Below are 119429 nucleotides of genomic sequence, written 5' to 3' on the forward strand. Positions count from 1 at the left end.
AATAATTGAAAACTGTAGCAAGTTTTGGGGAGAAATAATTTTTTCCTCCTTTAAATGCCTTTTCTAAGTGATTTCTCTCCTAGCTGTCTTTTAAAACCTAGAAGTTTTAAGTTTGAACACTGCATGACAATTTCACAATGACTCCTATCAAGTATTATGTTATCTTGTACACTCTCTATGTGGTATAGCTGTAGTAGATTGGGGAAATCGACAAGGACCAAATTGATCAAAGAGGCTTCGTGGAGGGAGATTTTGAATGACGTGTGGAATTCTCATGGGAGTAGACATTCCAGGTAAAGTAAAAACCTGAACAAGGGTACTCTTTCTGGAACCATAATTTGTGTTTTCTTCAAAGATTTCATGTTGGAGAAATTAGAGAATGATGTTGGTAATGCAGAGTTATTGTCTAACTTTAGGGAAGTGGCATTGAATTGAAAGGGACTAAAGAGATGATGTTATCAAATTATTAAGTACTCTTTGTTGGTTATGTCTAGCATGCAGATTGTGGAGTACTTGCTGATAGATTTTTTTAAAACACTTTTCCTAATTGTTATATTGTGTATAGATACATTTATATAAATATATTTCTATTGTGTGTAAATATATTTATATACAGTGTAATCAGTCAAGCAACATTTTTTTTTTTTTTACAATTGGGACATTATTATATCCAGTTAATAGCAAATTTTCATGGGGAATTTATCTTATACTTCTTTGGTGTCCATTCTTCTCATTGTTTGAAGCCAACCTTAAAGTATCAAATTCTTTGACTGAATCCTATAATCTTGTCTCATCCCCGTATATTTATCAAGTAAAGAAGAGTTTGTAAATTAATATGACAAAACTTGTGATGAGTTTTAGAGGTTGAGGAAATTGAATCTAAAATCCTAATATTTACCTCACTCACCATCAAACAAGGAAGTGAGTGTTACATGAGGAATAACAGCCAAATGGAAAATAAATGACTACTTTATTAGCAGTTTGGCAAGCTCCTTACAAATCCCCAAAGAAGATCTTTCCTGGAAAAACTGAGGTAAAGCCATATTCTGAGCTCACGTCTACACTGGTAGCCTAATCCTTCTGCCTGCTGTACCTCACCAATTTGAGATTGCTGGGCCGTATCTTCCCCTGAACACTCTAACAGAGACAAGCATCGAAGGCTTTACCTGAGAAAGCCAGTTCGCTGAATGGGCTTCCAGTGTGGAATACCTAAAGCAAAAGGCCAGACTATTCAGAGGGTCCAGACTCTCTTATATCAGTCATATGATCACAAGGCAGCAGAGGGCAGTAACACTGATTCATGAAGCAAAAAGGAGAAAAGGTTCCTGTCCTCAATGGAGAACAAAAGTAGGCACAATGAATGTCCTGAGTTTGGCCTAAACAATTGCAATACAATGTAATGAATATTAAAATAGGATAAGTACTAGAGAAAGTGCTGACACAAAAGTGGAAGTGATTAATTCCTCGCATGAATCCAGGAAGGCTTCATAGACAAGATACGTTCAAGATACATGTAAAGATACATTAGGGATAAATAATGTTTGTCAGAGTAATGATGTTCACAAGGAGGAGATTCTAGGAATTGGGAATTTGGTAACACATGGTAAGTTTTGGGAAAAAGAAACAGTTTGGTGTGACTAAAGAAATTTTCAGAGGGAAAAAAGTAAAAACGGAAAGGTCTGAAATCTTATTGTTGGAGGAGGTCATCAAGAGACTTGACATTTGGTTGACCTGCAAGCTGGACATGGGCACTTGGAGGCTCCTCACCCCTTCACTGTCCTTGGAATGTACATCCTGCTTGTCTTCAGTGCTCTAAGAAGATACCCCAACAATGCAGTCTTGAGATTGGAATGTGGCATTGAAACCATCTGGATGGTATATGTGACGGTCTCTATATAAACTTTTTTTTAACTTTTTTTTTAATGTTTATTTTTGAGACAGAGAGAGACAGAGCATGAATAGAGAGAGAGAGACACAGAATCTGAAACAGGCTCCAGGCTCTGAGCTGTCAGCACAGAGCCAGACGCGAGGCTCGAAGAGCCAGCACAGAGCCAGACGCGAGATCATGACCTGAGCCGAAGTCGGCTGCTTAACCGACTGAGCCACCCAGGCGCCACTCTATATAAACTTTTAAGATTTGATGGGTGGGTGTAAAGATCTACTTATTTGTGGCAACCTAAGACAAATCCCATAAGACAAGTTTTCTTGCTTATTGAACTTGCCTTCTATCAATCTGGAGTGGCCTGCCTCTTTCTTCAGTCTCACCCTGTCCTCTACATATGGGGGCTGTTTCAGAAGCCACCCAGGAGGCTCCTAAGGAGGTTTGAACAATATGCTAAAGAATACAAGCTTTATCCAATGATATCTAAGGGAGGGTTGATAAAAACAAGACACTAGAGTCAAGGTTTGTCCTAATGATATGAATAGTTGGTTATCTCTAAAGATGTTATATGTATTTCCATAATATTCCCTATGGTAGCTATAACAAATTATAAAAATTATCAATAAACTTGTGACAAATTTTCAACAAACTTGGTGGCTTAAAACAATATACATTTATTATCTTACAGTTCTGGAGGTTAGAAGTCCAAAATAGGTCAGCCTGGGCTAAAATAAAGGTATCAGCACATCTACTTCCTTTTAGAGGCTCTAGGGAAGAATCTGTTTCCTTGTCTTTTTCAGCTTCTAGAGGCTGTGAAGTTTCCTTCATTTATAGACTTCAGAAGTCTTCAAAGCCAGCAACGGCTGGTCAAACCATCTCGGGCTGTGTCACTCTCTCGTGCTCTCCTTTCTCCCTTTCTCATTCACAAGGACACTTGTGGTGACATTGGGCCCACCTAGATAATCCAGGATGATGTCCCCATGTCAAGGTCAGCTGATGAGCGATCTTAATTCTTCTCCCCATGTAACCTAACATAGTGGCCACAGATTCTGAAGATTAGGGTGTGAGAGTATTGGGAGAGCTATTATTCTGCCTGCCATACATCATTCGTATGTATTGATTGAACAGATTAGTTTTTCAATATCACATGCTTATAACCCTGTTCTATAATGACAATGGTAATAATAGGTCACAGGCTTAGCATATAAGAGATCAGAAGATATAATGAAAATTTATCATGGATTCTCTAAAAATGTGTAGGGACATATTGGCAGGTAGCTCATCTTTCTTAAGAAAATGACTCAGCAAACAGTAGCTGTATTCATTTAGATAACATTTTATTTGTTAGAGCAAGTTTTGACAGACTTCATTTTAAAAGCTGGAGAAATTAAAATCACAACATTTAGTGTGTTGGCATACTTCTACAGGCAGGTGCAGACAATTACATATTTTTGAAATAAAATCCCTGCTTCCACATTTTAATGAGAAGATTTGAGGATAGATAGAAACCATACATTTAAGCAGATATGCTTTAATAGATAGTAGAAAACTGTCAGAAAATATATCCACTGTGAACATTTCTACAGTTCTCAGTGATTCCTTTGTTATAAATAACATTTTTAAATGTGTACTTTTCTGAACAGAAAAAAATGGCAATTCACTTTCTGAATACTTTCATATTTACAATGCCCTTTTAAAAATAGTAAGTTAAAAGGGAATATTGTCATGTGAACTATAATATTTCCAAAATTAAAAGAAATAAAGAACTCAAATATACTAGCCTAATGGGATCCAATATTATTCACTACACTGAAAGGTTATAGAAGAGAATACTTCAATTTTTAAATACACTATTTTTACATTTACAGCCATGAAAAATATTATAGTTTGACACATTTATGTATTTCTGATTAAAGATTTGAAGTTATAATCTATGAAATTAGTATGGAAACAGCACATGCCTCCTTATGATGTTAACCCAAAAACCAGAACATAATTGCCTGCCTTTTCATTTGTAAAGTTTTGTGGGGTTTTTTCGAATATTAGGAAAGAAAATAAATATAGAAAAGGTCTAAGTTGTTTTAGTATAAATTTAAGTTCAGAAAAATTCATGCAATGGTAAGAAGTGTTTATTCAATTATTTCAGCTATAATTTCTCATTTAGTTTACAAAAAAACAAGTTTACTCAAAATGCATCTCATTGTTATAATAGCCATTTCCTTTTTACTGCTTTACATTCTGCCCCTTCATTCTCTCATATTCCACTTTCTGTAACAGAGCTCATTACTAAGGTGATAGGGGACTAGTTTCAAAGGCAACATGAGTCACAAAAATATCAATCCAGTGGTTTCCTTCAGGACATTCATATATTTCTCGTGTTAGAAAGAAAGTCTTTCCTTGGGCGCAGTGATATCACTCCTGAGAAACCAATTACTTTTCAAATATTTGCAATACCATTTTGACATAACTAACTATGTCATGTGGGAAAGCAAACTATAGCTATATGGTACATAATTATGGTATCTTATCTACAGTTTCTACACTGTAAACAGAAAAATGGATTTAAAATACTTATCTAGTAATTAATAATTAGATCATTGATTCAAGTCATTTTTGTACATTGGCCATCCACAGCTTGGTTTTCTTATGTAGAGCAAAAATTATCCACAGTTCTCTATTTTTACCTTAAACATCCAAAACAACAAGGGACGTTTTTGAACAATCTATAATATTCTTCTTGGATCTAAAAAGAAGAAAAAAAAGAAATGTTAAACATAATTGCAATGGTCACATCAAATTATTTTCAAATCACATTAAATTGTTATATTTCGTTTTCTAAGGTATGATTTTCTCATTATCTGTCAGAATATGCTTAAATTAATATAAGCTATGTTTGCATTCCTAAGAGCAAGTTTTTTTTAAAGCATATTTCCATACGAACAGATAGATGTTCCAATTATTTTGATACTAAAATGTACTGCATTAGGCAATAAAGACAGCACAAATCCATGAGAATAAGAATTTTTATCAATTTGGTAGCCGATGCTACATGAATATGCTATAGGGTTGACCGCAATTATAATAAAAGAAACTGCTTACTTTTCTAGATAAGACACACAGGAATAAGAAGATGAACATCCCCTGGAAAGCATTGCTGACGGTGAAGAGGTAAGCTGTTACCACTGATGCGTGCACGACATGGAGAACCCCGAAGATCCAGGTGGTGCCGAGAAGGAACAGGAGAGCAAGGGCTCCTCTGGCACAAGACCTGTAACACATTTGAAATGTTTCAGTTAAGAAAATGACATAAACTCAACACATCCCTAAACTCCTCAAATTATGTGGGAAATGGCTTTTTGGTACAATTAAGAAATCTTCTGCAAAGACCAATAAGGATTTTGAAACTGATACATCATGCTAGTTACGTGGGACAGCCTTTAGGGTATGTTACTGCACCATGACAGGGATGCACTTCCAAAATGAAGGCAACGCTATTAAAATATGGTATTTTCCAAGGAATTTCCTTAACCTTTAAAAAAAAAATTTAAAGTTTACTTATTTTAGAGAGAGAGAGAGAAAGGGAAGGGGAGGGGCAGAGAGAGAAGAAGACACAGAATGTGTAGCAGGCTCCAGGCTCTGAGCTGTCAGCACAGAGCCCGAGGCAGGGCTCGAACTCAAGAACTGTGAGATCATGACCTGAGCTGAAGTTGGCCACTTAACCGACAGAGCCACCCAAGCGTCCTGGAATTCCCTTAATCTTAAAATATTTTTATCTAGTATACTGCAGTGTATGTGCTTTGATTTCAAATCAAATGTTGTAATAATTCCTGAAGTTAAGACATCTATCTGTTAGGGAGCATTTTCCCTAAGAAACCTTGCAAAGTATACCAGGTGGACTTGGGTGAGTACATGTGCATGACATCAAAGGAAGGTTCTGCTTTCCTTTCAGGTTTAGTAAAGAAGAAAGCATAAAATATAAAACTAGATTCTTTTTTCTGCTGTTACAATACAGTTGCCTCAAAATAAATTCAAGTCAGAATACCGCTTTCTTAAAAATTAAAAAAAAATACATGCACATACTCTTACATATTTTCAACTTACTGCCTATGACTTCTGGTAAAACAACATTCAATCCTGCTCACTGAGGACATTGCTTTGAAAATGAGGCAACTAATGATTATTTTCTTATTCATTCTTTGTCCAATCATTCTCTCCTGCAGAAGATGTTTTAGCAGTATACCTCAGAAAATGAGTCATTTTCAACTTTATTAAAACCAGCACACTACATGAAGCTATGAATGGTGAGGAGTAAAAGAAAGTAATCGATCAAACGTTTGCTAAATCCTAACTATAAATCTTGTGTAAGGTATTGAAACTACAGGAGTGTTTCCAAGCAACACAAACGTTAGTCGTTTCTAATGTTCCCTATAGTACACTTCAGTTTTTCCTGAACAAACCATTTTCGAGGTCTCAATAAATCAGTTTTAAAGAGAGGGTTGAAGGAAAAATCATGGCAGCATGCAAACTAGGAGTCACAAGAAAGAAACACAGTTACTAAGCTCTGAGGAATGTTTTCCAAAGAAAATCGCTAAGGCCAATTTTTGCCTTAAAACACAGCCATCATCTTTTCTTTCAAAGGGGATTATGTTAGAAAAGATGGCTTTACTTACCATTTAATCTGTGGTGATTATAGCCTTATTAAACATATTTAAAATGCTATTTGACAATAAGTTTTTTTAATATGGCAGAAGAAAGTTATAAAAAAAATAAAAAAAAAAGCCTTTCCAAGAGTTATTTGTGCCTTAAGGTACTCAATCTTTTAACTACTAAAGAAATAGAGTGAAAGAGACATTTACCTTATGTTCTCATAGCAACTAACTTCTGGTTTCAACCCTGCAGTGTGACGAAAAACTTTGTATATGATAAATCCAAAAGCCAAGAGATTAACCTGAGAAAATAAATGAATTTCAAAGAAAAGACCGTTTTCATAGTAAATTAGATACATATAAAGGGAATAAATAAATAGTAAAGATTTCAAATAAGATGGAAACTAGAAAATCTTAGAACTTTTATGTATATTACAAAGTACAAGCCCTCTGGTAGAAACAGATCTGGGGTTGATCTTTATAATATCACTGAAAATTGTTGGTACAAATGGTAATACAATTTGCCAGACTGTATTAAAAACAACCTGTTCAAGAAACTTCTTCAGATGTATGATCACATCTACAGATTGATGATTATCAGCTGCTGCCAATAATAAGATTAATATGCACATTAAGTAAAATTTTGGTTTGAAAAACTTTGTGAACATTTGAGAAATCAAATTTTTCTTCATTCAATTGTGTGCTGTTTCTTCGATGAGAAGTGTTAGTGATAATTCTGTCAGCTTTTAAAAATTTAAACTGGAAAAAGAGATCAGAGGGATTAGAAAACCCAACAAAACACCTTCAAACACCTAGAAAATGTTTGAATGTACTTTCTTTTGTATGGTTCATCTAGCAGTGTCGCCTAATATTTATGCTGAAATTTCCTTCCCTTAGATTTAACCTCAGAATCTTTCAAAATATCAATCAATGAAAGAAATGTTTCTGAAGGCATATACATTTTATTAAAAAGCATTTATCATTCTATTATTTATATTTCCTATTATGGGCTAAGTAGAATACACACAATTTTTACTCCTTTTAAAGTGACTGCTTATGAAAAGTTTCCTCTTTCCCGTATTTTTGGAAACCTTTAGGTCATATTTGTGGTCCCAGAAGACTAAATTAAGGGTACCTTTTAGTGTATGTCCACTTTAATATGAGAATACTAACAATTAAAAATATTAAATATTATAAAAATAATTTATAGCTTAATCATTTATTGAATACATTTTATTAATCCAAACATTTTTTCAAAAGCCATTTTGTAAAAATAGCAAAATGCAGTATTTTAATCTAATTCTTATACTAGTATTTCAAGAGGTTATAGCTATGGAAAAAATTGGCTTTTTTCCCCTATATTCTAAGAAGTTTTGTATAACTTCTCAAAATTTACTAATTACTATTATAAATAGCAGTATGAAATAATGGGTCAGATAATTTCATATAGTCACTTCTCCATGGAGAAGTCCTTGAGAGAAAATCTTAGAGGAATGAGGGTCTATTCTGTTCTTTCTGCTTCCAAATGTCTATTACTTCTAATTATATGATTAATTAATTCTAATTACAATAATTCTTTGATACAAAGAAAAGAATTCAGCAACTGTAGAGGGGGAGAGAAAGCATATTAAAATTGATTGAATTGATAGTTTCACCCTATCTTAGCTCAAATAACTAACTGAAATGATAATTTAATAATATTTAAGTTTGTAAGGAGACTATACTTATGAAGGAGGGATGCATCTTATTTTCTAGGGTTTTATAGCTATAGCTTCTTTAAGTAAATTTGGAAACAACTGTATTTAATTCTATAATTATATGCATATATTTTTAAATAATAAAAAGTATTATAATTCGGCTAGTATAAATAATATATGTCAAACCACTGTTGGTTTGAGTATTTTCGAAGAATTTTTATGAAGTATTTATATTGAATATGTCATCTCAGCAAAGAGTTGTGAGATAGCTTTAACAAAAAAATTGTTTTCTAGTTGCATGCATTTTCCATGTGACTAATTTATAATATTAACTAAAGTTTCTTAAACTGTTTTCAATAAAACAGGCTTGAAAAATAGTTGCTCATACTGCTATGTCTTCTCAGAAGTACGTATATATTTGAAATGTTGTTCCACATCATTTTATAAGTATGTAAACTTATTCCCTATGGGTGATCCAGTTCTGGAAAGTACATTTTTGTGTCCAATAGGGAGAATGTTTACATACTTATAAAAACCAGGTGTTGCTGGACAAGCAGGAGACTAATTCTTATTCCATAATTTTATACTTTCCCAATTGTAAGAGAACACAGATTAAAATATATTTATCAAATGGTGTTACAGTTTTACGTAATGAATAAAATCACAAACATGTTGATTATATTATCCACATTCATTGGTACTAATTCAAATATATGAAGCTTTTTACATGTATTCTAAACATTTTATAAAGGGCTCAAGTCTCTGGGATAGTGGTGAGAGGTGGGTATATTAATGAACAAAACAGACATTGTCCTTTGTTCTCATAAATGTATTAAGACAATTCTATAGTATATTATCACATAAATACTTATAAATCTACAAACTGGGATAAATGCTATCAAGTGACGAATTTGGGTTATTAGGAGAGACAAAACGAGGGTGGATTAAGATAAAGGTTCAGGAAGTACTTCTTTTAGGATTTAGTATTTAAACCAAGACTTAATAAGTTATAATGCATTAGCAGATCAAAGAACCCATGAGGCTTGAGAGAGTTGAGGATATGGTATACGCTGAAGGAATTAGCAAAGGGGACTGGGGTGTAGTAAATAAAGGGAAGGGTAGTATGAAAAGAGGTGAGTGAAGTAGACAAGGCTGAATATTACTTAGATTTTATGTTAAATGCGAAGGATTTTAATTTATTATTCCACTTCCCTTAAAAGAACACTTTTAAGCCTTTTCCTTAAGAAACTTACAGTATAATGGAAGAGATGACCAGTCAATCGATAGGTACAACACTATTCAGTAAGTGCCCAGTGACTGTTTGCATAGTAGTGTGAAAGAACACAGGTAATGGCACACTAACAAATGATTTCTAAGCCAATCTTGAATGACCAGTGAAGCCAAAGGAGGCAACGCAGAGAAAATAAGAGATTACTCAGTGTCTCAGTCATCAGATCTATCTATGCACACTCATTTCCTGGGTTATCAGACCCAGTGGCTCAAAATATTATCCTTTTTTTGTTAATGTTTATTTATTTTGAAGGAGACAGAGTGTGAGTGGGGCAGGAGGCAGAGAGAGAGAGAGAGGGAGGGAGAGAACCCCAAGCAGGCTCTGTGCTGTCAGAGCCTGACGTGGGGCTCTGTCTCATGGTTAGTGAGATCATGACCTGAGCCGAGATCAAAAGTTGGATGCTTGACTCACTGAGCCACCCAGGTGCCCCTCAAAATATTATCCTTAACGTCCTACCCAACTGCTTCAGTAGGTCTAGTAGGCATCAGGAGTTGAACATGTCAAAAACCAAGCTGCCTTTCTTCCCCCAAAGAACCTAGTTTTGCTTCAATCTCCTCACCTCAAAAAAAAAAAAAAAAGTTACCTCATCCTTCTAGAAGATCAGGCTTCTTCATCAGCAAACCCTTCTCCTCTACCTTTACAACATATTCGGAATATGACTACCACTTACTGTCTTTGCAGTGCCTCTCCTGGGAGAGGCCACACTGTGCCTCATCTGGACTATTGCAAAAGCCCCTAATTGGTCTCCCAGCTTCTGTCTTCGCCTTCTATTCTCACGTTACAGCAGTCAGACTGATCCCTTTAAAATGTTAAGTCAGACCATGTCTCTATTTAGAATCTTCTGATGGCTTCTCATCTCACTCAGAGTTAGATCTAAGGAGTTCACAATGGCCTCTAGATTTGTCTCACTATACCTCTTCTCTCACGTCCTACATCTCTATCCTTTGATCTCGTCACTACATTCACATTGGATTCTCTGTGCTTCCTCCAGCCCACCAGCGTACCCTAGGGTGGTTGTATTTGCCGGGCTTTCAGGAATTGCCAGAGGCAAATTCCTTCACCACTCCTGTTTAAATGCCACCTTGTTACATACTGCCTCCCAGTGTATGTTTATTGAAAACTGAAACCCAAATGATAAAATCAGGCTTGAGTTCAATTCGATGGCAGTGTAAACCGTGACAGTATTCTCTACTGTTCTGGACAATGAAAATTCTGTATGCAAACACGTTCTTCCCTTGCCTTAGTCATTAGAGCACTGACAAAATTCTTGACCAAACTTCAGTGAGCCTCCTCTGAGCTCTCTTCTCAACTAGGCCTCAGCATTTGGCTTCAGTGTCCACCTTTGCAGAGTTCAGTTTTATCAAGAATCCTGCTAAGTCAGCTTAGAGAGAATCCTACCACCCCTGATATCTGGTCACTCTCAATATCTAATTAAATTCCTCACCACCCCCAACCTTGGTATCTGATCACACTGGCCTGCCTTTTAGCAAGAGTCCTGTTAAGTAAATTTAGCAAGAATTCTCCCTACCTTTGCTATCTGCTCTTAGTAATTTCCCACGCATCTCCTTTCCCCAACACACAACCTGATCCTTGGCTATAAATCTCCAGCTATATTTATTGTATTCAGAATTGAGCTGACTCTTTCTCCCCTATTGCAATAGTTTTGACACCTATCACAGTAGTCCTGAAAAAGTCTTCCTTACCAAATATAAGAATAGTTTTTTTCCTTAACAAAACTCAGAGACAAATCCACCATCATATTATAATATTCAGCAAATTTGGGGTAACGAAAAACTTACATTTGCTGCTTTTACACTGCCTGCATTCTCTCTTAATCCATAAATATATAAGCTATTTTAGATCCATGTTTAAATAGAGTGAAAAAACCATAACTAAAGAATCAGTATCACCCAAAGGCACATGACTTTATTTACTTAGAGGTGGAAATTAAGTTGAAACTCTGCATTCTACATGGCAAGGAAAAATATTTTCAGGAGGGAATGTTTTATGAAATAAGTACAAATAGTCTGAGAAGATAAAAACAAAAGCCCAAACCAAGATTATATAGAATTAAAAGTTATTTCTGATCATGAGGAATAGTTTGCAATTATTCGAGAAGTAACAACTTTGAGGCTAGATAAATAACTGCATTTTAGGTTAAATAATTGGAAAGGTACTACTAGCACTGTGTTTATGGGCAATTCTGGCTCCATGATAACAGACTCGAATACTCGAGCGATTCTCTAAAATACAAGAAACATCATTAATATGAACCTTAATTAAGAAAATGGTGCCTTTCAGGGGCGCCTGGGTGGCGCAGTCGGTTAAGCGTCCGACTTCAGCCAGGTCACGATCTCGCGGTCCGTGAGTTCGAGCCCCGCATCAGGCTCTGGGCTGATGGCTCAGAGTCTGGAGCTTGTTTCCAATTCTGTGTCTCCCTCTCTCTCTGCCCCTCCCCCGTTCATGCTCTGTCTCTCTCTGTCCCAAAAATAAATAAACGTTGAAAAAAAAATTAAAAAAAAAAAGAAAGAAAATGGTGCCTTTCAAATGATTCACACTCTTGATCATTAATGTTTACCAATGTGTGCTGATTTTATCAGCTGTGGTTCCCTTTTTATTTATCACTAAATATGAGTTCCACGAAAGCACAGGGGCTAATTAATGACCTACAATTGAACAGAGTCATTCATTATCCTTTTTGTTTCAATTAAAAAAAAAAACAGTTTTAGCTTGTCAATTAGGAGTCCTTAATACTTTTCTGGGAATAATAAGCAAGACAAGCACGTTAGGTGGCAAACAAGAACTCTGGAATTCATTGCCGCACTTGAGAATATAGAGAGAATGAAAATAGCTGCGAAAAAAAAAATCACTCAAAATCATGAAAACTTAACCCTTGAGAGAAAGCAGTATTTTAAATTTAAAGTCATTCCCCTAGCTTCATCTTAATATTTATCTATACGGAGATCTATTTCTTACCTTCGTTGATATATGCAGTGGCTTCAAAGCCCGGCACACATGCTCTGATGTTTGATGGAGTGCATTAAAAATGTTTAAGTACCTTATTTTTTTTTAAACAAAAAATTTACATAGATAAGCTGGGGAGAGAGCATGAGCTAATTCTGAAAGATTTAGACCTACAGGTACATTCAACCCAAGGGCTTCAAATTCAAACTTCAAAATGAAGCATCCCAATCAGTCATTTTTCTTTTCTTAGTCTTTTTCTCAATAATTGATGAAGCCATCTATATGCTGATGTCAGATCTCACCAAAAAGAATGAGAAAATTTCTCTTACAGCACTTTTAGACCTATGCTTTAATTTTTCATATACATCAAATGGAATCTGGTTCATTTAAGAATGTGTCATGATTACAACTGCTATGTCCTTTCAAATAGTTTTATTACCTTTAAATTAACTGGCCTAGTTAATCTGCTTCTGCCATGGACAAAGGGTGGGTTTCTACTAGCCTACCGAGAGGGCACTAAAAGCAAAAACAAAACTCACAAAAAACAATGACTCATTTTCAGTCCCTAGATCACTGGGGCTCAGTAGTTTGCAGTTGAAGCTTTAAAATGAGAAGATATCATCTCTTAACTAAAACCAAATTTACTAGCTACACTGGAATCAAGTAGTCGGAGTTTTGTCTTCATTCTGATTTTATTTCTTAATTGGAATCACCCCTTACTTACTTACTATGCTAATTACAGAGTATCAGAAAAAATTAGAATATGTGATAAGCAAAAAATGTACCCCTCTTCCGAGAAAATGGGCACAGTTAATGTCTGGAACCTGTGAATACAGCAGAAAGGATTGTGCAGATAGAATAAAGTTATGGGCTTTAAGTTATCCTGAATTATCCTGTTGGTTCCAATGTAAGCACGTGAGCCCTTAGAAATGAAAGAGGAAGGCAGAAGGGATTTAGCAGCGAGGTGCTACGGAAGAGAGGAAGAGAGGCAGGAGAGAGGAGGCAGAAGTGGAGGTCAGAGAAAACTGAAGACAAAGGAGGTCGTCAGTCAGGAAATGTGGGAGGCCCCTACCAATTGAGACTGACCTCTGTCCCACAGCCAGCAAAGAAATCAATTGCATGAAACTGAATCTGGCCAACAACCCGAAGAAGCATGGAAACAAATTCTTCCCCCAGAGCCTCTAGAATGGCTGAGGCCTTAATTTTAGCCCGAGTGGGACTCTCAGCAGAAGAAACAGCTGAGCCATGCTGTACCCAGACTTTTGACCTCCAGAACTGTGAAACAGTAGATTTGTTGTTTTGCCACTAAATTTGTGGTAATTTGTTTTGACAGCAACAGAAATCTATGCAAGGTAAAAGACATGTAAATATAAAATATAAATTACATATATATATATATGAAATACCCTGGAAATACTGTGTTTCCTATATTTTAAATAAAAATTTAAAATCCAGTTTAAAAAATACGAACTTATCAATAACTCGTATTTATTATTGATGTTCTAGATATGTGATGAATAATCAATTAGACAAAAACTTATTTGTGGATTCTGTTTCTACGTTTCTTAGAAGATCAACACAAATTATAACTAGTACACAATTTCCTTTTCAGTAAGTCAGAAATACAGTTTATACCTTCAAGTCCCTGTCACATTTTCTTCTGTATAACACACACTTTGATAAGCCCTTCTCATAGGGTTGTCTCATTAGTAAATAAAAGGACAAGATGCCTGTTAAATTTGAATTGCAGTTAGATGACAAAAACTTTTTTAGTATAAGTATCTCCCATACAATATTTGGGGCATGCTTAAAAAATAACTTGTTGTTTATCTGAAATTCCAATTAATTGGGCACCCTGTGTTTTGTACGGCCACCACAACTCCATAGCTTTAAAATTATTTTCACATCTGATCTTTTTTGTAACCTGACGACACTAGCTTCTTAGTAGAAACCCCCAAGGACATCACCCTCTCCACATATGACAGCTTGAAAAGAGATCTCAAAGGAAGAGGGGGTAAATTTTCAGATGCTGCAACTGTTGTGGAACCAGAACATGTGTGTATGTGCGGAGACTGATAAAATATATAGTATACAGTGGACGAAAGCACATACAAAAGGTTTGAGCCCAGTAAAGAACACACCCTGGCCAGGCAGAACTTCCCATTAGAAATCCCTTGATGTACACGGTGACAGTTATGCTGAGAAGTGATGGATTAGGCTGACACCTGTTAACAAACTTGTGTTAAGGAAATAATGGCTAGAAATAAATTTTCTAAAGCTTAGATGTAAAATTGCATTAGTACGAATTTAGTGAAAACTTGGGGCGCCTGGGTGGCTCAGTTGGTTATGCATCTGACTTCGGCCTAGGTCATGATCTTGTGGTTCATGAGTTTGAGCCCTGTGTTAGGCTCTGTGCTGACAGCTCAGAGCCTGGATCCTGCTTCAGATTCTATGTCTTCCTCTCTCTCCCTCTGCCCCTCCCCTGCTTGTTCTCTCTCTCTCTCTCTCTCAAAAATAAATAAACATTAAAAAAATTCAAATTTGGTGAAAACTCACAGAAATTATGATGGTACAGTATTTGAAACAGTTGAAGCAATCTGAAAACATACTAAACACTTTTAAACAGGTTCTAAGTATTATAAGAGGAGAGTATCCTTCACAGAACATCTGAGATATTAACAGTATTCATGGTATAAACACCCTGAGGTTTATTCTTTAGAAGATAGCAATGCTCTCCCACCAAGCATGGGCTGCTGGGATTTACAATTGGGTGAACAGTTGTTCTGGGATAAAAAGCATTTTGCAGGTAGTTATAAATTGCTGTAACATTGAAACTTGGGTCCATAATAAAAACAATATTTATGAGCATTTTCTGTGTGCTAGACATTATTGCTAGTGCTATTTTTAATTCATTTCACCCTCACACCAACTTTTATGGGGGTAATTCTTAATATTCTTAATATTATCACTATCATTACATTTATTTCACAATTAGGGCAACAGAGGCACAGAGAGGTTAAATAATGTGCCCAAGGTGACACAAGTAGGAAGTACCAGGGCAAAGATTCGTACCTAGTAGACAGGGTAGGGAAGATAATGCCCTTAAGCTCTTTACAAAACTACCAAACCACAGATGAAGGGCCAGTAAAGAAAAATTAAATTGGCACTGAAAATTTCACAAACTTAAATGTTTAGACATTTATTGTATTAGCTGCTAATAGTTACTTAATTTTAAAAATGGTCAAAAGTAGAAGAGTGAAACAGCAATGAGTAGTGACATGGTCAGCTGTCTGGCATTAGTATTCATTGAACTTAGTCAAGACATCAGTGGTGAAGGTCTTGTAAACATGAGTAGGATTTAGTGCGTTATGCCAGTGATCCCCTAGTGGAGACGCCTGTCTTCACTCTTCTCTGTGATCAAAGAATCTAGGAATGTGATAGTCTTCAAATGTGGTCCATGTTGGTGGTCAAGTAGAATGCCTTAAAATAATCTACTGGGACATAGGAGAAACACATTAGAATTGCCGTTGATACTTTTCCAAGGAAAATAAAGGTTTATTATTATTATTTTTTAATGTTTATTATTTTTGAAAGAGAGAGTAGGGGAGGGACAGAGAGAGAGAGACAGAGAATCTGAAGCAGGCTCCAGGCTCTGAGCTGTCAGCACAGAGCCCGATCCCACGAACCCTGAGATCATGACTTGAGCCGAAGTCAGATGCTTAACCAACTGAGCCACTTAGGCTCCCCAGGATTTACTATTTAAAATATATATGACACTCATGCTCTCAAACCATTCAGCAAGATGAGTGTTTGTTCCTAAATGTAGAGAGATTTGCCCCTGTTGTTATGTAGTTATGTAGTTTTAACAAAGTAACATGAATATGTTTTTAAACATTATGTAGTTTTAACAAAGTAACACGAACAAAGTAAAAAATTAGGACCTAAAGTGTCTCCAAGTATACTGTGGGTTAAAATTAATCCTGATAAAAAATATACACATGGGACAATGACAGAACTGACTATTTTTCTACTTATATGGTAAGTTGCTATCCAAGCTCTAAGTCCATGTAAGTCAACCAAATTAAAATACATAAATGTATTTATGTATTTGATTTGATAAAATGTCATTTAAAAATTCAAATTATTAAGAGGGCTATTTGAAATATGCATTTAGATCCACAATTTTCAATCATATTTAAAGTAATAATCAATTCAACACATAATTTCTCTAAAGTCAATAATACATGTTTAGCAGTTTCTTAATGTTTTCTACTTCAAGTTTTAAAAAGTCATGCACCATTGGAAAACAGCTTTGCTCTCCATGATGAGGTACGTTAATTGAAATAATATCTGGAAAATAATATGGCACAAACTTAAATGCATTCATTTATACATTTAAATACACATTCCTTTTAGTAATATTATTTCAAAGTGCAATTAGAAAGCATTACTGAAGATGTGAAGAAATGAATGTTAGAACAGAGCACTCAGTGTGATCTATTGGCTGTACATTCACACAAAAGTACAGATTTAATGTCTCTTGGTGAAGTATCAGTTCTGATAACCATTAAAACCAAGTGTTAAACTGAACTTAGATCTACACTTTTGGATTGCTGTATTAAAAGTGTAATCAATATTCCATTTAAAAATCTAAAAATATTTTAGTGAGAATTATTAAATTGAAGCATTGTTATCTTCAAAATTTTGAATTTATATTTTCAGAATGTGTAATAATATATATTGTATATATCATATAATGTGACAGATCATATTAGGCAACTACTAAGTATATACAATTTTTTAAGATGTTAACTATTTATTAAGATACATATATTTTACTGATGGGCTCTTGAGTTGAAAAATTTGGAGATCATTACCTTACATATAATTTGACAGTATGAAAAGAACAACAGATGTGGAGCACCTGGGTGGCTCAATTGGTTAAGCGTTGGACCCTTGATTTCAGCTCACATCATGATCTCAAGGTTTGTGGGATCAAGCCCCACGCTGGGCTCTGCGCTGACAGTGTTGAACCTGCTTGGGATTCTCTCTTTCCCTCTCTCTGCCCCACACTCACTTGCATGCTCTCTGACTCAAAATAAATAAATAAACACTTAAAAAAAGTAACAGAAGCAACTTCAAAATAAATAGGATAAATGGACTCAGAGCCACATTTCATGGGTTTGAGTTTTAGTGCTGATACTTATTTACTGGTCAATTTATTTAACTCTTTGCATTTCATTTTGTCCTATGTAAAATATGGATAATATTACTATTTATCATAAATGGTTATGTATAGTAAGTTAAATAATATAAAGTACTTAGAATAGTGCTCAATATATAAATTCTCAAGGAACATCAATTATTCTCACTAATGGCAATTATGTTTATATAGAAATGTGTTCTTCCAAATTATCTCAGCATTTGATGTGCCCAATGATAAATATAACATATTTACTCCACACTTGGATAAGAATTGTTTTGTGATATAGTCTCACTGGACCTATAAAAATCACCTTATATCAGACTTATACCTTTCAGTCTTTATTTTGGGCAATATGACCTCAATAGAAAACAGATGATCTTTTTCCACTTTCAGGACTTTCCCCTAAAATAATGTTAGCAAAATAAATACTTCAACAATATGTAGTATAATTCAACAATAAGTCAAACATTTATTGTTCATATAAGCAATTTCTTATTTTTTGTTGAAACTCCTCCAGGGTAGAACTGAAGTTTCCAGGTCAAAAATCTGGGTATCTTCAAAGGTTTATAGAAAAGGTAGGAGTAATTCAAAAGGCAATCTATAGATAAAATTACCAGATAACTTAAATATAAGAAACATATTCTTCATGAACCCAATATTATATTCTGGGATATTTTATGGGAGAGGATAGCTATCTTTTCTTAAATCACTCAAGTGTAGAATAGAGGTCAGGAATTTTTTTCTGCAAAGGGACAGGTTATAAATAGCTTAAGTTTTGAGGACCATATGGTTTCTCTTACAAACACTGAACTTTGCCATGCCATTAAAGCAGACTTAGACAACACACAAACAAGTGAATGTGTCTCAGTAAAAAATAAATTAAATAAATAAATAAATAAATAAATAAATTTATAACTTTATAACAACAGACTGTGGACTGTGGCCATTGCTGACTCCTGGTCTAGAATTCGGGATCCATAAGGGTAAGGACTTTTCTCTATTTTATTCACTGACATATTCCCTAGGCCTAGAACTATGTCTGGTATATAAAAGATGCTCAATAAACATTTGCTGAATGAATAAAAGGATGAAGGATGGAATACCTAAATCTCACTTACCCTTTATGATCCATGTGAAGAAGCATTCAACCATTAATTTGATTAAACATTTAAAAAATTTGTTTTGTTTCACATCATGCAGATTTTGACAAAACAATATCTTATTAGAAATCTATTGTCCATAAATAGATATAGCAATAGAAACTGAGGGATATATTATACATTATTAAAATGTAATGACCCTCAAGGAATAATTTTGCATAGAGAAATGATGAAGTTGCACCTCCTTTATTTTATGTGTGGATACCTTGGAGTATATGCAATATTTTGCCTCTAACAGAAAGGGCAGACCCTTGGATTTTATGATGTATATTCATTATTCACAGTCTTGGGCACGTAAGTCACAACAACAGTCTTAATCACAAGTAGGAAGCATATGGCCTCATTCGGAAGATATCTTCCCACATCCCCTCAAGTAATTGCTGAATAATTGCTCCATTTTATTATGGCTAAAAATCCTTTTTTTTAGTGTTTATTTTTCATAGAGAAAGCATGATCGGGGGAGGAGCAGAGACAGATCTGAAGCAGTCTCCACGCTCCAAGCTGACAGCACAGAGCCCGACGTGGGGCTCAAACTCACAAACCACAAGATCATGACCTGAGCCGAAGTTGGACCCTTAACCAACTGAGCCACCCAAGGCACTCCTAAAAATCCCATCTTGATATACAATCATCTTAGACATTAAAAAATTCACACTCTGTATTTTTAACATGTTTCCATTAGGAATATTTCAATAGCCGAACTTGTTTTCAGCGTTTGAAAGAGTAATTTACTGTCTTCAAAATGGAATCAAAAGGTGGAGAGAAATGTATAATGTACTAGAAATGTATAAACATGAAGAATAAAGTGATTCCGTGGGTGTAAGTGAATTCCATGGGCTTATTTTTGTAGCTGGTTTCAACTGTAGATGGTTATGAGCCGTAGCAAGATATTAGAAAAGTAACAAAAGCAAATGAGAAAAACTATATGTGAAGAACATTTATAACAGTTCCATTTAATGTGACAATGAAAACCCGGTGATGAAATCTCCCTTGTTAAGATATAAGCAAGGAAATAATTTCCTTATGTATACTTACTGTGGAAAAAGAAGATCGAGGTTAGTAAAAAAAAAAAAAGTGTGTGTTTACACACACATACACACACAATACACACACACACAAACTTAATATTTATATACACACACCACACACACACACATAAACTTATATATAGATCATTTGACTGTAACTTATATTTAAAATATCTTACCCAATTAAATTCAAAGATGTATCTGATGTTATTGCCAATTTTAAAGGTAAAAATAGAAGAGTCATAAGAATGTCTCCTAAATTATTAAAAATTTTCCTTTTTTAACTTTTGAAGGGTGCTTTTATTCTTTTAATTTCATTTCTTTTCTTATAGTAACTCTGTATATAGAATTGGCACCAAAATCTTCATGTCAATGTTAGAAATCCAGGGCACAGAAAGAACCCACGTTGTATACTTTTTACCAGTTGGCTTCTGAAAATCTGTCACATTATTTGGCCAGGACCTCACTTTATTCAGCTAAACATAAAATGCCAATGTTAGAATTCTGAGTGAAAGCATACCCTAAATAGAGAGATCAATGCAGACAGATACATATAACAGTCATTTCTAAGGAGAAAAGAAATGAAGGAAAAGTGATGTGCTCTAAGGAATGCTTCAGGTATTATCTCTTTGGAGAAGTCCTCTCAAAATAATCCCATTTCTGCGGTGGTGATGATTTCTTTAAATTTCCTTTTAGGGGAAAGGAGTGAACATTTTTGACTAAATACTGTGCTTGCTGCATCATTTATTTATTTACCCAGCATTATTGCCTGAGTGATAACTATCTGGTAAACCTCAAGGATAATACAGTGAGAGAAAATCCATAAAGCTGCTTTACCCTCAAAGAGTGTATGGTCTCCTGGAGGAAACATATGAATCAATTACTAATCAGTTATTCACACTAATACATAGGTAATTATAAATTAAGGAAAACAATTTTTTAAAAAGTGAGTTTCTGTGAAGTCATATAACACAAAAAAGTACACTACGGATCAATGAGTCAGGAAGTACTTTCCTCAGAAAGTGTTTTTCGAGTTGATATCTGAAAGACAAACAGGAATTACCTAGATGAAGGGATGGCGGGAGGGAAGCAACAGGGAGCCATTTTAGTCTAGAGGTGCTGAGATGGGAAGGTACGAAGCACTGCTCAGAAAATGTAAAGGAGGCAGTGTGATTAAAAGACAAAATCCCATGGGAGGGTCATGTGGCTGACAGGGGCCAGAACATGCAGTGCCCCCAAAGTAAAGTGTCCACTTTATGCCTGTTAGCTGGGCACGGTATTTTTAACCCGTTGCCCAGTGTTCTGTTCAGATTAGCATTTGTCCGAGTTTTTTTGTTTACATCTTATTAAAATAAGCCCAGTATGTTTGGTAATCTCCACTTCTACCCTGTCATGTCTCTTGGGGCACTGGGTGAGAGTCACATCTGCAGTGACCATTCTGACTTTCACATGTGCTCAAACATGGAAGATAACCAGTAATATCCCACCTCCCTCTCCAGACTCTGTCCAGATATAGCATAAACAGCCCCTTCTGCTCAAATAGGCTCAGACATGAGTGGTTCGGACAGCTTTCTCTTTGTCATCAGGGTGTAGTGGAAGGTTTCAAAATGGCCATCATTGTCAGTCACACAGTGCTCTATTCAAAACCACTGTTGTTGTGTCAAAAAATTACTTTTGAAAATAGATTTTTGATTGGAGCTGTTTTATGGGTCCATCAATAAAATGAACCCAATCTGAATGATTTTTCGTTATCTACTTTCACTAAAAGTGAACCTAAAAAGGTACAGATTTTGGTGATAAGTAAGTGAATATGGTTACCCTTACTGTAGGCTTTGTTAAAGATTTTAGATTTGACTCCAAGAGCAATAAAGCCAAGAAAGAGGTAAACAAGGGGTGGAAAGATGTTCAGCTTTGCCTTTCCAAAATATTACCTCAAGTACACTAATGTGTGTTGTCTTAGAATTGTTTATACATGTCAACCTGATACACTTTTTTTATTTAAAAAAATTTTAATGTTCATTTATTTTTGAGAGAGAGAGAGAGAGAGTGCGAGCAGGGGAGGGGAAGAGAGAGAGGGAGACACAGAATCTGAAGCAAGCTCCAGGCTCTGAGCTGTCAGCACAGAGCCCAACATGGAGCTCGACCCACAAACCGCGAGTTCACCACCTGAGCCAAAGTTGGATGCCTAACTGCTTAACTGATTGAGCCACCCAGGCACCCCAACCTGATGCACTTTTTGAAAGCAACTGTCTCCATTTACATCCCCTTAGTTTTTCTAGCACAACCTCACCTGGGGATTTAATACTTGATAAAGTTTTGACCTATTCTGAAATATTCAAAGTGTCGTACCTATTTTTTCCCAGGTTTTTTCTTTTCATACTACCTGTACTTTTATTTTGATTTGATACTACCTATATTGGTAGAGTGATATTAGTTAAATAAAATCATAATAATTTTTTAAAGAACCCCAAAGGCTTTTTTTTATAAAAAAAATAAATCTTCTAACTAAAAATATGAAATTAAGGACAATTAAAAATGGGTGAAGCATTAAACTCACCTTTTAGCTTCTTCTCGATGACAGAAAATGGAAAAAGGAATTTGAGCAATTAGATGTCAAACAGGGCATTGGAAATTACTTATTGATGAATATGAATTAATGAAACAGTAAATCTCTATACTATCTGTATTCCACATACTGATCTGCAGTCTGATATAGTCAGGATGTTAGGTAGGGTATTTTGGTTAGTTGTTGGATATTCTTGGCAAGATTTAGATAAAACAAAACAAAATGAGGGAAGAGATATTTATAAGGGCCAAGATTTCCCTCATTTTCAACAATATGGAAAATAATTTATTTTGACACCTTCACCAGCAAAATAAAGAATTGAAATTTTGTGAATAACTTTCTGAAACTCTGTAGCTGCTAGATCTTTCACAACTCAACCCTAAGACAGTTTGCCAGAATCTGGAAGAGAGAACAAGATCTTCTTGGACCTAACAAAAATCTGCAACCTTCGGAAGGGAAGGACATGCGGTAGTGAAAAGGTGCAGAACATGAATCTGGAAAACATGAGCTTGTCTCTACCACTCAGTAGCTGGGTAATCCTGAGTAAATTGCCTAAGCTTGCTAAACCTTAGTTCTCACTTATTTAAAGTACAGACAAAATGGTGCCTGTTACCCAAATAAGTGTGAATTAAGCTCTAATGACTAAAGGCTGTGCCCTAACAGTGAACAACTTGGGGTCTCTTTTTGATCAGATGTCATTGGGAGGCATGCTTTCTTCATCAGAAGGAATTTTAAATGTTCCTTTCTTGGAAAAATCTGAAACTAGACATGACAGCATTTACATATGAGAAACAGAAATCAAGACACAGCCACACAGATAGTCCATGGTCTCAGAATGAGTCATTTGTATTTTGCAGAGAATAATGAAGGAGATGGAGCGTTATAATAAATACTTACAGGAAAGATTAAATATTTTCTCATGTGTGGAATAAGATTTCTGCAAATGCTCATAAAGATTGATTGAAAGAAGGGCTCATTTTTGTTGCAGACCAACCAACAATGTTGGCAAGGACATTGTATTATGCTCAGAGTTAGATCAGAGGTACAACAATGATCAGAACAAGTACTGAACTTTTGGCCAAGTTTAAGTGAGTAGAAGCTTTTATCTGTTGTAGAAGGTTTTATCTGTTGCCCACATAAGAATGTATGTAATTTGCTTTAGTATAACCAGTTCTCAAGGAATTGGTATACTTGAAAAAGTTATAAATAGCAGAACCCCCATAGGGATTTATAAATAAGTCAAGGTTATAGTTAATAGATTTAGTGAAAATCTAGTAACACGTTATCTCTTACTAAATGCTATTACTATTTACATTTTGTTGTACTACCAAAGCTTTTTGTGAGGATTAACTGAGGTGTTAAAAGGGTTTTGTAAAGATTAAAAGACTATACAAATGTGAAGTGAATAATAATTCTAATGATACCTTGCTTTACCAACTCACTTTCACTAGATCATGATGTAACATCCCTCACTGTAAAGCTATATTTATAAAACAAAATACCAGTGATGAGCTTCACCTTGGCCAGTGTTTTCTAATTGGGCTTGAGAGACCCAAGGGATATTTTTTCCAGTATTCTTTTTGGATCTCTAATTTCTATAAAGTTATTCAATTTTTATGAAACTTTGTTAGTACAAATCCCAAGGAGATTATCTGAGAAGGTACGAATATAACTTCCACGTATGAGAATGCATTGAAAACTACAAATGTATTATTTATGTTAAGTATTTTTTTAAAACTCCACTTTTTCTTTTTTAAACTCTAGCTATTATTGTTCCAAGAAGGTTGGAATAATACAAAAGAAAGTAACAAAATGTTACAGGCACTGAAATGCTTATTAATATGTAATATGAAGAAAAGGTTAGAATTGTAAAATGCCTTGAACCACAGAGGTCACTAAAAGATGCATCTAACAAACACGATGGTATTAAATTAAAAGATGTAATGAAAATGTCTGTGTTGTTATCCATAACATGTAAAATATACAATGGCTAGTGTTTCCAGTATAGCTTCAGCGGGGTTATCTAGAGGACATTGCCCAAGTTACGATTTTAATTCTTTTTTTTTTTTTTAATATTTTTGTTGTTTAAAGAAAGCTGCCAAACGCACTCCTATAGAAGACGCTTAATGTCCAAGTCTAGACTAGTGGTTCCTAATGGAGAGGATCAGGGATATCATTCCCCCTGGGATGTTTGGCTGTACTGGAGCCATTTTTGGTTGTCATGTCCAGGCAGCTGTGGTAGCAGTGCTATTGGCATCTGGTGAGTAGAAGCCAGAGATGCTGCTACGCTTCCTATAATGCAGAGGATAGGTCTTCCCACAAGATCTGGTCCAAAGTGTCAGCAGTGCCATTGTTGCAGAACCCCGGTCTATCATAATCCTTCCCTTGGGTTTATATATTCCAGGGTAGCTGTATAGACACTATAGTAAATAGTAATATCTAGTGTTGGCAAAAATGTCAGAAAAGGGACATCCTCAAATATTGTTGGTATAAGTATCTACTGAAGTAAATATTTTGGAGACCATTCGTAAATTTAAAACATTGTGTTTTGTTGCATTTCTACTCCTAAGAAGCATTTCTTAACAATTTTATGCAATGGATGTATGCAACTATATTGGAACAAGAATTCCCTGTGCATGCAGTATTATTTATAATAAGAAAATATTAGGTACAAATTAGATGTTCATCAATAAGTGGTAAAATTAATTAGAGCATAATATACACAATATGTAATGATAAAATGGGAGAATTGCATATCATAACAAAGAAAGATGAATATGACGTATTGTGGGTTATAAACGATTCAGGGTTTTTTATTTGTAATCAATTTTTTTGCTTAAGTTTGTATAAATGTGTATGTGAAATGTGTGTGCACATATACACGCACATACCAAAGGTCTGGAAGGAAGCAGAGCAAATATTAAGAAAAAGAGTGGTTACGAAAAATATTGAGTGTGGGATAAAATATCCACTTTTTACTTTATATTGTTTTATAATATTTGCATTTCTTTGAAGATTGGGCAGTCTGTGAAATTAAAAAATGTAATATGAATAGCTCACACAATAATAAACATACATGGACATTGTCTCTTGTGTAAGGGTTATGTGAGGAATTCACTTTTGAGGAGGTTTTAATAGGCATTTCCTGGTGAAAGGGAATTAAGAGATTGCAGACATAGAACAATTAGAGGAGGCCACCACAAAGAACTGAGTGGAAATCTGGGCAAACCTAAAAGGAAGGGGCTAGGAGTAGTAATATAGAAACACTCAATTATAAGGGTTGTGATTTAAATTCAAATGGAAGCTCCCATTTTTAAAAGAAAATGCCTTATTTGGACATAGCTTAATTAGTATTTGCCTCAATCAAGCAAATTCTATTCTTCAATGCCGAACATGTCTATGGGAAACTTCAATTTCTACTTAAAAGTTAAATTATTTTCACCAACTCTTTTTTTATATTTGTGTATTTGAATCTAATCGCTTGTGCAGTTTTAGTTGAAAGGATTCAGCATTAAAGATTAAAAATATTGAAGAAAGAAATGAATTATGGAAATTATCTTCAGTTTGCAGCTTGCTTTACAAAGATTTAGAAGCCTCTTTCTTGTACAGCTCCATCTTTCAAAAGCATGGCTAGGGCTTTTTATGTATAGTTACAATCTTAACATTTTAAATGTAGCGATTCCTAGATAGAATCCGAGGGGTCACTGGTTTATACTTCCAATTTCTAAGAGATCCTTAATATTAATGAGTCAACACCTGAGGAAATACTTTCATTTGATCAATGCAGAAAATGTTGCTCCTCAAATACCTAAATCGTTAACACTTATCAGAGGAGATTAAAAGCTTGAGTATTCTTTTGAAGCAACATACCTGGGGGTAGAAAAAGCCACCAATGCTGATTCGAATTCAGTTCTTACTCATTTACATATTGTTTTAAAGGCATTTTACATTATAATCCCAAACCTGACTTGCTTCAGGTTTCATTCATAAAAACAAGCAAACATCATTTGCAGGACCTAGTCCCTCCTCTAAAGAAGAAATGCAAGAATTCCATGTATGAATGAAAAGTACTGCCATTGTTCTACAGAGATGTCTACTCCGGAGTGCAAGTCCTCCCAGATTTGTTTAGAGTAAGTCACGAAATTAATCATATAACTCGTTTAAAAGGCGAAGCATAACAGAATCAACACTAATTTATCTATTTACATTTGAAGTTTCGCTTACATTTTGTCTTTATCCTGTCTTTTTATTCTATGAAATTTTTATTGCTTTTAAGATATTTTACACTTTGTTTCAATTTCAGTTAAACTTTGTCTGGCAGAGTGTTCTAGAGACTTTTAGCACATTCCAAAAAGTAACAGGCACGTATGTTAAATCTTATCTTGCCATAATTAAATGCTGCCACATCTTCACCAATATTTTAAAAATTAGGATTTATGCTTAAATACACACACACACACACACACACATATGTATATATACGTATACACACAAATACACAGTATTGGCCAAACATACCTTTCCTTGCATACATTTTTTTTTTTTACTGTGCAAACCATGGCTTTAAAATTAGTTTTTATTTTCTAATACAAAATGTATAAATAAGAGAGCCAAAAATTATCCTCCAAATTATTGTGCATTTTCGCATTTTAAGTTTAAAGAATGGATGCCTTTCCTAAAACATTTCTTTTTGCTTTACCATAGCCTTATTGTATAGGGTGGGCACTGATACCTTCATTTTAGGCGTTGGGCATCCAGGACACAGAGCAGTCACGCAGCTTTAGAAGGATCTCAGGTTTCTTCCTGCCCCATTTATTACTGTGGTCTTTATTAATGGATTAATTGAAATATACAGATAATTATTAAGGACTTACTAAATACTTCTATATTCTGGGTGGCCAAAAGAGCCTGTTTGATAGTCTAGGGTTTATATAGAAAATGCAATGTGAGTGTTGCTCTGTAAAGAGTGATTGTAATTTACTGACCGGAGGCGGCCCCTAAGGTTGTGCAACAAAATGACACTGATTATTGAGCAACATATGGTCAGCAAATCAAGAAACTCATAGCTCTGTTTGGGAATTTGGATGTAGGGGATGGGTAGCATAATGCATAAGGAAAATTACTGTGTGCAACAAAACAGAGCATTAAAAGTACCATAGAGAGTTTGAATAAAAATTCTATGGTATATATGTTGGAGAGAGAGATTGGTTGCAAATCTGGAAAGGTTTCCATCACGTCCTGTGTTAATTAATGATAAGATTTCATGCAGAACTGCAAGGTGGTAGGATTATTGGAGTGCAAAGGAACAAGAAAATATCCAAGAATATCTAACAAGGATGAAGTTTTTGAGGGAGTTGTTTTGTGGGAATATGCAGTGTGAAAACAGGCTGGAAATAGGCAGGATTCAGCTAAATTACTGAGAACTTCACATTCCAGCTTCTAGAATTTGGGCGATAGACAAAGGGAAATATCAGCCCTGGAATCAAGAAAGCAGGCCATGGGTTCAACTTCATGAATGTGAGTTTCAGCTCAGGTGCTTACTAGCTGTTAAGCAAGTTGTGTAATCACTTTATGTCTCAATTTCTCCAACTTCAAAATAAAATACATACATACAGTCATATTTGAGTTGTTTGAAGGATTAGATTAAATGTGGTAAAGCATGGAGAATGATTAGGTTAATATCAGGAATAAAATGAGGTTTATCATCAATGTTATTTTTTTTTAATAGTTGCTATTGTTTTAGCTGAGTTGGGGGCAGTTTATTATGGAAAGGCTAAAATGAAATTGATAATGGCAGCAGAAATGTAGGTTGATAAGGCAACTGCAAGAGAGGCAAGATAAAATGGAAAGGTAGTTTCTAGTTTCAAGTTTTCGTATCAATATTTATTTGTAGACTTAGAGCCTTGAGCCAATCACTTAACATTTCGAATCAAATCCTATTTTTTGTTAGTTATAACATGGGATAGATGATAACAATGTGAGTGATTTAAGGAGATTGAGTATTAGCTATGAATGATAGTGTTTAATAAACTGTAAATTAAAAAAATTCCCATTATTAATACTAGAATCTTAGGAAGGGATAGCAATAGTTTGATTCTGAAAGTAGAGGAGAAATGGATAAGTTTATGGAGGAAAATCTGATACATAATTAATGGCATCCAGACTAGGAAGTGATGAAGCCGTGAAATGACAATAATCGAATATTCTTAGTAACAGCCAGATGATAATAATTTTGTTATTTCTGGCATTGTCTTATACACAGTGATGGCCATTTGTCTGTGTTCTTTGTTTACCTTCAAAGGAAATCTGGCAGATTTATGGGGCCTCTTGTTAGAAACTTAAATTCACATTAAAAATCTGGTGTATGTAAAGCAGAATTTGCTTCTTTCCCCTTCTACAAACAATTTCATTCATTCAATGAAGATTTGTTGAATGATTACCTTGGCCCGTATTAATCTCGCCCACATCTTATCTGTCATTTCTATTTTATTATATATTGTTCTTTGTCATTTGTTTTGTCTTGCTTTATCCTCATTGATACTGTAGTGAGCAGGGGATAATTCTTATATTTCCTCTTCTCCCCTCATGCCCATACCACCTAATTAACATGGAGAACTTAACTGTATGGCTTGCATCCTTACCTACCAGAATATACCCAAACATAGGATAATGACTTTCCATTCAGTACATCAATGTAGATGAGTGGGCAGCATAGTTGCTTCTCTCATGCTGTCCCTTCATTGATAAAGCTCAATTCCTCTGCTTCATGACATCACTTTGGTTTAGTTTAGTTTTTATTATTGCTGGTAATCTTGGCTTATGTGATGGCCACCACTTAGAGGTATATGTGATTTTCTTAGTGTTTATAGTATTTCCTTTCCATTTTGGCCCCTTCTATTCTTCAGAGAAGGGCAGTCATGCCACCATTTAACCTCACCTTTCTTCACCCCATTCTCTGAGTTGTGCATAACTTCACTTTGACCTGGCAACCTTCTAGGCAACCCTACAACTTTTGTCCACTTCTCTAAGTTTCCTGTGTTTATAGAAGAGCTGATGTTGTGTATGTTCTTTCATCATTTTATTCCTAGGCATGCTATATAATGATCCCTTCCATCCCTGATGTCAAAGGATACTCTGGTAAACATGCAGCTTGCAAGAAACTCTGAAAAAAGCAGGTCTAGTCTCTATGTTCAGATTTGGCCCAAAGTCAGGGGACATATGTCAAGCTCTCATAGATACTGGATCATTTTTTTAAAATATTTACTTATTTTTGGTAGACAAAGAGACAGAATGCAAGCAGGGGCGGGGCAGAGAGAGAGGGAGACACAGAATCTGAAGCAGGCTCCAGGCTCTGAGCTGTCAGCACAGAGCCTAACGGGGGGGCTTGAACCCACGAAGCGCGTGGTTTCAACGACCTGGGCCAAAGTTGGACGCTTAACCGACTGAGCCACCCAGGCTTGCCAATACTGGATCATTATACTCTGCTCTTATATATCAAGGAGACATGAAAATCCAGTCATGCTGGCATTCAATCTGGAATCAGAATGATAATTTTATTCTTACTATATTTCTTTTTCTTTTAATTATTTTTTTAATGATTATTTTTGAGAAGAGAGAGACAGAGCATGAGCTGGGGAGGAGAGAGAAAGAGGGAGACACAGAATCCAAAACAGGCTCCAGGCTCTGGGCTGTCAGCACAGAGGCAGACGCGGGGCTTGAACTCACAGACAGTGAGATCATGACCTGAGCCAAAGTTGGATGCCTAACTGACAGCCACCCAGGCGCCCCTATTCTTACTATATTTCTGATTCTATTCTGCAAACCTTTTGCAGTACTCATCCACAACTTGTCTTCAAAATATAGGGGAGCACTTAACGTTTTTTTATTGGCAGCGAAAAGAAAAGCTTTTCAAAAAGAACATTGCACTCCTGCAAAGGCCAAGGACTCCCAGTTCTAAGACACTACCCCTGAGGCCCCCATCTCCAGTCCTCTTACTAGGCTACAGCTGGTCCTACTGTCTCTTTAACAGACCCATGGGAAGTGTCAGGCCCAAACTGTTAGGGCCTCTTTTTTCAGATGTTTGGTTCCCAATATTTCTTTTCCTTCATCTCTGAACTAGAGATGCATACTATTCTGGGATGACAGGATGTGTTTCACTTAACAGTGTGTCATAGAGCAGAATAATAACAATTACAACAACATATAGCTGAATATAAAATTATAACAAACAATAACAACAAAGATAATAATAAGCCAGTGTTAGCCAGAAAAACCGGGAATAACAACAATAAATGAGTTCACTTCAATCTGATAATTATTTAAGGAATTTCTGCTGCTTTTAAAGATACTGAAGAAGATAAACATTATTCAGTTTTAGAATAAAACTGAGGTGCCTCATCTATTTCTTAAGTAGCCTGACCGTCTGGTTAAATGGAATGATTATCATACTGAAACTATGGAAGATAAATTGGTTCATTAATTCCAGCCTAGGACAGTGTGACGTTATTCATTTAGGCATCTAGGAAAGTTTGTAGGACTCATTTTTAGATAAGCCCATCTAAAGTCTGTGGACTTTACTATAAGATAATCCAAAGTTATCTTTTCCCTTACATGAGCAAAAGTAAAAAAAAAAACAACACAATTTCAGGGAACACCTTCCATTTCTTCCTTAAGAGCAGAATCCTCCTATTTTTCTTGTTTTCACTATAATTTCTAGCTCACTACTTCTTATCTTAATTATAAGAATTACTGATCCAAAAAACTTTCACTTGTACAAAACAGTACCAGAGATGGCCCATTCTGTAGAGAGGGAATCAGTAAAATCAGAATATACAGGGAGTGTGTTTATACAAAATACTCCTATCAGGGCAATGCACAAAAATACAGGAAAGGAACAACATGCAGTCTATCTTCTCATGTGGGTTGAAAATTTTGGAATTACAATAAACTACGAAATTATTTTAGCTGAAATCTAGCTAATGATTTCTTGTTATATTACTAGATTCACTGTGAAAATTAGAAATAATTTTCTGTGATGATTAGGAAATACCGCCTCTGAATGCACTCTGTTTCCCCAACACCATTAAAAAATAAACCCTGATGAAACTCTCTGCTTTACATTTCAACTCTTTCACCCTGTAGCAGCTTCCTTACAACCATAAAAACACAAGGGGAAAGAGTGAGAGAAAAAAACAATTCAAAAAGGATGGCTAGCTTATGGTCAAAACACAGGTGACAGAGTTGTCCAAAATACTGTTACAGCTTCTCCATTGACAATTCACTCCATTCTAGAGCCTTGTCAGCCCTCCCAGATTCATTGACCGACTATTATATTCAGAATGGCTCAGAAAACTTAACAGCACTTAGAAATGCTCTTGAGATATCTAAAAATGTCTTTATTTAGAAAGGAAAACATAACACCCGCCAAATTTGTAGGTTTGAAAAACCACTTCCAATAAGAATTAAAAGGCCCTCTTCCTCACTGAAATGGGACTATCAATATATGACTTGTCTGTTCATGAAAAATAGTGGGTTCTTGTCTCTGATGTCGCAATTTAGTTTAAAATCACTTTCTTGATGACAGGGTACATACAGATGATGAAACTATAAAGATGACAGTCTAATCTTCAGAGATCACTGATCATTGATAAAAGATTAAATAACGTAAACATCTGAAACGCCAGATTACCAGCTGGTCGGCAAACTCTCAATATTGAAGTGTGCTGAGACATTACTGATAAGTGAAAAATGCTTTTCCTGTATGTTATGCAGAAATATATCCTCCTCCAGGAGAGGCAGATGAGTTTTAGTACCTCTGAATTTAATGTGTATACATGTATTTTTTCTCAATAAAGATGCAATATGTGTAAAATGTTAAAAAATGATATACTGTAAAGTGCTCAAAATTATTGTTTTCCCTCAGAGTAATGCCTGATTGCTGAGAATTTTGATCATCACTGTTTGGAATTTGAACCAATTTTAAATATACGTACAAGAATGATTAGACATGCTGGTCCTATAAAACTCCAAATAAAGTTGTTTTCTGTGCTAAGCCAACATCTGAAAAGTAAATAATAAATCTATAAATATGTTTGTATGTACTTCACAAAGCAACATTTTCAATGATACACAAGCATATTCAGAATTGCATTTCAAATACTTACGAGATCATCTTAACTTACACTTTAGTGGTGCCATAATATCTATATCCTAGTGATGCTGAAAATCCAACTACCACAGCTGGGCTGAGATAGCCAAAGATATAAAAATTCTTGTGCAAAAATCCCTTGTTGTAGATGACACCCACAACAATGAGATAGAGGTGTATGCCTTCAATGCACATCCATGCAAAGGCAGCTAAAAAGAAATAATGCAGCAGCCCAGCAATGATTGAACAGAAGAGCTAGAAACCAAAGAAAGAAAGGAACCATAAGCAGGGTTTGCTTTAACATTAGCATAACATAACATCCTGACTTTCTCCGTAAATTATGCCACTTGATACAATGCTTGCTCATATTAAAATACCCTCATCAAGTGCCAGTTTTTTAAGATGTACCACTTCCAGGTGGGCTTCTTCAATGTGAAGCACCAGTTGTGAAGCAATCCCATGACAGAACTAAGTGACTGGTCTCGTCCAGAGAGAGTTACAGTTTTATACATTTACATTATGGGATCGGTTGTGGATTCGTCACAGGTAAAACGTGATCTCTGTGTTATGATTTAAGTTGATTTCTGTTTTGGAGATGCCTTTACCCTCCTCAATTTTATTCATGCTCAAAGAATGAAAATTATTGCTAATACCATGCTAAATGAAATATAATAAATATCTTGATTATCGTGACATTAACTTTACAAAATGGACAATGGATAATATATTTTACAAAAAGAATTCATTATGGAAGCACTGTAAGCTGTAAGATTATCAGGTAAGTTCAAGATGGATTTCAGTTAAATATTACTTATTAGTATTTACTTCACAAATAGAATTGGAGTTAGGCTTAGAAGAAATAATATAAAAAGAAGTAGTTACACACTTCTGTATTAATAGAACTAACAGTATCTATTGCTGGAAAAGGAATATAATTCAAATTGGAGGATAGTGGGTGGTATATAAAATTGGCAGGTGTTGGGAGCACCACTGCAAAACAACAACAACAAAAACAGTTATGAAGTTTATAGTCTAGTGTATACTATTTAAGATAGATGTTTGGTGGTATCTACTTCCGAAGAAAACCTTGATATCTAGGGGTTAGTGTCAATACTTGAAAGATTTCTACAAGGATGGCAATGTAGAGACAATTGAATGTTTTGTGGCCATGAGAATGCACTTCTCCAATCTCCTGCAGGGAGGGCAATTGACCTAGAGCTCCAGCAGCTGCACTAGGAAAGACATTGCCCTGTTCATGTTTCCCATAGGCTGCTTCTACTAAGACCTTCCTCTTCTTGAGACACAGATTTGACTCAAGGTCTTCTCAAAGGACTCCTTGACAACCGTGCTGAACTTTCCTGAAAAGTGCACTGCTGTGTCAAACACTTCCACCTACTTGTCCTTCCTTCCTTCTTTCCTTTACACATGTTCCCATGCAGATACTCACTTGCGTCTTGGTCTGATGACTCTCCAGTCTCTCTCTTCCCATTATCTCTCAGCCATTCTGCCTAATTAATTTACTGCATGTTTAATCCCACTTTAATGCCTGCTCCTAGGAGGACTCAGACTAATACAATATAGAAACTGGTAAGGCCCTAGATCAATAATGTTGGGGAAGAGGTTGTTAGGAAAGTGTAATGACTAGGTGGAGCCTATTTGTCATAACTCAACCTATGAACCCAGCTCCTTTTATGTTAAGATAAACTTTTAATTTCCAATTCTCGCTCTGTCCCTTCTGCCTTTGTTTAATGCCCAGGTAAAAACAGAGCAAAACAAACAAACCAAAAAACAAACCAAAAGGTTATTTCTTCAGTTTGTAGCAAAGTTTTCACTTGTCCCAATGGTTCATTCTAACTAGGGACACTGTGCATAATGAAATCCACAGGCAGGTTTTAGTTATGTTAACATTAGCAAACTTAGAAAACACTTAGGAACAAAATATATACTATGTTTGCTCATTAAGCTCTTAATTACAATTCATGATTTTATGACATGTATATTTAGGGAAAAAATTAGAAAATAAAAATAGATTGAGAGAGATCTACATACCTTATTAGTATTTGTATTGATCCCAACCAGAAAAACAAGTTCAGCAAGGAATAGGTTACAGCAGAGATTTTTGTGAATTGTCGTTCTGGTGCTTTGAATTTCACTGAAGAACCAGAAGGTAAAAATGCATATGGCAAGGCAAATCAGTGAAATAATTATTCCTAGTTGAGTGATCCTTGTAAGAATATTATAATCTTTAATACCCTAAGGGAAAATAATAATAAAGCTGTTAAGAGAATAACTCAGTAACTTGTCAAAGGAACTACAACATATAATGAACTTTCTTTTTGGTGTAACATTAATCAAAATGTTCATAAAATGTAAAAATACAAATGTGCATTTAGATGAGAAAAATTTTGTACCTTTGAAAATGCTCAATATTCAGAGAAATATGATATAAATCATGTAGCACTTTAAAAGTTCTGTAATTAGTGATTTTTTTCTGGGCACAGTGTATATTAGTACATGGTTTAACAATGTTATCGTCATCAGTTTCATGATATTAGAAAGGCAATTCATTATTGTAATGTGAAAATGGTTAATTAAAACAGATTTATCAATGGTAATAACAAGTCTTATTTCTATGCAGCAATTCATCTAAAACACATTAAACAAAGGTATCGGAAATACTGAATATATAGAACATCAAAATAGTAAAGCTGAAAGACTTTGAAATGAGAAAAGTTGGTTTTATTCTAGCCAGATGAATATTTATATTTTATATACAGAGTAGAGGCTTCTTTTCTCATTTAACATTCAGGAAAAAAAAGTCTTTATAACTGACATGGTGAGGTAGGTCTATTTGGCCACTTTATATATTTGATGGATTCTCGATAGACATAGAAACTAACCTGATATTTAATGATAATTATGATACAGAGATATAAAATAAGAAATTATATAATGTAAAAGAAAGATATTAATGATATGAAATACATAGCATGAAGCTATTCACTGTAGAGAGATTTTCATGTTTAAAAATCTTGTAGGCTTCTACATTATTAAAACGTTGCATTAGTTATAAATATCCTAATACTTATTGACCAGATGTCAAATATTTTTACCTAATTTGTACTCGGTAAAAATAAACTTTCGAGACAAAAGCAAAGGCCTTTTAAACACCGTGATACATTTAAATATGTAAATAGTTTTTTTTATGTCTTTCTTATTTATTTATTTATTTATTTATTTATTTATTTATTTATTTATATAATTTATTGTCAAATTGGCTAACATGCAGTGTGTAAAGTGTGCTCTTGGTTTTTGGGGGTAGATTCCGTGGTTCATTGCTTACATACAACACCTAGTGCTCATCCCAACAAGTGCCCTCCTCAAAGCCCATCACCCATTTTCCCCTCTCCCTGACACCCCATCAAAAGCAACATAAGAGTCAATGGAGAGATATTTAACATACAGTCTACTAGCTATTATAGACTGGATAAGTCCTAGACTTTTTTAGGTTATGGTAGGTAAGAAAGCAAAGATTAAAAAAAGATAATGTTGGGGCTTTATCAATTAACTAAATATGATATTTACACTCAAAGAAACACAAAAAATCAATTCTCTTTCCTGAAATAACCAAGAAAAAAGAAGGAAATAGGCAGGTTTATAAATATGAATTGGAAAGTATCTTACAATGGAAGGACCAGAAGACATCAAAATTGCAAAATGTGTCAGGTGGTTACAGCGGCATGAGGTATGGGTCTCATTTGAGTATGTCAGCTCACAACCCACTGAAGACCAGCTGCCATTCATGGTGTCAGGTGAGTAGTTCCAAAATGCACACTGACTCCTATACTTATCTGTGGTCTGAAAAAGAGACATTTTACTGATGGAAAAAAGAGAAAAAATTATACATCTAGTATCACATTTGTCATATTTAATATACCATTTTGTATGTCGATATAATTAACACCTTGCCTAAAAGTAAAGTATAAAATCAATGCTAATAAATGAATGCCATTGTTATGTGGAAGGATTGAAGTTACTTCAACAGTGCTACATTTTATCAATTCCTGTGTCACAAAAGTTGTTGTGAGAATTACTTATTATCCAAAGGGATCATTTAGAATAGTGCATGACACATAATTATCATGCAATCTTTATTTAATAAAAGTGTATTGGGTATATACTAGATATTAGTCACTGACCCAAGTACTAAAAATAAAGTATTGAACAAAACAGTAAAAGTATTTGTGTTGTTGATTTTATATTCTCATGAGATGAGAAATGATTAAATAAGAAAAATAAACCAAACAAAGGAAAAAAAAAAGTAGTTGAGGTTGGTCTGAGGAGGTCTTAGGAGATGATGTTAAAGCAAATACCTCAATGAAGTTAGAGAGAGTAAACCCCGAAGACTTGGGAACACAGGGTTCCAGCTGGAATGGAAAATGAAAAAACTCTGAGTTAAGACTGAATAGGAATCTTCCAGAAGCATCTAGATGACAGGGTAGTTAGGGTATAGTGAATGAGATAAGGATCAGTTGAAGACAAGATCAGAGATAGGGTCTGATCACATAGACTACAGGATGGTTGTTTAGTAAATAGAGTTTTCTTTACCATGTACTTATATTAAGTAAGCATAACATAATACTATTATGACAACTACTTTTAATATTCCTTTGAGGTAATGGAGAAGTGTATACTAATTGGTGAAATTGCAAATAAATTCTCAGGGAATCAGGAAACTGAAGCTGTTATATAGGAGATAGCTTCTATTTTTTTTTTTTAGGGAAAAGATAGGATCCAAATTTTATTCTAAGAAAGAGGGAAACCACGAATTAGTGAATGGGTTGTGCAAAGAAAGTGATAAAATTTCATAGTGGTCATTAATTTGAATGGATAAAAAATTTGAACACAGAGGAAGATTAAGGACAATCAATTTTCCCATTGGTTTTGGTGAAGAATTTTTATTTAAATGTGTGTTGTATTTTATTTTGTCATTGTATCAGAGATTGGTGAACTGAGTTGTCCTTGGCATCTCTTCAGCTGCCAAAACATTCTACTAGTAAAAACTGCAGAAAAACCATCAGACTATGTGAAAGAACAATGTTTTGTTTCTAGTGTCTAAAGGTCATTTAGCATCTGAAAATATCTAAGTTTCGTTTCCATTCTTAAAACATTTCACATCTTCTTTTGCACTAAACATAATGCCTACCAATGTTTAGGTTTGAGCTACTATTTTCTTGTATTTTCTATACATTTAGTTTCTTTCTACATTAGATGTCTTTACTTATAGTGACACATTTGTATTGTATGTAAGCATATATGTTCTTTTATTATATGCAAATACAACTGTCTAGCTTCAAGACTCTTCAAATGGAGCATTAAAGGTACCTTATTCAGGTACTAGGACTGAAATTCTATTGAAAGTCCAAGAAACCATCAGCTGTAAAAAAGCAGTGAGTAATCTATAATCTTTAGTTTTCCTCATTCATTTTTAGGTATATAAAAAAAACTATTTAGTTCTTTCTAATGTTTATTATAGTAGAATTTTAATTTTTTGGAGCTTCAAAAAGATTTAGAATAACAATTAAAGAGCAAAGTGGTCTCAGCTAATTTCTTTATGAAATATTGTAAACTTCTCTGTGATTTTATTGTAATCAGCATCTAAATCCCTGCAGCAATTATTATTTCAAATGGCAATTATTAATCAAACATCTCTGTCATTGCACAAATGACATTTATCTCTTTGATACGTTTTTTATAACTCATTCATAAAAGGTACAGACACTTCCAAAGTGAATGATGTAATTAAAAATAAAAATAAAATATAGCTTAATTTCAGAGAATCGAATGTGTAAAATTCCTTGATATTTATTACAAAGTTTAGAGAGCACTGAAAGTAAAAACCTATTTTATAGAAAAATGAGTTGAAATTACTTTACTCTTTTATTTCAATTTTTAAACTGAAGAATTCACATATAATTAAAGTGACACAACAAAAACGCTCACTTCGAATGTTTCACAATCATAACCAGAAGTCACCAGAAAAACAGCTTACCTTTATGTGACTTAAGGTAAATGTTATTTTTTCAAGTTCATACAGTGTGGGTGGGTTCGAGCTAATAGAGACTGAAATCACTGAAGAAACAACTCTTTCTTCCTCTTCAGAATTATCATAACTTTGAGGTTCCAATAAGAAGTTGTCAGATGATGAAAACAAGGGACCAATACTCTTATAATATAAAAATGTAACTGCAACATTGCCTATCAATCAAATAAGTGGATTTAGTGAAATTCTTATAAATATATACATATATATATATTTAAGCTCTCAAACATAAAAATTTAACAGTCAAAATGTTTACTCTAAGGCAGTCGTACAAATACCTAGACACCAATACATTGGTCATAATAAGTCCATGTCTATATAATCAAATCATATTAAGACATACTCTCTGACCTCTATGATTCTGAAACTGATCATGGACTATAACATCCCCTTTGCACAAGCTATATTTAGGAGAAAAACAGTCCTAAATAAATGTATATCCAACTCCTAAGAACAAAGATGTGAGATGCATTCACTTAAAAGGTAAATTTTTTTTTTTATCTTTGCTATGCAAATATAGGAATTAGACAGTGGAAAAAAGTTATCACTGATTTAAGAGTATTCAGGAACTTTAGAATTAAACAAGTTGTCACATGCCACTGAGTTCCACCTCATGCCCTCTGAAATGTTTCCTATTTAATATTGATGACATACAGTTATGCAGTCTCAAGGCAGGAAATTTATTGCCTTGCCAGGCAGCCATTTATCTGTGCCCCTTGACACTCTCCAAATGCATAGGAGACCCGCATATAACCCAGTACTAAAAATGTAACCTTATCAGTACAGATTATCATGTGACTATCTTCCCTTTAGCTTAGACAGTGCACCTATATTAATGGATCTCACATTGTCTTGGTTTTTGAAGCAGCTCATTATTACTGATATTAAGTGTGTGAACAACTCAAAATCTAGATCTATTATCTTTTCAAAATTCCTCTTGCCACTTAGATCATACACCTCCTCTATTTGTTGCACAGAATTATGGATACTAAATTTAGAACTTTGCATTCTGAATTTACTCTTGGAATCAAAAGTTCTGGTTTCAGTCATGGCTCCTACTTGTGTGGCTGTGGATGAACTGTTTTGAACTTCAGCTTCCTCACTTATAAAATGATGATAGTAATACTCACCCTAGCTACTTGCTAGGCTAAGGTGGAGACAAATCAAATGACACATGAGGCTTCTGTAAAATTTAACACACTATAGTAATATGATTATTGTTATATTTATTAACTAGGAACATTATGTTTTGGCTTTAGATTACTGGACAACTTACAAAGAACTCTGTATTTGTTCCCTCAAATTTGTGACACCAGCAAATAATGTGACAGGCATCAATCAATCAAAACCATAAATACAAATGTTGATTACATCGCCCAAAAACCCAAAGAACTGTGCACTCTAGCTGCCATCTTGGATCCCCATGTATGTGCACCTAATCTCAGTCGGTCTTCCCGAGATGCCCGAGTGTCAACCCTAGACCCCCATGCTGTGCCATTTCCACTCCAACAAGATGAAAGAAAGTATCATGAACCAGGAGACACTCGCCAAACTGTCCAGCTGTGCACTGGGAGAGGAACTGCTTGCTTAAAGAAGGTGGTTCACAGAAGGGCAACAGCAGATGATAAAACACTTCAGTTCTGCTTAAAGAAGTTAGGGGTAAACAATGCCTCTGGTACTGAAGAAGTGAAAATGTTCACAAACCAAGGAACAGTGATCCACTTTAACAAGCCTAAAGTTCAGGCATCGCTGGCAGCAAACACTTTCACCATATCACAGGCCACAATGAGATGAAGCAGCTGACAGAAATCTAACCCAGTGTGTTAAACCAACTTGGTGCAGACAGTCTGACTAGTTTAAGAAGACTGGCTGAAGCTCTGCCCACACAGTCTGTGGCTGGAGAAGTACCATTTGCTACTGGAGAGGATGAGGAGGAGAATGAATTTCCAGATCTTGTGGAGAACTTTCATGAAGCTTCCAAGAATGAAGCAAACTGAACTGAGCCAACTTCTGAAGAAGATAAAACTTGAAGAAGTTATTAGGAGCTGACTTCTCAATCTTTTTTCTTTAAGTTTATTTTTATTTATTTTGGGAGAGAGCAAGTTGGGAAGGGGCAGAGAGAGAGGGAGACAGAATCCCAAGCAGGCTCTGTGCTGACACAGCCTAATGTGGGGCTCAGACTCACAAACCTCGAGATTATGACCTGAGCCAAAATCAAGTCAGAGGCTTAACCGACTGAGCCACCCGGGTGCCCTGGGAGCTATTTTATATTATGACTGCTTTTTAAAATTTTGTTCACGGATCTGATAAAATCTAGATCTCTAATATATTTAAGCCTGAGCCCCTTGGATACCACAACTATTTTCAGTGTTTGTTTATACACAATTCACTCTTTGCAGCTAATGAAGCTGAAGAAGCCTGGGAATAGAGTTTGAAACAAGGTTAATTAAAAAAAAAACAAAACCAAAAAACAAAGAACCGTGATACAAACCTGAGTCCTTCCACATCACAAAATCACATTAATGAATAATATTTTTGGATATTGCTATGGGTATGTGAGCTAGACATTGCCAAAGTATATCATGATTCATGTTTTCTATCTTATCTAAAAAGGTATCACAAGAGAAGAAACATTGCTAAGAGGTTGCTGAAATCTACGTGTATTAGGTAAGAGTATTTTCTTGAACTGTCAGCTTAACGAAACTTAGATGAAAGAAAGAAATGAAGTAGTCTCACATGGTTGGGCTAGTGACATCATGAGGACTCCGAGTGATGGCAACTAGTCCAGCCTTTGCTGTAGACCGACCAGGGCCTGAAGCAGGATCTGAAAACCTCTGAGGTCAACTCGACCCTGTCTGGTGGATGACCCTTTCATGTTGCAGTGACTTCTCAGAAGTTGCAGTAGGAGGTGGTCCAAACCCAAATGAAGCCCCGAAAAGGTAAGATGGGTTTTTAAAGTCTGTTAATCACTCCTTTCCTTTCTCAAGGAAAATATTTAACATTAATTTTTGACTTTGGGTAAAATGTGATTCTTGCTGCATAGAATGCTTCCAAATCCCTTGTTACCTCTGTTCTGAGTACTGTTTCAGTATCTGTCCATTCTTCTCATCTGGACCTCTTCTAATTCTTAGAGATTTCACACTAAATCTCGGCCTGTTCTAGCTTTTAAGTCCTTTATCAGGTATGTACCTTCATTCAGTAAATGAGGAGTTTATTTACTAATGACAGGAACTAAAATTCAGCCTATAAAAAAGATTAAAAATCTACCTGTTTCTCCATAAACCTTCCTTATTTTCCTATGAATGACACTATGCAGATTTTAACTTGAAGCCTGTGTTTTACTAATGGGTTTTTATCGGTAAATGAATCATCACATGTAGACATCATAAAGCAGGTTTTATCAGTTTGTTAGACTTGCCCTTATTTTTAAGACACAGCCCTTAAGGAGATCAAATTTTCTCCTCATGTTTTGTTGAGAGCTGATATTATGGTCTCTTTCAAGTGTCAGAGTTTGCATGTGTGATCTTCAAATATAACAAAGCTATCATACATTCAGACAGGATCTCTTCGAGATATTAATTCCATGACAATTTCATCATGTGTCGCTATAATAAGTATTGTCAATGGCTTTATTCTCAACTTTTAAACATTACTCAAATTGTTTTTGAAATTTCAACAGTTAACACAGTCTTTGGATTTGCTCCTAAAAATTATATGTGTGCTTGGTGAATTAGAATATGATGTAATAGGGTAAGAGCCTTGCGTTCAATGGTAGCATGGCCCAGTTATTTTTTCTTTGTTTTGTGACCTTCCGTGTCTTACTATTGTATAAAAATGACAAGAAAAAAAAAGAGGATAATATCAACAGATTAGGAAAAAATCCCATATTAGTGTCATACAAATTTTTTTAAAAGATATTCTTCTGAGAATGAATGTGCAGAATGTTAAAAAAATAAAGACACATCCATTTATGAAATGATGTCTATAAAAAAACCATGTGTGTTATTAAATATGCTTTTCATTTATATTTGTGACCACCCACATATTCTTTGAGAAGCTATTATAATTCATGTCTTTTCTAGGTACTATATTTTGACCTATATGAAAACAAAAACAAATCTTCTATTGGCAGAGATTTTTTTTTTTTTCCTAAGTGCCTTGCATTAAGAGAGCAGATAAATGGTTAAAATAGCTGCTTGCTTGCCTTTGGTTAGGTGACAAAGATAAGCTGGTCAGGGTTGATTTCTTTGTTAACTTCCTCCCTACTAGTACTGGTTCTGTATTGTTTGTTGATGTGCATGGAGACAAATCCATTAACTTCATTGTGCCTTTGCTCTAGTAACCATAAAATGAGGAAATTAAGTTAGATAATCATCAAGTCACCTGCTGGTACTGGCATTTTCTGATTCCATTTCCTAAGAAAGCCTGCCAGTTGAAAAGTTTACTGTACAAAGACCAAGAAATGACAAGTGGGAAAGAAATCCAAGCCTAAACAATAACTTTCTGTCTTTCTGAACATTATTTGTCTTCCTCACACACTCACAAATTCAGTCTCCCAATGAGGAATATGAAGGATTGCTGAAGAAGAAATATTAAAAGAATTCTATGCAAATTATAGCACCTATGACTGATGAGAAACAAGGAATGAAATGACAGTTCCTTTATATATTTCATTAGAATTTCAACAATATCAGACAGTTTCAGAGATTGGGCATAACACAAGATGGATATAGATACTGGCAGCTAAAATTCTCACCACGTATTTATATCAGAATGAAAATCTCAAGTACAAATACAGAAGTTCTGTATAGAAACATCAAATATTTTCTATAAGAAATCACATGGGTATATATGATATAATCAAAGGCATGGTAAGTATTTATTGCAAATCACTGACATTGAATACAAGACTATCAAAGTCTTACCATATGAATCATATGCAGCTTTTCTCTTTGGAAATATCTTTATATAATCTCCATCCACATTCATATGGGGATGAATATATTTCATGTGATTTGAATCAAAACAGAAAGCTTTGAGAGCTGAAACAACATCATGAAAATCATAAATTCTCTGAAATTAGTTTAATCAGTGTATTCATTTAGTTAGGAACATTGTTATCCATCATTATTGTATTTCAACTTTTTTATGGTAGGTAGAATGAACACATTCTGAACATGCCTGGACCTTGTAGTTTATATCTAAAAATCTAACTCAAGTTTTAACTTTCTAATTTCACCATAGCACTCATGGTTTAATTTAATCTTTATTGAATTAAATGAAAGACAAAATATGTATGTACACCAGGGAGCTATAAACTATAATTACTAAATCAAAGATAAGCAACCACAATGGTATAGAGGACGGTATCTATAATTTACTATATGGAGAGTGATTGAGTTAAATTCTCGAGTGATAATTTCTTTACCTGGGGTAGTTCACCTTTTTTATGCAAGAACATCACAGAAATGCAAGGCTCCTATATATTAGTCATAAAGCTTGCTACTTTAATTTTGAGTAAGTGGTAAGTCATGATATAAAAGAGTGATTTTTGCTTACCTGCTGTTGCACAGCAAGATGTCTCCCAGACAATACAATATAGATGAATGCAATGATTATCAGAAAATATACTTTGTTTCCTCAGAACAACTTTATAGGCATCTTCAATTTGATTCAAGATTCTGAATGTTCTAAGTACGAGATTTCATGAAGGAGGAAATGTTCTAGTTTGCTATGCTGATTGTTTCATATCAGAAAATCTGTCTAGAACTGTCTTTGGTCAAGGTAGACCCTAAGAAGTCCTGAGATGACTAACTCAAAATGACAAAGGAGTATTGTACTCTGAGCATTTAAATGCTAAATAGCTCAGGAATAGGATAAGGTGCAGAAGGTACGAAGGAGGCAATGGTTAGGTACCCATCCTTTTGATTCATACTTCATTCATAATACTCTTGCAATGTGCATTGCCATTAGCTTCTGCATTGATCAAACAGCTGCCAATTCAATTAGCAGTATTTTATTTTTTTATAATTTCTTTTAAGGTTTATTTATTTTTGAGACAGAGTGAGACAGAGCATGAATGGGGGAGGGTCAGAGAGAGAGGGAGACACAGAATCTGAAACAGGCTCCAGGCTCTGAGCTGTCAGCCCAGAGCCCAACGCGGGCCTCGAACTCACGGACCGCGAGATCATGACCTGAGCCAAAGTCGGCCGCTTAACCGACTGAGCCACCCAGGCGCCCCCAATCAGCAGTATTTTAAATACATTCCCTTTTTTAGAATGGCTTGTTTGGGAAACACTATTGTTTTGAAATTGACCTTGGCTTCTTACCTATATCACTTGAATTAGTATCGAACTGAGTGGTCTTTTGGAAGTTCTGAGCTATCCTTAAGGTAGCCTGTTCAGTAGCATGCATCAATTTTGTAAGATGAGTTCTTCTACGATTCGTAGGTAACTTGTCCCAAACGATAAATGTGTCCTTTTGAACAAAATTATTCACAGTTTTTACAAATTCCTGTTAGAAAAAAAATAGTGTGTCTTTTAAAAAAATGTTGGAATCTTACATGAATCACAGATGTAAGGGAAAGTTTAAAGCTCAGTTATATTGAGTTAAAGCTCAATATACTTACAGTAAGAGTTGAATTAGAAGGAGTGTCCTTGGTTGAATTAGTGCTATTCATGTCACCCAGTAATGGGGATGATTCAGCTAATATTTCTATATATGTAATTATATCCATCGGTGAAAGATCTTTCACAGAATTTCTATAGACTTCTTGTAGTAGAGCCACAGGTTCTTTTATGTGTCTAATCTGTACAAAAATGAGTCCAGAGAAAAGAAACCAAATTAGAGTAGTACTGGAGCTTTTCAAGAATGGCAAATTTATTCTAAGTTTATTTTTCTTGTGCTATGTATTAGTAAGTTATCAGACTACACCTAAACCATAACATGCAGCACTAAAATTTGAAACTATTTACAAAGGGTGACCAAATAAAAAGCACAGAAATTACTTTAGAAAAGAAACTGCATGCTTGAATTAATAACCTTTAAACATTAGCTTTTAAAAGTTCTGATAAATTATAACTTAATTTGAATTAGATTTTAATCAACCCAAGAAAATTCTTTACAATGTGATATATTGGAAATTTGCTTTTAGTTGATTGTTAATCATGTTGAGAGTCACACTTTCAATCACATGACAATAATTTTGTGAATGTCCTACTTTATTTACTCTTTGAAATATTTCCTTTGAAGTACAAAACCTAGTTGCATTCATTATGTCTTCTTAGAATGTGGGAATGGGCCTGGGGTCAAAGTGTGTTTTTACTATTTTATTCATCAACTTTTTTTGTATGTTAAAAATTTTTTTCCAGTATACTAATAGTGAAAAAGTAATATATGTTAAATATCTAAAAGTCTTCAATGCTTTGGGGATTTTCGAATTGCTCCTATGACTCAAACAAATTATTTAAATCTCTATACGTAAATACAAGAAGATCAACTGGTTGTTACTTTTTTTTAAATGTTTATTTATTTGATAGAGAGTGCTAGTGCAGGGAAGGGAAAGAGAGAGGGACAGAGAGAGCCCCAAGCAGGCTCCACACTGTCCACATGGATCCTGATACGGGATTTGATCTCACGAACCGTGAGATCATGACCTGAGCTGAAATCAAGAGTTGGATGCTTAACTGACTGAGCCACCCAGGTGCCCCTGATTGTTAATCTTTTTTACATGTGATGCAGGAAGGATTTTAACTGGAACCAAAATGTCAAAATATGATAAGTTCTTAATACAACTAGTTTACTTACTTTTGTTAACATCTTATCAATATTTGCAGCAATACAGGCATTATCTAGATGGCAGTCTGCACTCACATTTTCTGTAGAAGAAAAAAGAGTATATAGTAAATGTTTAAAAATACTTTTTTCCTAAGATGACTATATTGATTCTAATAACTTTGCTCCCTTATTTAAATATTAAAAACACATTCTTAACACTTGAGTTTTGTTTTCATTTTTTGTTTTTTCATTAACATTTATTTACTTTTCATTATTTAAAGAATCTTACTCATAATAAAATACAGTGTTTATTTTCATTGCATTCATTTATTTTTCCTTATTTATTTCTATCTATTCTTTATTTTTACTCAATAAAATACACAATATTTTATGGCAAAATGGAAGACTGTAGTCACCCTACAGAACAAAGTATGTTAACTACGTGAAACATATGGTGTACCTCTTCCATTAAAAAAAGCAATAGCTTTTCTTATTTCATTTTATAGACAATAAAGGAATACTGGAATATTTCTTAGAAGATGCAGTTCTTTGTATACTTCACTACTGTACAGTATTATATTTTATACAGTTCTTCGATAATACATAAAATTTCATCGTATAATTTACCTTGGCAGTAAGTGCCATCATTAGGCGTGAACTGAGATTTTCCTGTGGATGTCTGATAACCTTCCTTGCAGGAGCAATTATACCCACCGTCCACGTTTTCACATACTGCATGATCACCACAGGCAGCTGGTGCACTGCACTCATCTATATCTGGAAATATTTAAAAAATTAAATTTTTATTTAGTACTTACACAGTTGCTACCTTGCTGATACAATATTAGGTATGGTTAATGGTTTCATATCAAATTTTACAGGAAAGCAATGAAAATCCCATCATTTGCAGAATGACAGAGCAAAGAGCCGCATATCATTTTTTTAAACCCTGATTTGGCCAATCCATTTTGAAAGTGTATTAAAAACCTCCTTTCGTGGAACAACCAAACTCTTGAATTATTTTCTGAAAAGAATGAGTCATCCCCAAAGCCATTAAATGAATTTCTATCATTGACAATTTTAACATTGTCCTAATTTAATAAAGAACCAATTTTTAAAATACATCAAAACTTCTTTGTTTTCTAGTATTATGCTAAACTCAGTTTAGGGTAATCTGGAGGATAAAAAAGAATAGCCCACTTTTTCCCCAAAGCTTCTTGTTTGCAAGTAAGTTATCCTAAAAATTAGCAGAATGTGTGATGTGACTCCTTTAAAATTTTACCACAACTTATTTATTAATTTTGTCCAAGTTATATTTTACTATGATTCTTAATACACAGTCATCATAGATAAAGTAACAAATTGTGCAGAATTAAGTCTTAGATTTTCAGTAGCCATATATCAAAGTCACAATAAAAATGTTAGGTTTTAAGCTCACATAATTTATATTCTTAATTTAAAATTTTACATACTGCAGTGAAATATGTCTTGAAGTTATAAATGCAGTATAAATACTCTGCCAGTAGGCAGAGTTCCAATAGGGAATGCTTCCAAGGAACTGAAGAGTCCAAATCATTACCTTAAACTAATGCAAAGATTTTTGAGTTCTCAGCCTGGCTCTGACATCTTAGAGATACTCTGTGTTAGATTAATGAATAAGCCTGTAATCTTAAGTATAAAATTTGATTAAAAAAAAACTAATAGAGTGCCACAATACTGTTTGTCATAAAAAAAAGGGGGGGTAGTAATCACAGTCCAATTTAAAAAGCCATCTAGCTAGTTATCTTAAAAGTAGCTGATCCTAACTTCTCACTTCCAAAATGTAATGAAGGGACAGGATACCATTAAAAATTGAACCACCCAAAACTGGAACTGACAGTAAGCCTCCCAGCAGCTCTTGAAGAAACTTCCATTAGCCAGAAAGGCAATGGTCTTAGAATTAAGACAATTCACAGGCCTGAAAGAAAAAAAAGATGAGAAACTCCTAATTCTTCTGTCAAGTCTGTATATTCATAATCTGTATGACCCAGGAATTCAAGTATACTACCTTTAAAGAAACAGGAATATCGTCCTGGTACCCTCAAGCTCTTCCTCTCATTTCTGCATATGTGTGTTTAAAGACTGCCGCTCTACACACACACACACATACACACACACACACACACACACACACACACACACACACACAAAGACAGAAAATAAAGTAGGAGATGAGCAAAAGCAGGTTGACTCTTAAGATTTAGTGAACCATCCACTAAAGGATTCCAGGTTAGGGTAAGGAAAAGAAGCCAGGTGGAAGTGCAGACTAGCATTATTTTTAATGACATCAATGAAGTGAAAAAAATATGTATAAGAAAACTAAAGAGTAGTTCTTTCTGGATCATGGCTGAAGAAGTAGCATGTACTGTATCCAAATAGGATAACACCCCAATGAAGATGTGACAGACCCATGTGATATCATAGATAGAATCATTTATTTCATGAATAAGAAACTTAGGTTCTCTGAATGCCCATGTTATATATTTTTATTTTATTTTATGTTTTTAATTTTTTTAATGTTTACTTACTTTCAAGAGAGACAGAGAGACAGAGAGAGAGACAGAGAGATAGTGTGAGCAGGGGAGGGGCAGAGAGAGAGAAGGAGACGAATCCGAAGCAAGCTCCAGGCTCTGAACTGTCAGCACAGAGCCAGAAGTGGGACTCTGACTCACAAGCCATGAGATCATGACCTGAGCTGAAGTCAAACACTTAACCGACTGAGCCACCCAGGCACCCCATGCCCATGTTTCATATTTTTAGATGACTTATATGGCTAACAGGAAATGAGGTATTGATTTCTCTTAATTTTAAAATTATTTAAAGGTGCAACTCTTCTTGGCAACTTTGTCCCAAACCCAATGTCTAAGCAACATGGAAATCTTTGCAAACTCAATTTCCACCCTCTCCTGTGCATTTTGGACACAGGTATATATAACGTTGGTGTTTGTAACTGACGGTGTTTCAGTTTTTCCTTGTGCATCCTCCATGCCTGTGGTGCTTCTTGGGGTCTCCACTCTAGTTCAAGCCTTTCTACCACCACTCACTTTGCTAGTTATCATCCCAGAATGTCAGCCTTGGATCATGTAGGGTATTTCAAGCTCTAAGTTCACCAAGTGACAAAATAGTAATCAAAAATAATAAGGAGGTAGTAGCTTAGGAGACCAGCATTCAAGATTAACATTATGAAAATTTTCATATTCTGACTCCAAATGTTATACAAGAATATTAATTAACCTACCAAAGTAATCCTTTAAAAATCTTAATCATCCCATTAAAGGACTGTTTTCCAAATTATTTATACTTTTCTTGCTTATACTTTTTGTTTTTATAACTTATTTACTCAAATGTGTAAGTGCAGTTGGCTGAATTTGATATCCTTCTCACTCTGTGCCTTGGTAGTAGAGTTTATTGGATCTAACCTAATAATGGAGTGTGTGACAACTGGCTATGTACCAGACTAGTCAAAAAGCTTCTACTAGTGTCAGGATATCCCTCTACGCCCCTTGCTACCTAGTAATGTAGAGAGAATCATCAGATATTGAGAGTATGCCATGCCCAAATAAGATGCAACTGGTTTACCAAAATGAACGTGATATTTTGCAGTAAGACCTACACTAACTTCTCTAGCATTCTCTTGCAGGGCCTCATTAGCTGAGATCTAATCAAATCACTATGCGTCCTTCTTACAGGTAAAGGCCCTGCAGAGGATCTTAACTCAAATTCTAGCTGTAATACTCATTAGTTTTGTGACTTTGGGTAATACCCTAAAAAATACCCTTTACTTCAAAAGAGTTCTTTTTTAAAACAAATGAGGAAATGGACACGAAGGTGTTTTGAACTAGTGCCCAAGATATAATAGGCCCAGGGATTCTATTCAGACTGCATGTTTTCTTAATAGCAGGAGCCCTGTGAATATGTAAGTTTGGAGAAAACAGATTGATAATGAGTGTCTCATTAGACTGCCATGTCTTGGTACTCCCCAGAGATGTAAAAGAGGAAAAGAACCCCCACCTCAGCTTAATAAAAGTTAAATTGCTACTCTGGAATTATTTCAGTCAGGCTAGAATTGGCATACCATATTTAATAACTGATCCACTTTTTCTACCACCAACCTCACACTGGGCTTAATACTAATAAGGTGATTTTGCCAAACGTAAGCACATCATAACAATCGTTTGCTTGGTTTGCACATCAAAAAATTCACTTGGTGCTTTTTCATTAGTGAGGTTATGCTTGTTTTTCATGTCTACAATGAGCCAACCCAACAGTGTTTTATCATAATCTTCTTTCAAAACATGATCATATGATTGTTTTGATTCTTACAATTTTCATCAATAACTGATTTGTCTAACGTTTAACTCACACACGGCGAAGAAAAGATAAAATGTTCAATTACTGAAAGTAATTTGTGAAGACAAAACTGGATGTTAATATTATCCAAAGCCATAAAAAAATCTGAAATTATCAGCATACCCAAGGCAATGCGACATAAAAATTACAAGCTTGGTCTTAAGCACTTAGTAAATGTGAAGCTTTTAGGTTCTACTCATTTGGCCTTGGGAGAACCACTTTCCTATTGGATGCCTCTTTTTTCCCATTTGTGAAATGCAAGTCTGGAACCAGGTCTCTTGGGAGGAAGCTAGGTATCTGAAATTCTGCTTTACTGTAATTACAGGGGAAGGCAAATACATAGGACGCTAAATCTGCCTCAAATCCTTTTGCAACAAAATGACCTTACCTGTGGCCAATAGTATTTGAATATAGACTAAAGGCAAAGAATTTTGCTTGGGTCTTTTCTTGCCCTGAATTGGAGTTTTTCATTATTTATTTTTAGAGATTCCTAATGACTATAATTACCAGGCATGTCAAATTTAAGGATCAGGTAAACTTTCAAATCAGAGGCAACATAGTACAAGGTGATACACTAATGTAAAAGGAAACAGAATTATAGTTCTCTGTTCAAATTCTCCTGAAGATTATCATAGTGCACAATGAAAATTACTATGGGACTAGAGAAAAAAAAAGATACAACTGTTCTACTTCTCAAAAAAGCTTAATCCTTAAGGACAACAAAATTGGTGAGAAATAACAATGTTCCAGAGAACGAGTTTTTCAGTGAATAATCCATCAAATGAAACAGGTAGAAACTGAAGGACTCAATATTGGGTACTGGGTTTTAATATAGTTCTTGTGTTTACTGATTGCTTAAAATAGCTAAAAAGGGAATTAGCCAAAACTTAGGGGCATTCTATAGTATCTCAGTAATAAATGAGCGTTGGGAGAAAGAGTCATAAATTACAAATATGTTATACCTCCATGAAACGTTGGCATTCAATCATCTTTGTGTGTATATGTTTTCTCTGTGTCTGTGATTCAATTTTTTTCTAATATAGGAATTCTCTACTTGTAAGAAACACAAACAGACAGAGAAATACAGTGTTTTGTGAATTGAAGCATATTAAAAGTAAAAATGATCAGATGAAAAGACAGATGTCTTCCAGAGACAAGAGGGAATGGAGAACATAGTTAAAATTAAGTGATTAAGATGTTGTGAGTTATATTTCTTCACTAACTGGAAGGTTTCTAGTAAAGCTTACAGAGCTACGTAATTAGAACTTAACTACCAAAGCTAAAACACACATGTGCATAACATTCTAAGAAGACAAGCAACAAGAGCAGAGGTTTGAGAATATCAAATGATGAGGTATTACAAGTTTTCTGGGGAGCTTCATAGACTATATCCTGAATATACTGTATAGCTATATTCCAATAAAATTTTTTGCTGCAAACACTAAAAGTGACGTTATCGTTCAATTGTCTCATATTTTAAGTCTTTTATGCCCTTGCAAAACTTGATCCTCTGCACTTGCAAGATTCACATCAATGCATAAGATGTGGATGGCCACCTGCTTTAGCCTCCTGTAGCTTTCCGGATACAAGACTGTGATTCTAATCCTCCTTTTACCTAAACATGTGAATCAGAAGTAGCCCTCATTTACCTTAGAGATCAAATGAGGAGAACAAACTCTTTTCTGTTTATATAGCGGAGTAAATGTTATGAACCACAGGTACATGAGACAGGATAATTTCTTTGATGGAGACATTTCACTAATGAAGTTTCTTTGAACACTGTCTCCTAACTTCTCATGTGTTAATAAGAACATAGCTAGACTTCTCCTTAGCTCACTAAGGAGAATCTCAGTAGGGAACTAAGCAAACTTTAGTGTGATGTGGATTAGCTTGGGTATCTCTCTTTTAGCTAACTGTGTAAAGTGAAAGCAGCACATTACCTTGGCCACGTTGCATATAGAGTCATGAGTTCTAATAAAATACCTTCTCTTGGCCATGTGATTTCACTCTCAGGGTCTCAGTTCATGTATTCATTTTGCAGATTAGTATCAACCATAATTAATTATACTAGTTGTTGGTAAATTGGACAGTGTTGTATAAACCGTGATTAAGATGATTTACAACTTACTTTCAAAGTTAAAAGTCTTTGGCCCCAGAGAATTTGCCCTTGAAAATTGTTCAACTTTTTGAATTTCCGAAGCAATCTTTTTTTTCTCAGACTTTAATCCAAATTCTATAGGATTTGATATATCAAATGCATGACCAAATTACAACAGAAGGACATTAAAAAAAAACTTCTAGATACTCTCTTCAGACTCAGAATAATATTTCACTTAGGGATTTAATTGAAATTATTATCATCATTCCAGAAAACATTTTAGTAAACCTGAAATGATTTTCTAAATAGGACTCAAGTGTTCAGAAAAACTTAATGCAGATCTTAAGTGTAACTACCTTTCAGCTGACTGAAAAGCTACTAAAAGCAGTAGAACAATTCTTTTATTTATTTATTTTTAAAAAATGTTTATTTATTTATTTTGAGAGAGACAGAAAGCGAGAGCAGAGGAGGGGCAGAGAAAGGGAGAGAATCCCAAGCCGGCTGCATACTGTCAGCATAGAGCCCGATCCGACAACCATGAGACCTGAGCTGAAATCAAGACTCGGATGCTTAACTGACTGAGCCACCCAGCGCCCCTAGAACAAGTCTTTTAGAACTAATGCCTTTCTGAACATTTTCTGAGAAAATGTAGAGCCCATCTCAGAGTGCATATTTATAAAAGCATCAATATCTTGCCATGCAAATCATAGTTTTCTTGAATTAACATATTATTCTCAAGTGTAAATATTTATCCTGTGGTTTGCCACCACACTAGATTTCATACTTTCATGATTTTTTTTTCTTATGAACTGCTTGATTTTCTCCCCTGATTTTTTTTCTTACATCCTTAGGTAAATATTCCATAGTAACTGATTAAACAGTGTTAGAAGACTAAAAGAATTAATGAAATTTCTAAAAGTACTGCACATCTAGGGTACGCTCAAAGACTGGCAGAATTTGGTTCAAATATTATTTAATCTCTGGAGGTAATAAGCAATAAGTGAGAGGTCCCAATTTTAAGTTAGGTAGTCAAACTTACCTATGCAGAGGGTTCCATCATTTGTGATAAACCTGTCCTGGTTACTGCTGGATCTGAAACCAGGTGCACACATACAGTAGTAACTTCCCTCTGTGTTAGTGCAGTTGGCATTTTCACCACAGGACTGGGTCAAATTTCCACACTCATTATCATCTGTGGACATATCAATTTAAAACATTATTTTTATATAATTGAAACTGATTTCTAATATTTCCTACCAGGATTTGGGAATTGTGACTGTTAAACAGTATAAGGTAATGCGATGTCAATTTCTAGGAAAAATTAATGGTCCGATCGACATTCCACCCTGTGTTATTCTTATTTACAGTGGGAAGCCTTCTTTGTTGTTGCAAAGCAAAATAGAATCTCTTATTTCTGAAATACAGAACATAGTTATCGGATGTATACGGGGACATTTTCCAGATTTTATATGAAATTTAATTATAATAATGTCAATACATATATACTCATTTGTAAATTTATAATTCTCTTTATAATTAGTCAAAAGCATATCGTAAGTTAAAAAATCAGAGATTACAAATTGGCATGTTGTAATCATGTACCATTTATCTTTATTACTTATTCCCTAGAAAAATTTCACATTACTAGGTTTCTTCACTTATTCATTAATATTTTTTATTCATTACTATGTGCATTTTATTGTCCTATAGAAGAGTACACAAATACAAAAAAATTATATCATGGTCCAAGGTTTTGCCTAAAATATTGTAATACAATTTATCAGAAAATATATAGGTTCATAAGCCCTTTGTAAAAATTAGAAAGCAAATTGATATAATCTGTCAAGTAAATAAAACCAAAAGTACGTGCTTTTCCATAGTGATCATGAGGGGCTGGAGGAGACAGAAAATATTTTCAGGTGGCACTAAATCTTGCTGTAGGTTGAATTATGTCTCGCAAAAAGATATGTTCAAGTCTTAACCCTGTGTCTTGTTGACTATGACTTTATAAACAGGGCATTTGCAGATGTAATCAAGTTGAGGTTATACTGAGTTAGGTGGACCCTAATCCAGTGACTGGTATCCTTAAAATAAATTAATGGGAAATGTGGACATGAAGACACAGAAGAGAAAGCTATGTGAAAACAGAGGAAGAGCTTGAAGTGAATGTAGGTTAGACAAGTATTGGGTAGAGAGCAGGAAGGTCACTAACAGGAAGGCAGAATGTTGGGCAAAGATGCAAGCAGAAGGTCATTGAAACATTTCTGAAGGTACAGGGAAGCCTAATTGGGGAACACAGAGAAAAATCATGAGGGAATTGTAAAAACTAAGTTGGAAAAATGCCTTTGATTTTTACCCCCCGTTTCTATCAAACCAAATTTAATTTCTCTTTAAAGAATGAATTGTTTAACATTTAATTCACACACAGGCTATTGCAGACATCTAGTGATGACTAAGAGTTGGAGAATTTTCCAACTGTTTTATAAATATGAATTCACTGAATCCTTACATAAGCTCTAGGAAGTAGCTGCCATTGTTATGCTAACTGCTGAAGAAAATAAGGACTAGAGAGAAAAGTAACTTGCCAACATCACACAGCTATTTAGTTGCAAAGCCAGGTAGTTTGGTTCCAAAGCCTGTTCTCTTAACTGTTGCATCCTGCTGCCTCTATGAGAATTATTTAAAAATGCCAAAATGTATAATAAGAATTCATCAAATGAATTATGGGTCTGTTTTGCAAGATGGAAAGATATCGAGGTAGTGATTTCAGAAGGAAAATGGAAACTTTATTCAAATTCTATTATTTAAAGTTTATTTATTTTGAGAGAGAGAGAGAGAGAGAGAGAGAGAGAGAGAGAGAGAGAGAAAGCAGGGGAGGGGCAGAGAGAGATGGAAAGAGAGAATCCCAAGCAGGCTCCACATTGCCAGTGTGTAGCTGGGCGTGGGGCTCAAAGTCACAAACAGTGAGATCATGACCAGGGCTGAGATCAAGCATCGGAGGCTTAACTGAATGAACCACCCAGGCGCCCCTGCATTTCATCTTTAACTTACATTTTATTTCCATTTCCTCATTTTCAAACATTAAGAATATAAGTATAGAAGTTAACATATGGCAGACAACTAAAGATGAATTCCTCTCTTTTTTCAAAAATGACTACTATGGACAGGTCAGGTAAGATTCGCAAATCCCATTTATATGCTTTGTCATTTTGAATTATTATATTAATTATAATAGACTAACTGCTATAAATGTATCCAAACATGTAACGGCTCAGTATAATAGAAAGATTATTGACTGCTCTAGACAGACACCACGGTTAGTGTTCAGGTAATTTTTCCACAATCAATGGTTCAGGGACACAGGGTGTTCTGTGTAATGTAATGACTCCACCACCGCAGAGGCCTTCCAAACTTTCTGTATTGATCCAGGTAGGGAGCTAGGGTTGAACAGAGCATAAGAGAGTCATGGGTCATGTCTGTAAAAGTCATCTATCACTCAAACTCATGAACCTGAGACTGATCTGAGCCAAGATCAAGAGTTGGACACTTAACTGGCTGAGGCACCCACGTGCCCCCATATTATGGAACTATTAAAAGATGTTATGGAAAGAGAAGGAAATAATGTCATTGATGTCTTTTCAACTCCCACCTAACTGCAGGGCAGTTTCCTACCTTGTAGTTTTCAGGAGAACACCTTTTTTATGATTTATTTTTTATTTTATAGAGACAGAGTATAGTGTGAGTGGAGGAGAGAGGCAGAAGGAGAGAGAGGCAGACAGACAGAGAAAGAGAGAATCTAAGCAGGCTCCACACTCAGTGCAGAGCCCGAGGTGGGACTTGATCTCACAACCCTGAGATCATGACCTGAGCTGAAATGAAGTTGGAAGCTTAACTGACTGAGGCACCCAGGGGCCTCCAGGGGAAGACCTTATAAAACAGGGTTGTATGACTAACATTACTGCCATTCACTGAAGGCTCCCAACAAACCAGGGCACCATACTAAACACATCATATACATTATCTGACACACATTTTTAATCCTCACATAAACCTTATGATGCAGACATTATTCCTATTTTACAAACAAAACTGAAATATAAAAAGTTGGATTACCTTGCCCAAAGGCACACAAACAATAAGTGGCAAAGTCTGATTCAAGCCTGGACCATTCTGAATGTTGAAATGATCTCATCTTTCTTAAATACATTATAAAAAGAGTTCATAGTGGTAACAAGCTCCCATTTATTGAGTGTTTATTGTGTGTTAGTCACTGTGATAGAAAGATTACTGTAAAATGGAAAATACATTGTGACTAACTCAGAAGATTGTCAAGAGGATTAAAGAAATTGATGTTCAGACAATGCTTAGAGTATAGCCTAGCATGTTTTAAGCAGTATATACAGGCTGCTAATGTCTTTATTATTTGAAAAATAATACTCCTACCATTTTAATTGCTAGAAATTTGTTTGCACTCTGCTTAAGATTCTTAACAGCTACTTGGCCATTAGCATGTAATGTCATCCCTTCTCTGTGTAGAGGGAGCTTCCAAACTGTGGGAACCAGGTTAAATCACTTATCCTTACCCATCTATAACAATAAAGATATTTGTAGGGGCACCTGGGTGGCTCAGTCAGTTGAGCATCTGACTTTTTATTTCAGTTCAGGTCATGATCTCACGGGTTGTGAGTTTAAGCCCTGCACTGGACTCTGCCCTGACAGTGAGGAGCCTGCTTAAGATTCTCTCTCTCTTTCCCTCTCTGCCTCTCTCTCTCCATCTCGCACAGACTCTGTCTCTCAAAAATAAATAAATAATTTACAAAAAGAGAATCTCTAAGTTCTCAAAATTAGTTTTCCCATAATTCAGTTTCTAAAATTTCAGTAATTTAATGCTGCTCATTACAATTCTTTGGAAGAACGCTGAGAAGAAAGAAAGAAAAGAAAAATCATTTGTAACTCCATTACACAAAGATAACCACTCATCCCTTGAGGCATTTTTATTTGAAACATAATTCGGATGCAAAATATCTAGTTTTGTATATGGCTTTACACGGTACCATTATATTAACATTTTCCCCCTAGGAATTACATGTTATTTAAGTTAGCTGAAATATCAACAAGATGGTGTTATTTCATTTTATGATGTGGAAATATACAATTTCCTTAAAAAAAAAAAGATCTCTGTGAACAGACTTTTGATTATTTGAGATCTGATCTTGACTGTTAACGATGAGGTCCAAAGCTCAACAAATATAAGATCTTAATGCCTAGTAGGATGTCCTACAATTCAGATCTATTTCATGGTAAGACTTGTAGGACTCTGTGTTAGACTCCTTTCCTAGGCCCAAGGGAGGCCTGTTCCTAAAACAAAGGAAGCACTTTGGAGTGTCTTTTGCTTTGAGCACACCCCTAAATTTCTACAATGGGCATACTACCATTTCAACTGCTTAAAAAAAATCAGTTCAAGTGAAAAACCAGTCAGCCTTCGAGAAGCAAGAACATTGTCTCTAATATCTAGAGCAGGGCTAGGCCAGGCCTTGCACCTAGATTTGTGTGTGTGTGTGTGTGTGTGTGTGTGTGTATTTGGATCAGGCCTCTTTCTACCTTACCTTAACAGACACCTCTCTCTAATCCCTTGTTCACTGAAAGCTGTAAACCCCAGCATAATACCTGATTTATTCTTGTATAAATAGGAGAGAGCAGCAAGAGAAGAGTTTTGAACTCCCCTGAGAGGCCAACAACTCAGAGATAGATAAGAACAAAGATTGAGCTCTCAAAACTCTATACTCTATAGGCCAGGTAGGTGACTCCACCAAGTGTCAGATAACAGAAGGCAGTATGGCTTGTGATACTGGGAAGTACATACTTTACCTAAAGGATTAACATTTTTAAAAATTCAAAAAGCATTTTAAAACACTTAGTTCATGTGTAGCGTTTGGCTAGACATTTGTCAACCCTTAGGTAAAGCATATGGAGGCTGGAGGAGTTGAGAAAAATTGCTGAGAATCTGACAGTAAAGTCAGAGAAATTTTGAATGGCTTTATATAAAGTGGGCTGAAGAGTTAATACTTTATTAACAAGTATGTATTTAATTATTAATTTACTCTGTAAACAGAGATATCTTACACAACTCTAATGACAATATGTACATATACGCTCACAGAGCAAGCATTTGTTTATGTACACATACAAAAAGCCTAGTTTATTAAAATTAACTGAGAGTAGCTCACAGATTGAACACAATCATCTAAATCACGTAAAAGAAAAATATCTCATAACACTAGGTTTGATTCAATCATTTAGTTACTCAAATATTTATGGAGTTTCCTAGTTCCCAAATGTGAATATGGTCTATACTGGGAAATAAGTAAAAATTAATCAAAAAGTCAGGATATGTGCCCTGCTGTCAGAGTTCACATTCTAAAGCAAGTTAACACAGGAGCATATAATTGAGTTCTTATTAAAATAAAAGTTTCAATTTTTATCTCAAAATTTGACTCCTTTTACAGCATACTGGGAGAAGTTTATATTAACTTTAAAAGAAATTGTGCTCTCAGATCAGTTATTGGTAATATAGAGAACGATGAAGATTTTATCCCTTGTGGCCTATAGCTGAAAAATGATATGCAAAAATACAGAGAAAAAGGACTCACTAGGTCTGAGGTATTGGTAAGAGTCCAAGAAAATGAGACACTATATCAACTGATTATGTTTCTAAAAGTAAATTAAACATGGCAATATGTTATTGGAACTCAACACATTTTTAAAAGTCTTGCGTGACATTATGAATAGGCAGAAAAAAAGAGATTAACAATGAGTTTTGTGTCTCTCTCTACTGTGTGGGTTTTGAGCACTTGACCTTTTAGCTTTCTTATCAAGAATTGGGAAATAAAAGTATTTTGTTATCTCTCGCCCAATCTTCTGGACTGGATATACAATAAGGACTAATTCCCTAATGGTCCCAGTCAAATCTTGTTTCGTAAAATAGCACTTATCTGGAAGTAACCTCCTCACTTCCCCCAAGATAGTGGAGATAGGCAAGAAATTATCTTTGTGAAGTAATATACAAATGTGAAGTATTTAAATAGCCTTAAGCTTTCCAGTGTCCAGCTTCATAATAATTAATTCTCAAGGAGAAAGTTTCTTTGGGTGGATATCATATAGGAAAACAGAAGGCTGCTTCTTCTGTGCTCTTATTTCCATTGTTCAAATCAACTTACCAGTTATGCTACCCACTCTCTGGAACTCTATACTGAATCCTTTGTGTGGCATAACAAAATAAATATTTAGATTAGAGTATTACTTGAAAAGTTCACTGTAACACCATTAAGTGGGAAATACAATTTTTAGAAGTTATAAAAACTGTTAAGGAGAAATAGTAACATTTTTTCGGCCAAAATTTTCAGTGGTTCATGTCTAACACACTGAGTTGAGCACTCCACGCACAAAGGAGTGCTCATAGCCTGTTACATAACGGGATCCACGGCTACTGGAGAGAAGATGTACAAAGGCCCAAATTATTAGAATGTAGTGTGTGTAACAAATACGAGAGGTAACTCAGGGGAATGGTTTCTTGGGCAAATTTTTAGGATAGAAGGGTGAAGGTTATTTGTAGGGAAGGTTTAGAAGAGGAGGGGATGCTGGAAACGGCAATGAAGTATAAGAATTTAGACAAACTAGGGTGCCTGGGTGGCTCAGTTGATCTGACTTCAGCTCAGGTCATGATCTCACGGTACATGAGTTCGAGCCCCACACTGGACTCGCTGCTGTCAGCACAGAGCCTGTTTCGATCCTCTGTCCCTTTCTCTCTCTGCCCCTCCCCACTCATTCTCTGTCTCTCTCTCTCTCTCTCTCTCAAAACTAAAAAACAAAACTTAAAAAAAAAGAATTTAAATGAAAGGAACCCCCAATAATCCTTTCAAAGGAAAGAGCTTCCCCAAATGTCTGGAGGCCTGCAGGAACAGCATACTTTATAGGAGAGCTAAATTGTTGAACACTGGGTATGAGGGTAGAGATGAAGAGCAAGAAACTGTGCAGGTAGGCGTGGCCTGAACTGAGAAAACACTTGCTAAGAATTTGGGACTATACTCAGTGGGTAAGAAAATAGCCATCATCAGGTTTCTGTAGTAGAGAAATCAGATTAGATTTGAATTTCAAAACAGTTTTGGAAATATAAGGAAAAATAGCTAAGATCCAAGTAGACCCAACAGAACACTACAAGACATGAAGACCTAACTTAGGGGCACCTGAGTGGCTCAGTTGGTTAAACGTATGACTCTTGGTTTTGGCTTAGGTCACGATCCCGCAGTTCATGAGATTGAATCCCATATCAAGCTCTGCACTGACAGCATGGAACCGGCTTGGGATTCTCTCTTTCTCTCTCCTTCCACCCCTCTCCTGCTCATGCTTTCTTTCCCTCTCTCACAATAAATGAATAAACTTAAAAATTAAAAAAAAAATTGTATCAGCTGGATAATGGTTACATGTGGTTCTTTATATTATTATTATTATTTTTACTTTTGTGTGTTTGGATTTTTCGTAATAAAATAATTTTCAAAACATTGATGAGGATTGGAGACTAATAGGACATGAGTTAATTGGAGATAGAGGAAGTAGGGATGACTCCCAGGTTCCAAATTGGAGGAATTTCACTGATAAACTGATCCACTTACCAGGACAGGGGGAAGCAGAGGAGGAGCTTCCTTAGGGGCTAAGGAGAGAGTTTGCTTTTGGACAAGGAAAGACTGAGGTGCCTTTAGGACATTTAGAAAGGAGTATTAACAGTTGAGCAGTCAACTATATAGCCATAGATTGTTTAATCGCCAGGTAAAACACAAGGCTTCCTCCTCTTCCAGGGGATGCATCAGAATCAAGAGCCTGGCATTTACTCAGCTCTAGTGCAAGAAACAAGCCTGCTGTCTTTGTACTTCTCTTTGGGTAGGCCCGCTCTCCTGACTCAACCTGCTTTGATCTCCATGGTTTTCATGAGTGTTGCTGTCACCTTACTGCACTCTTGTTTTTCCTTTTGTTGTTGCTGTTGTTTCTTATATGTTTTTACTTGGGTTTGATCTTCCTACCAACTGAGTGATACAGCCGAGAGGTTAGGATGTGAGAGTAGAGGACAAGGACCAAGGAAGCCTTTTAATTTATATTTGTTCCCAGTGCTGGCCAGAAAAAACTTTGGGGTTCCACATGGTTCAATCCAGCTTACCCGAAAACCACACAGGAATTTAAAATAATACACAGATGCATATGCCAGAAAAATCCTCTTTTAGCATATTTTTGGGCAACTTGTTCCTGTGGTTCATGGTTAGCTACTCATTTTGTTACCATGGGCTTACATTAAAAATTAGATCAGCATGATTTATATCTTAATAATCTGAAAGAAGAGAGGAAACATTTCTCATGCATCCTGCTGGATGGCTCATTTTATTTAATTGTTACAATAACACAATGATCGCTATTATTTCTATTTTATGTATGATGAAACTAAACCCCTGATGGGCTAAATCATGCAGTTTAGAAAGAAAATCTGTTGTAAACAGTTTTTATACTGAAGACTACCTGGCTCTACCTTACATCTCTTCAGTGTAGAGTGATGGATACTTTGTCATAAAGTGTTCTTCTTTTTTTTTTTTTAATTTTTTAAATTTATTTTTTATGTTTATTCATTTTTGAAAGACAGAGAGAGACAGAGCACAAGCAGGGGTGGGGTGGAGAGAGAGGGGGGCACAGAATCTGAAGCACGCTCCAGGCTCTGAGCTGTCAGCACAGAGCCCGACGCGGGGCTTGAACTCGCCAACCGCGAGGTGGTGACCTGAGCCGAAGTCGGATGCTCAACGGACTGAGCCACCCAGGCAACCCATAAAGTGTTCTTCCAAACAAGGCACAATTAATGGGCATCTAATTCTCCAAACTCAAGAGTGCTGTGGAGTATCCAGGTAATGACACATTTTTGGCAACAAACCACATAATTGTATTACTTTCCGTATAATGAAGTTTTACTGGGTTTATAAGACACTGGCTTTCTAGCAGTTGAGCATGATTTTAGTTTCTATTCCATTTTTTAATCCATTGATCTCAGTCAGGAAAAAAATAATTAAAAAAGAAAAAATATTGTTCTCTTTTCCAAGCACTTGAGATATTGGCGGGACTCAAATGGATTCTAACAATGTGAAAGCCACAGAACCTTAAGAGCGCATCACTCTTACACACATTTTCCCTCTGGTCATGATCTCCAGTATTGTTCCGTAAATTTGAACACTAAAATGACTATAACTATTATGTGATTCCTTGTGAAACAGGGCCTCTATGTCAACGGTGAAGCAATGGGAGAGAGGTTTTTTTTGTGTTTTGTTTTTTGTTTTGTTTTTTTCTCTTTTCTATTTCTCCCCATGGCAGGCTGCCGGGCTTGTGTGTGTCCAGTGGCATTGGCAATTAATACTCTTCTCATCCCAATGCTCTAATGAACTGAGAAAAATCATCATTATCAGCCTCCTCAATTAGGGACTGTCTTTGGTTTGTACTTATCTTGGGAATATTAAGGTTTGAAGCAACAAGTATAATTTCAAGGTTTTTGAAAGGAAAAGTATGCCTTCGAATACGGATCGGGAATTTTGCCAAGGATATGCATCCTCCTTCCAATGTATAGAATGGTTTTGGTTGCTGTTTTTGCATTTACTTATTTTCTGAAGGAAATGTAGCACTTACGAAAATGTTCCCATTTTATGCTATGATCATTTTTTGGCCCTTTGTCAGAGCTATTAAAACACACATTTTAGAGCAAATAAGCAAAACCAAGTCTAAGCAGAGTAGGCAAACAGAAAGAAAACAAGCCATCTTATTTCTCTAGACACTGGAAACCACTTCTCTTGCTCATTGGCCGCAGAGGGTGGGATAAAAATCCTCATACATTTATTTCAGATTATGAATCAATGATTCTAATTTTTTTTCATTCTGTTGTATCTATTAACTATAATAGTAAAGATGAACAATACTCGTATAATCTTTCTGGTACTTAAGTGATGGTTATGAAATACGTTTTGAGAAACTAGTTTTATTGATTTTTGTTTCTAATCATTAAAGTAATACATATTCAAGGGGAAAATCAAATCAATGATAGAGAGAAAAATCTTACAAGCTCTCAGTGACGAAAAAAGTCACCAGTTAACAAAGGAAAAATGATTAGAATAGTATCAGATCCTCACCAACATAACTGAGAGACAGTGGGGTAGCATGTGTCAGTTACTGGGATAAAATAACTGATCCTATTGTTCTCTCTTAAGCAGCTAAAGAAATCTTTCGCTCATGGGAGTGCAAAGCATTTGCAGAAATGCATGGATTCAGATATTAGATCACCCACCCATGTACTCTGTGTCAAGTAAACTTTCAACATAGTGTTCTAATCAAATAGTAATGTATTTTGTATACAGGCCTCAATACAGAGGAAGATTAGACTGAGGTATAATAATGGTGGACAATCAACCTTACAATATATAAATGCAATAGGATGATGACTGTATGATTATGAATGTGTAAATTAAGAGATAATTAGGGTTCTTATATTTACTGAAATGAAAAACTAATAATACTAGGGACATAATAGGGTTCATAGAGTTGATATTACTTTGATCAAGGTGAGAATAGGGTACAGTGGGCAAGTAAAACACACTACAGAAAAGAAATGTGGTTACCTAATTTTAGTGAAGCACAAAAATATGGATTTGATGATGAGTACCAGGAATAGGTGTAGAGCAGCAAGAATTTCCTGTCCTGACAAAATTTATTTTTGTCATCCACCTGTACATAGTATAATGATGATATGCTGCCTTCCATAACTTGTGATTGTAACTGTGACCTCAATATTTACCACATTTAGGCGTGACAAATGGTACTGACATGAGAAAACTATCAGTTTTGTCTGTATTTTTTTCTTTTCTTTTTCTTTTTTTTAGTTAAACTAAGATTTTGCTTGTCCTGTGTCTGAGTAATATTCTTTCCTGATGCCTACATTGATGATCCCAACTTCACCTATTCTTGTACATTTTATTATCCATTCCTACATATATGACTGTATTAATAGCTGAGAAAGAAGTGGCAAAAAACTCAAAACTTATTTCTCTACCAGCCAATAGGTGCATCTTGATGTTGGACTGGTTGATATTAAAAAATAGTATTTGTTTAATGCTCAAACCTAACTTATTTTTTAATTTTTGGTAGGTCAAAGCCTAACACTCATTTTTTAAATCCCTTGATCATATATAGGGCCCTGAGAGCAAAGCATGTGCAGAATTGCAGGCTATCTGCAATAAACATTTAATGCATCCCTAAAATGCCTCAGTTAGCAGCCCTTTGTCCTTCTCAGAGATTACATTCACTCTGTGTTTTCATCTTTTACCCCTGGGGACACTCCTACTTTTTTTTTCCCTCCACGCTTGATCTCTCTGCATTTTAATTCAATAGCTACTAGATATTCCTAAAGTCTCCCAACAATTCCCTAAATTAACTATGGAAACTTTAAATTTATTACCTTCCTCTTCAAAGATGACAGCCATTTTGCCTCCCTCAAGTTCTTTTTATCTACACCATTATTTCACAAGTCCTTGTGCAGAACCATGTTGAAGATATTGTTGATTCTTTCTCTCCCTGTCTTGTCCATCCAAGCATAAACTTTATCTTGACAATGTCAGAATGACACCTTTTTCTTTAGATATTTGCCATAAATCATATCAAACATTCTTCAAAAATTATACTAAAATGTCATTTATGTATTTTTGCTTTAAAACTAATATATCTATACATATATATACAGGTGTGTGTAAATTAACATACATAGTTTTTATTTGTTGAAAGAAAAGAATACAGAAATTTAATTTCAATGATTTTTTTCCATCTTTTTGGTGACATATCCTTGCAAATCTCACAGATGTCTCAATGTGTACAAAATAAAGTACAATAGTGGTGAGGGCATATTTAAAAATCTATGGCCACATAAAACTAATCAAATAGCAAATTTTGGTTAATGCAAAATATGGTACTAATCTACTTGAGAAAAGTTGCCACAGAAGCTTACCATCCCTTAAGAAAACTTGACATGCAAAACTATGGTATACAGAAAAGCTTGTCTCATATTTTATGAATATTAAAATAAGATTCCCATATTTTGCTATTATAAGTTGATGAATTCTCTACAAATAGGTCCTTCATTTTAAGCTGTGAGATTATCAAGGAAAAAGACCATAAATTATCGATATTTGTATATTTGGGCATTTGTATATATTTGGTACATAAGAGATACACAACAAATGCTTGTTCAATGAGGAGATCACAATATGGAATCTTCTTGTTTGCACCCATACCTGAGCATGTCACACACCTTTTATTGTCAAACTGTTTAAAAATTTTAATGTCTATTTATTTTTGACAGAGAGAGAGAGAGAGAGAGAGAGAGTAAGCAGGGGAGGGGCAGAGAGAGAGGGAGACACAGAAGCTGAAGCTGGCTCCAGCCTCTGAGCTGTCAGCACAGATCCCGACGTGGGGCTTGAACTGGTGAGCTACGAGATCATGACCTGAGCTGAAGTTGGACACTCAACCTATTGAGCCACCCAGGTGCCCCTATTGACAAACTGTTTAAAACTTGGTATGGTGCTTGTAAGAGGTATAAATCATACTAGTGTTCAAACCACAACAGAGGCTGCTCAGTGGACAATTTCCTTCATATTTCCTCCGTATTTCCTTTGCCCTAACCCCACTCTGCTCCTTTGTGTACCTGTCCTTCCTACCTGATCCCAAATTCCTCTGATCCTGCCTATTTAGGAGTAGGCTCACTTCCAGAGTGCTGCCAAGATTATCTTTCTTTGCCTTCTGAAGTTTCTTTAGCAAGAGAGAACCCTCTAATTGGATTTGGATATTTGAGATCTACTTTGGGACTGTGAAAAATAAATCTTGTATTCATAGTTTTCATATCATCAGGATTAAATATGACATTGGTTTAAATTTAAATTAAATATGACATCTGCTTTAATCATACAGCATATCACAAAACTATTATTTTATCATTTATGTCTGGCTGGTCTCAAATCATCGGTCACTTGACTGTTTTATGGGATCTCTTCATAAGAAAAAATAAAAATAAATTTACACATAATAAAATCACCGCCCCAAGAAATAATTAAAGCATTTAAAGAAACGCTGTTTTATGGGGCATATAATAAACATACGGACATTTCTTCAATTCTCAGAAGAGTTCCTTGACTTAAAACTTGTTGCTATTCAAAAAAAGGTGTGAGTAATTTATAGCTATTTAAATTGAAAATGATACTAGGTGTAATCAAATATCACGCTTCTAGCCCTAAAATAATTGCCTTAAGGGTCAGTTAGAAATTGCTTTCCTCCATAAGTTTTGTAGCCTCATACCATTGGTTAGGTACACTGAGCAGTAAGATGATTTAGCTAATAGTACCGACTCTGGGAAAAGACCTGATGCCTTATTTTCTGGACCAGTGATCTGACCCAATATGGAATGGTGAAACTGATTATATAACTTGAGATACGAATACTTAAGAGCAAGGGAGACTGATTCAAAAACTTTGTCCAACTTGAAAATGAATGTTCAAGATCAGAGTGATCCTGATATTACTGTATAATGTACATTTCCTTATCACTCTAGTGCTTTTCTAGCTCAGAGTATGCAGTTACCGCATTTTTTTTATGTTTAATAGCATCCTTTTATGACAAGCCACTGAAGTCTTAGAGGTTTCTCATTTTTATTTCAGACACTATTTCTGATCAAAGTACAAAGCAGAAAAGGTTGCAACAATAACCTTAGAATTAAGTTGTTTACATGCCCGTATATGATGCAAAAGTAAGTGAAAACAGCAAGGACATTCTAGGCAGTTTGGATTAGGCTGCATTCCTGCTATCTACTTAAAATGTTTTCATGTTTATTTTTCCCCAGCACTATTGTTAGCAGTGTCATTTTAAAACCTAATAAAATTCTTCCATTTAAGCCCCTTTTTCCCCCCTAAAATGTTTCATCAATCATAGTAAAACTGTGTTCTGTCATGGGATAATTGCAAATTGGCAAGCCAAAAAGGGCATCTACATGTCCTCGTCCCCCTTATCTCTATACTGGGCAGGAATGACAGCCAATTTATTAGTTGAGATATAGTTAAACTCATCAAATAAAATACTGTTTTCTGCCTCTGTGATGTTTTCTGTTACAGTATCAAAGTTGTTTCTTTCAAAGCCCATTTACAGATGGCTGTGATAGCAGTTAGTTATGCCTAATGACTTTGTTGTGCAGACTTATTGAAAATGAGAACATCTTGGTTCTGGCTAAACGACTCATACTAGATATTCTGGTAGCAGAAGGACATATAATCAGAATAGAATTCTGCTTATTGTTGTGTTAAAAAATTTTACAAAAGCTTTGAGTCGAGAAGATAAGCCCCAGTCCTGGATTTATTTACAAACAGTTGTGTTATTTCAGGCAAGTCACTTAGTTCTATTTTGTCTGTGTTTTTTTCATCCACAAAGTGCTGATATTAATAATATACTGTCTAAATTTCTGCAGAAAGGTTCTCAGCAATAAATAAGATGGTGAATATAACTGTACTTAAATAAATAAAACTTTGAAGCTATTTTATTCCTAAGTATTTTAATCTTTAAAATAGGAATTCGCCTACTCATAATATAAAAATATAATTGCTGCTTATGATTACTTAGTCCAGAGTTCTGAAAAAATCCAAGTATATATTTGGAGAGATTCCTGTTTTAATGTGAAATCTATAATTGTTGAATTTTTAAAATCTTTATAACCAGGGGTGCCTGGGTGGCTCAGTAGGTTAAGTGTCCGACTTCAGCTCAGGTCATGATCTTGCAGTTGTGGGTTCCAGCCCTGCACGGGCTTTGTGCTGGCAGCTCAGAGCCTGGGGCCTGCTTTGGATTCTGTGTCTTCCTCTCTCTCTGCCCCTCCCCCACCTGCTCTCTCCCCAAAATAAATAAATATTTAAAACAAAATCTTTGTAACCATCACAGTTAACTATGATTCAAAAAGCCATAATCTGTATAATACTTTGTTATAAAAATAAAACATAAGTGAAAAATTAACTGAGGACTCAATTTTAACTGTGCTAGAAAAGGAATATCTCCTTTGGAGCACTAACTCCTTGTACTTGCTTGTTTATAGCAGGCAAACCTTGCAGGCTGACATAAAAATATAAATAATACGGACTAACATGCCAACATTTCAGCTTTTATAGTACTCCCAGAGATACCTAAACAATCAGTGTTAATTTAAGGGGAAAAAAATGGAACATTTCCTTATCTCATGTCCCAACAATTTTGTAGCAAACAGTAAAATGATTTTCCAAGATCAAGTATAACTAGAATCTTCTTTTAAATAACGTACTAAGGCACCTGGGTGGCTCAGTCGGCTAAGCATCTGACAGTTGGTTTCAGCTCAGGTCATGATCTCAGGGCTCATGAGTTTGAACCCTGCATTAGGTTCTGTGCTGATGGCGTGGAGCAAAGCCTGCTTCAGATCCTCTGTCTCCTTCTCTCCCTTACCTTGTTCTCACGCTCTCTCTCAGCCTCTCAAAAATAAACATTTAAAAAATATATTAAAAAAATAAATAACCTACTCCAAAGACCAATAGCTGGAAAGAACAAGAGATTATAAGTATTAAAACTACTGGACCCATTTACATCTATCTTTTTTTTTTTTTTTTTTTAATTTTAGAGTGAGAGTATGTGTGAGTGGGAGAGAGGCAGGGGCGGGGGGGAAGAAAAAGATGGAGAATCTTAAGCAGGCTCCATGGTCAGAGTAGAGCCTGATGTGGGGCTCGATCTCACCACCATGAGATCATGATCTGAGCCAAAATCAAGAGTCAGATGCTTAACCGACTGAGCCACCCAGATGCCCCTATCTATCTCTTATAAGAAGAAGAAAGTAATTGCTAACGTTTACTGAACATTTATTATGTGCTAGGCAGTCACATTACTGTGTCATTTAAATACTAAAACAAAACTCTGAAGTAATATTGCCCCATTTTATGGATGAAAACACTGAAGGCACAGAGATGTTAGCACACAGCAGGACAGAGCATTAGACTGTCAGAGCTGGGTTTTAAATCTGACAGCTGAGCTGATGCTGTAAAATATTAAGCAAGACTTATATCATCTCCAATGAACATGGTGACAAAAGAACTATTTTCCAATGAAAAAGGAAAGTTTATTTTGTCTTGACAGTAATGACAGCATAGAACGCCCCCCACCAAAAAAACAAAAAAACAAAAAAAAGAAAGAAAAAAAGAAAAAAAAAACAGTAATTTGAATCCTGGTTGAAAAGAACCATCATGAAATTGGGAAAAACACATATTGAAGAGTCACATAGGTCAAACTTTGAATCTTATATGACATGTCCAAAGTTTAATTTCCCCACCAGCAAAATGGAATCAAGGAAGTCCACTGGAGGGTTATTGTGAAGATTAAGAATCCATTAAAGAGGAGAGAGGGAAGAACAGGTGGAATAAAGAGGATTTCCAGGGCAGTAAAAATGGTCTGTATGATTCTATACTGGTGGATACATTTCATTATACATTTTTCCAAACCTGCAGAATATACCCCAACAGTGAACCCTACTGTAAACTGTGGTCTTTAGGTGATAATGTGTCCAGATAAGTTTATCAGTTGTAACAAATGTACCACTCTAGTGGGGATGTTGTTGATAATGGAGAAGGCTGTGCAAAGTGTTGGCTTAGGGGGTGTATGGACAATTCTATACCTTCCTCTCAATTTGCTATGAACCTAAAATTGCTTTAAAAAATAAAGACAAAAAGAAAAAAAACATTAAATATCTTCAGGTAGTACTTGGCACACTGGAGGTGTTATACAAATATTAAGAATAATAAAACATACTAACTTTTGATTTTTTAATGTTTTTTATTTATTTTTCAGACAGGGAGAGAGCATGAGCAAGAGAGGGGCAGAGAGAGAGGGAGACACAGAATCAGAAGCAGGCCCCAGGCTTTGAGCTGTCAGCACAGAGCCCAATGCAGGGCTCGAACTCAAGGACTGTGAGTTCATGACCTGAGACGAAGTCAGACACTCAACCGACTAAGCCACCCAGGCGCCCCAAAACATACTAACTTTTGAATAAATACGAAGGAATGAAAACAATTACTTTTAACCCACTGCTTAGGTTATGTAAAGCCCATATTTATCTTTTTTTTTTTATGTAAAGCCCATATTTATCATCATACTGTATGGTCTCTTTTATGTAAAGCTCATATTTATCATCATACTGTATGGTCATGATGAAAAAGTTTGAATTTTCTATCAGTATGAATTTTAGATTTAATATTTATAGTCAAATCTTCATTAAGACAGGAAATAAAAACTTATAAATTATTGCCTAATTTTAAAAGTAGAATTAATAGATTTAACTATAGATTTTATTGACTTCCAAGTTTTCTGGTGTAGCAAATTTAGAACAAATGGAAATTACAAATATGTTAAAAAGAATAAAGTCTAACACATGAGGAACTTACATTAAAAAAAAAGCTTCATTCCTATAGCAAAGCTTTATAATTTAAGGACTGTATAATTTCACATTAGTACATTGATATGAGTTTGTTAAATTAGAAAGGGAACACGCTGGAAATAAAATTTATTATTTAGAAGATGAAGAGAAGGGTGGTGGCTATTTGGTTTTACAAATATAACTGCTTACTGCCAAAACTTTCTCAAATTCTGCACAACAGTTCTGTTTTCTAATTAATTTCTCGAATTGTAAGACCTTTCACATAGTTTCATGGCCAAAATACATCTGCACATGTTTCCCCTCAAATGTTTTTTATACCACAGCGATACTCCATCTGTTGTCGCCGCCTTGCCTGTGCGGCACCAAAAGTGTGGGAAGTCTGCTTGGGAAATAAGATTGCCAGTGGACCCTGCTCCCACCGGGTGGGGGCCTCTCAGCTATGAACATCAGACTGGATTCAGTTGCAAAGCACATATTTCTGTGGTTTTAAAGGAAGCCAGACAGGTGGCACCCTTAGGTTGTTAGCATTTGCATTTTCTCTCAAATATCAAGTTCTCTCCACTTTATTCCAGATTTAGTTTCTTCTTCTTCTTCTTCTTTTTTTTTCCCCTTTGAGTTAGTTTCAAAGCATTTTTAAAAACAAGTTCCTGGTTTTGGTTCAGATTTTAAGAGTTAAACCAAGAACTTTTGTTATCCATTTTATATCTTTAAAATGAGTTTAGTTTTGCTTCATGTAACAGAGCAAATATCTAGTAACTCGTTTTCGTATTCACGTAAGCATTATACATAAGCTATGTATATATAGAGATTACCTTCAGTTATAAGGAAACAAAGGATTCTGAGTGACTCTTCTGATTATAATTAAAGATATTATTTAAAGGGGCCCCTGGGTGGCTCAGTCAGTTAAGCATCTGACTTCGGCTTAGGTCATGATCTCACAGTTTGTGGGTTTGAGCCCTGCATCAGGCTCTGTGCTGACATTTCAGAGTTTTGACCCTGCTTCAGATGTCTGTGTCTCCCTCTCTCTCTCTGCCCCTCCCCTGTGCGTGCTCTGTCTCTCCCTCTGCCTCAAAAATAAATAGACATTAAAAAATTAAAAAAATATTATTTAAAAATACTCACATAAACATTTATGGTTTTAAAGGTATTCGTATTGGAGAACCTGGGTAGCCTAGGAGGTTGAGCATCCCACTTTGGCTCAGGTCATGATCTTATGGCTCTGCTTGTGGGGCTGAGCCCTTGGTCCGGCTCTGTGCTGACAGCTCAGAGCCTGGAGCCTGCTTCGGATTCTGTGTCTCCCTCTCTCTCTGCCCCTCTCCCACTCATGCACTGTCTCTCTCTCTCTCTCTCTTTCTCTCTCTCTCTCTTTCTCAAATACAAATAAACATTTAAAAACTTTAATAAAAAATAAAAAAAGACATTCCTATGACTATACTTAAAGTTTCAAATAAGGTATATTTTATGAGCAAGTACAATATATTGTACTTGAATATAATGTATATTTGAATAAAATGTAACATATATCAATTTCTCCTAAGTGATGTGGGATGTATCATGCATGGCAATAGTTCAGTGACAACAAAAATAAGAAGGAAGTCTATTTATATAATGTTAATTTAAACACATAAAACACATTTTTTCAATGAGTTTTGCCACCTAAAATCTTTACAATAAATTGACCAAGTTATTATGTTTCTCCACTTATAAACTGTGCTAAAATATCCATTATTGCTACAGGGTTTTTGTTTCATGTTGTTTGCTCATTTGTATTCATATTCTATAGTTTTCCTCTTCAAAACTCTAAGAAGAGTTTTGACTAGTTTAACAAATTGTTTGGAGCAACTGAGGAAATCTTTGGGTATTCATGAACATTAACTTCGATTTCATTATTGGATTATTGAGCCTTTTGTGATAATCTTTAAAGAAAAGTATATTCTCTTTTCTTTGCTTGATCAGTATACTGAACACACACACACACACACACACACACACACACATACACACCCATTTCTTTCAAGCACCCCTTACTAGAGTGCACAACCACAGACCTTCTCCCCCTAATATTCTCTCAAATATATACACAAACACAAGTATCTTTATTATATTCTAGTCATCTTTACTGAAAAGTATTCTACTGGATTTCTAATTTGGCAGCAATTCGTCTGATTTTAAATTATTATTTAATAATAACCTATAAAATTACAGGGAAAATCAAAACCCTTTGTTATAGCTTCTGTGGATACAGGTGAATTTTAGTGCCTATTAATTTTAGATTTATTTTCTTCTACTTTTTCAGGTATTTACTGGCAAGTTATTCATGCCATTCGGCTTTAAAATTTTTTTATAGTGTCTCTTTTAAACATTTTAGGAGGTAAAAAATAAAAAGAATGGAAATACATCCATGATGCCTTTCACTTTTATACTGTATTATACCCAAGGAAACAGTATTGCTGTATTAATTTCCTTTTACTGCTATAACAAATTACCACAAACTTGGTGGCTATCAGCAACACAGATTTATTATCTTGCAATTTTAGAGGTTGGAGTCTGAAGTGAGTTCAAGGGGGCTAAAATGTGTCAGTGGGACTGAGTTTTCTTCAAGAAGCTCCAGGGAAGAATCCATTTTCTTGCCTTTCTGGCTTCTAGAAAGAGCCTCATTTCCATTGTAAGCTAGGGATGGCTAGTTGAGTCTTTCTCAAATCTCTTCACTCTGAAACTGATACATTCTGCCACCTTCTTCCACATTTTAGAATACTGGAGAGATACACTGGGCTCACGCAATCTAAGATAATTGCTCTATTTTAAGGTCACATGATTAGCAACCTTAATTTCATCTGCAAACGTAGTTTCTTCTTCCCATGTAACATGACATTCTTAGAAGTTCTGAGAATTAGGGCATGGATATCCATGGGGGCCATTATTCTGCCTACCACCTATTTCACATGGTGAAGAAACATTAACAAAAGAAACAAATAGACTGCAGCGGGCAGGTGATAACATTTGTCTTTCAGATCCTATTACAATCACAAAGAAAAAAATAAATTAATTAACTTTTTTTTCCTCCTACAGAATTAAAATTGGGAATTTATGGGATTATTAAGCAATCCTCAGTCTTGACCATTGTTTGTTTCTGGATATAACTCTGAAAAGTAGATATAAAATGGTTTCTGAGTTGCAACTCTGATGGAGGAAATGTTAATTATTACTTAGAAAGACTATCCAATGATAAATTAATGATATGACAATTATAACACAAAACCGATGGTGGTGAAAATCTATGGTTAAAACACCAATATAATGAGCAAATAAAGTTGTCAAGTTTCATAGCAGGAAGAAGATAATCCTACACTAATATCGCATTCTTGTTTTACAAATAAAAAATCTGATATGCCTTATGTCACCCAGATGGCTAGTGAGAGAAGCCTAGATGTAGAAAATGAGTCAGAACAGCCTGATGTTTGAGTGTGAAAAGAATATGTTTATAGAAATATAAGGTTTTAAAACTTTTTTGGCACAAAAAAATCTTTATTATACCCACATGTGGAAAGGTGAACAAAATAAAGATGCATAGGTCAGTGGTTTTTCATAAAGGAAATATTTATGTAATAAACGTTCAGGTTAAAAAATAGAACATTAGCAGCATCTCATGAGAACCCCCGTACCTCCTGCTAATCACTGTGCTAATTCACTCCTAGAGATAACAACTATCTTGACTTTTATGAAATCTCACATTGCTGCTTATCTTTGTAATTTCATTGCACAAGTATGGTTACCTCAACACTACATACATTTGTCAGGTCCTGAGGTTTATAACACAATGTATATTCTATTATGTCTGATTTTTATTCTATTTGTTTATTTTTACTCAAAAGTATATTTGTGAGAGTCACTCATATGGCTTTATATATATACCTTTGCTCTATTTATTTTTATGATTCTATTTTTTTTAACGTTTATTTATTTTTGAGACAGAGAGAGACAGAGCATGAATGGGGGAGGGTCAGAGAGAGAGGGAGACACAGAATCCAAAGCAGGCTCCAGGCTCTGAGCTGTCAGCACAGAGCCCGACGCGGGGCTCGAACTCACGGACTGTGAGATCATGACCTGAGCCGAAGTCGGATGCTCAACCGACTGAGCCACCCAGGCACCCCTTTATGATTCTATTTAATAATTATTCCATTATATGACTAGACTCCAATTGGCTTAACATTCTACTGATAACGGTCAATTGAACTGTTTGCATTTTTGAATATTAGAAATATTGATACAAATATTTTTATGTTTTTTGATGTCTGTGTGGTAGAATTGATGGGTTATAGTGCACGCATATTTTCAAATATACTAGATAATACCAAACTGTTTTCCAAAGTGGTTATATCAACCTATATTCATATTAGCAGTGTCCCACTATTCCCAAATTTCATTTGATATTGACAATCTTTAAAAATTTTACCCATCCTGTTAAGTATGTAGTATTAACTCATTGTTGTTTACTTTTAATCTCTGTAATTATTAACAAAGGTGAGCATTTTTCTTATGTTTTCAGGACACTTAGATATCTCTTTTCATGGCTTGCTTATTCAAGTCTGTTACCCATTTTCTATTGGGCTCTTTGCCTTATGATTATTTTTTAGAAGTTTTTTATCTATTCTATATAAAAGCCATTGATTTCATGTGTTGCATTTATATTCTCCCACTATATAGCTTGCCTTTTCTTTTTCTTTTGTATTTTTAAGTTTATTTATTTATTTTGAGAAGGAGAGAGAGTGAGAGAGAGAGACAGAGAATGGGGTAGGGGCAGAGACAGAGGAAGAGAAAGAATCTCAGAGCCTGCTTGAGATTCTGCCGAGTCAGTGCAGAGTCTGGACACAGGGCTGGAACCCACAAACCTTGAGATCATGACCTGAGCTGAAATCAAGAGTCAGACACTTAATGGAATGAGCCACCCAGGTGCCCCTGGCTTGCCTTTTCATTAATGATGTAATTTGATGAAAAAAATTAATCTAGTACATTTATATTTCCTTTTATGGTTACTACTATTCTTTCCTATAAAAGAAATCATTTCTTAACCTCCCAATCTTCTTACCTCCTAACCTCCTAATCTTTTACAAGCTGTTCTGATTTTAATGTCATCTAAAGATGTACAATTCACCTGAAACTGTTATATATGTTGTAAACAGCAGACATGCTTTTCATTTTTCTACATGGATATCTTATTGTTTTATCACCACTTGCTGAAAAGACCATTCTTTCTCCAGAGATTTCTGCAAAATCTCTCTTATTATAAATAAAAACAAGCATGCAAAAGAAATAGAAAATTAACTTAAAGAAATTGAGTCTATAGTTAAATATTTCCACAAAAACAAAACACCAGGCCCTATGTGGTATACCATTTGGATGATATAAAGAAATAATGTCATTTCAAAAATTCTTTCAAAGAACAGAAAAAATGGAATTCTATATAACTAATTATAATAAACCAGAAAAATCTAAAAACCTAGAAGCCTGAACAAGGATATTATGAAAAAGAAAAATTACAGTTCAACTTCATTCATAAACATTGATGCAAAATATCAAAACGGACAGCAGTAAATCTAATCTAGTCAAACACAAAAATGGGTAATGCATGATAGCTAATGATTTACTCCAGCAATATAAAGATTGTTGAACAATTGAAAACCAATTAAATTTACCGCACTAGTAGTATAAAGAAAAAAATGGCATGAACATCTTAATAAAGAAGGACTTCACAAAATTTAACATCTATCCCCAATGAAAATTTTTATACGTTAGAAATAAAAGAGATAATACAATAAATACAATATTTAATGATAAAAGAAAGTTTTTTCTTTGAGATTAGATATAAGAATGTCTGTTTTGATTACTTTTATTCATCACTGTACTGGAGGTCCAGTGAGGCAATAAAAAGAAATAAAAGGGATAAGTATTAAAAAGAAAAGAGTAATACTGTAGATGATTTAATAAATTATCAGAAATATAAATAAATGTAACACGCTCACTAGATATAAAGTCAAAATAAGAAAAATATCAGTTCCATTCCTTTTATACAGCAATAAAAGCAATAAGCTTTTTTTTTTTTTTAATTTTTTTTTTCAACGTTTATTTATTTTTGGGACAGAGAGAGACAGAGCATGAACGGGGGAGGGGCAGAGAGAGAGGGAGACACAGAATCGGAAACAGGCTCCAGGCTCTGAGCCATCAGCCCAGAGCCTGACGCAGGGCTCAAACTCACAGACCGCGAGATCGTGACCTGGCTGAAGTCGGATGCTTAACCGACTGCGCCACCCAGGCGCCCCGCAATAAGCTTTTTAACAATAAGAAATAAGCAATGAAGTTAAAATATCAGTTAAAACACCAAAAAGTCACAGGTATCTGCAAATAAGCTAAAAAAAAAAAAAAAACCTAAACGAAACAAACAAAAAACAAACACACAAATAAAAACTGTGCAAGCTGTCTACAAAGATGATTAACCACTATTGAGAAATGTCAAATTATTGTAAAGCAGGAATATACCATGTTCATGGATTGGTTACCTCACTATTTTACAGATATCTATTTCAAACTATTTTTATATATAATCCTTGCATTTTGAAATAAAATCCCAGCCCCCCAAATCAAGCATTTATATGGAGCTATTCATGCTATTTTTTCAATTTACATAACAATACAGAGTGATGAAAATGAATAAAAGAGATCAGATTTACTCTCTTGTCAGAAATAATCAACGTTAATGACAATAACAAAACAAGAAAAATATGTGAAACAATGGTTTTCAAGACCTTGGACAACAGATATAAAAAGACACTAATCCCTGGAGATGATTAAAAAAAAAATGAGGTAAGCTTCCTGCCTTGAGAGAATTTCTTGCCCATGACCCAGATGGAGCCTAATGAACCCTTTGAGTTGAACAGATGGAGCTAATAGTCCCAGAAGACCAGGGTATCTAGGGTTCACAGGACAGGAAAGAAAGGGAGGGAGGGAGGAAGGCAGGAAGGCAGGAAGGCAGGAAGGAAGGAACGAAGGAAGGAAGGAAGGAAAGGCTGCAGAGAGAAAAACTCCTAGAGGACTGCAAAGGTTCACGTGAGGATTCGGCAAAGTACTGATTAGTACTGCATGTGAAGAAAGAATCATCTGAAAGGATAAGAGCACAGTACCTCTTGCTCACACAGCAAGTTTCTGCTCCCATAGGCAGATAGAAAACAAGAAATTAGATAGAATGTTTAAATGTTAAGTTTCAGCAGTTTCTCCCACATGTTCAAAAATTACATATAGACATGGAGGGGCACCTGGGTGGCTCAGTCAGTTAAGCGGCTGATTCTTGATTTTGGTTCAGGTCACGATTTCATAGTTTGTGGGTTCAAGCCCCACACTGGACTCTGTGCTCATAGTGTGGAGCCTGCTTCCGATTCTCTGTCTCTCTTTCTTTCTGCCCCTCTCCCACTCTTACTCTCTCTTAAAAATAAAAAAAAGTTAAAAAATAATAACATAAAAAATACATATGAGCATGGAATATAAAAAAAAAACCAGAGATAAAATCTCCAATTCTGGTGTAAAAAATAACCTGCATGTCTGTTTTTGTTTTAATCTGAGTTTTGTTTTAATGTATTATGTTCGGAAAGGAAGAAGTAAAACTGTTTTTATTGGAAAATTATACCATCATCTATTTGGAAAGAATAGTCTTTTAGCAAATAGTGATAAAATATTTGTATATTCACATGTTATAGAAACAAAAACAAAACACTTTAATCCATACCTTATACCATGTGTAATTACTAATTCAAATGGATCATAGACCACAATGTAAAACCAAATGCAGGATGAATCTGTGACTTATGTTATAAAAATGTTTTTTAGATATAGCACAAAAAGCAGAATCCATAAAAGATCAAACTGATAACCTAAACTTAATCAAAATTTAAAAATGTAAAGTCATAGACTGGGAGAAAGTTTTTGCAAAGCATGTATCTCAAGAAAGACATATCCATAATATATTGGAAAAAAACCCTAAAAATTCAGTAGTAAAAAAGCAACTTGGGGCCCCTGGGTGGCTCAGTAGGTTGAGAGTCTGAGTCTTGATTTTGCCTCAGGTCATGATCTCACAGTTTGGGAGTTTGAGCCTGGCACTGGGCTCCACACTGATGAGGAGGAGACTGCTTGGGATTCCGTCTCTTCCGATCTCTCTACCTCTGTCTTTCTCTCAATAATAAATAAATCAACTTAAAAAAAATATGAGATAATTTAAGAAAAAAAAAAGCAACTCAATAATTTTGGGCAAAATATTTGAACACATACTACACCAAAGATAGGGAATGCAAAGAAGCACATGAAAGATGTTCAACATCATCAGTAACTTGGGAAATGCAGATTAAAGCCACAATGAGAAACCATTCAATATCTACGGGAAAAGCTAAATTTAAATGATGGCCCATACCAAATGACCATGAGGAAGTACAGCACCTGTATCTCTCATACATTATCTATGGGAAAATAAAAGTCGTTCAACCATTTTGCAATGCATTTTGTCAGTTTCTGATAGACTTAAACATACACTTACCAAATGAACTAGGAATTCTATTTCTAGGTGTTTACTCAAGAGAAATTTTCCACTCTAACGCTTATATATGAATATTCATAGTTTTATTCATAATGGCCCCAAACAATAAATAACTCAAATGTCCATCAACAGTGAATAATTAATAAATTGTGAATGTTTCTCAGGAAAAAAAATGGAATAAATTACTGACACATTCCACAACATGAATGAATCTCAAAATTATTATGCTGAGAAAAAGAAGCCATATGCAAAAAAAAGGATATATTTAATGATTGCACACATTTGAGATAAATCTAGTCTGGGATGACAGAAATTTGAGCAGGGTTTGTCTCAGACCTGGCTTGGGGCTAGGGACAAGATTGACTGTGATGGATTAAATGAAAGCTTTCTGGAGTGATGGAAATGTTCTATATATTGACTTTGCACGGGTTACATGGCTTTATACATTTATCAAAACTCAACAGATACATTTAAAGTGGATGAATATTGTTGTATGCAAACTACACCACAATAAAGTTGATTAAAACTGCAAATAGCTAAATACTTCTAAGATACTCTTGAAGAAAATAAGGTGAGATGAGTCTAACAGTAGAGACCTAATATAAAGCTACCGTATTTAAGACCATGTGGTACTGATGCAACGATAGACAAATGGACCAATGAAATCAAACACAGAACTCGCAAACAGATCCATATGCAAATATATGTGTGTATAGAAGCAGTAATGATAACAGTAGTCCTAGTATGTGTGTATACTGGTAAGTAGTTTGGAGAGTAAGTGCTATTTTTCTGGCACTACTAGGATCTAGCTATGGACTATTTAGGCTAATGAATACAGTGTATACCTAGGTGTGAACTTCACCTGGAATTAATCAAAATACCAGTCACCCCTATTACTTATTGGTAGTAGAAAATACTAGCAAAGAAATATAAGCCACTAGGCCAGAAAAGAAACTCATTAAATAAAAAAGAATTCAACAAATAATTAACATTTTACCAAGTTAATACTCAAATTAACAGCATTCTCCCCACCAATTTTTGCGACCATGTAAATTTTCATAGCCATTTCTCCCTTCGGCTCTGTCCTTCCATTTACCATGACTAGGTAGAAAAGCTTTGGGGTTCAGCTTCTTTGGCATCTAAAATAACAAGACTTTGGGGCACCTGGGTGGCTCAGATGCTTAAGCCTCCGACTTCAGCTCAGGTCATGATCTCACAGTTCCTGAGTTCAAGCCTGGTGTTGGGTGGGCTCTGTGCTGATGGCTCAGAGCGTGGAGCCTGCTTCGGATTCTGTGTCCCTTTTCTTTCTGCTCCACCCCCAGGCATGCCGTGTCTCTCTCCCTCTCTCTCAAAAATAAACATTAAAAAAAAAAACAAAAACAAAAACAAACACAAAATAACAAGACTTCTATCTGGCTTCAGACCCTAAGTCATGTGTCAAATCTTCAGTATCCCATTTTCTTCCAGTTTAAGAGTACCCATTGTGATCTTCATTCCTGACTCTACTCTCTGTGCCTATTGTCAGGCCCCAGATTTCTGGAGCTTGGGGGACTGACTTCTGGTGGGTTTTCTTGCCCTCTACAAAGCGTCTATTAGACCATCTATTGGCATAACTGATCCTTTCATCCATACAACTATTTTTGCATTAAAAATGTACTGCCTACTTTATAGCTGACAATCTAAAAGTGAGAGGCAGTATCTTTGCCTACAAGAACATGGGGATGAAAAGCTACAATTTCCAAGTAGAAAATTGCCTGAATAATCAATGTTTCAATTCCTCTCTCATGTAATTCCTTAGGCCATTGTTGCCAGACATTTCTGTTTTTATTATCATTTTTTTCTCATAACCTTACTCTTAAGTGTATATGAAATATACTTCCCTTTGAGAAGGACTCCCTGAGAAACCTTACAGTATTTTTACAAATATGCACAAGACCAGACTAACATTTATCAAGTACATTACAGGTGCTGAAATCTGTAAGTGCTTTACATGTGTTGTTTCAATTGATCCTTACAAAAACTCCTGTGGGTTGGATTTTATTAGTTCTATTTCACCAGTTAGAAATTAGAATCAAAGAGGTTGATTTTTCATTGTTTACCAAGCTGGAAAGCTTGGAGTCAAGACTCAAATACAAGTTAATGTAATGCCAAAGATCTGATCCATTCTTCTTCTCTATTTTAACATCTATATAATAGTATAGTATTACTAAAGTATAGTTTAGTATAGCACAGCATATATATTAGATTGATAACTAATATCATTGTTTTACATTTTAATACTTTTGGACTGTTAATACTTACCATTTACCACTAGCAGCAGCAATATTTAGAGTTAGTTATGAGTTAAATTTAATGAAAACCCATCTCCAAATGTGCCTAACTTAAATCCAGAAAACATCACAACCTCCTCTAGACCCTGCACAGTTATCTCTCTAATGGGGCTGGCCTTTCTAAGAAAATAAAACAAAGTTTCAAGATAATTTGTAAATGGTTAACCTGATCCTCAAAATACAATAAACACTGTTCACAGTCATGACAGATACAGACCCCAAACTTAAATGTCATTTCCTTTCACAATTTAAAAAGCCTTTGTTTTCAAAATTAACTTCAAATCTTCTAGTTGGCTATTTAAGTCCATTGGCCACAGCTTGGTACTGAAACTCCTTCACAAGCCAGCCCTTGGTTGTATCTGCCTGTTCACCGCTCACCTGCTTTGTACCCAGTGTTAAAGATCTATAAAGTGCTTGAAGATTTTCAGACAACTCACACTCTCATTTTCAGAGCCATTAAACATATGCTTCCAACATAGCATTTTTTTCTTAACCTCACTTGAATAAAGAATACTAATGTTTTAGGACACACTCAGATTTCGTCATTTGCTGGCAGCCTTCCTCCTTACTCATCTGCTCATGCATGGGGTTGAGGGGTAGGGGGCACACATGCATGCATGGAAGACTGGAAGGCTTCCCTCCCCTCATGTGCTACGTCTTTGCAGTGTTCATATTCACCCCGAGTTCTGATCTTTTTTATTTACTGTATGACTTGTTCATTTGGCGTCCTTCTAAAGAGTAAGGACACCTTTGCTTCTTTCCAGTACTTCATACTTTTTCCAGCTAATTTAGTTAAAACAAAACAAAACACTGCTTCTTACAATATAACATTGTCTTCAGGAGAGATCTATAAATCAAGTCCGTTTGAGTGTTTCATTGAAAACCAGTGCTAACTTCTACAATTAAAATACTTTACTTAATATTCTTAAAACAGAAGATTTTACAGTCACCGAGGAGTTAAAGCTTTATTTATATAGTAAGGTCAGAAAATTCAGAAGAAATCTTTAGTAACTAGTTTACCATTGAGAATACTAACTGAAGCCTAATGAAATTTATGAGCAGCTCTGAAGAAATATTTTATTTCTTCACAGAATTACAAGGCTGGGAATGAACCAGAGAGGTCGCTGAGTTCATCTCTCATGTTTAAATCATCCTGGAGAAATAAAAAGCTACACTGTAAAAGTAGATATGACAACTTCTCCTTGTACTCATTCCAGTACGTAACACCTTTCACCCTAAACACCTCTCCCTAAATGTAACCTAAATTTCTATTGCTAGAGTTTAAACCCATTTCCTCTTGTACCATCACTATTCAAGCCTGAGAATAGCAGGTTAATTTCCAGCAGGTGAGCAGCAGCTTGAACAGTATCGTCTATTACTGGAGCCCTGAGCACCTCCTTTGTCTCAGTTTGAATAGTCATTTTCCAGAATTGTGTTACTCTTTATGACAATTCTCGCAATTCTTGCCGAAGGCACCAGCCTCTCTCTATAGCGGCCTTCTCATTTTTACTCCTGTCCCCTCCAAAAGCAGTCCCGTTATCATGCAAACTTCAAAGAGGACAGAATAAAAAACATCTGCTGAAAGTAAAACAGATTAATTAATACGAAGTGACTAATATAGACAAATTGGTCATAATGAAGCCACGATTATATTATTGCCATTCTCTTCATGATGTCTCCAATTATTTTGTGTCAATTTATCCCAGTGCTGATTCAGGTATAAAATTTAAATTGTAACATTTTTTTTTTGCCGATGAAATGGCTACAATGAAACCCCCTACATCATAGGATTCATAAGGATATTACGAGTGAATTATTGCATTTAGTAGGTGCTCAGTAAATGTTAGTTGTTAGTAGTAGCAGTATTTGCAGTAGGACTGATGATCTTTCATTCTTTTTAAATATATGAATAATTGTGTATATAAACCACAATTTCTTTATCCATTCATCAGTTGATGGACATTTAGGCTCTTTCCATAATTTGGCTATTGTTGAGAGTGCTGCTATAAACATTGGGGTACAAAGTGCCCCTATGCATCAGTACTCCTGTAACCCTTGGGTAAATTCCTAGCAGTGCTATTGCTGGGTCATAGGGTAGGTCTATTTTTAATTTTCTGAGGAACCTCCACACTGTTTTCCAGAGTGGCTGCACCAATTTGCATTCCCACCAACAGTGCACGAGGGTTCCCGTTTCTCCACATCCTCTCCAGCATCTATAGTCTCCTGATTTGTTCATTTTGGCCACTCTGACTGGCTAAGTGAAATAAGTCATACAGAGAAATACAGGTACCATATATTTTCACTCTTATGTGGATCCTGAGAAACTTAACAGAAGACCATGGGGGAGGGGAAGGGAAAAACAAAGTTAGAGAGGGAGGGAGCCAAACCATAAGAGACTCTTAAAAACTGAGAATAAGCTGAGGGTTGATGGGGGTGGGAGGGAGGGGAAAGTGGGTGATGGGAATTGAGGAGGGCACTTGCTGGGATGAGCACTGGGTATTTTATGGAAACCAATTTGACAATAAATTCTATTTATTTATTTATTTATTTATTTATTTATTTATTTATTTATTTATTTCATTTCCCATTCAGTCATTTGTTAGCTGGCAGATGCCTTGCAATACATCAGTTTCCGCATCTGAAAGTCAGGTGGTATGAGGATTATATGAGTTAATATAAATCAAGATCCTAAGACAGTTCCTGGCACAAAGCAAGCATGTTATAGCTCTTATTATTTCTATTATGATTACTTCTATTATTACAAAATAATAAGGACTAATGAAAGGAGCAAAAATAATACCAAACTAAAATACTAGACTATAAAAACAACTCAGACTAGGGATGGACGATTGGTATTGAAATATTTAAGTTCTCATATTTTGAGGGGGATGCAGAGATACTGATTATCTTTGGCTTGTTTAGTTAATTACACAAACTGAAAATTAAAGATACTACTAAAAGAAAAGAAACAGAAAAGGAAAATGTCTGCTGGGCCCACCTGAATAAATTGTGAATGTAGCCATCTAGGCAGAAAAGGCAGGTCATTTGTGAGAGGTCAAAGTTAAACTAGCCTGAATCTTTGATATGTCCGCAGTCAGCACCAGAAGACAGAGAGTGGTGTAGGGAGTTCTAATGAAAAGACAGTTTGACTTAGAAATAGTATGTTCATACAAAATTTTTAAGTATAAAAGGGGTTGTTAGACATCTCCAATGTAGAGGACTGAAAACAGCAGTGGTCAGAAACCCTTGTTGAAAAAACATCTTCAATGATTAAACTCAGTTAATTAGAGATATTTTTAAATCACCTGAAATGGAGAATCGATAGTGAAAATTACTCAAGGGAAGAACTAAAACCTTTTAAACATAAAATCAAGACTAAACTTCTATGGGAATTGTGGTCGAACAGAATATCAATAGTACAAGCTTTGACAAAGTAAAAATAGTATAAGCAAAAAATAAGCAGGTAAAAAAGAAAGAGAAGGGAGAAGAAAGTGTTATTATGGTAACTGATTGATCTTTTAGTTTTTTCACTTTATTTAATTTGAGAGAGTGAATGAAGGGGGAGGGGCAGAGAGAGAGAGAGGATCCCAAGCAGGCTCTCAGCTATCAGCTCAGAGTCCAAGGGGCTTGAACCCATGAACTATGAGATCAAGACCTGAGCCAAAAGCAAGAGTCGGATGCTCAATCGACTGAGCCACCCAGGAACCCCAACTGATTCATCTTTTATAGCAGTGGACAAATCAGTACTATCTGAAATTAAAACAAATGGTTAAAAAATTATCTCAGCACTCGGATTCTATTTACACATTTTTTTCTTACATTAACAGTTCTTTTAAAGTTTATTATCTTGCAGCTAAAATTAGAAATCTGCAATGAGCAATTCTTTCAGTTTTATTTCATTTTGTTACTTGTTCAGTTATAATTATCACATCTATATCTATCTATTTATCTATCTATCTATCTACCATCTCTCTATCTAATGTATCAACTATTTCCCTTAACTATAGTATCTTTTACAGGTACACATAAAAGGGCCATAGAATAATGTTTATTAAATACATAAAAGCTTGTTTGGTGGGGGTATGGAGATTTGAGTGATGTTTTGCTTTCTCTTTCATAATTTTCAAATGGCTTAAAATTTTTATAATGAGTATATATCACACACAAAACAAAAATTTATTTTATTTTATTATTTATTTATTTATTTTAATTTAATGAGGAAGAGACTGCACAAGCAGGGGAGAGGGGCAAAGGAAGAATGAAAGAATCCGTGACCCTGGGATCATGACCTGAAGTGAAATCAAGAGTCAGATGCTCAACTGACTGAGCTACCCAGGCACCCCACAAAAATGTTATTCTAAAATAATATTTATAAACAAATACTTATAAATAAAAGAAGTACAGAATTTATTCCTCATGTGATAAATTTAAAAACAGTATCTAAATCTTTAATTGTCTCACACAACTAACATAATATGCTTCCTGAAGTAGTAATTTCAGGTTTGTTGAGAGCTATTATAGAATCTCTCATTTCCCATCTAAATAAAGACAAGGATAAAAATTACACATAAGAAACCCTCTTAGGTTGTGGAAGATATGAGTGGCCAAACTTAAGCAATATATGAAAAATATGATTCATATTTAAGTTTTTATACAGCAGAATAATAACTAATTGACTGTTTTTTGGCAATGAAATCTACAAAAAATGTTAATTTTTTAAACAGCAGTATGCGTTATTTTTCTTCTCAAACTGTCAAAAGAGGAGAAATAAAATAATATTTTGCAACTAATAAAATAAAATTGAGATCCAAATGCAAACTATGTTTCTACTCAAATTCAAATATTTTCCAAGTTGTTGACTCATCATAACTAAAAGCAGCTGGTGTCCTATTCAAAATGACTGCAAACAATCTGAGTTAACACCTCAAAAGATTATCAAGAATAGAAAAAATGTATCTTGGCAAAGAGATTGGATAAAGTGTCTAAAAATGAATTTGACCATAAGGGAGGTGTTTTGTAGCAATAAGATGCTTTGAAGACACTTTAATCTCAATACATGTGTCAGGGAACAAAATTAGATAAATTATGGCACTATGGTATCATTTAAAAATGATATTTTGGAAGGAGCTGTCAGTGCTATTTTTAATAGCAAATTTTCAATTTCACATGAATTTTCTTAACATTAGTTAAAAGTAACTGCAACTCTCAATATCTAAATCAATATAACAGCACAATAACCAAATTTTCCATGCATGATTTGAGATAGCCCCATAGTATACATATGACATGCTACCATGGTATACTTGTCAAAGAGGATCTCATTAGTACCAGCTGTTTTCAAATTACCATGGGGGAAATGCACCCCAAAGCATGTACAAAAAGATCCATGGATACACAGGAAATATTATTAACATTTCTTCATTTATTTACATCTTTTCCTTTCTACAATTCAATTTTGGGGTGTTGCAAAATGTAGAGTAGTATAAATATAACTAATAAATGTACAAATATTGGATGTGCAGTCTATAAAATTCTAATTTACAGCATAAATACAGAATCCCCCCAAATTTACTATCAATTTAAGTGGAAATGATTCTCTGACAATTCTAATCATTTGATAGTTATTGCATGATATACTGTTCTGAGACAATTGTAAGGCAGTGTTCAGTCAATATTGATTAGGGATACTCTATGAATTAAATATTTATGTCCCCATAAAATGTATATGTTAATCCCCATTGTGATTGTATTTGGAGGCAGGGCTTTTGAGAGATAAGTAGGTTATGAGGGAGGAAACCTAATAAATGGGATAGGTGCCCTTTTAGGAAGATGAAGGGGCTAGAGTTTTCCCTCTCTTCCCTGTGAAGGTGCAAAGAAAAAATGGCCATCTGCAAATCAGGAAGTGTTCTCATCAGACATCTAGTATGTGGGCACATTGATCTTGGACTTCCCATTCTTCAGAACTGTGTGACAGAAATGTTTGTTGTTTATAATCCACTCACTCTATGATATTTTTTTATAGCAGCTTGGACTGATTAAGACAGAAATGATGATAATTATCTATGGGAGAAGATAGGAAACATGGCCTCATTGGAACCATCTACTGGCATGCTGCTCTAGGTGCTGGCAGATACTGTTTGATTATTTTATGTGGATAATGTTTTTGTTGCTATCCTTTTCTTTTCAATATTGCAAGACTCCTGTCATTTTTCTAGACAAGCCACATTTATTCCCTCTTTGATCCCCACCACTCAAGAATTTGAAATAGCATGTTAGGATTCTCTAGACGCCACACTTGTGCCTGTGCTTTCGAGTAAGGCAGAATCTTTTCCTGCTCTATACCCTCACTTAGCTTGGGTGTGCTTTCCTGAGTCTGAGACCCCAAGTACTTTTGTCTTCACTGAATCTGTTTCCTCTAGTCTTTTTTTCATCTTCTACTTTTTCTCAATTCTTTCCAACAGCCTTTACATTTGGTCAATTTCCATACTGGGTTTTCTGTTTGCTTTCATAGCCAAACTACCTAAAAGACTGACTTTATTTCTCATGCACTGCTCAGCCCATTCTAGATTGGATTCCATCACCAAAATTGCACCAAAGTAGCTCCTGCTAATGTCATCACTGATCTCTGTATTAAAAGGGTTACTCAGTGATTTTCCATTTATTTTTTTATTTTTTATTTTTATTTACTTTTAATTTTTTTTAATGTTTATTTATTTTTGAGACAGAGAGAGACAGAGCATGAATGGGGAAGGGGCAGAGAGAGAGGGAGACACAGAATCGGAAGCAGGCTCCAGGCTCTGAGCCATCAGCCCAGAGCCTGACGCGGGGCTCTAACTCACGAACCGTGAGATCGTGACCTGGCTGAAGTCGGACGCTCAACCGACTGAGCCACCCAGGCGCCCCTGTGATTTTCCATTTTTATTGGACCTCTTAGTAGTGTCTGAAATTGTGAACTCTACTTCTCTCCTGCAATACTTATTCCCTTTGATTTAGTGGTAACATACACACTCTCTCCACATTTAAGGCCATATTTCTAAATACTATATGCCAATTTTTATTTTCCTACTGATTAAAGATTTGAGTCTCAGAAATTGTGCTTAGTTCCTCTTTATTTTCATTCTATGGTATCTTTACCTATAGGTAATCATATCTGCTTCCATGTATTCCATTATTACCTACATTCTATTAAGGATTCCAAAAATTTTCTGTCTATTCAAGAATTTTCTAAGTTTTAGACCAATATATACTATTGTCTGCAACTTAGATATATGAAGAGCATGTCAGTCATACCACATCCAAAACAGAACGAATCATTTTTCTCCATATATATTTCCTTTTAACATCAAATTCATCAACATCTACCCAATTGTTCATACTACAAATCTAAGACATATCGTTCACATCTGTCTCTCACTTAGAACATCCAGTTCATCATTAAGACCTATATATCTCTACATTTTATATATTACTCCTGCCTGTTTTCTTTCATTAATCTTAACTAAGCCAATATTCTCTCTCCAACCAATGCAATAGCCCTATATTACAAGCTTGCGTCCACACTTTGATGGCCTCCAACTTATTTCCTTTGTAGAAATTAATGTGATCTTCAAAATTTTTGAAATTTAATCAAATTTTTCTATGGATATAATCAAAATTTTTCTATGGATAAATCAGTACCCTACACCATATGGACACTGACCAACTTTTTAGATACATCTTCTACAATTCCAGCATTTTACTAACTTGTAACTTATTTTTATTCTTGGCCCTTGCATCTCTTTACCATTCATCACACCTTTCATGAGTGCATGCAATAATCATTCTTATCCCCCATTCCCATCCTTAAACACATTTTCATCAACTTCATTCCCAGCTCAAACCTCAGCTTAGACATTGTCTCCTTATGAAGGTTCCATGATCACTCAGGTCACTCAAATGATTAAGTAATCATTTGTGCGATTTTGTTTTTAATGTTTCTTTATCCTTCTAGAATCCAAAAGGGCCACATGTTTGCTCACTGCTTTACATTTAACCCTGTAAAGTGTCTAATAAATCACAAATGCTCAACTGTATATTTTGAGTGAGCGAATGCATGAATTTGTGAACAGTGATTATAAATATATTATAAATTATAAGTAAATATAAATAAATTAAAAATTAGCATCCAATTTAATTCAATATGACTGCTCTGTTGTTAAAAATTATGCTAATTATAAAATGGAATTTTAGATTTAGATTTATTGTTAGGTACTATTTATCCTATCATTTAAAATAGTTTTTTTCAGGGGCGTCTAGGTGGTTCAGTAGGCTAAGTGTCCGACTTTGGTTCAGGTCATGATCTCACAGTTTGTGGGTTGTGTCAGGCCCTGTGCTGACAGCTCGGAGCCTGGAGCCTGCTTTTGATTTTGTGTCTCCCTCCCTCTCTGTCCCTCACCTGCTTGCTCTCTCTCTCTCTCTCTCTCTCTCTCTGAAAAATAAATTAAAAAATTCTTTAAATAGTTTTTTTTAACGGCAACTGCATTTTTTGTGTGTGTCTGTAATTCAGGAAAATTGACAAATTAGAATGAAAGTTGCAAAATATATTAGAATTAAAAATAACAAATTTAAAAGTGCAGAAATTTAAGATATAACCTGGTACTTTTTTTCTAAATTATAAAATGAAAGGTAATGGAAAACAAAGAAATGTTATTATATCAAGGGTTTAAACACTCTATTTCAGGACACTTTTTAAAACTTATATTGGTCACGAGTTTCTTGATAATAATTTTAAACAGTTTAAAAAAAGTGACAGGGGTAAATTTAGACTTAAGAGAGCCTAATGGGAGTTTTCACCACTGGTCAAGTGCTTAAAAGTCTGTTTTGACATTTTAAAAAATATTTAATTGATATTTAGTCTCAAAAGGATGCCTTTTCATTCTTAATCAATTGAATTTGTATTTGGCCTCCTTATATTTCTACTGGAAAAATTTCCAAGATATTACAGAGGGTTCAAATGCAGTGAATAAATATTTGATCATCCCAGGTTGACACAAGTTAAATTGTAACTCAGAAATATTGTTGAATTGAATAAGGGTGTCTAGACATATTTCCATTCAAATCTATCCTGATTCAGGATGAGATATATTACACTGATGAATGCTTGGACAACCACAGAACAGCAGAATCATGATAGAGTGATTCCAATCATTCCTCTCAACTAGTTTCTGTCAGTGAACACACATCACTTCTCCCAGGCACTGAGAATACCGGTAAGTGCTGTCCTGTGAGGTAACTATGGATCCGTGATTTCCCTCAGAGTTGAAGAATCTACGTGGAGATTATATTGAAAGGTAAGACACCAAATTCCCATCTTTGAAACAAAGTTGTGCCAAATATGAAATGTTACTTTCCCTTATACTTTTCTTAGAGTGATCCTACTCAATGAAAAGTAAATCTTGTTGCTATATTTGATGATTTTATTACATATATAGTGATCTTATTATATATATTATTATATATATTATGTTATATATATTATATATATTATTATATATGTATTATGATCTTATTATATATAATGTTATATATGTACACACAAACATGTATATTATATATTTCTCTATTCTAATAAATTTTATAACAAAGCATCTAGCCAGTCTTTTTAAACGTCTCATAATAATAATTAAAAGCAACTATGTATGTATATATATCATCTATTTTTCTGTTTTTATTTATCTTCATATACTTTGAAATAGCTAATTTTAGTTAGACAGTTGTTAAACCAAAAATATATAGAATTTCATAACAGAGAGAAATGTTTACATTTTTAGGTAAACCTTATTGTTTTCAAGCTGTAAAAAATGATATTAATATATTTGTTAATCAATAATGATACATAGTCATAGTAAACAAAATAAACTGTTTTCTGAGAATTTATGCTTTTTAAATCTATTTCCTACTATATTTTATATCATTCATTAGATACTATGCTTTCAAAGCTAAACATTTCAAAATAATTTTCTTTAGGTGTGTGTGTGTGTGTTTGTGTGTGTTTTAAAGTTTTTCTTCAGACAAAACAAGCTTAAGATATAAGTTAAAGATTAATAAACTGTTACTAGGTCAGGAGTAATATGCCTGTATTCCAGATATATGCTGAAGTGCACATATGTATTGTTGTTCATGGAGTCTCAGAAAAGCAGAAGAGTGTTTTGGTATTATAGGTGTAACATCATCCTCAGACCTAGCTACCTAGATGATCTTAACCTGGTTTCCCAAATGGTTTGGGAAAGTAGATAGAGAATGAACCTACTATAAACAATTTGGCAAGAGGTGACTGACAGATCTATGTTAATAACCGTTATCACTTATGGCCAGCATCATAACTAAGTGCTGTATTTGTATTACCTTCTATAATCCTCAAAAAGTACTTTGACATTGATAAAACTATTTATACGGCAAAGATGTAGAAACTGGTCCAAATCTGATAGTGAGTAGTAAATGACAGAACCAGGATTTAAGCCCAGGAAAGTCTTCCTCAGAGGCTGTGCTTCTTTCATGGCCCTTCATCTCCTAGCAAGCTGTAATTCTACTTTTGAGGTATTTTGGTTGAAATTGTCAATAGTGTCTGAATCTAAAAAGTTGAGGCCCATAGTTTCAAAGTGGGTCTCCGTTACAACATTTCGTCATCTGAAACCAACTTCAAAATAAATTAAAGTCATTCCTTTTCTCTTCTATATTTATTATCTGTACTTGATATCCTAGTTTTGAATACTACCATATGTCAAAATTTTATTTTAAATTCTACTCTCTAAGTGTATCATACTTACATTGATTATAAGTGTTGCTATAAGGATAATTTCTTTTCCCTTAATAAAGGAAAAGATCTGCAAATATTAAGACATTAGTAGTAGTAAGTTCTTGGATCACAATTTATGAATCACTGTAATCTTTTATTAAAATTGTATCGCCAGTAATTAACAAGTTATAAGTTTTCTTATCATAATAGTGGAATTATACTATGGGTTATAATCTAAAGCCTTACTTAAAGTCAGATTAACTCTATACTTATTTATTCTTAAAGCAACCATGTGATTTTTTTCAAAGGATAAGTATCAAGAGATCATCGCCTATAAAACAACAATTAATGCCTCTACTGAAAACTTTCTGACATATTTGTCTACTAATAAACTGAAATTCAAAGTGCAAAACACATTTAAAAAACCATTCTTCTCCACACGGTATTCCATTATGAAACTGCAGCAATGAACATGACATTAGTTGAACAAACATAACACTATAATCAAGCATCTGCTTGACTTCCCGCATTGCATACACAACAGAGATTTGTTATAGCTTTTTTTTTTTTAGTATTCTCAATAGGTTTCTGTGTTTATAAAGGTCCAGAAATTATCTTTGGAACCTATCCTCCATATGGCACTAGGAAATGTGGCATAAGAACTCTTCCGACACAAAAGATACACAGTTCTTTTTTTTTTTTTTTTCAAAAAATTGCTTTAAATACAAAACTATCAAACGACTGTTAGGACGACGTCAACTTCTGTTCAATCTCATCAAAATTGATTTAGTTGTCTGTATATGTAAACTTTAATTCTCAAAAATGCGCAAAGGCCAGCACATTTCTTTCCTCAAGTTCTAAATGTTAAACACAACTTAATTATATTTTTAATAGCAAATTATTTCAGATTTAGCATGTGTTCTTGTTCAGCACAGGGCCAACTGCATGACATTACTGAATCAACATGACCCAAATTTTGGTTCTTTTATTCACAAAAGAGAAATAAAACACAGATATCCCCTTTGCTGGATAATTCTTGTGTAGATAAGTGACCTGGATAGTTAAGTTTAAAAAATCTCATGGAAATTATATATTTGGGCATTCTTTGGGAAGATTTGCCAAATTGCATGATTTAACTCTTGTCTGCAATCTATTTTTCCTGTGTAAGCACAACCTGAGTCAATAATTGTTAAATAAGCTTATATTTAAAACATATTAAAGACACTTACAATGTAACCACCTTCATTCTATTTTAACTTCTTAAAAACTGCATTCTAAAATGCATTGAATAATATCAATAACAAATAACATTTATGTTTTAATGGGCTTATGTGCACACACATTCTTATTTTTGATTTTAGAAATATAGCCTTTAAAATATTAGAAAATATAAATCATTGCATTTAATTTGTACGTAATATCACTCCTAAATAACTTAAAGTTCTCCACCTTCAATATATTGAAACCAACTAAATAAACTGTCAATTACGTAAAACCCACTTGTTATGCAATACAGGGAGATTATTCAGACACCACACCAGCAAAAAGTAGTTTCTTCCTTACATGGGTAACAAAGTGATTAACTTGCTAGTTCAACGTGAAGGAATATATATGGTTCCAAGTACGTATGGTTTCTTAAATCTAGGCAAGACACATGGCCAGATATTTCAATTAATGTGTAGCAAGCTCACAAAATCAATTTCTTATCAGTCAAAAACACTCATACAGTAAATTTTATTTTCAAACCATAATCTCTAAATTAAATCTGTGTACCTAAAAAATACCGTACAGAAACTCAGTCATTGGGTTTTCTCCCTGATAGCATTTTCACAAATGGCACAAGGCTTTGTATGCTATATATAGCCTACACTGTTTGGTTAGATTCTAATCTTCCTAGAGAACGTCATTATCTCTTTCCATGGCAAATAAAGGACCAAAGTGTTAATTTCCTCCTTAAAGTAAGTACTAGGTTTGAACAGTTTTGACATTCTATCTTCCAGCAATTTATCTGGGAACTTTTAAACAATTATAAAGAGAATCTCTGAATCTGTATACTTATCCAGACTTCTTGGTAATAGAAATTAATTATCTAAGAATATAAAATTGTGGGGAAAATCATGTTATTATAGAAAATAGTGGCACTTTTCAGTAAATCCGTATAAAGGGACTTTGTAGGAATTGAGCTTGTCTGACCAATGACACTCAAGATAATCACATTTTCAATGAAAGCTCTTTGACTTGAATATAAAATACAATCATCTGTTATATTCAGGTTGAAGTTCTTTCTGTATATTCCAATTTCTTTACACTGAATCTTTTTTCTCCTAATATCCTCATTCTTACCTTACTCACACTACACACGAGACTATAGTAATTTAAGTGTTAGTACCTTTTCTCTATACTCAATGGTAATGGACCAAAATAGTTAAAGGAACTGAAATATTTCAATAGCCTTGCCTTAATATTTTAATATTCAGAAAATCACAATTTCCATGCCAGATAAATGTGCTGTGTTCGCTGTTTTTTAACATTGCAAATGTTTGAGATATTTATATAAATGCTATATACACTACCCAGTGGTGTTCTCTCTTGCAACTGACTAATAAATTATACAAATCTATTGTAAATTCAGATCGTTGGGACCAAGATGATGTTTGATGGTTGATACAGGATATAAAATTGTATCTCAAGCAGACAGGAAACAGAAAATTATCTGAGATAATACATTTAGAGTTGTTAAAATCATTTTCCCACAGCCTTCTAAACATGTAATCTTTTTAGTTGATTCCAGCACTGTCAAATGGGATAAGAATCTCTTCTAGAGCAAGAAAGTGAGTCAGTCTAGGGAAGGGTTAAAATACATTAAAAAAATTTTTTTTGTAGATAGAGACAATAGTTTCTTGATAATCTTTATATTTTGGAAATATCAACATTCTAAGGAAATGATTTAAAGTTACAGAGAGTTAAGAATATTTCTTCCCTTTTCATGTGATCATTTATTCTATTTTAATCAAATTTAAAGTTTGATTAAAAAAAATGAAACAGTGCCTCACTTTAAACACATTAATGCAAACCAGATAAAACTTCATCTTAAATGGTTAACTAAATAATAAACACAGTTTCATATAAAGTTGTGTTTAAAAAGGTCAGTTCATTAGAAGGAGCAATAAATGAGGCAGGTGTTTTCAATAACACATAAACTAAAATTCTTTTTTTGCAACTTAAGAAAGAACTACCAAAGTACTCTTATGATTAAAAGTAAAAAGATCAGTTTTTTTTAAAGTTTATTTAAATTTTTTTTAACATTTATTTATTTTTGAAAGATAGAGTGAATCAGAGCATGAGCAAAGGAGGGGCAGAGAGAGAGGGAGACACAGAATCCAAAGCAGGCTCCAGGCTCTGAGCTGTCAGCACAGAGCCTAACGTGGGGCTTGAACACATGGACTGTGAGATCATGACCTGAGCCGAAGTCAGATGTTTAACGAACTGAGCCACCCAGGTGCCCTCAAAATATCAGTTTTTAAGTGCCAGTATTTTCATACTTCCTAGGATTTTTGTAAAAAAAAACGCATTTTTGATAACATAAGACACAAAAGGAAATACCACAGTCAACATAAATAACTCCTGGGATTTAAACATGAATACCAGGAGATCGTCCTCAAAACTAGGGGATGATCATGAAGGATTAGTGCCAAAATTGCAAATGACCCTGCCTAACACATGCTGCTTCCTAACTCATGAAAATTCTCAAAAGTGCAATAAATAAGTTAATGAACATTCAGTATTGTATGGATGATCCTCAAAATAAAGTGGGAAAACAAAGATGTTATGGAAAGAAGTATGTGAAGTTTATGATGTTCACTGATCACACAAATCTTCCATATGGCTATATTGGACACCATGTATAGCAAAATATTTGTGATGGGATCATACCTAAGGTAACCTTGCTATATCAGCCTTTTACAATGCATAAAATTCAATGAAATCTAAGCACAGATTCGTACAAGTAGAGATATCATTCATTGCAATATCTTAATACATTCAGCATAGGGAAGGAACAATAAAAATAGTGCACCAACCTGTCAGAGTAGCACCTGAAAAATAGTCCATGATATTTTATATATTGGATCCAATTTTGGTAGTTTTCAAGGGTACAATCAAGAATAAAAACTAGTCACTGTCCCCAAACAGCCATTCCCTCAGGTACTATTAAAAAGCAGGTAGACCCCATCCAAACTTACTCCAACATTACGTATTAATGCAAAATAAAAAGGAATTATGAAGAGAACATGAAAACATGAGCAATTATTCTTAATAGATAGAAATGAAAAAATCTTCCAAAGAGAATGACATGTACTGTGTCTTACACAATGAGTCTCAGCTTATAGTATTTCCAACATGGAAAGTGCCCAATTTCTCCCCTGAGCACAAACACAGTTGGTTATCCCATCCCATTTGTTGGGCATGACACAAAGGTACTTTGATGCCTATAAACACAGGTAATCCTCAGAAAGGAGAAATTTGGTCCAGGTTTCCAGCTGAGAGGATTGCTCTGGTCAATTCCATTCTCACTGTCCCTGGCTCATCACATATTCATAAACACACAATCATCAATGTACTTTTGGAATTGCAACACAAAGACACGTTCCATTTGTAGCATTTTGTTCCAGATGTCAGTTAAATGGTGATTATAAAAGCACATGAATCACAACCCTCTTACCCACAAAATGGATATGCACACCATCTTATTCAAAGGGAGGTAGTCTCAATAACATATAAAAGTAGCTAAACCTCTCCAATAGGAAAGCAAATATAAAAATCAAGATTTTATAGCCTTCTTGATTGTTTTTAATGGTTCAAATCACTCCGCTACAGTACTTAACTTTCTGGTTGCATTATATTTAATAGCTTACCTTTCAGCACTGCAATAGTGCAGTGCTCCTGAAGACTGGTCCAGAAATTCCTTCCAAGAGTGGAAGGTACCAGAGAAAACATGGAAAATAAGTTTCACCTATGTGCCAATCCCTATTCATTTGTAGCACCTGTCTTGAGAGGAAATTTGAGGTCACATCCTGGCTCAGCAAGAAAGAGTATCAGGATGTGTTATGGCCATGAGTCAGAGGGAATGGAGCAGAAAGAGGAGATGAAAGCATTGCTTGCCTAGGTCATGCCAGCTCCAGAGATCAGAGTTAAAAAACAAACAAACAAAAAACAATGAAAAGTGTACTGAGTTCAGAGGCAAGAGACCAAAATCTCTGTTTCACTTTCAGGTTTCAAATAAAGCCCCAAATCCAGGCTATTTACCTCAAAAGTGATTGAACTGGGAATTAACTACAGTTCAAATACATGTCTCACAATAATAGACCCACATAATTTTAAAACCGGAATAGACATTGATAGTGAGCCTGGTGAAATCTGCTCATTTCACAGAGAAACAGGCTCAGATGCACTTTGTGACTTATCATGAGAATCCCAGATGAACTGGACTAGAATATTTAAAACAAGTTTGGAAACCCTGCACAGCAATATTAGAATTTATATCAGAGAATCTAGTTACGAGGCCATGGCATAACAGGAAGGCTCCAATTTATAGGGCTGGGTCTTAGCTACTGCAATACAAGGATATAAGGGGTGGATCTAACAATGGGAACTTGAAAAATAAGACCTTGATTTAGAAATTACTTTTCATGCCCAATTACTTTTCTTGATTTAGAATTACTTGATTTAGAAATTACATGCCTGGGTGGCCCAGTCAGTTAAGCGTCCGACTCTTAATTTCAGCTCAGGTCATGATCTCAAGGTTGTGGGATCAGGCCCTGAGCGGCGTGTTGAGCATGGAGGCTGCTTGGGATTCTCTCTCTCTGCCCCTTTCTCTCTGCCCCTCCCCCACTTGTTCTCTCTCTCTCTCTCTCTCTCTCTCTCTGAAAATAATAAATACACTTAAAAATTAGTTTTAAGATAACGATTAAAATCACAGGACTTTTAAATATACTCTCCCTCCCTTGTTAGGGCTACAATTCGTCTCAGAAAAGTGATGAAATGAAGTAGGGGTTAAATAAAAGTAGACTAACGAAGAAATGAGGCTCAAGAGTTTGACAAAAACTTCTCCTGTAGTAGGCATCTACATTTTTAGGCTGCTCGGCTCATCTATTCACTCTCCTGATGGCCACAGCCACCCTAAAGTCCTTTCTCTCTCTGTCCCTATGATCTGAAGAGGTCCTCACCCTAGGCTCCAGGAATGGAGTAGCCCGATAGCCAGTATTTCCATTGTTATTTAAGGACATGAAAGTAACAACTTGAATGTATGAATAAAAGTGACAATGTGAAGTAAATGATACTCCTCTTTTATAGCAGGATATCAATCAATAGACATCGAAGCTGAGAAGGCTTCAATAGGCAATAAACTGAGAAGTGAAGGCATAAACATATTTTGTAGAAGATAGGTTGGATTAGAGGGCTCTTTTAATTAAAGACTCATGTGTGTCTTAAGCTCTGGGAAATTGTCAGACCTTTTATTATTTCCTTTGCTAAAGTTTGTCTTATCCTTTCTTCAGTAAGACTTCTATTACATGGATGTTAGGTTCTCCATGTCTAGTCCTGTTTCTCTGTTTTGTTCTCATAATTTTTGTCTTAACTTTTAGTTCTGCAATTCCTGGGTTATTTTTTTTACCACTTTTTTACTACTATATGTTATCAATTCAACTTGGGACTAATATTGATTAAATGATAAATATACTTTATTGGAGGAGAAAAATACATTAGGTGTGTCTGGCAGGAACCATCAAAAGTATGAGCAGGTTAATTCAGGAAATCACTTGGGAAAACAGACAATATAGTGAGACTGCATAGGGGTTCCATCGCTATATTAATGACATTATAATGTGAAAACCACATTAGGCAATTAGGATCAGAAAACACATTGGCTACCTAGTTTCACGTTGAGATAAAGCATGGGAAGAATTTGGGAGAGGTTTTGGCACAGATGAAGGAAAAGATCACAAAAGGGTGAAAACTGTGTTATAAAAAGGATGATTGTGTTGAGCTGATCAGCTCAGAATATCTTCATTTCTTGAGTCCTGATGTATCTTTCACTGATTTGTTAATAAATTTGATATTTATAACCTCCCTGTTCCTCCTGTCCCCTTGGTAGGGGTGGAAACCCAGGAATGGAGACTATGCTCTCAATCTTCTGGTGACTTTTAAACATTGGCTTTCATTCCTGACAATTACAGCTATTGTCTTGATGCCTCTTGCTACAAAATGAGAGCAAAAACAGGGGATAAAGGTAGGAGGAATTGAGCAGCACAAAGGTTTAAAGACATATTGAAGAAGAAAATTTTTTGTGGTATGATAATTTTTCTGTACACAGAAGCCTATTCTACTTGTTTTTGTTTGTTTGAATGCAAACTTTTTCAGAATCTCTTTGAAGATATAAGCTAGACTTTTCCCTTCAACCTCTTTTCTCTTCCTAACAGTATCATTTTCCAGGCCGATTGTTCTATTTATTCAACTTTGTGCTTTGTATTATTGGCTCTTCTCCAATGACTGATTATTCTTAAATGATCCTCATGTTTTTAAAGAGCAATGTTGATTATCTCAGGTAGCTTGGCCCAGGTTTTGCCTGCCACCCATTACAACCTCCTTAGTACATACAAGACAGTTCAGAATTCTCTATATCTGTGGGTGGAGGGGCAGAGCAATCTCCAAGAATTATTCCTGGTGGCATAGATGGGGTATAGGCAGAAAGGTGACATCAATTTTTACTCTCAACAATTCCTTTCAGGCGGATGCCAGAGTTCCCTTTAAGAGATTTTTTTCTTGGCTTTATTTGGGCTCAAATGCCAATGGGGAATAAGGAGCCCAATCAGGGTAACCTTTGGAAAATCACATCTAACTAAACCAGTCACCGAGACTGACACTTCCTTTCTGGGAAGGGTATAGGATATCACCACAAGGAAGAGCTGCCATTTTTGCAGAAGCCTGCTCTGATTCTGCTTTGAGAAGTTCACTCCTAATTTATAGAATTCCCGTGCCCATCCTCCTCACCCCAATCTCACTGGTTGTATTGTCAATACACTGGGTTTTAAGGAGGTCGATGAACAGGAGTTAAACAACTTTATCTGATCTATGAGTTTCATCAAGATATTGAAACTTGTAAATAGTTTTAACTTGCCTGCACTTATTCCTAAGGTATCTTACGTATATACACCTCATACTTTTTTGTTTTTAATCAATTTCTTTGATAACGTAGTGGGTAAAAAGCAGATTCAAGGTGGGGGCAACGACCAAAATAATTCATTTATGTCTCAGGGAGATTCAGTTTTCTTATTTGCACTTACTTCACAGAGTAGCTTGAAAATTATATAAAGCAATAGTTTGAATGTGCTTTCACTGGAAAATTATTTAATCTATAAATTGAGGGTAATACTAGACCTCATTTCAAAGAGTTGTTATGAGGATTAAATTTATAAATTCATGTAAAGTGCTTAGAGCAGCATTTAGCTCACAGAAAGCACTAAAATCAACATCAATATTATTACTCTTTTTGTAAATAAACTGTAAATATGAAAGTTACTTCTTTAAGCATGAAAAAAGCCTAAATAAGGAAAAAGAAATAATGGAAAAATGGATAATCAGGAGACTGGATAATTTGCTTCTGAAATAAGCAGGAGTTGGCTGTAAAGTATGCTGATGTCCTATAAAGCTGGGGCTGTAGATAACTGACACGCCCCAGGACACAGGAAGTATCAATTTAGCAACATAAAGTTTGCGATCTTAAAATGCTGACAAAAGATCAGAGCTACAGTAAACAAAGCAGAAAAACTTGAACTCGGTGAGTTACTTCGTGGAATTGAAAGTGCTATCCCTATGATCCTTTTGTTCTTATTTCTACCAGTAGTTTTCTTGAAAAGCACAGAGGATTAAAATGTATGAAAATTCCACATTGAGAGCACAATTTCCATTTAATTTTAATTTCCTAGCAGTTCCTAAAGATATGGCTGAACAGAGAGTATAAGATGGTATAGCTGCCATGTTCACTCTGCATGCAAAATGAACACTAATTCTAGAAAAACAATATCCATTTCCATTTTTATTGATGCCTTAGCATCAGCACATATCATAGGGCGCGCGCACACACACACACACACACACACACACTTATACATAGATATATACATACTTTGTGAACTGATGTTTTAGCCTGGAACAAAAAACAAAAATGGCAGTCTTAACTTAGAAAAAAAAATCAGGACACTAATAATGTCAAATCAGATGGTAAGTCTTATTTAGAATTGATTTAACTCAGAATTTTGAACAACTCTTTGTGATTGTTTAAAAGAACTCAGAAGCAATGTGTTTATTGCTAATTCTCTATGCTGATATTACTTTTCTGATTCTAAATATGCAATAAATCCACCTAGATAATACTGATTTAAAATGATTACAGGGTGTCTGGGTGACTCAGTTAGTTAAGTGTCCACCTCTCGATTTTGGCTCAGGTTATGATCTCATGGTTCATGGGACCTAGCCCTGCATCAAGCTGTGCCCTGTCAGTGAGCAACCTGCTTGGGATTCTCTCTCCCTTCCCCTCTGCCCTTCCCCAACTCATGCCCATGTGCTCTCTCTCTCTCTCATAAATAAATAAATAAATAAATAAATAAATAAATAAATAAAAGATTAAAATGATTACAAATAAAAGAGATTTTTACATGAAGAAAACTTGTCATGATATTTCAGTACAAATTACTTGAAAAAACCCAAAATCATATGTTCATATTAAAACCTCTTTTAAGATCTCAAAATATTTCTTAGTTTGTTATCTCATTACTTCTGATAATTATCCTGTGCAATAAACATGAAACAGGATGATTTAAAAAAATGATTTCTGAAACAGCCTGCAAAAATGACATTGTCAAGTCAGATGAGATAAGTGTTTATTTATAAAATTGTGCAGCTTATCAACAAAACTCAAATGGCACAAGTAGCAGCCAGGACCAGCACTTTCATTTTCCCTGCCTTCATTTCCCTCCCTCTCCCTCTTTCTCTCCTTCTTATTGCAATCCCTAGAGGGAGGCGGCTCCTGATTTATACATAATATTTAAATAATATTTGAACAATCAACTGGAGGTTCTAGATGGAAGAAAGTTAGATAACTCCAAGATTCATTTTCCTTCATATGTGATATACTAATAAAAAGCATTGAGGAAGCAAAGTTTTTATTTTTTGGTAAAACAAATGCATTTTTACATACTCCTGATGATCTTCTTAGGTACATGAATACGAATACAAACTTGAAAAAGTAGGAACTCTAATGTGCTTCTAGACAGTCATGTATCAGATGTATTTAAAGTGAAGTACATATTTCCTTGGGATGTCTTGTACTGAATGGAAATGTAACCTATTTAAGAAATGACAGTCTAAATTAACCCAAGGCTTACATTCCAGGATGCGTGATTTTCATGAACTTCCTCCAAATAAATAAAGTGCCTTTGCCAATTCCAGAAATCCTTTTCCTTGTACTAGAAGTATGACCTCTTTCGTGTGTTGACAAGAAGAGGGTTACACATTAGAGAGAACAAACTCTACCACAATAATTAGGTGGAATTTCCTCAAAAATATCCACTTCATAAGATGACAAATTCCTTCAACATATAAGAAGAAAAAAATAAAAGCATAAACCATTTTAACACTTTCCTTAAGTTTACATTGTATTTTAATTTTTAATTCTTTAATTTATTTTGACAGAGCCTGCAGTGTGCATGCACCCCCTCCTGAGTGGGGGAGGGGCAGAGAGGGAGAAGAATCCCAAGCAGACTCCATGCTGTCAGATGTGGGGATTGATCTCACAAAACCTGAGACCATGACCTGAGCCAAAATCAAGAGGCAGATGCTTAATTGACAGAGCCACCCAGGTGCCCCACTAAAAATAGAATTATTTTTTAAAGGAAAAGGAAAAAGAGGACTTGCATCATTTAAGTTTTGCTGATCACGTGTCTATTATGGAAATTACCAAACTGTCTTTTGTTAAATATTTAAAACTGCAGTTATTTTTTGTAGGAGATAGTTTAGATAGTATATCTGTGGCAACTGGTGATACACGATGTACAAACACATGCACACATTTTGTATGCTCTGCATCTGTTCTGATGACATTCGGTTTGCCCATTTTGATAAGCATCCTTTCATTACTAAAAAACAAGCTATTATGGAAGAAAATTACATGTCCTTGGTACTTATATTGTAGCCTGGGCAGAATGATGCTAGCAGATTATTCTAATGGATATTTCTCCCACATTCAGAACGTGCAGACCATTTCTTCTTCCAAACTCTTAGATAACTATTGCGACATTGTTCTCTCTACATTTACTATTGTCACAATGCTCTTTAGTTTATTATGATATTCTCCCAGCTGAATTTTGCAAGCATATATATGGCTATTAGATAATGAAGAAAACTGTTTTTTAAGCATAGAGTATGTCTCCCTGAGTGCAGGCACTGAGACTTCATTATTTCTTATAAAGTGCTTGCGATGTTATTCATAACAAGCATGTCCCAAGCTATGAAAGATTTTTATACATGCATACACGATGTCAATTATATCTTTCCTGACCTTTCTTTTCCTTATCTGGGGCAACTCTTTTCTTACCCATTCTGACTCCATGAAATTTCCCCAAACACAGCACCACTTACTGAGTTCAGATGGGAGTAGGAAGAGAAAGTCTACTACCTTCTTCCTGATGCCCACACCCAAACAGGCACTGTACTGCATCCTTCCCCTTGCTCTTGCTTCTTACCTCTCCCAGCTCAGTTTATTTCAAATCAAGCAATATCATGTTTTGTACGTACACAGTGATTCTTTCAACTTTTCCAACCTTCCAAATTACTGAGGGGAGATGGGATGTGTCACTTTTTAGATTTATAACTGTGTTCCAGAGAGTAACCAACACTATGCTGAGAAGCAAAACATATAGCAACAATATTTGTTTAAAAGACTAAAATAATCCTAAATTTTAGGAAAATATCATCAACAATTTCAAAAGCCATTAAATATATCCCCAACTTTCTACACTTCTCCAGCTTCTGCCTTAAAATACACTCATTGTCAGCATAAAGATAAGTGTGTAAATAAATTCATGTTAATACCTCAGTAAGGTTGTCGAAAATAAATAATTCCTATTCAAATGATACTATTCAAATGATTTAAAAAGCTGTACTACACTAATCTAATTACATCAGCTGATTAGTAATACTAGTGATATTTTTGGTAATCTAGAGAAGGTTGAGATCCCCAGGGTTTGAGTCCTAGCTTTATCACTGTAGCCTTGGGACACTGGGAAACTCACTTAAGCTTCAGAGTCCTGCTTCTCTCATATGCAAAAAGCTATAACATTGAGCTTAACAAACTAGTTATAACCATTCAAAATGGTGTTTGTAAATAAAAGACAGCATCCATACATTTTATTTCAAAAGCTTATGAAAATTAAGATATATTGGATAGAAGTGACATAAACTATAAGAATTGTACAAAGTACTATTGGATTTTTTTCTTTTCTTTTATTATTATTTTTATTATTATATATATATATATATATATTTTTTTTTTTTTTTTTTTTTTTTTTGAGAAAGAGAGAGAACAAGCAGGAGCAGGGAACCCAACTCAGGGCTCAATCCCATGACCCTGGGATCTTGACCTGGGCTGAAATCAAGAGTTGGAGGCTTAACCACCTGAGCCACTCAGGCACCCCAGTACTACTGTTTGTATAGGTTGGGTTGACCTTTGCTAATTCATTCTTATTCTACCGAATGGGGTCATCTTTCTAATATACACTATTTATCATGTAACTTAGCTACTTAATACTTGTCAATGGCTCTTTTTTTGTTAAGAGAAAAAAATCCATATCTTGACACCCACACTTAATTCCCACTGACCCCCTCAGTTAATATGCCCTGTGATATATACATCCAGAATGAAATACTTGGGGCTCCCTAAAATATACTACACATGTTCAACTTCTAGGCCTTTGTTACTGCTGATTAATTTTGCCTGGCTTTGTCACTTTGTCAGTCTTAATGAATCCTATTTATTCTTTGATTCTCAGCTTAAATGTCACCCCCACTTGGAAAGCTACCCTGCAGTTGATTACATATCTCAAATTTACCTGTATTTGCATATTTTATAACACTGCATCAAGTCGTTAATATAGTTCTGAAGCTGTCCCTAGATATCCTGGAAATCAAGGACAATTCCTTATCTATTACTTTAATCCAAGGGCATAGCAGTATTTGTTAAGTAGAGGTCTTATGGCAAACATAGTGAGTAAGAGAACAGGCTCTGGAAACAGACTTATGCTGAAATCTCAGCTCTATTACTTATTTGTTGTTATCACTTGTGATATTCACTGAACTTTTCTAAGATTCTACTTTTTTATAGATAAAATGAGAGTAACAACAGATGAAGGTGTTGTGCTAATTAATATCTTAGATATTAGCTATCTTGATGTGATGGTGATAATGATGATGATGACAATGAAAATATTCAATAAATATGTGTTCAGTAAAAAGATGATTAAATGAAATAAAGTCACTAGTATGAAAACTTGTTTCAGGGCGCCTGGGTGGCTCAGTCGGTTGAGCGTCCGACTTTGGCTCAGGTCATGATCTCAACGTTCGTGAGTTCGAGCCCCGTGTCAGGCTCTGTGCTGACAGCTTGGAGCCCGGAACCTGCTTTGGATTCTGTGTCTCCCTCTCTCTCTGCCCCTTCCCTGTTCATGCTCTGTCTCTCTCAGATTATCAAAAATGAATAAACATCAAAAAAAAAAAAAAACCCACTTGTTTCTATGGGACTAGGTTATCCAAATTCTAAATGACTTGTTTAAAACTAGTTCTTGCAACAGAGTTCATTTAAGTGAGGTCTGGTTACTACCATAACATTTATTTGACAGGTCTCTGAGGGAGCCAAATTGGATGGAGATGAGGAAGATGATGGTAATGATACCAAAAAGAAATTTATTTTCACTCTTCAAGAAGTAGCCACCCTTTATAACAAAACTGTTGTCTGGTCATTTCTTATTGACCTAATACCAATTTTAGAGAAAGATAGGAAAAGTGGGAAATCTCTTCACAGATGAAGAAAGCCAACTGTTCAAACCCAATATATAATCTAGACAATTCAGCGGTTGAGAACATAGTGTTTTAACTCTAAAACGCATGTTAAATATACTTACTGAAATAAATTTCAAAAATCTACCAATGAATTAATAAAAGGTGCAAACCACTGTTTGAACAGTTTTAAGAGGACATTATAAGCCTCACATAGTGAATATTAAGACAAGTGAATTTATTTATTTTATTTTTTTATTTAAAATTTTTTTTCAATATATGAAGTTTATTGTCAAATTGGTTTCCATACAACACCCAGTGCTCATCCCAAAAGGTGCCCTCCTCAATACCCATCACCCACCCTCCCCTCCCTCCCACCCCCCATCAACCCTCAGTTTGTTCTCAGTTTTTAAGAGTCTCTTATGCTTTGGCTCTCTTCCACTCTAACCTCTTTTTTTCCTTTCCCTTCCCCATGGGTTTCTGTTAATTTCTCAGGATCCACATAAGAGTGAAACCATATGGTATCTGTCTTTCCCTGTATGGCTTATTTCACTTAGCATAACACTCTCCAGTTCTATCCATGTTGCTACAAAGGGCCATATTTCATTCTTTCTCATTGCCACGTAGTACTCCATTGTGTATATAAACCACAATTTTTTTATCCATTCATCAGTTGATGGACATTTCGGCTCTTTCCATAATTTGGCTATTGTTGAGAGTGCTGCTATAAACATTGGGGTACAAGTGCCCCTATGCATCAGTACTCCTGTATCCCTAAGACAAGTGAATTTATAACATTCTTTAAATGAGGGATTTGTTAAAAAGAACTTGAAAAAAAAAGTGCCATTACAAATTCTGTTCTGTGTGAAAAGAAATTACAGGCCAAAAGATCTTGCAGTATTTTTTTTTTTCCAACAAAAAGTTTTTTCTGCCCTTCAGCTGGCTATTGACTAAGGCAGCAGGGCGGGGGTGGGGGGTGGTTGGGGAGGAAGAGTGCATTGGATAATGGAAGATGTGTTAAAAAAAAACATTAAAAAGATGATTATGATCTGGTTAGCTGCTGAAGGTCCAAATTGTGAAAAATTATTGATGTTAATGATGGTAATCATGACAGTTGAAAAGAATCTAAATAACAAAAAGGCAGCACCACTTATGAAGTATCATAGTGCAATTTGTAATGATTAGTGGAAAAGCACACTAATATATTCGATGCAATATTTTGAAGGTCACTCGACTATCAACTTGCTATAATGCCATTCAATTAAATACACAGTAAAAATCTAAGATTATTTATAGAAAGAATTTCGTAGTGCTTGTGGAATAGTATATTACAAATCCTGGCTGTGTGTACAAGCAGAAATGCCTGATCTAATGCACCATTAAGCAACTGTAGCTTTGCTCTACATTTTTTAAACATTAAACTAATTATGATGAGGTCTGGTCTTACTAAGAACTGCATATTTAATCTTTTTTAAGAGCCTATCAAATTGAATCACGAGATACAACTTGTTTACGCTATAAGCAAACACATGCAATATTAACAATGTACAATATCCTGGCTTAATTAGAAAAAGTCCATGTTATCTTAAATACATTTAGGAGTATAATACCACATAGTTCTAATTTGAAGTTGTCATTTAATTATATTTTAAAACTAATTTATATGACTTGGAACTGCTTCTCTCTCTAATACACAGAATGTTTTTCCATTGACCCAGTTAAAACTAGATTCTAGTAAAAATGAAAGAGAGAAGAAGGATAGAGTGAGGCTTGAAGGAAGAGAAAGAGTGGCAGTTGAAACCACAGACAAGAAGTCACTGAAATATGATTTTCGGACAAGGTCCTGTTTATCAAATCAGTGGGCTGAATTGCACCCTGCTAGGACCTTTTCTACCATTCTTGCTCTGGATTGTAGCCTCAAGTTCTATAAGTGAGATCTACTTTTTCAGAAAAGAATACATTTTCAAAATTCTCTCTTTCTCTCTCTCTCTCTCTCTCCAGGGTATCATGCAGGATATACAGGCAAAACACTTGAATCTCTTAATATTATCCTCAAATTTAAGTAGTCAGGTAGTAAAGAAAGTACCCGAAGGCAACACATATCCATATAGCCTGGACTTCATGAACTCTGTGTTCTTTCCTTTCCAAAGTTATTGACTCTGCTCTCTGCAACTTAGTTTTCCAGCTTAAGTTCAAGGACAATGTTCAATAGTTACACCAAAAATAAGATATACCTGGACTCCTCAAAAATCAATAATCAAGTATACATTTTCAAGTGGGACCTTCAAACTTGTTTAATTAATTAAGCTTTTTTTTTTTTTTAATCAATAGCTTGAAATCATACAGGTTAATGTAAAACACTTAATTTCTGGACAAGGGAAAAACAATCGTATCAGAATTTAATCTTACCAAAAAACCCAAAAGAGGTAATAAAGGTTGTTTACCTTCACAAATTGTGACACCATTTCCTGAAAATCCCATGTTGCAGTAACAGGCTTCAATTCCATTTCGTATTTCACATTTTGCATTTGGAAGACAAGGTGTCTTGGTGCAGTTCTGAGTGTAGGAACAATTCAGCAAAGTGGAAAAACCCACTATGGAAAATAGAGAAATATACCTTTTCAAAAAAAAAGTTACAAAGAAAAGAAAGAAAAAGAAAAGTCTCTCCCCTGCGCCCGCCCCCCCCATTGTTGAGTTATACTATAGTAAACACAAAAACCCTTCTTTCTTTCCATCTAGATAAATGGATTATGAGAATTTCCCAAGAGAGTATTTAGCTAACTAACAGCACAAGAGCAAGTAAGCAAAAAGATGAGCACTTTCTTCAATGTCAGTATTTATTGAGTAAATCTCAACAAAGCTATAATGTAGTAAACAACCCAGCTCTATACAGAAAAGAGTATTCCTAGATCACTGGACTCTTGGTTCTGAGACGAAATATTGTTAAAGGGGATTGCATGATTGTAAAGTGATTTCTTGCCTCTGGGAATGATTCTGTGCAGAGATCAAGGTAACTTGATGGTCTGGGTCTTGTCAAATTCAAATCTCTGTAATTTTTAAGATGAAGAGCAACATATCATAACATCAGGAGGACAAGTGCAATTATTGTTTTTTTCTGTAGCCTAATTTTCTTTTAAATCCTGCCTTTTCCATAGTAAAATTTATGCTACATGTTCCCCCAGTAGGAGAATTTAAGATAAACTCAACATATTGGTCAAAGATTGATCTTCTGGGAACGGACACCATACAAACACAACCAATAAAATGAAGCCTAAAAGAGAACGAGGATTTATTTCGGAGTAATTGAAAACAAAGTTGGAAATGGTATTTTGTGGGCTGTTAGGAAACGATAAGGAAAAGCATGGGCCCATCCTTTTTTATTGTTGTCCCAGGTCTTCTGAAGTCACACCTGCTTGAGGATGGACAGTCAGGAGCCATGCAAATCATTGTTCTTAGAACAGTCATCTGAGATAAACTGTCCTTATCTGGTAACAAGAGAGTGTTAACATTTGATTCTAAATCTCGGCCTCACATAGGGCTGGATATACTGTCTAAACCAGAATTAATTCAGCTGCAAAGATGTGATTTATAACCCTTCTGCACAGCATCATCCAAATGGTATTTTAAATGAACCCAAAGTCCGGGCTGGCAGTCCCCTTAAAATGCCAGGAAGCCTCCCACAAGCGTTACCGGGTTGGATTTCCCAAATTTCTTGAGGGGAGATCAGAAAAAAAAAAAAAAAAAGGTCAAAGGAGACGTTGGGGATTTTGCGGACTTTGTATTCAGGAATAAAAAGGTGACTTGGTCCCTGGGCCCTGCATATCCAATTCCAGAGTTGAAAGGCCAAGGAGAAAAAACATCCTGAGAAGTACCGCCGTCCACTCTTCTTGGAACCCGGGCCAAATCCGCTTGGCACGCGAGTTCCACCTAGGAAAAATCCCCTTCCCTGCAAGCCCCGGCCCCTCCGCGACCTCGCTGGGCACTCACCTAGGAGCGGGAGGAGTTTCATTGGCGGCGGCCGCGGTGCAGGCGGTGGCGGCAGTGCGGCTGGGTGTGCGGGCCGTGTCCCCGGGACGTAGCTGGGCGGCCGCGGCAGGGTCCCGGCTCCGTCCCCCGTGACGCGCCGCTTCCTCCGGACACTTTCCGGCCTCTTTTGTGTGAGCCTGTGGGTCAAGCCCTGAGTCTGCTGGTCACGTCCGGCCCCCGGCCGGTTGCTCCACGCCACCCTGACCTCCATCCCCGGCCTCTTGACCGCCGAGCACTCTTGCTGACCCTTGGAGGGATCATTGTGCCCCCGGGCTCAGCGTCCAGAGGGCCGCCCTCAAACCCCCAGCTCGGTAGACAAAACAAGGGGGCCGCCCACGGAGTGTCCCTCCCGGGAGAGCATCCAGGACCGCAAAGGTCGAAGGGGTACTTCCGAAGTTCCCGGACACAGCGTTCTTTTGTTCACGAGCACATTTCCATGAAGCCTTCGCAGGTAGGCTGAGCCCTGGCTCCCGACAATGGGACACTCCTGGCCAGTGCCGAGTCCTCACCTTGTTGGGACTCAGGGTTTCAGAGGGCAGAAGGATACCTTGTCTACAGGTGAAGATTGGGCTTCGGATGACTGAGCAAAGAACAAGCAGACAAACAAAAAAAGTTTCAAAAGTCCACGCGTTTGTTGGAACTCATCAAGTTGGTGCATCTTATTGTGTGTAAATTATACCTCAATAGCGTTGATTTAAAGAAAAGAAGTGACTGAAATTTGTGCCATCAAGACAAGCTATTTTTCCTTTACACAGCTGGGCACCCCCTTGTTGTTTCATTTACATTCTGTTTGATTTAACAAACATCTACTGAGAACTGACTTTGTATACAGAGTACAATCACCAAGAGGAGCAAGCCCTGCCTCCCCCCCCCCCCCCCCTCTGTGTGGGAACAACTAAAACCGGTCACAATGACACAAGTCACAACGACCTAAGTACTTAGGTATAAATATATTTCCCTGGCTCTCTACTGCATTTGCTTAGACCCTTTCTAGCTTAACTCCCACCAGGAGCTCCTGAGAGTGGGTCTGCAATAGATGAGGGAAATGAGGAACAGAGATAGTGTGTGAGTTGCCCGGTCCCACAACTAGTCTTAAGTGGCTGGTTTGATTCAAACCCAGGCTGTTTTGCTCCTGAGTTAGTGCTCTTAGCACCTCAGAAGGCTGTTGGAAAAATGAGGGGTCACCAGTTATCCATTATCGCTATTCAGGGAGTTTGTAAAGGTGATTTAAATGCCCCAAATGCCACGAAACATAAGTTTGGGGTTTTGTTCTACTGTTAATTGGTTTTCTTTTAATGATTACTCCCCCCCCCTTTTTTTTTTAACTAGACAGTGATTCAGTGAAAAAGTCTGGCAGCAGTCTAAATGAAGGATATTAAGGAGACATCAAAGGCAGGGAAGCCAGAATAGTTCAGGAAATAGACTACAAATGTTTCAACAAAGGTAGAGGTATTTGGATGAAAAAAAAAAAGGGGGGGGGGACAGAGTCCTGAAAGGCTTAAAGAAGGACAGATTGATGTCTGATTGACTAGTTCAGGCTGAGAGATATATTTGAGACACAGAGAGTAGAAAGGTTTTCAAGTTGTATGGATACAGGAAGGTTGGAACCATTCACAAAAATTGAAAAATAGGAGGAGTGGCTTTGTAGAGAAATAAATAGCGAGCTCAGTCTCATAATTTAAAATTTGAGTTGTTCCAATGGCCTGATTCCGTTTATGAAGAGTTTTCCCACAGTCATGGTATAGATTCATCATATGGAGTCATTGAACATACTCATCATTCAGAAGGCATAATAAATATAGAAATACATTGTTTTCTGAGACAACTTATAAACTGAAAGACAGTACCTACTTTTAAAATCATTGCCTTAAAATGGTTTGCTTCCTATGTCAGCCACACACGCTTACTCTTTACCCTTAAGATAACAGAAGATGAGCAAATAAAAATGATATATTATTCTTCTCTATACATTGTTTCAAAATTAACAAAATAAGTTAAAATTCAGTTTAAAAAATATTTTCCAAGCTTTCTTTTTTCACATGTGTATTTTTATAAAAAGTAAAATTGTATTTATATATCTTAAGAAAATGTAGGAGAACATAAGGGTGAACAGGAACTTTTAATGATGCTTACAGTTTAAGATTGCTCTGGTAAAAATCAAAATAACTTAAAAATTTATTTGAAGTAGTCTATTTTCTTAAGGAATAGATATAAGATAGTAACTGAATAATTTTGCACCCATTGTCTTTACATTACTAAAAAAGAAGCATTGAGAATTTTCAATCCAAGAAAATATTTCAATTGTGAGAGAAAAGTGTATTTTAAAGAAGTATTCTCAAAGAGATATAGTTTTAAGTTTTACATTTAATCGGTCATCTTCACTTGGGTACCACTGAGACATGTCTAACTTTTAAAAATATAGCAATCACTTAGAGCTTGACTTTAGCCTAAGTATAACACATGGAAGTTAAGTCATTCTAAGCTGCCTACCCAGTTGTGGTCATAATACATTAGTTTGAACCCTCATTCTGCAATGTGGGGTCTTAGCAAATTAATGGTTAGTTCTATCTTGGGTCTATCTATAAGATGCAGAATCAAACAGGCTTTCCTTGAAAAGTTCTTAGTCAAGTTAAAGTTTGCATTGAAAAGTATTCACCATGAAGATCTGGGTGTAGCTCAAACTTTGATCATGAATAGATTTTTTTAACCTCTTTGGGAAACAGCTCACCCATTATAACATGGAAATAACAATGCATGCCACATTAGATCACAATTGTTAATGGTCATTAATATACATGTCAGAACTCTCAGGCATTCCATACCTTTAATACTCAACACATCAAAAGATAGGAAATTCGTGCACAGTTGAAATAAAGACCTTCTCCAAAGGTGTATTTATCATGTGCAAAACGTATGCTGCTTCTGGACCTCCCTCATGAGGCCTCTGTGGGAGTTTCTAATTCCTATCCATATATGTTAACAGTGTGATTGGATTCTAAGTGTTTGACCAGCTCTGTGACTATATTCTAAATATTGTCATTACACATCATTTGATTTTTCTTGACTTAAGGAAACTTTATTACCAGTTTGTTAATTTAGGTGGTTCCTCATTCTTTTATATTATCTCTCTTCCCATAGGATTCTCAATAGGATTACAATTTACTAAACAGATTTTTCCACCACAGGTTAATTTTTAGTCAATCCAGCATTAACAACATATGCTTGGCAAAAGGGCTATAAAAAAAAAAGTAAAAACAAGAAAAAAGGAATTATGTGTAAGGATGGGAAGAGTAATCTGATGGCAACATGCAACACTCAAAGAAAAGCTTTACCAAAGTGGGACATCAGCCACTCAGTGTAAGACAACCTCTAGGAATGCGTACCGATTGGGTTTCCACAAGGTGGACTTCTCTGATGAGGATTCCTAACCTGGTATCTTAGAACTTGAAGGTAAGAAACATAGTTTTGCTTCTTTGTTTTCCCCTCCATGATACCTCATACAGTAACTTGAGAAGGATAGGTATACAATAAAAGTTTGTGCTGATTAAATGAGTTAATAAATTAATAAATATCTAGACCAATGAATAGTAAAATTTATCACAAAAGGAAATCTTTATTTTGGGAGATCAGCTAGAAATTGTTTGCCTCAAATGTCTTTTAGGCTTCCAGATGCATTTCATGTTATTGCAATCTAGCAGATGTAAATATTTTGAATTTAAATTTGAAGAGAAGTCCAGGAAAATCTTTAGTTATTTGTAGAGTAATTCATGGTTCTCAAACAATAGGGAACTATGTCTTTTTGTCTACTATTAAACTAATGGTCTTAAATAATCAATATAGAAATGCTACAATTTTAGGGGTGTCTGAGTGGCTCAGTCAGAAAAGCCTTTGACACTTGACTTTGGCTCAGGTCATGATCTCACAGTTTGTGAGTTTGAGCCCCCTGTTGGGCTTTGTGCTGACAGCACAGAGCCTGCTTATGATTCTCTCTCTTTCCTTCTCTCTGCCCCTCCTCCCTCATGTGTGCTCTCTCTCTCTCTCAAAATAAATAAGTAAACTTAAAAAAAATAATATTAAAAAACAAAGAAGTGCTATGATTTTCAAACTTAGCTATCTGGAAACTTGTGTCTCTCTAATCTGTATTGAATCTATTTAATGTCTGTCAATATTTTGTATGAAAATTAATTTTAATATTATAATAAACATTTCTACTTAGGCATTTTTAATACCCCATAACTATAAAACTCTAGTATTTTAAAAATGATTTAAAAATTGACTGTCTAAGGCTATGAATAGCAACACTTGACTAGTTTTAGGCTAATTTTTTTTTTTTTTTTTAGTGGAAGCGAGTGCAAAGAGCATCTGGTAATTTTCGATGTTGACTGGAAAGGAGATCTGAGTTCCTTCCCAGCCTGGTCATTCAATTGTTTTGTGACCTTCAGAAAACTCACTAAATCTTTCCATTATTCTGTTTAACATTTTTGCAAATGTCCCTGTTTTTTTTTATGATTCTTTCTCTCCTATGACTCCTATTCTTAAAGATTTATAAATTAGCACCAATGCTTAGGAACTGATTTTTTTAAGCCAGGCATTGATTTAAAAAGAAAGAAAGAAAGAAAGAAAGAAAGAAAGAAAGAAAGAAAGAAAGAAAGAGTAGTATACTAATTGTTTGCATTATAACTGACCTCTAAATACTTTATTAATGTATCTTCCTTTGTTTGGACTTTTTCCATGTTATAAAAATATTAAACTTAGCTATTTTTTTTAAAAAGTGTGGCACTTCTAAAATACAAATCATGCTAAAATCATCTTCTACTTAATATTGTTACACTTTTTAGCTATGCTTTTAATTAACATGTTGTAATATTGATTTAATCATAGTTGGTTCCTCTGCTTCACTGGGTTGTGCAGAAGAATATCCTAAGAAGTTACAGAATCCATCAGGATGTACAAATAATTTAAATTATTTCTTTATTATGTAATACAATGTACCTTACATTACATTTCATCTACTTTGTGTTCTTTGATCATTAGTTTATTATACCTTTTTACAATTCTCCATAATTGCTCAAAATTTTTAAGGAAAATTAAATATTGTAATTACATACTGTCAGCATATTTCAGCTGCTTGTTATTCACAATCATCCATTATTATTAACATGCATATTGAAAATACAAGTCTCTTGTTCAGATCTCTAGGGAGCATCATTGTTAACTTCTTACTACTTAGAGAATTACCTTTTTATTCATACTCTTTACTTTTGACTTTGTCACAAATCTTTATCTCAGACAAGATTTAATTTTCCTATTGTAATCTGTTATTAATAGCCTTCTATGAGAAAGGATTAGCTTAAAAATATAAAGTTATTTTGAACTCTAAATAAAATTCATTAGCTTATAATCATTTGTAATTTATCTCATTTTTAAAACTTTTTTTATGAAAGTGCATATCAGGTGGTCATAAGTTTTCCTCATATTTCTATGTATAACCATAAATGAATATAAATAGTATAAATAGTACTGTCTTCAACCAATTGCTAATATGATTTTGCCTAAACAGAAATAATAAGATAAATTTGAAGGTAACCATTACTCCCCTAAAAGTTATGGTGACAAAAAGGCATCATTGACACATAACTTATAAATTAACATTGTAAAGCAAGGGCTAAGGTATAGAGTTTAGTTCTCATATGTGTCTTAAAAATTATTCACAAACTAGTTGCACTACTTTCTCTTCCAAAATTCCTTTCTTTTACCATTTTTTTTTATTTTTTAAAGTAATCTCTACACCCAATATGGGGCTGAAGCCCGAGATCAAGAGTCACATGCTCTACCAACTGAGCCAGCCAGGCACCCCAAAAAATTCTTAAATAGCAATTTTCCAAATGTAATTATACCAAATTCCACTACAACTTTTCTTATAATATAATGAAAATTTTTAAATGATAAATAAAAATTGATTTCTTTGTCATATGAAATTACACAGTTTTATTCAATGACTTATAAGAAAATGATGAAAATCTAGAATGATGATCAGTTTTGGTGATAATTCTGAAAATAATTCTTTGTCTGAACTAACTTCTAGAGAGGGAAAATATTTAAAATAATGTCTTTTGAAAGTGAATCTTATCTGTGAAATGCAAACAAAGTTATGTAAGGTACAAAGAATAATTTTGTGGAAAAATAGTCATATCATTTTATTTTTGTGACAAATACAATTACTGAGCCCAGTACATAGGACAAATGAAGAGGTTTTTCTTTCATTAGGTGATATTCAGGTACTTATAAGCAATTTTGCAATGTAAATACATATGTTTAAAATGAAAAGAATTCTAAACTATAATAGTAATAACATTGTTTAGGTGTGAAATTGCTTAGCTCTGAAAGATAGAAGTTGTGGTTAAATTATTGTCAACATAGCTGACCCTTTAATCTTGAGGTTGAGATTTTATTTCGAACTATTTCCTCACTTTGTCTAATTAGATCAGGAGATACAAATAAGGTTCTAATGTAAGCAGTTAACATTTTCCTTGATCTGGGCACTTCCTCTCTTTACAGAAAAAAAAAAACAAAACTACATATAGAACATTTTCTTAAGTAGCTTTTATTTTATTTCTATTATATTATTTTGTAGTATTGGACAGATTTTTTAAATAGTTATTTTTCACTTTATTTTTAATAATTTCAGTATTCTGTCATTAGCAGTGTGTCTTCTAAATATGTCCCTCATTGCTCTCTTATTTGTGAGAATAAAAAAAAAATTTATACTTGTCAGAAAGTACTTTTGAAAACTTAATACAATGCATATCACTTTTTAAAATTGTGAGTCCTCTGTTGACCGTTTTCTTTTGGTTTTTGAAGGCTGAAATTAATATTATGCATTGTTTATTCCTTCAGTGCTAAGACTGTTAAGGTTGATGTGCACAATTTTTAAGTGATATGTCTTGTTTACAGTGTTCTGTGGTCCATTACTGTAGCATTTGAGAGGAACCATATGATTATGGTCTTAGAGGTTGTCCTGTAAATACACTAATTTTGTTCCATTTCCTTACTATCCTTGTCAATAGAATGTATTTTTCTTTTTGTTTTATTTTTTCCTAAAGGATTTATAAGGCTGTCAACAAAATGGATTAATTTTATACCTCTGCATCATAAAATGTTTGACCCTAACAAAGAGTTATCCTTGAATTTCAAGTGTACCTCATATTTTCAGTGTGCAAAAAGTTTACTGGGAGAAAAGGGGTCAAAATAATTAATCTATTCTTATCAGAATCTTTAAAACCTAGCTTCTTGGTTCATGTTGAGTGCTACACAGAATTGAAGAAATATGACTATGGTACAATAACTTGCCCAGATGTAACTTTTCTCATCCCAGTAATGTTACTGGAAAATCAAATCACTCTAGCACTGAATCATCTCCAAATATTATCCAGTAAAAACAATAGTTTACACAATGTGTCTAATATTTAACTAAGATACTGGGAACAATAGAATAGAATATACTTCTGAGGCGCCCTGTTGTATCTGGAGAACTGTGTTCCAGTTCATTTTTATCACAGCTACTATTACATCCTTATTGCCTTCTAGTGGCTTCGTATGCCAGGGGATATCAAACTTCTTCATCTTCTAAAGCCAAAGACATCGCTTCATCTACTTGGCCTGATATTCACGTGAGAACAGGAGGCTCAGCAGGGTCCATGTGTGGCTTTCCCACTTTTCTATGTGCCTGCAAACCAGTTGCAATGGCTTCTTTATCTCTCCAGTCCTCAGAGAAATTGTTTTACAGTGAATAGTTTTTCCTTTAAGATTAGAAAACACTATTCGAATTAGATGTTTAGAATCAGATTGAAAGAAATATATAGTAAGTTAAAAAGGGACAGCATGGAACAAGCTTCCATTCTGATGAGAAATACCTAAGACAAAGGCTCTTAGCATTACTCCAGGAGAGCTCACTCTGTACTTCCTTGGTAGTGTCATAGAAAGCTTAGATCTTTCATGAGAAAACACCCACTGACAGGTTAGGATATCTACATAAAGGTGGCTTTTTCTTTCATTTAAAGAAAATAACAAATAATTCAGATATTAATGTATTTCCCAATGTTGCTATCAGGTGTAACATTAGATATCCTC

At 35.0% G+C, this 119429-nt stretch overlaps 1 protein-coding gene and 1 pseudogene across 3 annotated transcripts; one reads left to right on the forward strand and one right to left on the reverse strand.

The window, feature by feature from the left end:
• Positions 1–3202: 3202 nt before the first annotated feature.
• ADGRL4 (adhesion G protein-coupled receptor L4) lies at positions 3203–111692 on the reverse strand. Of its 3 annotated transcripts, XM_019837288.3 has the most exons (17): positions 111261–111660; positions 109718–109867; positions 53993–54145; positions 47094–47243; positions 46497–46567; positions 45319–45498; positions 45020–45203; positions 43616–43732; positions 38640–38845; positions 36961–37014; positions 36272–36445; positions 34637–34840; positions 32622–32842; positions 32433–32499; positions 6739–6830; positions 4982–5150; positions 3203–4625 (listed from the first exon to the last, which is right to left on the reverse strand). In XM_019837288.3, the coding sequence occupies exons 1-17, from the start codon at positions 111508–111510 to the stop codon at positions 4563–4565; spliced, it is 2505 nt and encodes an 834-aa protein (XP_019692847.1). In that variant the 5' UTR covers positions 111511–111660; the 3' UTR covers positions 3203–4562. The 3 variants fall into 3 exon arrangements, with proteins under 3 accessions (XP_019692847.1, XP_003990299.3, XP_019692849.1); XM_003990250.6 differs by lacking the exon at positions 36961–37014 and having other exon boundaries at positions 111261–111642; XM_019837290.3 differs by lacking the exons at positions 3203–4625; positions 4982–5150; positions 6739–6830 and adding an exon at positions 14975–15971 and having other exon boundaries at positions 111261–111692.
• Positions 40157–40815, forward strand: LOC123379663 (annotated as a pseudogene).
• Positions 111693–119429: the final 7737 nt, after the last annotated feature.

The sequence above is a fragment of the Felis catus genome, chromosome C1 (assembly GCF_018350175.1).
Source record: "Felis catus isolate Fca126 chromosome C1, F.catus_Fca126_mat1.0, whole genome shotgun sequence".
Classification (NCBI taxonomy): Eukaryota; Metazoa; Chordata; class Mammalia; order Carnivora; family Felidae; genus Felis; species Felis catus.

Coding starts and splice junctions, on each gene's coding strand:
- ADGRL4 (XM_019837288.3), bottom strand. CDS start 111,510: ATGGAGGTCAGGGTGGCGTGGAGCAACCGGCCGGGGGCCGGACGTGAC. Junction 32,843..34,636: donor TCAATACAAATACTAATAAG/GTATGTAGATCT, acceptor TTTGGTTTCTAG/CTCTTCTGTTCAATCATTGC. Junction 6,831..32,432: donor CAGCATGTCTAATCATTCTT/GTACGTATATTT, acceptor TTATTTTCTCAG/GTTAATCTCTTGGCTTTTGG.